The sequence below is a fragment of the Ovis aries genome, chromosome 24 (genome assembly GCF_016772045.2).
Source record: "Ovis aries strain OAR_USU_Benz2616 breed Rambouillet chromosome 24, ARS-UI_Ramb_v3.0, whole genome shotgun sequence".
Classification (NCBI taxonomy): domain Eukaryota; kingdom Metazoa; phylum Chordata; class Mammalia; order Artiodactyla; family Bovidae; genus Ovis; species Ovis aries.
This window is the reverse complement of record NC_056077.1, coordinates 26,550,127-26,686,275: the sequence shown is the minus strand read 5'-3', so window position 1 is coordinate 26,686,275 and position 136,149 is coordinate 26,550,127. Positions and strand designations below refer to the sequence as shown.

The 136,149-nt window shown below is 48.2% G+C and overlaps 9 protein-coding genes and 1 long non-coding RNA gene across 31 annotated transcripts; 7 read left to right on the top strand and 3 right to left on the bottom strand.

Moving 5' to 3' along the window:
• Positions 1–32,309: 32,309 nt before the first annotated feature.
• On the top strand, positions 32,310–37,751 carry CORO1A (coronin 1A). Of its 4 annotated transcripts, none has more exons than XM_012104351.4 (12): positions 32,310–32,423; positions 33,023–33,054; positions 33,964–34,162; positions 35,305–35,427; positions 35,525–35,654; positions 35,741–35,925; positions 36,084–36,203; positions 36,395–36,499; positions 36,611–36,756; positions 36,868–36,925; positions 37,021–37,236; positions 37,538–37,751. In XM_012104351.4, exons 3-12 carry the CDS (start codon positions 33,965–33,967, stop codon positions 37,640–37,642), a joined length of 1,386 nt encoding a protein of 461 aa, XP_011959741.1. In that variant the 5' UTR covers positions 32,310–32,423; positions 33,023–33,054; position 33,964; the 3' UTR covers positions 37,643–37,751. The 4 variants fall into 4 exon arrangements, with proteins under 4 accessions (XP_011959741.1, XP_011959740.1, XP_004020921.1 ...); XM_012104350.4 differs by having other exon boundaries at positions 32,999–33,054; XM_004020872.4 differs by lacking the exon at positions 33,023–33,054.
• Positions 37,752–40,085: 2,334 nt separating this feature from the next.
• BOLA2B (bolA family member 2B) lies at positions 40,086–40,860 on the bottom strand. Its single transcript, XM_027962060.2, has 3 exons — positions 40,717–40,860; positions 40,530–40,627; positions 40,086–40,228 (listed from the first exon to the last, which is right to left on the bottom strand). The coding sequence occupies exons 1-3, from the start codon at positions 40,777–40,779 to the stop codon at positions 40,129–40,131; spliced, it is 261 nt and encodes an 86-aa protein (XP_027817861.1). The 5' UTR covers positions 40,780–40,860; the 3' UTR covers positions 40,086–40,128.
• Positions 40,861–40,941: 81 nt separating this feature from the next.
• Positions 40,942–48,944, top strand: SLX1A (SLX1 homolog A, structure-specific endonuclease subunit). Its single transcript, XM_027962056.3, has 9 exons — positions 40,942–41,009; positions 41,112–41,388; positions 41,904–41,955; positions 42,099–42,437; positions 43,684–43,811; positions 43,983–44,070; positions 44,152–45,168; positions 45,405–45,615; positions 46,489–48,944. Exons 2-7 carry the CDS (start codon positions 41,222–41,224, stop codon positions 44,179–44,181), a joined length of 804 nt encoding a protein of 267 aa, XP_027817857.1. The 5' UTR covers positions 40,942–41,009; positions 41,112–41,221; the 3' UTR covers positions 44,182–45,168; positions 45,405–45,615; positions 46,489–48,944.
• LOC101114075 (sulfotransferase 1A1) lies at positions 45,073–48,944 on the top strand. 12 transcript variants are annotated; one of them, XM_012104342.4, is made up of 9 exons: positions 45,073–45,168; positions 45,405–45,615; positions 46,493–46,673; positions 46,781–46,906; positions 46,995–47,092; positions 47,593–47,719; positions 47,821–47,915; positions 48,408–48,588; positions 48,708–48,944. In XM_012104342.4, the coding sequence occupies exons 3-9, from the start codon at positions 46,526–46,528 to the stop codon at positions 48,818–48,820; spliced, it is 888 nt and encodes a 295-aa protein (XP_011959732.1). In that variant the 5' UTR covers positions 45,073–45,168; positions 45,405–45,615; positions 46,493–46,525; the 3' UTR covers positions 48,821–48,944. The 12 variants fall into 12 exon arrangements, with proteins under 12 accessions (XP_011959732.1, XP_004020920.1, XP_011959730.1 ...); XM_004020871.5 differs by having other exon boundaries at positions 46,489–46,673; XM_012104340.4 differs by having other exon boundaries at positions 46,453–46,673.
• A 153-nt stretch (positions 48,945–49,097) lies between these two features.
• On the bottom strand, positions 49,098–81,383 carry SGF29 (SAGA complex associated factor 29). 3 transcript variants are annotated; one of them, XM_060406247.1, is made up of 11 exons: positions 81,205–81,383; positions 78,821–79,056; positions 68,873–68,962; positions 66,728–66,803; positions 66,432–66,504; positions 51,894–51,958; positions 50,789–50,918; positions 50,567–50,713; positions 50,306–50,341; positions 50,069–50,231; positions 49,098–49,300 (listed from the first exon to the last, which is right to left on the bottom strand). In XM_060406247.1, the coding sequence occupies exons 3-11, from the start codon at positions 68,945–68,947 to the stop codon at positions 49,184–49,186; spliced, it is 882 nt and encodes a 293-aa protein (XP_060262230.1). In that variant the 5' UTR covers positions 68,948–68,962; positions 78,821–79,056; positions 81,205–81,383; the 3' UTR covers positions 49,098–49,183. The 3 variants fall into 3 exon arrangements, with proteins under 3 accessions (XP_060262230.1, XP_011959729.1, XP_011959728.1); XM_012104339.4 differs by having other exon boundaries at positions 79,012–79,056; XM_012104338.4 differs by lacking the exon at positions 78,821–79,056.
• On the top strand, positions 81,067–88,123 carry LOC105604727 (uncharacterized). The gene is made up of 3 exons (XR_009598461.1): positions 81,067–81,580; positions 82,196–82,335; positions 83,732–88,123. It is a non-coding gene; the product is annotated as an uncharacterized LOC105604727 (long non-coding RNA).
• Positions 88,124–89,549: 1,426 nt separating this feature from the next.
• Positions 89,550–90,916, top strand: NUPR1 (nuclear protein 1, transcriptional regulator). The gene is made up of 3 exons (XM_004020869.4): positions 89,550–89,727; positions 90,140–90,289; positions 90,619–90,916. Exons 1-2 carry the CDS (start codon positions 89,616–89,618, stop codon positions 90,274–90,276), a joined length of 249 nt encoding a protein of 82 aa, XP_004020918.1. The 5' UTR covers positions 89,550–89,615; the 3' UTR covers positions 90,277–90,289; positions 90,619–90,916.
• Positions 90,917–90,927: 11 nt separating this feature from the next.
• Positions 90,928–111,494, top strand: IL27 (interleukin 27). The gene is made up of 5 exons (XM_004021214.6): positions 90,928–106,181; positions 108,510–108,682; positions 108,767–108,865; positions 109,885–110,043; positions 110,972–111,494. The coding sequence occupies exons 1-5, from the start codon at positions 106,151–106,153 to the stop codon at positions 111,236–111,238; spliced, it is 729 nt and encodes a 242-aa protein (XP_004021263.1). The 5' UTR covers positions 90,928–106,150; the 3' UTR covers positions 111,239–111,494.
• On the bottom strand, positions 111,362–115,854 carry APOBR (apolipoprotein B receptor). The gene is made up of 4 exons (XM_004021213.5): positions 115,728–115,854; positions 112,709–115,387; positions 112,355–112,617; positions 111,362–112,263 (listed from the first exon to the last, which is right to left on the bottom strand). The coding sequence occupies exons 1-4, from the start codon at positions 115,782–115,784 to the stop codon at positions 112,194–112,196; spliced, it is 3,069 nt and encodes a 1,022-aa protein (XP_004021262.3). The 5' UTR covers positions 115,785–115,854; the 3' UTR covers positions 111,362–112,193.
• Positions 115,855–116,166: 312 nt separating this feature from the next.
• CLN3 (CLN3 lysosomal/endosomal transmembrane protein, battenin) lies at positions 116,167–129,579 on the top strand. Of its 6 annotated transcripts, none has more exons than XM_042240060.1 (17): positions 116,167–116,647; positions 117,343–117,410; positions 117,693–117,784; positions 117,943–118,021; positions 119,588–119,684; positions 120,858–120,929; positions 121,322–121,401; positions 121,503–121,588; positions 122,458–122,530; positions 122,616–122,759; positions 123,695–123,807; positions 125,098–125,144; positions 125,224–125,292; positions 125,387–125,442; positions 125,577–125,670; positions 128,952–129,092; positions 129,200–129,579. In XM_042240060.1, the coding sequence occupies exons 3-17, from the start codon at positions 117,739–117,741 to the stop codon at positions 129,317–129,319; spliced, it is 1,317 nt and encodes a 438-aa protein (XP_042095994.1). In that variant the 5' UTR covers positions 116,167–116,647; positions 117,343–117,410; positions 117,693–117,738; the 3' UTR covers positions 129,320–129,579. The 6 variants fall into 6 exon arrangements, with proteins under 6 accessions (XP_042095994.1, XP_027817846.1, XP_011959725.1 ...); XM_027962045.2 differs by having other exon boundaries at positions 117,312–117,410; XM_012104335.3 differs by lacking the exons at positions 116,167–116,647; positions 117,343–117,410 and adding an exon at positions 117,449–117,507.
• The last annotated feature ends 6,570 nt before the right edge of the window (positions 129,580–136,149 follow it).

Genomic DNA, 136,149 nt, shown 5'->3' with positions numbered 1-136,149 from the left:
TGGCCTTTATGCAGCTGGCTTCTTTTTCTTAGCATGTTCTCAAGAGTCACCCAGGCTTTAGCCTATGTCAGACTTCATTCTTATTTTATGACTTAATGATATTTCATTGCATGGGGATGCCACATTTATATAACTGTAACTGATAGTTATATAAGTGGTTATATATTCATCAGTTGGTGGACATTTGAGTTGTTCCCTCTTTAATTTTAAAAATATCTATTTATTTATTTATGACTGTGCTGGGCCTTTGTTGCTTCGCGTGGGCTTTCTCTAGTTGTGGCGAACAGGGGCTACTCTGTTGCAGCGCATGGGCTTCCCATTGCAGTGGCTTCTCTGGTTGTGGAGCACAGGCTCAGTAGTTGTGGCACGTGGGCTTAGTTGCTTCATGGCATGTGGAATCCTCCTGGACCAGGAATCGAACCTGTGTCCCGGGCATGGCAGATGGACTCCTATCCACTGCGCCACCAGGGAAGTCCTGTTCCCACTTTAGATTATTATACATAATGCTGCTGTGAACTTTTGTGTGCAAGTTTTTATGTGAATGTCTGTCTTCTAGTCTCTTGGGTATATACTGGCACGACTGAGTGACTTTGCTTTCAGTTACTCCAGTATTCTTGCCTGGAGAATCCCAGGGACAGAGGAGCCTATTGGGCTGCCATTTATGGGATTGCACAGAGTTGGACATGACTGAAGCGACTTAGCAGCAGCAGCAGCAACCCTCTTACATGTGATAAACCATTTTTTTCTTCCTTGTTGTTTCCAAGATTTTTTCTTTCAGCACTTTAACTGTGGTATGTCTGGGTGTTGATCTCTTTGTGTTTATCCTACTTAGGATTTGTTGAGTTTCATGGAGATGTAGATTTACATTTTCCAGCAAATTGGGTAAGTCTTTAAGTTTTCTTCAGATGTTTTTTTCTTTCTCCTCTCTCTTTCTCCTTCCCTCTGGTACCCCTATTACATATATGTTGGTGTGTTTAAAAGTGTCCCTATTTTTCTGAGGCTGTGTTTACTTTTCTTCATTTCATTGTCTCTCTGTTCTTTCGATTCCATAAGCTCTATACATTTATCTTCAAGGTTGCTGATTCTGTTTTTCTACCGGTTCAAATCAACATTTGAGCCCTTATAATGAGTTTTTCCTTTTGGTTAATGTACATTTCAACTCCAGAATTTCAACTGGTTATTTAAAAAAATTTTCCATCCCTTTTTTGATAGTCTCTATTTAATGATACATCATCATACCTTCTTGATTTAAGCATACTTTGTTTACTTCTTTGAACATATTTATAATAGCTACCTTGAAGCCTGTTAAATCTGACATTTAGTCCCTCTCATGGGCAGGTTCTGTTGCCTGCTCTTTTTTTTTTTCTTCTTTTTTTCCTATGTGTAGGTCACACTTTTCCCTTACATGTCTCACAATTTTTGTTGAAAACTGGACATTTTAGGTACTATAGCAATTCTGAATACTGATTCCTTCTCCCCGCCCCTCCCAGGGGTTGTTTTTGTTGTTGTTCCCTGTTTGTTTTGTGACTTGACTTGGCTATTTTAGTTAGTTTTCCCTCAGTGTGAAAGCTTTGGTCCTGCTCCTTGGAGGGCACAACTTTGGACTCTGCCTTTCTGTTTCAGCTCTTGTCATCTTGGGATGACAAGAGTTATAGCAAGTTCTCTTTGTCACGTTCTTTATTTCTCTGGTAAGCTGTCTGATTCATTGGATAATACACACTGCCAGTTAGCCTCCACTGATTACTGGCTGATTGCTCTATTGTTTTCGACAATGCCCAGGGCATATATTACACGCTGAGCTACTGAACTGAAACTGAGGGTACATATTGGGCTTCCCTTGTGGCTCAGCTGGTAAAGAATCGGCCTGCAATGCCAGAGACCTGGGTTTGATCCCTGGGTTGGGAAGATCCCCAGGAGAAGGGAAAGGCTACCCACTCCAGTATTCTGGCCTGGAGAATTCCATGGGCTGTACAGTCCATGCGGTCGCAAAAAGTCAGACATGACTGAGCAACTTTTACTTCACTTCAAGGCATATATTGCTCAGCAGTCTGATTCTGTTAAATTTGGGCAGGGATAGGTTTTAAGACTGGCCTTTGCGGTCTGTTCTGACCCCAGGAGGGCTCTTTCTAGCTGTCTCTTTCCCTGGTTCTGTCTTGTGAATTAAGTGGCCTTGTGGTTCTTAAGACGGTTTTTTTGTTTGTTTCATAGTGTTCTTACAGTTGAGTTTTCCTGTACTAAGTTTCAGATAAAGTCAGTTCCTTTGGCGAGAATCTCAAGTCTCTTTTTTTCTATGGGCTGTCTCTCCCTGGGCAAAGTCTTTCAGCTACTACCTTGGGTACTAGCTGCTGTAGCTTCTGGTCTTATTGGCTTGTTTCTCCCAGTACTGGATCTCTGTTCTACAGGCAAGTTGGGATAAGGGCAATTGGGGCCCCGGCATCCTTGGACCATCACACCAGGGACAGAGCCTCCATCCTATGAGTAGGGGTTGCATGGGGAAAGGGAACACCCTACTTCTCTGCCACACTCACCAGAAACTTAGCCTCTTCAGCTTGGAGCTAGAGGGGTTAACAAATGCTGGCACCCTGTCCCTCATGGTGAGATACTGTAAGGTTTGATAGGGAGCTGAGGGGAAAGGGGGCCCTGTCTTTTTGGCCACACCAACCTGGGTCAGAATTTCCTTAAGGTGAGCTGGGGGAAGGTGGGAGGGAGGGAATTCAGTTCAGTTCACTTCAGTCGCTCAATCGCATTCGACTCTTTGTGACCCCATGGACTGCAGCATGCCAGGCTTTCCTGTCCATCACCAACTCCCGGACTTTACTCAGACTCATGTCCATTGAGTCAGTGATGCCATCCAACCATCTCATCCTCTGTTGTCCCCTGCTCCTCCCACCTTCAATCTTTCCCAGCATCAGGGTCTTTTCCAGTGAGTCATCTCTTCGAATCAGGGGGTCAAAGTATTGGAGTTTTAGCTTCAGCATCAGTCCTTCCAATGAATATTCAGGACTGATTTCCTTTAGGGTGGACTGGTTGGATCTCCTTGCTGCCAAGGGACTCTCAAGAGTCTTCTGCAACACCACAGTTCAGAAGCATCAATTCTTTGGTGCTCAGCTTTCTTCACAGCCCAACTCTCACATCCATACATGACTACTGGAAAAACCATAGCTTTGACTAGGCGGACCTTCGTTGGCAAAGTAATGTCTCTGCTTTTTAATATGCTGTCTAGGTTGGTTATAACTTTCCTTCCAAGAAGCAAGCATCTTTTAATATAATGGCTGCAGTCACATCTGCAGTGATTTTGGAGCACCCCCCCTGTAAATAGTCTGTCACTGTTTTCATTGTTTCCCCATCTATTTGCCATGAAGGCATGGGACCAGATGCCATGAGCTTAGTTTTCTGAATATTGGGTTTTAAGACAACTTTTTCACTCTCCTCTTTCACTTTCATCAAGAGGCTCTTTAGTTCTCCACTTTCTGCCATAAGTGTGGTGTCATCTGCATATCTGAGGTTATTGATATATCTCCTGGCAATCTTGATTCCAGTTTGTGCTTCATCCAGGCCAGCGTTTCTCATGGTGTACTCTGCATGTAAGTTAAATAAGCAGGGTGACAGTATACAGCCTTGACGTACTCCTTTCCTGATTTGGAACCTGTCTGTTGTTTCATGTCCAGTTCTAACTGCTGCTTCTTGACCTGCATACAGATTTCTCAGGAGACAGGTCAGGTGATCTGGTATTCCCATCTCTTTAAGAATTTCCCACAGTTTGTAGTGATCCACACAGTCAGAAGCTTTGGCATAGTCAATAAGCAGAAGGAGATGTTTTTCTGGAACTCTCCCGCTTTTTTGATAATCCAGTGGATACTGGCAATTTGATCTGTGGTTCCTCTGCATTTTCTAAATCTACCTTGAACATCTGGAAGTTCACAGTTCACATACTGCTGAAGCCTGACTTGGATAATTTTGAACATTACTTTGCTAGCGTGTGAGATGAGTGCAATTGTGCGGTAGTTTGAGGGAATTAGTTAGGCCCAAATGCTGCAGACTCTTCCTAGTTTTACCAACTTTTAGTAGATTTTCTTGAATAAATGTTTCTTCATTGGCTATGTGCCATTAGGACAATTTCCAGAAACTACATTAAAAAAAAATAATTTTCTTCCATTTTGTTTGTTATTCTGGGGAATGGGCATATAAGAACTCCTCACACCATCATCTCAGAAGGTTTGATCTCCCCTAGCATTTCCTCTAAAGCTTTTTGGTTAGTCTGTTGTTTGCCCTAACAGCTACCTACTACCTTAGGTGGCTGCAAAGTTAAAACACTCGCCTTTAAGTGTTTTTGACAAATGTCCCCTGAGAAGAGGATTTTTCACACTGAGCAAGCTCCTGTTGCTGCTGCTAAGTCACTTCAGTCGTGTCCAACTCTGTGCAACCCCATAGACGGCAGCCCATCAGGCTCCCCCGTCCCTGGGATTCTCCAGGCAAGAACACTGGCGTGGGTTGCCATTTCCTCCTCCAGTGCATGAAAGTGAAAAGCCAAAGTGAAGTTGCTCAGTCGTGTCTGAGTCTTCGCGACCCCATGGACTGCAGCCTACCAGGCTCTTCTGTCCATGGGATTTTCCAGGCAAGAGTACTGGAGTGGGGTGCCATTGCCTTCTCCGGAGCAAGCTCCAAGTGAGGTCAAATACAGATAGCCTTGTAAGTTGGGTCTCCCAGGGAACCACAAGACAATGCTAGTGATGACAATTCTTTGGAAATAAGACTTGGAAAGAACTTTGATAAATAATAATGGAAAAGAATATTAAAAAGAATATGTATATAATGGAGTCATTCTGCTGTATAGCAGTAAACAATATTGTAATTCAACTGTTACTTCGATTAAAATAAATCAAAAACTTGGCAAGACCTCCAGCTCCTTTCTATTCCCTCCAGTGTCTGCCAGGTTGCACTGGAAATGTGAGTTACTTTATAAGACAGCAACAGAGCTGGAGGATAGGGGGCAGGACTCGAGCAAAATAAAATGTCACAGAGCTCACTGTTTCCACCAAGATTCTGCCATTTTTTCTTAACTCAGCATTCTTCAAGCTGCTGTTAACCTTCAGTTCATTTACAGAGTTTTAAAAAAGTTGATTCTGACAATTTTTGCTGGGTTCTTTATTGCTTTTATGTAGGAGTGAATTTTCATAGGTCCTTTTTCTGACATCACCAAAATAAACATTTGATTAGATTAGCATTCAATCTACTACAGACTCACCAGATTCCTGAACTTGTGCCCAGGTTCCTTTCTATGATCTGCAGGGGTGTCCTGAAACACTGGCTTCTTCCTTGAAATCAAGGTAGAGAGCAATTCAGTTGCTAAAGGGTCCCTCTGTCTCACAGTGTGGTAACCCTATCATAACCCTATGAAAAAGGGAAATGAGCTTTGTTTAACATGAGAAGTTCTCACTGTCCCCACTACTCGGTGCTCACAAATTGTCTGAAGAATATAGAATCTAGAACCTGGTCCAGGAGATTAGTACCAAAGTCACTGGTGAATAATTTTAAAAATCACTTTTTAAAACTTCTTGAAAGTGTTTGCCTATCTCCAGTACTTTTCTTATTTCCTAAAATTTCTCAAGGTTTGTCTACAATAGTTCCAAAACCGTTATCTCCAGTATCTTTAAGCACCCTGAGGATGCCTGCATGCCGAGCTGGAGTCTTGAACATTTTAATCTAATTAGTGTTCTCTTATCATTATCCTTTACTTTGGGGGCTTCAGTTTCCTCTGAACCACAACCTTAAACCATTTAAAAATCTTAAGCATCATATTCTTTATAGAAGGCATACCGAATGAAAGTCGAGAGGTTCTGCTTTCTCTTGGTCATCTGTTAATATTACACCATCTACCCTAGGCAATGGGCCTATCTCTTCCTTCTTCTTATTCCAGATAAAGCTTTCAAAGCCCTTTTTGTTGTCTGTAGCATGCTTCACAATCTCAGCCATTCTGACAATATTTTTAAAGGTTTATACCAGTCTTGCGTATTTATCCCTGAGTAGGTAGCTCTTCTATCTTCTCTGGTAGAATTTCCTTTACAGTTTAGTTCCTTTCAATGTTCTCCCATTGCATCATCATCAGAATCCAAAGGGGATGAAGGAATGACTTTTTTTTGTTTTTGGTTGGATATTCTTGATAGTTAAAATTATACATATCAGTTATGTGTTGGAACATAAAGAGAAAATTATTTAGTACATGCAATGAAATAAGTATTCATTAATTTAGCACTCAGGGATTAATTTATGCCTTGTAATGGTTGTAGGCATTGTCTTCTTCATGTTGAGCATATTAATACATAATTATGTGCTGCTATGGTCACTAGCTTTTATTTCATTTATCAACCACTCTGTGACAAACCAGTCCAATATTTAGAAGTATAAAACATTTTTAAAAAATGTTCATTGATTCTGTGGGTCAGTAATTTGGAAAAGGCATATATTACACTCCGTTTCATGATGGCTGAGTCTCAGCTTGGATGACCTGAACAGCTGGGGATGACTCTAATGACTGGGGTTAGAACAGCTGGGACTGGAGCTGTCAAGAAATTTTTTTGTCTCACTGCAAAACACGTGGGATCTTGATTCCCTGACCAGAGGTGGAACCCACGCTCCTTGAACTGGAAGCTCAGTCTTAACGACTGGACTGCCAGGAAAGTCCCCGCAGTGGCTCCTTTACTCTCATGACTGTGGCCTGGGCTGGGCTGGCTGAAGGACAGGCTCTACCACAGTGCCTATGGGTGTCCTTACCAGTATGATTGAAACAGGGTAACTGGACTTCTTATCTGGAAGCTCCAAACTCCAGAAACAAGTATTCCACTGAGCAAGGTGAAAACTGCATGACCTTTAATGGCCCGTCTTTGGAAGTCACCTAGCATCACTTCCACCACACTATTTGTTGAAGTGGTCACAGCCAGTTCTGATTAAGGGAAGGAAACAAGACCCCCTCCTTTTCTTTTTTTTTCCTCATTGCATGACTTGTGGGATCTCAGTTCCCTGACCAGGGACTGAACACGGGCCATGGCAGTGAAAGCCTGGAATCCTAACCACCAGGCCACAGGGAACTTCCCTCGACCCCACCTCTTGATGGGAGGAAAGTCAGAGAGTTTATGGCTCAGAACTGTTCCACTACCCACAGAATTGTAATCTCAAGAGAATAGATATTGCTTTAAGTCATTAAAAAAACACTTGCTGCTAAGTTGCTTCAGTTGTGTCCGACTCTGTGCAACCCCATAGACGGCAGCCCACCAGGCTCCCCCGTCCCTGGAATTCTCCAGGCAAGAACACTAGAGTGGGTTGCCGTTTCTTTCTCCAGTGCATGAAAGTAAAACGTGAATGGGAAGTTGCTCAGTCGTGTCCGACCCTCAGTGACCCCATGGACTGCAGCCTTCCAGGCTCCTCCGTCCATGGGATTTTCCAGGCAAGAGTACTGGAGTGGGGTGCCATTGCCTTCTCCGAAAAAAAAAAACAAAACACTTGGGAGCCATATTTTAAAACTGTCTCAGCTTTGCAGATAATTATTTATAAAGGTGAAATGTATGTCCCTGGATGGAAGCTTACTCAATCAGTGACCAGAAATATTTTCCAACCAATTTCTTCTTTTGATTACTTAAAACATCTTTTGGTTAAAAAAAAAAAAAAAATATATATATATATATATATATATATATATACACACACATTTTATACAAATGCAGACATACAGAAAGTGGGAGAATTCTCTTCCCTCTCAATTAGGTTTGTTTGTGTGTTTTCCAGAGTTACATGTGCACATGTTTTGGAATTCTATGAGGCTTATTATGAAAAATGGGTTCCCTTGTCAATCATGTTATGTTCCCCAGAGGTGCTAGATTCAACCCTGTTAGCTGGTTCCTTTCTCTCTGTATCTAAATAGAATAAATCTAAGTAGCCTCTATTACTGATTGTTGAGTCTTTGCTTTTAGGCATTTTCTATTATTATTTTGGAAGTTGGGGTTTTAATTCTTTCGTCTTTCATATACTTCCCACCTTCATTCTCACCATGTTACTGTATCACACACAATTTGGTTACATCAGTATTCAGAGTTCGCATCACTGTAACTATGTAAGTGTTAGCCACAGGTGAACCATGTACTTACTGACTGCTTTTCCTGTACTTCTTGCTCCTCCCTCTGCCCCGCAACTGAGTTAATAATTGTGTCCTCTTTTTGTTGTTTTGTTTGTGTTATATGTGTCCTCAGTCACTTCAGTAGTGTCCAACTCTGGGCGACCCCATGGGCTGTAGCCCGCCAGGCTCCTCTGTCCATGGGGATTCTCCAGGCAAGAATACTAGAGTGGGTTGTCATGTCCTCCTCCAGAGGATCTTCCCCTCCCAGGGATCAAACCCGTGTCTCTTATGTCTCCTGCTTTAACTCTACCTTGAGGTGTAAATATCTCATTACATTCAAACCCATTAGCTTTTCTTTTTTTTTTTTTTTTCCTTTTCTGTTAGAAATATTTATTTATGATTTGGCCACGCTGGGTCTTAGTTGCGGCATGCGGGATCTTTAGTTGCAGCATTTAAACTCTTAGCTGCAGCCTGTGGGATCCAGTTCCCTACCCAGGGATCAAACCTGGGGCCCCTGAATTGGGAGCACAGAGTCCTAGCCACTAGACCACCAGGGACGTCTCCGGTTTTGTTTTCTAAGATACTTCTCTGTAGCCTTCTGACTGGTTTCAATCTGGAGTGGTTGGTTCTTCACATCTCTCTTGTTTTGGATTTCTAGTGTCCTGGATTCCGTATCTCCCTCTTTCTTGCTTTATCTGTTATTTTGGTGGGTATGTTTTCTAGTACATTGATACAGAAGGATACAGTTTTGAGACTTGGTATGTCTAAAAATGTCTCTATTCTACTTTCATACTCAATAGCATAGATAGAGAATTCAAGATTGGAAATGATTTGTTCTTAGTATTTTGAACACAGAACTCTGGCTTCTGGCTTCTATTGTCATCATTGAGAAATCCAGTTCCATTCTGGTTCATGATTGTTAGAAAACCTATGAAGATTTCCCTGGCTCCAGTGTTCTAAAATTCTTGGTCTGGATCTGTTTCCATTGACTGTGTTGGACCCCATTAATTCATTCCCTAAGTATTTTTTCTTTTTATTGTAGAAATGTACATTAAAAAATATATATCACCTGAATCAAGAAATAAAATACTGACAATATTCCCAGAAGTCCAATCCCAGGCTGGTCCCTCCTCTGGAATAATAATGACCCCTGTGAGTGCTATGAAACCATCTTCTTGCTTGCCTTTATAGTTTTTCCTTCAGTGTATAAATCTCTAAGGAATAACAATGCCATACAAAACCCACTAGAACTGATAAATGAATTCAACAAGGTATCAGGATACAAGATGAACATACAGAAATCTGTTGCATTCCTTTACACTAACAATGAAATATTACGGGAATTCCCTTATCGTCAGGTGGTTAGAACTCTGTGCTTCCATTGCAAGGTACCCAGTTTTGGTCCTTGGTAAGGAAACTAAGACCCCCACAAGCTGTGCAGTACAACCAATAAATAAATAAATTTTACATTAAAAAATGAAATATCAGAAAGGGAAAGTAAAAAACAGTCCCTTTTAAAATGCATCCAAGGGCTTCCCTGGTGGTCCAGTGGTTAAGAATCCACTTCGCAATGCAGGGACACCAGTTCAATCCCTGGTCTGGGAAGATCCCACATGCCACAGGACCACTAAGCCCATGCACCATGACTCCTGAAGCTTGAACACCTAGAGCCTGTGCTCCACAGCAGGAGAAGCCAACAAAACAAGAAGCCATGAACCGCAAGTAGAGAGTAATCCCCACTCTCTGCAACTAGAGAAAGCCTGCTTGCAGCAATGAAGACTTAGCAGAGCCAAAAATAAATATTTTTTTAAAATGCATCCAAAAAATATAAAATACTCAGGAATAAAGCTGACCAAGAAGGAGAAAGGCTGAGAACTATAAAACATTGTGGGGCTTTCCTGGCAGCTCAGTGGTAAAGAATCCACCTGCCAATGCAGGGGACACGGGTTCAATCCCTAATCCAGAAAGATCCCGCATGATGTGGGACAGCTAAGCCCGGGTGCCATAACTACTGAGCTGGCACTCTAGAATCCAGGAGGTGCAACTACTGAAGCCCATGGACCTAGAGCCTGCGCTCCACAACAAGAGAACCCACTGCAAGGAGAAGCCCGCACAGCGAACTAGAGAGTAGCCCCCACTCTCTGCAACAGGAGCAAGCCTGCAAGCAGCAATGAATGAAGACCCAGCACAGCCATAAATTATTTGATTAATTTTTAAAAACATGGATAAAGGAAATTGAAGATGAGTCAAAGAAATGGAAAGACATGCCATGCTTTTGGATTAGAAGAATTAACATTATTAAAATGGCCGTGCTACCCAAAGCAGTCTACAGATTTAAGGCAGCCTGTATCAAATCACCCATGACATTTTTCACAGAACTACAACAAATAACCCTAAAATTTATATGGAACCGTAAACGATTCAGAATTGCCAAGGCAATCCTGAGGAAAAGAACAGACCTGCAGGCATAACCCTCCCAGACTTCAGACAATACTACAAACCTTCAGTGATCAAAACAGCATTTGGTATTGGCACAAAAACAGACATATGGATCAATGGAACAGAATAGAGAGCCCAGAAATAAACCCATGTATCTGTGATCAATTAATCTTCAACAGATGAGGCAAGAACATACAATGGGGAAAAGACAGTCTCTTTAGCAAGTGGTGTTGGTAAAGCTGGACACCCACAGCCACATGTAAATCAATAAAATTAGGAAACTGTCAACATACCCTCACACCAGACACAAAAATAAACTCAAAATAGCTTATAGACTTAAACATAAGACATGAGATGCTGAGAAGATAGTAAGATTGGATTTTCTGCCAGAAGAAAGCATTTTATTATGTCACTCAGCTTCAGAGTGTTGCAAGAAAACATTTACACATTCAATGTTGATGAAGACATTTACAAATATAGATAAAATGTGATAATTTGTACTGTTTCCCAGGTTGGTGTTAGTGATGTCATTGGATTGCAGCATGAGTGGAAAAGTAGAGTTTCAGGATGTCAGGATTATACCTGATCTTTGAGCATCCTAAGTGGATTTTAAAGAAAAGGAAGATGTTGTCAAGGGCACAGCAGTGCTGGAAACATGAATATGAAGCTCATTTACCAACACACGGCAGCTACTTTTAGGTTATGTGATAGATTTAAGACTGAACTCATTTATGAAAGGAGGGGACCAGTGAGAGAAAGTGTAGAAAACTCAATACTTGTTAGTCCAGGGGTCACCATTCTCAACAGTCTGTGGAAATGAATCGTGAACATTTTGAGGATTTGCCTTTGAATACATGCTGCAATATTATAATATAATTTTAATTTCAAGTCAAAGCACATAATTTTCTCTACTTATTTCACTCATAAACCTTTATAGGAAAAGCCAAGCTGTAACCAAGAAAAAGCACGTGCCAACTCCACCTGAACCAACAGATGGAACTAGTGATTATGTACACTCATTTTAGCATTACTCAGCATCAGCATTATCTCTTAATCTTTGGTGTGTTTCCTGGGTTTGTGCTTGGTTTTGAGGTGTTTTACAAACACTGCTAACCCCGCTATGCCTCATCAATGTTAAAGTCCGAGTTAGAAAGTGTGCTTTTCTAAATAGGTCATAAAAAATGATGAATGGTCTTGCAAATATGGGATGAATTTTTCCCCAAAAGAAATCCATTCTAAAGAACAAAGATCCAATTATGCAACCTGCAAAAATGTGTCATTGACATTAATCATCAAGAGAAGAGGGGGATTGCCCTGGCGGCACAGTGGATAAGAATCTGCCTGCCAAAGTAGGCGACACAGGTTCGATCCCTGGTCTGGGAAGATTCCACATGCTGCAGAGTAACTAAGCCTGTGCACCATGACTACTGAGCCCGTCCATGCTCTAGAGTCCTCAAGCTGCAACTTCTGAGCCCATGTGCTGCAACTACTGAAGCCCACTTGCCTAGAGCCCATGCTCCACAACAAGAGAAGCCACTGCGATGAGAAGGCCATGCACTGCAATGAAGAGTAGGCCCTTCACTCATTTGCTGCAACTAGAGAAAGTCTGTGCAAAGCAACAAAGACCCAGAACAGCCCTAAATAGATAAATACAATTATTTTTTAAAAGCGGCCCAAGACAGAGACCATTTTTTAAAGGAGAGAGAAAAAAGGAAAAGTGGGCACTTCCCTGGTGGTCCAGTGGCTAAGACTCTGCACTCCCAAGGCAAAGGGCCTAGGTTTGATCCCTGGTCAGGGAACTAGATCCCACATACCACAGCTAAAGAGTGAAGATACCATGTGTTGCAACTAAGACTCAACACAGCCAAATAATAAAATAGATGTTTTTTAAAAAGAGAGGAGGCACTTGACTGATTGTCAAGTGCCTCAAAACATATTAGTTTGATATTCACTAGTAAAACTTATGGACAAAGCTTAGTGAAGGTACTGTGTGGAAACTTTAGTCGCCTGACTCTGGGCGTTTCATATATCAAGGCCCTTCCTACAGAGCCAGCATCCAAGTGAGTAACCAGGTGCATGTGGGTAGCTGTGAGGTTTTCCCACTGACACCAAGATATTTAGGAAGGAGATTTTCTTCTGCTGAGAATGTCAACAGTAGTGCCAATAAAATGTTACCTGCCTATCTATTCATGATATTACTAGATGAGATCCTCTCACATGGCCAGTTAATAATACCTGCTCTGATGCTGTCCATAGATTTAAGTTTTCTCTTAGGGTCATTCAAACTCAAGCAGAGTGACAAGCTAAGTCTCAATAAAAAAAAAAAAAATTAACCTCTCATCTATTGAAAGGAAAACTCTCACAATTATAGGGTGGATCTACATGGTTAACACCAGGCTATGGTCATTTAAGCTTAAAGGCTCCTCTATGTTAGGCACGGTTAAATCATACTAAAAATGATCAACCTGGTAATTATGAGACAAGGCTGGGTTCTTTATGAACTATGCCTATTGTCACTCTTAGAGAGAGTGATTGGTATGGAATTTAGTGGATTTGTGGCACTAATATATGGCCTGACATCTACAGGGGTGAATACAAAGGTTTAGCCTAGGATTCCCATGAATTTAAGGTCATACGTGTTAACAAATTAGAGGCAACCTCAACCAATCTACCATTGGTATGATCCCAGTGGGTCAAAGATCTGTATTCTACTGGCATGACCATTTAGCAGCTTGTGTGTTGTGTGTGCGTCCCTTCAATGGGGTTGGAGGATGTAATTGACCATATCGAAGCCTTAACAACTTTCATAAGCTTTAAATGATAGTAACTGGGCTATTGGAGAAGGCAATGGCACCCCACTCCAGTACTCTTGCCTGGAAAATCCATGGATGCAGGAGCCTGGTAGGCTGCAGTCCATGGGGTCGTTAAGAGTTGGACACGACTGAGCGACTTCACTTTGGCTTTTCACTTTCATGCATTGGAGAAGGAAATGGCAACCCACTCCAGTGTTCTTGCCTAGAGAATCCCAGGGATGGGGGAGCCTGGTGGGCTGCCGTCTATCGTGTTGCACAGAGTCAGACACGACTGAAGTGACCTAGCAGCTTAGCAGCAAGGAGGATTGAGGAGCTTGTTCTAAATTTGAGGACTGATACAGTACTGTTTCATAGAAATAATCTAATCTAGGATACACAGCCTAACTCCCACTTGCTTTCTTACAGATGAATGAATATAATGAACAGCCCTCATGATCTAACCTACTTACTGATTAATAAACTTCTTTATTAGTTGCCCAAACTTTTTCTTTCAAATGGGACATGTAAACAATATTTATGGGGCATCCACTGTGTAGAGGGTACTGGGGAAACAAAGATGAATAAGATTTGATCCTTCCTTGAAAGAAGTTATAACCTAAATGGGGATCCATGCACATAAATGGTTCATTGTAATACTTTATAAGTGGAATTATATGCTATATTATTATTATTATGGACTTCCTTGGTGACTCATTGGTGAAGAATCCACCTGCTATGCAGGCGCCACAGGAGACAGGGGTTCGACCCCTGGGTGGGGAAGATCCTCTGGAGGGGGATCATGGCAAGGACATGGCAACCCAGTCCAGTATTCTTGCCTGGAGAATCCCATGGACAGAGCAGCCTGGCAGGCTGCAGTCCATAGGGTCACAAAGAGTCGGACACAACTGAAGAGACTTAGCATGCACACATTATTATTATATGGTATTATAATGAAGAAACCATTCAGCAGGTGCTATGGAGAAGGGAATGGCAACCCACTCCAGTGTTCTTGCCTGGAGAATCCCAGGGACGGGGGAGCCTGGTGGGCTGTTGTCTCTGGGGTCGCACAGAGTTGGACACAACTGACGCGATTTAGCAGCAGCAGCAGCAGCATGGAATGCAGACCAGAGAGTCTTCCTGGAACAGAAATCCATTAAACTAAATCCTCAGTTTAGTCCACAAGAATGAGAAAGTCATACTAAGGAGAGGGGGGGAGGTGAGAAGTATCAGGGTACCTGTAGGTGAGTGAAGAGCCTACAGCTAAAGAGTGAGTCCAGGGTCAAGTCATAAGGGGCACACGTGCTACGTTAAGGAGTTTATTTAGTTTTAGGCAGCAAAAAGTCACTGAAAGGTTTGAAGTGGGCTCTGACATCTGATTTACAATTTTGGTATTGTATTCGCTTTCTATTGCTACCCTAACAAATGACTACAAATGTAGAGACTTGAGACAACACATCTCAGTTCTCAGTTGGTTTCAGTTTTGTGGTACACAAGTCCACGTTGGCCCGGTTGGTTTTTCCATTCTGGAATTTTCTGAGCAGAAGTCAGGGTGTTGGCTGGCTGAACTCTGGCAGGGAGGCGCAGTGAGGAATCCACTCATTCAGGTTTTACATGGGACTAATTTCCTGGCTACTTTACCTGGGGGATGTCCTGCGCTCTCAGAGGCCTCACTCCTGCGCTTGCGCACGGCGGGGTCATCCCAAAGCTAGCACGGGCTGCGGATTTCTGTGTTCTGCCATACCTCTCTTGCTTCCAGCTGGAGAAAGTTCTTTGCTTTTGAAGAATCAGGTGTTTCGATTGGGCTCACCTGCATAGTCCAGGCTAATCTCCCTGTTTTAAGGTCTGTAAACTTAATTATGGGTTTCCCCAGTGACTCAGCGGGTAAACAATCCACCTGCAACGCAGCAGACACAGGAGATGCAAGTTCCTTCCTTGGGTGGGAAGATACCCTAGAGGAAGAAATGGCAACGCGCTCCAGTGTTCTTGCCTGGAAAATCCCAAGGACAGAGGAGTCTGGCAGCTACTGTCCGAAAGGGTCTCAAAGGGTCAGAGGTTGATAAGCACAGCACAAACTTAATTACACTAATAAGCTCCTTTTATCTGTGTCAGGGAGCATAGATTCCAGGAATTAGGTGTGGACATCCGCAAAGGGCCGTTTTTCTGCCTGCCTGGTTGTCTGCTGCTGCTGCTGCTAAGTTGCTTCAGTCGTGTCCAACTCTGTGCAACGCCATAGACGGCAGCCCACCAGGCTCCCCTGTCCCTGGGATTCCCCAGGCAAGAGCACTGGAGTGGGTTGCCATTTCCTTCTCCAGTGCCTGGTTGTCTAGACAGCCGCTAAGGGCACAGAGCTCTGCTCACATCCATGCTGTGTCCCCATCTGGTGATTTTCCTCCCATCTTCCTGGCTGCTTAAAAAACAAAACAACAACAAAACGAAAGCACACAAATCACCGAAACTTTATTGAAGTATAATTTACGTTCACCCATTTTATGTGCACCATTTAATGACTTTAGTAAATATCTGGGGTTGTGCAGCCATTACCACAATCTGGTTTTAGAATCACCCCCGAAAGATTTCTCAGGTCCATTTGCTGCCCATTGGCTGTTTCATCTTAATTCTCTTTTCTCGACTGATTTTCCTTTGAATACTTATGTGGCCCAGGACTTTCTTTGGCTCTCTGGGAAATATCCACATTTAAGATATTCTTTACCAGGTGTGAAAATTATGTTTCCCATTCAACATTTCTCTTTTGAAAACACATCAAATTGTTGACCTTGTTTACCTCAGGGCAATGGGAATGGAGGGTTAGTGGTGAAATGACTTTTTTTTTTTTAATGTATCTTTTGGAATATAATATATGATTAGTGTGTATTACTCTTGAAATTAAAATTCTGGTGGCTCAGATGGTAAAGAATCTGCAATACAGGAGACCCAAGTTCAATCCCTGCATCAGGAAGATGCCCTGGAGAAGGGAATGGCAACCCACTCTAGTATTCTTGCCTGGAGAATTCCATGGTCAAAGGAGCCTGGCAGGCTCTTGTAGTCCATGGGATCTGAAAGAGTCAGATACAACTGAGTGACTAACACACTCTTGACATTAAAATTCTTAATGGTGAAAACATTCAAAATGTAATTATTTACTATTCTGTGGCTGAAGTTTAAAAGAGATGATTCAAATGCCAAGGAGCTTGAGTACCATCTGGATATTTTGTGAAAGACACTTCAGACTCAGATAGATGCCAAGGCCCTGCTTCTCACACTCTTTCAGTCATCATCCTGACCCTGAGAGGGAGCTGAGCTGGTATTAGCCCACATCCAAATCGTCAGAGGGTTGAGTCCAGACTCGGAGCATACTCTGTTTTCTTAGTTGAGTCTTTGAAATAGATACTTCAAGAGAAAACCAGTTTGAGGAATGTTGACAAGGCCAATACAAAATAATGCTATCTAGTATTAATAGTTGTATTAACAAAGTTCCAAGATATGTTTAGGCCTAGAAACTGTCATATGTACTGTCTTTGTTGTTTTAATTTAGGCTGGTGTTTTTTACTTCTGCAGAGGAAGATAGAAAATTGTAGTGACGATCTCAAAAAAAAAAAAAAAAGTTCTCTTCTTGGTAGCTCAGAGGGTAAAGCGTATGCCTGCAATGCAGGAGCCCTGGGTTCAATTTCTGGGTCAGGAAGATCCCCTGGAGAAGGAAATGGCAACCCACTCCAGTATTCTTGCCTGGAGAATCCCATGGACAGAGGAGCCTGGTAGGCTATAGTCCACAGGGTCGCAAAGAGTTGGACACGACTGAGTGACTTCACTTTCTTTTACTTTTCTCAAAAATTAAAAGCTGTATCAGCTTTATACGGTTTGAAGGAGTAAAAGAGAAACTTTGAGAAATCTCACAATTTTCATTGTAAATCAGGTTCACCTGGAGTGATGAAGGACTTAAAATTAACGAAATATTAAACTGCTACACTGATAGATAATTTCTCATAATTACTAAAATATATTTAATAATTCTGGTTTAGAAACGTTTATGTTATTTATTTATTGTCCATGCTGTGGGGCTTGTGGAATCTTAGTTCCCCAACCAGGGATCAAACCCAGGCCCTTGGCTGTGAAAGTGCAGAGTCCTAACCACTGGACTGCCAGGAATTCCTAAAAAAAAGATTTATATTTTAGATGGGTGATAAGATAAGTTGATAGCAAGAAAGCCCTTATCTCTTTTCATTGAATGTAAAAAAATATGGAATTTAATACCTTAAAATTAAGAAAATTAGAGTCTGGTCACATATAATCCTTTTTAAAAAAACAGCATATTAAAATACATATTATATAAAGTTTACCTAAGTGTACAGCTCAGTGGTTTTTGTCCTTAGCATATCACAAATTTGTGCATCCTTCATCACTTATCTAATACCAGAATGTTTTAATCTAAAAGAAAAAACCCTAAACTCATTAGCAGTCACTCCCTATCCTCTGCTGAGACTCCCTGTTCCTGGCAACCACTAATCCAATTTTTGTCTCTGGATTTGCCTTTTCTGGACAAGCCACAGGTTAAGTTTTTGCTTAACCTGATTAGCTAACTTCTGGATTCCCTTTTTTTTTTTTTTTTTAAGATAGCTTTCCTTATCAGCAAAATGGAAGAGATTTAAAACATAGTACCTGGCTTTCCAAAAGTTATTTTTGTTGATTTATGTCAGCTTCCATTTAATTAAGAGATTTCCAATTTCTTATGAGATACCTTGGGAACATGACTACTAACTACATAAATAAAAAGGATTATAAAGGAAAACTTTGAACAATTATATGCCAATAAATTAGATAATGTAGATGGAATGGACAAAGTCCTAGAAAGACAAAAACTACCATCAAGAAAGTGAAAAACAACTCACAGAATAAAATATTTGCAAAAAAAATAAAATAAAATAAATAATATAAAATATTTGCAGATCGTATATCTTACATAGAAATCATATCCAAAATATATAAAGAACTCCTACAATTCAGTATTAAAAATACAACTCAACTGAAAGTAGATAAAAGACCTGAAGATACATTCCTCCAAGGAAAATATATAAATGGCTGATGAGCATGTGGAAAGATAAATCATTCATCATCCGGGAAATCCAAATAAAAAGAACAATGAGATTTTATTTGCATCCGGTAGGGTGGCTATAAGAAAACAGATAATCATCAGAAGTTTCGGCAGGAAGTGATCACCAGTGTATCTTTTTTTTTATATAATGAGCAAGGACATCTTTACACGACATACTCGCTAATGACTTCTTCTGGTCTCACTGGCCAGTTTATGGCAAATCTCCATCTTTGAGCCACTTCCCTGGTGGCTCAGAGGGTAAGGAGTCTGCCTGCAGTGCAGGAGACCTGGGTTCAATCCCTGGGTGGGGAAGATCCCCTGGAGAAGGAAATGGCAACCCACTCCAGCATTCTTGCTTGGAGAATTCCATGGAAAGAGGATCCTGGCAGGCTACAGTCCTGGGGTCACAAAGAGTCGGACACGACTGAGTGACTTCACTTCACTTCACTTCCATCTTTGAACCAGTTACTGGCACGGGAATAGCATTTCCCTGACTGAGTTAGGCTAGTCATTTGGAGTGAAATGGAGGTTGGTAGGCAACAATCATACCATCACTACAGAGTTTCTAAGGAAATCACTAAGGAAATTCTAGTTCCTATTATAGAGCAGAGAGGATAGACAACAATCAGGAAGAAACAATAGGTATCTCCTGTACCATCAGAAACAGCTGGAATATAGTGAGAAAAATCACCAGCCTGGATACTGGACTCTGTCACTACCTTACTGGGTGATTCCAGAGACTATTTCACTCTTAGGTCCTCAGTTTCTTCAAATAAAATGGTTCTTTCCAGCTTTGAAATACTGTGATTACTATATATCCTGCCTTCTCAGTTCAGTTCAGTTCAGTCGTGTCCAACTCTTTGCAACCCCATGAATTGCAGCACGCCAGGCCTCCCTGTCCATCATCAGCTCCCAGAGTTCACTCAGACTCACGTCCATCGAGTCAGTGATGCCATCCAGCCATCTCATCCTCTGCCGTCCCCTTCTCCTCCTGCCCTCAATCCCTCCCAGCATCAGAGTCTCTTCCAATGAGTCAACTCTTGCATGAGGTGGCCAAAGTACTGGAGTTTCAGCTTTAGCATCATTCCTTGCAAAGAAATCCCAGGACTGATCTCCTTCAGAATAGACTGGTTGGATCTCCTTGCAGCCCAAGGGACTCTCAAGAGTCTTCTCCAACACCACAGTTCAAAAGCATCAGTTCTTCGGTGCTCAGCCTTCTTCACAGCCCAACTCTCACATCCATACGTGACCACAGGAAAAACAGCCTTGACTAGACGGACCTTAGTTGGCAAAGTAATGTCTCTTCTAGCAATGGAAAATGGCTCATGTTTTTCAACAACTCAGAGAAGAACATAAAAACCTTGGTAACTACCATTCAAAATCTTACTACCCTAATATTTACTTACCATATGGCTCCTATATCATCAGAAACATAGGTGATTTGGTGACAGTAGCTATATCATTGCAGTTTAGTCTATATGTTTGCCTGCTGAACACTAGTCTTTCTTCTGCCCTGATTTTACTTGGGAAACTGTAGCGGTCATGATATTTGCCTCCCAATATTCATTTCTATTTAATTTTTAAAAATATTTATTCATGTATTTGTTTGTGTTGGGTCTTAGCTACAGCATGTAAGATCTTCATTACATCATGCAAGTTCTTTATCACATCATGCAAGATCTTCATTACATCAGGCAAGAGCTTCATTACATCATGTAAGATCTTTATTACATCATGCAAGATCTTCATTACATCAGGTAAGATCTTCATTACATCATGTAAGATCTTCATTACATCATGCAAGATCTTCATTACATCAGGTAAGATCTTCATTACATCAGGTAAAATCTTCATTACATCATGCAAAATCTTTGTTACATCATGCAGGATCTTCATTACATTGTGGAAGATCTTTATTACGTCAGGTAAGGTCTTTATTTCAACAGGTAAGATCTTCATAACATCATGCAAGATCTTCATTACATTAGGTAGGATCTTCATTACATCATGCAAGATCTTCATTACATCATGCAAGATCTTCATTACATCATGCAAGGTCTTCGTTGCATCATGCAGGATCTTTGTTACATCATGCAGGATCTCCATTACATCATGTAGGATCTTCGTTACATCACACAGGATCTTCGTTACATCATGTGGGATCTTGATCTTTGGTATGCCATGTGGGAATCTGTTGTTGATATTTTGTTGCAGTAGGCTTAGTTGTCTACTAAGTTGACTAAGACAACTGCTTAGTTGTCTAGCATGTGGGATCTTAGTTCCCCAACTGGGTTTCTTTCATTGCAAGGAAGATTCTTTACACTGAACCACCAGGGAAGTCCTCCCATTCTATTTTAAATGACTGGTCTAAGCCTGTGTTTTCAGTGCCAGTGGTTTGGCCCTGATTGACTCCCCCCTCCCGGCCTGAAGAGTGGGCACTCAGTCTATTCCATCCCTCTGGCCACAGAGATTGGTGCAAAGATGGGCAGGTGACCCAAGCTGGTCCAGTAAGAGTCTGTTCATGATGTTTGCTGGGAAAGATAATCTCTTCTTTTTCTGGGGTTGCTCATCTGGTAGGTTTTAAACCTGGAGATCTGGTGGCCATCTTTTCCTGATCTTTTTTTTTTTTTTAATCCTGATAATCTTGATAGCATCATTTGATCAGTGGTGTGAACCCCTAAATTCCCCCCCCCCTTTTTTTTTGCTTACATTGATTTAAGCTGGTTTCTGTAACTTATTTCCCAAAAGACTTGGATAATAAAGACAGATTATTTGCTTATGGTTTCAATTAGATGTTCTGATGTGGTATAAATATGAGAGTAAAATCTGGACATAGATGAAAGAAAATGGGTTCATAAATAGCCACATATGAAGTGAAAAAAAATTTTTACTCACTAGCTAGTACAGCCCCTTTTCTTTCCCTATTTGGTTTTCTTTACCATAAGAAAGGAAGCAGAATACCTTATGGGTCTTTGAAAATGTCTAAAGACTGACTGTTTTGTGTCTAAGCTGCGACACAAAAAAGGGGTGTGAAAAAGAAACAAGGATCTTCTCTCAAACTCAGTAATGCTGTACTGTGGAAATCCACACCCAGAATTTTGTTCCGACTCTATCTAAATTAATGGTGGTCTCTGGATCTTGGTTTCTTTACCCATAAAAAGGAACAGCTGGACAAAGATCCCTTCTAGTATTAATGTCCCAAGTGGCAATTGCAGAGCTCCCAAGGTAAGCTATAGGAAGGACTTGTATCACGTGGAGAGATCCTACCTGGGATTGACCAGGCTTTGGGATAAAATTCTCCCTGTAGGTCATGTGTGGTGAGCTTGGTTTGCCAATTGCAAAATGGAAGTGGATCAGTGGTGGGTGTGGTTCCCTGAGAATGTAGCATGGTTGGAACACTTGAAATATACAGTGTGGTACCTCTTTGATGAATGTCCTTGTTTTATGTGTGGATCAATTCTGCTTTTCAGACCAGTCAAACCAAGCGCCCAAGTCTAAACTAGTGGGCTGTTGATCTCACCTTGACTCTCAGAACTGGGAAAGCCTGTGATGTACATAGGGCACAACTAGATCAAGGGGGCTTAACAAGGTCATTCTCTCCCTCTGTATCTCTCTGTCTCTCTCTCCTGCATTTCTCACTCCCACATGGTTTCTGCCTGTTGGCTTCATTCGCAGGAAAGCTTGCCCCACATAGTGACAGAAATGGCAACCAGAGAAAGAGCCAACCAAGGCAGACCTTAAATGGCCCTGCTTCCGCCCCTGAACCAGCTGGGCTGAACAGGCACAAAATCACCATCCATTAACCCAGTCCATGGAGTTTGAATTTCATTCAGAAGAATAAAGGAGCAATCTTAAAACGTTTGTGTAAGGTATTGACATGGTCCGATCTGTGCATTAGGGAGGAGTCTGGGTGAAGGGCAGGGATTGGGGGCAACAGAGGAGATGAAGTTGAGGAGACTTATTAGAGACTCTTGGAATCATTCTGGGCAGAAGTGAGAAGGGTTTGAACTAGAGTACAATAAGTCCCCTACATATGAATGAATTCCATTCTGAGAGCATGTTTGTAAGTCCAGTTTTGTTCATAAGTACCACAGAGTTAACCTAGGTAATTCAACTAATACAGTCAGCTATGGGCTTCTCTGGTGGCTCAGAGGTAAAACAAGTGCCTGCCAAAGCAAGAAATGAGGGTCCAGGAAGATCCCCTGGAGAAGGAAATGGCAACACACTCCAGTATCCTTGCCTGGGAAATCACAAGAACAGAGGAGCCTGGAGGGCTACAGTCCATTTGGTCGCAAAGAGTCAACTGATGATTGAACAACTAAGTACTGTACTCAGTACAGTAGGTTTATAATACTTTTCACACAAAGCATAAAATACAAACACAAAAAATACAAACACAAGAAAACATGTCTAATCTTCCAGTATAGTGCCTTGAAAAGCACAATAGTACAGTACAACAGCTGGCATCCAGGGGGTGGCATTGAGGCAGGAAGAGTTACTGACTGGAGGAGGGGGAGGGGGTGGGAGATGGTAGAGCTGAAGGATCATCACCAGTAGGAGACAGCAAGCTGCAACTTCATGTGAACTGACTTACGTGACTGGACATGTGACCTGTTGTTTGGATCTTTGAAAGTTTGCAACTTGAAGGTTCATACGTAGAGGACTTCCTGTAATGGCAGTTGGGACAAAGGATGAATCAGTCAGAAAGGAAATTGGTGGCAGTGGCTTGGACAAGAGTTGGTGGTTGATTAGCAGTGTTGGCAAAGAAAGAAGGGTTTATGTTTATTGAATGCCCATCACGTGTTGGGCCCTGTGCCCAGCAGTCTGATGGAGAAGCTGGGCCTATAGTTACTACATAAAGTACTAATTAATGAGATAGAGGGATGCACTGGGACCACTGGCACAGAGAAGAAAAGAGATCATCTGAGGAGTGGCTGTGTGGGGGCGGGGAGTGTGAGGGACGGCGTCACAGAGAAGGAAATTTCTTTTTGTTTTTTAAATACATATATCTTACTGAAGTATAGTTGACTTACAGTGTTTCCATGCATAGCAAGGTGGTTCAATTATGCATATACACATACATTATTTTTCAGATTATTTTCCATTATAGGTTATTACAAGACATTGACTATAGTTCCCACAGAGAAGGAAATGAGTCAAAAGATAAGTAGGGGTCAGAAGAATTTGGTAGCAAACAAGGAGTAAGAGATTTCAGCCCTGTGCTGAGGGCAGAAAATAGGGTCCAAAAATACTGTTGGCCAGAAAAAACCACATCCAAACCAAAGATATATTTAGTTTTGCTCATGTAATATTTTTAGAAATTTTTGAATTGGGTGCCAATACTGAGAGATCTGCAGCTCTCACTTAAAAATCCGTATTTCTAACAGAAGGTTTGGCTACCCTGGGCCCTCCAGGTGACAAAGGGCTAGGGCAGCCACAATTCCTCCATCCCTATTAGAAATTACCTGGCCTGAATCAGTGAGGTGTGTGACCTCCCTAGTCTTTGTGGTGGCTTAAAGATGGCTGAAAATTCTTTGTCACTCTCTGCATCAGAAGGAGGCATTAATTTTCCCTCCCCTGGGATCCGGGCTGCTTAACTAACAGAATGTGGTGGAAGTAACCCTGCGCCAGTGACAAGCCTAGCCTCTTGAGCGCTTCTCTTGGAATGCTGTCTCAAAACCGTAGAATAATGAGAGATAATAAAGCAGTTGTCGTTTTAACATATATTTATTTGACTGTGCTGAGTCTTAGTTGCAGCATGTGGGATCCAGTTCCCTCACCAGGGATGAAACCTGGGCCGCCTGCATTGGGAGCATGGAGTCTTGGCCACTGAGCCACCAGGGAATTCCTGCAGTTGTCATTTTAAGTCATAAAATTTTGGAATGGTTTCCTCTGCAAGAGGTAACCAGAACACCCACCTCCACATCTCCCCTTGTTGATACCTGAGGGCTCAGCCCCTGGACCAGAGGAATGAGGGAGCATGTTGAGCTTGGATGATGAGCCAAGACTGATGCTGAAGCTGAAACTCCAATCCTTTGGCCACCTGATGCGAAGAACTGACTCATTGGAAAAGACCCTGATGCTGGGAAAGATTGAAGACAGGAGGAGAAGGGGACGACAGAGGATGAGATGGTTGGATGGCATCACCAACGCAATGGAGATGAGTTTGAGCAGGCTCTGGGAGTTGATGATGGACAGGGAAGTCTGACGTGCTGCAGTCCATGGGGTTGCAAGGAGTCGGACACGACTGAGTGACTGAACTGAACTGAACTGATGAGCCAGAAGAGTGGATGGAGGAAGATGATGAAGGGCTTTGGATGCCATGCTGAAAAGTGAAAGTGTTAGTCGCCCAGTTGTGTATGACTCATTGCGATCCCACGGACTGCAACCCGCCAGGCTCCTCTGTCCGTGGAATTCTTCAGGCAAGAATACTGGAGTGGGTTGCCCTTCCCGTCTCCAAGGGATCTTCCTCACCCAGGGATAGGCAGATCCTTTACTGTCCGAGCCACCAAGGAAGTCTGCCATCCTGAGGTGGTCTCAGCGTTTTCCAGGAAGTGTTGAGGACCTGGTGAAATTTTGTAAGGTAGGCAGAGAATGACCAGGGATCACACTATGACAGTATCACCTGCCTCTAGTGATGCTGTGAACGATGAATCAGAGGAAGGTGGTCGGTCAGGCGGCTAGCGCGATGGTCCAAGCAGCACAGCTCGGGAGGTGACAGTGGGCATGGAGAGAAAGGGAGAGATTCAAGGTCAAGACTTCCTCCTCTTGTGAACCTCTCCTTAAGGTTCTAGTGGGATATACTGGTTGAGCCATGGAGTTGGTGGTCGGAACTAGGGAGCACAGGCAACAGGACGAGGCCACAGAAACAGCCTGGGGACTGTTGAAGCGTGAAGCTGCAGGGATTTCCCTGGTGGTGCCGTGGCTAAAACTCGTCACTCCCGATGCAGGGGCCCTCGTGCTGCAACTAAGACCTGGTGCAGCAAATTAAATTATATATATATATATATATATTTTATTTTTTTTTTTAATTTGAAGTTGCTAATGTGAAAGAGACGGTGTAGGGAGTTTGGGAGGAGAGGTGGTGTCTTGGGGAGCAGTCTACAGACAGTGTGTTAAGCAAAGGGAGAGACACCCTCTGGAGCCCTGGGAGAAAGCTGCAGTGCAAAGGAGAGAATCAGGAGGCATGCATGCATGCATGGTCGCTAACTCACGTCTGACTCATTGCGATCCTTCGGACTGTACCCTGACAGTCTCCTCTGTCCATGGGATTTTTCAGGTAAGAATACTGGAGTGGGTGCCATTTTTCTCTTCCAGGGGATCTTCCCAACCGAGGGATTGAACCCAAGTCTCCTGTGTCCCCTGCATTACAGGTGATTAGGAAACAGGCCCAGACACCAAAGAAAGGAAAAGATTCCAGAGGGAGGGAGTGGTCAGTAGCATGTTCCTTTGATGTAATGACCAGGAGATTATTGGTGGTCATGGCAAAGACACATCTGTGGGAAGGTGGGGACAGAAGACAGACCCGTGAGACTAAGTAGGAAATGCAGAAGTAGATTCAACAAGTGTAAACAGCTCTTTCAAGTAACTTGATTGTGAAGTAAGACAGAGATGGGGAAGTGGTTTGAGGTTGCTAAGTGGAGAGAGGTTCCCCCAAAGGCACAGGGGACCTCAGCTTGTTTTTAGATACTAAAGAGAGAGGGTTTGTGGAGAGGAGAATGTGGTAATGCAGGAGAGGGGGTTAAACGATGGAGTGAGGTCACTGAGGAAGTGGGAAGGAATGTGTCCCAAGAGGGAGGAATTAACCTTGGACCCCAGGAGGACACCCCCTCTGTGATGACGGTCTGTGATTGTTTATAGGAGATGAAGATGTGGTCTCTGGTGGGAGCAGAGGGGTTGAAGGAGTTCTCACCTCTTTTCTCCATCAAACTGGAGCAGTGATCGTCTCAAAAAGCTGGGGAAGGTCGCTTGAGTAGATGGCTGGTGAGAAGTGGCTGGCAACGTTGGCTTAAGCCTGAGCCTATGCACAAGGCATCCTTAGGGGCCACCCACTTAAAACCAGAATGGCTCCTGAATGTGAGTCAGGGCAGAGCCTGCAGGTGGGTGAGGACCACAACTGTGAGAAGGCCTGGGGGTCACAGGGGCAGGGTCTAGGCTATCAGAGTAATTTCTTGCAAATGAGACCCAGGCACCTCTTTACTTAAAGACTTATGTGGGAGACTTCCCTGGTGGTCCAGTGATTAAAAATCGGCCTTCTAGTACAGGGGACACAGGTTCAATCCCTAGTCGGGGAACTAAGATCATATATATATATATATATATATATATATATATATATATGTATACATATATATATATGCACGTGTATAGGTGCATACTCAGTCGTGTCTGTCTCTTTTCGACCCTATGGACTGTAGCCCACCTGGCTTCTCTGTCCCTGGGATTTCCCAGTCAAGAATACTAGAGTGGGTTGCCATTTCCTTCTCCAGGGGCTCTTCCCAACCCCGGACTGAACCTGTGTCTCTTGTGTCTCCTGCATTGGGCAGGCATGTTCTTTACCAGCTGAGCCACCAGGGAAGTTAAATATAGAGGCTTGATTAGTTTCCAGGTGGTGGTAATAATGACAATGATGATTTTGACAAGAATACTGCAAAGGTGATGCTACACATAAATTTATTTTATAGGAGGCATATAATGTCTGGTTGTCCTACTTTTGATGATGTTAAGGTTCACTTTTGCTTTCCAGAATTTTGTTGTTTTCTGTGAAACATCAGTAAGAATCAGCCATAGGTATACATATGTCCCCTCCCTCTTGAACCTCTCTCCCTCAATTTTGACAGAAAACAACAAAATTCTGGAAAGCAATTATCATTCAATTAAAAAATAAATATATTTTAAAAACAAACAAAATTCACTTTGGGGTTGTGCTTTTTAGACGATCAAAGTCTGTTGCATTGGTGAAGCCATCCAGCCATCTCATCCTCTGATGTCCTCTTCTCCTTCTGCCCTCAATCTTTCCCATCATCAGGGACTTGTCCAATTAGTCAGCTGTTCACATCAGGTGACCAAAATATTGGAGCTTCACCTTTAGTATCAGTCCTTCCAATGAGTATTGATTTCCTTTAAGATTGACTGGTTTAATCTCCTTGCTGTCCAAGGGACTCTCAGGAGTCTTCTTTAGCACCACAGTTCAAAAGCATCAATTCTTTGGTGCTCTGCCTTCTTTATGGTCCAGCTGTCACAACCGTATGTGACCACTGGGAAGATCATAGCTTTGACTATATGGACCAGTAATGTCTCTGCTTTCAACACACTGTCTAGGTTTGCCTTAGCTTTCCTGCCAAGAAGCAATCATTTTCTGATTTCATGGCTGCAGTCACCATCCACAGTAATTTTAGAGCCCAAGAAGAGGAAATCTGTCAGTACTTCCATCTTTTCCCCTTCTATTTGCCATGAAGTAATGGGGCTGGATGCCATGATCTTAGTTTTTTCAATGTTGAGTTTCAAGCTGGATTTTTCACTCTCTTCCTTCACCCTCTTCAAGAGGTTCTTTAGTTCTGCTTTGCTTTCTGCCATTAGAGTGGTATCATCTGCATATCTGAGGTTGTTGGTGTTTGTTGGGCCTATCTTGATTCCAGCTTGTACCTCATCATTTCTCATGATGTTCTCAGCATATATATTAAACAGAAAGGGTGACAGCAGACAGCCCTGTCTTACTCCTTTCTCAATCCTCAGTCAATCAGTTGTTCCATTCAGGGTTCTAACTGTTGCTTCTTGATCCACATACAGGTTTCTCATGAAATGAATGAGAAAAGCCAGACCCATACTGTATGATTTCATCTGTATGGAACATTCTAGAACAGGCAAAGCTAATCTATACTGACAGAAAGTAGATCAATGGTTGCTGGGGTCTGAGGGTGGGAATTGATTGTAGAAGGGTGTGAACTTTGGGGAGTGATGGAAATAATCATATCTCGATTATGGTGGTAGTTAGATGCGTGTGCTTGCTAAGTCATTTCAGTTGTGTCCGACTCCCTACAACCCAGAGGACTGCAGCCCGCCAGGCTCCTCTGTCTATGGGATTCATCAGGCAAGAATACTGGAGTGGGTTGCCATGCCATCTTCCAGGGGATCTTCCCGACCCAGGGATCAAACCTGCATCTCCTGTATTGCAGGCAGATTCTTTACTACTGAGCAACGGGGGAAGCCTGGTAATTACATAGGTATATACGTTTGTCAAAACTAATTGATCCATGTATTGTACTTAAACTGAGTGTGTTATATTGTATGGAAATAAAGTTTATTTTATTTTTTAAGACGGAATGAACCAGTATTGGTTATATGTTGGTAACTGTTTCTTTGTTGTTTGTTTCCTTTCAATATTTACTTATTTTTGGCTGCCTCAGATCTTAGTTGCAGCACATGGGATCTTTCATTGCAGAGCAAGGGCTCTCTCTAGTTGCGGCACATGGGCTCAGTAGTTATGATACGCAGGCTTAGTTGCCCCATGATGTGGAATCTTAGTTCCCTGACCAGGAATCTAACCCATGTCTTCTGAATTGGAAGGTGACTTCTTTTTTTTTTTTTCCTTTGGAAGGTGACTTCTTAACCACTGAACCACCAGGGAAGTCCCAGTTCAGTTCAGTCGCTCAGTTGTGTCCGACTCTTTGCAACCCCATGGACTGCAGCATGCCAGGCCTCCCTGTCCATCACCAACTCCTGGAGTTCACTCAAACTCACGTCCATTGAGTCGGTGATGCCATCCAACCATCTTATCCTCCTTCTTATCTTATCCTTCTCCTCCCACCTTCAATCTTTCCCAGCATCAGGGTCTTTTCCAGTGAGTCAGTTCTTCACATCAGGTGGCCAAAGTATTGGAATTTCAGCTTCAACATCAGTCCTTCCAATGAACACTCAGGACTGATTTCCTTTAGGATGGACTGGTTGCATCTCCTTGCTGTCCAAAGGACTCTCAAGAGTCTTCAACACCACAGTTCAAAAGCATCAATTCTTTGACACTCAGCTTTCTTTATAGTCCAACTCTCACATGCATACATGACTACTGGAAAAACCATAGCCTTGACTAGACAGACCTTTGTTGGCAAAGTATTGTCTCTGCTTTTTACTATGCTGTCTAGGTTGGTCATAAATTTCCTTCCAAGGAGTAAGTGTCTTTTAATTTCTTGGCTCCAGTCACCATCTGCAGGGATTTTGGAGCTGAAAAAAGTAAAGTCTGCCACTATTTCCACTGTTTCCCCATCTATTTGCCATGAAGTGAGAGGACCAGATGCCATGATCTTGGTTTTCTGAATGTTGAGCTTTAAGCCAACTTTTTCACTCTCCTCTTTCATCAAGAGGCTCCACTTTCATCAAGAGCCTCTTTAGTTCTTCTTTGCTTTCTGCCATAAGGGTGGTGTCATCTGCTTATCTGAGGTTATTGATATTTCTCCTGGCAATCTTGATTCCAACTTGTACTTCATCCAGCCCAGCGTTTCTCATGATGTACTCTGCATATAAATTAAATAAGCAGGGTGACAATATACAGCCTTGACGTACTCCTTTCCCGATTTGGAACCAGTCTGTTGTTCCATGTCCAGTTCTAACTGTTGCTTCCCAGTTGACGGTAACTGGGTAACTGGGTTTTTAGTTTGTTTTGAAATTTTCAAGACCTTTATTTTTTAAATATTATTTATTTTTTAATTTTTATTTTTTTGGCTGTACCACACAACATGTGGGATCCTAGTCCCCCAACCAGGGATCGAACCCATGCGCCCTGCATTGGAAGCAGAGAGCCTTAACCACTGGGCAACCAGGGAGGTCTGTTAAATTTTTATTTGTTATCTATTTTATTTTTGGCTGTGCTGAGACTTCATTGCTACCCGAAGGCTTCCCCTAGTTGCAGCGAGCTGGGGCTACTTTCTAGCTGTGGCGCACATGCTTCCCATTGCAATGGCTCCTCTTGTTGTGAAGCACAGCCTCTTGGGTGCTCTGACTTCTGTAGTCATGGTGCCCGGGCTTAGTTGCCCTGCAGCATATGGAATCTTCCCGGACCAGGGATCAAACCATTGTCCCTTGCATTACAAGGCAGATTCTTAACCACTGGTCCACCAGAGAGTCCTGATTGATGATAATTATTGAACTTGGATGATGGGCACATACTCTAGGCTAAGTGAGCAGTGCTATGCACCTTTTACAGGTGAGAAAGTATCACTGAGACATCCCGAAAACCATGGAGCAAAGGTTCTCTGGGCTGACTCCATCATGCTCTACAGACCCTTTAGGCCAGGACAGACCAGAGGAGACCTTTTGGGCCTTGCTAATGAGTTTGGACTTTATTCTGAGTTCAGCACTTCAGTCCCTCTTTACTGTGTGTATCTTGCACCTTGGAAGGGCCTGTGGTCCTGTCTCCTTCCTGGCAGGTGTACCAGTCAGAACTCTTTCGGGTGTAAATGCCAGAAATCCAACTCAAAAGCATTGACTTAATTGGGAAAGGGAACCTATTAAAAGGTTAAGGGATTTGGGCACATCTTGATCCAGTTACTCAAATGATGTTTAGAATGCTGCTGCTACTGCTAAGTCACTTCAGTCGTGCCGGACTCTGTGCAACCCCATAGACGGCAGCCCACCAGGCTCTGCTGTCCCTGGGATTCTCCAGGCAAGAACACTGGAGTGGGTTGCCATTTCCTTCTCCAATGCATGAAAGTGAAAAGTAAAAGTGAAGTCGCTCAGTTGTGTCCGACTCTTAGCGACCCACCAGGCTCCTCCGTCCATGGGATTTTCCAGGCAAGAGTACTGGAGTGAGGTGTCATTGCCTTCTCCGTCTAGAATATGTCTGCTCATATCTTGCATCTGTAGTCCTCTGTGTGAGCTCACTTTTCCTACATGCCAGGTAATATTATTAAGCACTTGCTACACTTTGGATGAGGCTACACTTTGAACAGAAGGCTTTCTGTTCTCATAATGTCATGAGGTGGGTCAGACGTTGTTTCAGATGCAGAAACTGAGGCTGCTGAAAGAGGTTAGGGAATCCATCCAAGGTCACTCAGGAGGTGTGACATCCGGGAGTCAAATCCATAAAGCATCTGATTCTGGAGTGGCCTTTCTTGACCTTCACATGGCAACCTCCGTGACACAGTCTCTGAACCAAAGGATGGGAATGAACCCCTTCCTCGAGTCTCAAGCCCAGGCTCCGGCCTCTGCTTACTTCTTGGAGCTGTTATTTGTGCTTCTCCTTCCAGCGGGCTGAGAGCTCTTTGGGGCAGAAACTCTGACTCTTTCACCTCTATAACACCAAATTATATCATTTGCCCCTGGGAGACAGGCAGGGCGGGGGTGCTCCTAGGTGAAGACACACCGAGAGGTTAAGTGACCCTCCCAAGGCCACCCATTTGTGCCTGTAGGGGCCTGAGTAGACCCCAGGTCTTCTGGGTGCAGGTGGACACAAGGTTCCCCCTCCTCTTTGCCGCTCGGCCTCCACTTGTTTCCTGACTGGAGGTGGGGCAGAAGGATGGTAACACAGCCTTTGCTTGGGATGAGGGCTATACTAAGGCCCGCTTTGAAGGGACTGATGGGCCATTTTATGGATGCCAGGGAAAGGATGGCGAGTAGGCTGGGGGTGGGCTGGAGAAGGGAAGAAGGAACAGGTTATTTTTGCATTTTTGACATTAAAAAAGTGCAGATTAGATTCTCAGCCACTGGCCAGCAGCATCTGTTTTGGTTTGGAATTGGCAGCTGAGGCGCTGAGCGCCGCGGCGGGAAGGGAGGGGAGGCTGCGGGCTGGTGGGCGAGGCGGCGCCTTGGCGGAGGGAAGGGCTCTCCCCTTTAAGAGCTCCGCCCAAAGGGGCGCTGCCACCCCTGAGGAGGCGGGCGCCGCCGCTTCTCATTCATTGTCTTGACAAGAGCATCCTCCGCGGACGTTCTCAGGCTCCGCCGGCTCCTTCCTCCTCCTCCTCCTCCTCGCCCTCCTCCGTCTGGGGGGTCGCTCATCTCTCAGCCGCAGGTAAGGCTGGAGCCCGGCCACCCGGGCTCGGCATCGCTGCCCTGGGCCACCTGTGGGGCAGGCGAGAGCTTGGCAGAAGCCGGCCGTGGGGGTGGACAGACTGTCAGAGCCGCTGGCTCCGAGGTGGAGACGGGGCCCGTCCACGCCCCGCGTGGAGGGACTCGCCTGAGCGTGTGGGTGCGCGTGGGAGGGTCCACCCGTGTGTCCCAGAGCTCCGTGAGGGGGCGAGGGTGAGGGGCCACGCAGCCAAGATGGAGGTGGGGGAGCCCGGGGGTCAGGACACCCGCCGGCCTCTCCCCAGAACGGGAGTCTTTGGGGTGGCGGTGGGGGGCAGGGTGGGGTGAACCCAGTAGCTGCCCTGAGCTTGGAGACAGGAAGGGGTTGAGAGCAAAACAAGAAAAGGCCAAGTTCCCCTTTCCGTGGTTTCCGGGGCCTGGTACCTGCGGTGGGGGAGGAGGCAGGGTGGGGCGATGGCTTCCTGTCTCCCAGCCTCCAGTTTGGGGCTCCCCTGTTCCCAGACCTAAGCTTCCCTCCCGGAAGGGTCCCCTGCCCCCAGCCAGCTCCTCCTCTCACAGGCGCCTCATCCGCTTTCTGGACAGGTGGACCCACAAGCCTCCTCCAGAGTCCCAGGGTAGGTGAGGGTGGCAGGAGCTCCAAGGGAGAAGGGCTAGGCACGAGGGAGGTGGTGGAGGAGAGGCCGTGGGGCCCCCACACCAAGCTGGCAGGAGATGCTCTGGGGCCCCAGCATGAGGCCTGGAGCCTGGGGAGCCAGAGGCAGGTCCCTTGGCTCTGCTCGCTGTCCACCCAGCCATGGAGGAAAACCGTTCTTGCTGCTCCTCCGAGAAGTGAGCACCAGCCGCTTCCTTCCTGTGGATGGCTTCAGTGGGGTGGAGAAGGCCCTTAAGCGCACCTGCTTAAGTGGGGGCGAGAAGCTGAGGTGTGAGGAGGAGATGCTGGGACCCGAGCCATCTGCCTGCTTCTGGTGCCCAGAGACCCGCTGGGGAAGCCCTCCGGCCATGGGGGACATGCCGCCCAGGCAAACCCACATGCCATTTCCTTCCGTGTGTCCAGCCTGGACCTGGAGGTGGGGAGGGCCCCTGCCTTTTAGATGGCTCCTCATGTGGGTGTGAGGGTGTGAGGTCTGGACGCTGAGGCTGAGTGCACCCTCCACACTGTTGCCCTGAGGCCCTGGAAGGTGGCCCGTCAGAGAGGATGGGCCCTGGGACTGTCAGCCAGTCCGCGGTCAAGTTGGCACTAGGTGCTACCCCTCACCCCAGGCTCTGCTGTGGAGGCTGAGGGTACAGAAGCCAGGCTTGGGACGGGTTGAGACGGTGGGCCTTGCAGGTCAGCCAGGGATGAGGAGGGGTGGGCAAGGCGTGTATAAGGGTAGCTGGATGTCAGTGACAGAGGAGAGCGACAGGGAAGTTAGCTGAGACCATGGCTGCCAGACTGAGGGGTGGGTGTCCTGGGAGAGATGGGGGCCACTGGAAGGTCAGGGTTGACCTGAGGGGAGCAAAGCCTTTCACCCCTGTCTCACCAGGATGAGCCGGCAGGTGGTCCGTTCCAGCAAGTTCCGCCATGTGTTTGGACAGCCGGCCAAGGCTGACCAGTGCTATGAGGATGTGCGCGTCTCACAGAACACCTGGGATAGTGGCTTCTGTGCTGTCAACCCCAAATTCGTGGCCCTGATCTGTGAGGCCAGCGGGGGAGGGGCCTTCCTGGTGCTGCCCCTGGGCAAGGTGAGCCCCTGGAGCCCTGGGGACAGGCCCTCCTCCTAAGGGGGCCTCAGGTGATCTAGTTGGCCCCCTGGGGGTCCCGATGAGGTCTGCGGCTCAGGACAGTGGGCCGCAGTGTTGCCCTCTGCAAAACTGGGTTGAGCCGCATGAACCTTACACTTCCTCCAGCGCCTCCATGCAGTGCTTGGATGGAGCTGAAGCTCAGGGTTGGGAGTGACACGGGAAGTGTCAAATAGCAAGTCCTGCAGACCCAGGGTTAGCCCTCCCAAGTCTCAACCTGGAGCTTTCTCCTGCACAGAGAGGCCTGGGATGGGGTCTGAGTGGGCCCAGCAGTGCTCTTAGGGTTTGGAGGGACCTCTCTGAGGCCCTGGGAAGCCAGTGAGCTCAGTGGCTCCCAGCTCACAGGCAGGGATGAGGTAAGAGACCCTCTCCCCTCGCCAACCCTGGCCTCCCTCAAATCCTGCCCTCCCTGCTGTCTGCGGACCCCCCCGCCCCAGCACACTCCCGTGCTCTTGGGGGGTGAGACAGGAAGGGGAGATGGGCCCTCGGTTGTTACCTTAAAAGGGCTGATGGAAACATAGAGAAGAGGAAGTGGTTGTCAGAGTAAGAGCTGGGCCCGCACTTCACACAGGAAACCGTGCTGTAGCAGCCGTCCCCGGAAGCAGCCATTTCAAACCCGTTATAACAGACTTCCCCATCCTTGTCCTTTCGGGGGGACCTGTCCCCACAGCCCCATCATTCACACACACTTCCCTGGGGAACCCCAGCCCTGATACAACCACACCCTCAGCCTGAATCACGCCGGGGGCCTTGGCCTGTTGTGCCATGGAAGAATCTGGGGTGGGGGTGAGGGCGGGGGTACCAGGCCCCGGCTGAGATGGAGCTGGCAGGAACTTGGCCAGGGTCTGAGAGAGGGGCAGGACCAAGCCCGCATGTCCATCCTGCGCTACCTGTGGCCAGCCTTCTGAGTTGCCCAGACAGCTCTGAGATGGGCAGAGCCCCAAACCCTCCCACCCTAGGTCCCTCTCTGCCTTCCAGGGACCCCACACCTTTCCCCTCTGTGCCTCTCTGAAGGGGTGTGGGGAGGTGGGATTGGGTTTGGCGGGCCAGAGCACCTCCCTCAGAGGCCCCGCTGTGTCCTCCAGACCGGCCGTGTAGACAAGAATGTGCCTATGGTCTGTGGCCACACGGCCCCGGTGCTGGACATCGCCTGGTGCCCGCACAATGATAACGTCATTGCCAGTGGCTCCGAGGACTGCTCCGTCATGGTGAGTATGGGGGGCACCCAGGGGCCAGGAGGGGGCTCAGGCACTGGAGCTGATGTTGGGCACCGCCAAGACTCACTTGCTCGCCCCTTCTCTGCAGGTGTGGGAGATCCCCGATGGGGGCCTGACACTGCCCCTGCGGGAGCCTGTCGTCACCCTGGAGGGCCACACCAAGCGCGTGGGCATTGTGGCCTGGCACCCCACCGCCCAGAACGTGCTGCTCAGTGCAGGTGCCAAGGGCGGGACGCAGGGAGGGCTGGTTGCCTGACAGTCAGGGGGGAGGCTCCTGGCTTCTGACACTGGGGACATCGCCCAGGTTGCGACAATGTGATCCTGGTGTGGGACGTGGGCACGGGGGCGGCCGTGCTGACGCTGGGCTCCGACGTGCACCCGGACACCATCTACAGTGTGGACTGGAGCCGAGATGGTGCCCTCATCTGTACCTCCTGCCGAGACAAACGAGTCCGCATCATTGAGCCCCGAAAAGGCACCATAGTAGCTGTGAGTTGCCTTGACCTTTGACCCTAGGAGCTTAACCCCCCACCCCCCACACCCCCAATGAGGCCCCCTTAGATGTTGCCCACTCCAGCTCCCAGCTGGGGCCTGGCCCTTAGAGGGTGTGTGCGGATGCCTGACCGGTCCCCTCCCTTTCCTTCCAGGAGAAAGATCGTCCCCATGAGGGGACTCGGCCCGTGCGTGCTGTGTTTGTATCCGATGGAAAGATCCTGACCACGGGCTTCAGCCGCATGAGCGAGCGGCAGGTGGCACTGTGGGACACGGTGAGTGCTGGGCAGGGACCTGGTTTAGTACCCCCGGCCCCGCCATGTGCCTGGCTGGAAGGGCAAGGCCTGTTTGCCCAATGTGAGATGGGGGTTCCCGCTGGTTGGCCTCTCAGCCCCAGGCCCCACTCCCCCAGTGGTGGAGGCCTGCCATGGCCCAGCTCATGGTTGTCCCCTGCCCATCTCTACAGAAGCACCTGGAGGAGCCACTGTCCCTGCAGGAACTGGACACAAGCAGCGGTGTCCTGCTGCCCTTCTTCGACCCTGACACCAACATCGTCTACCTCTGTGGCAAGGTGGCCCCACAGGCAGGGGGTTGGGGGAGCGAAGTGGGCAGGGGGACTTAGAAAGGACCACAGCTGGAGGCATCCGCTGGTGTTGACCCTCCCATGACCTACTGCCTGCAGGGGGACAGCTCTATCCGGTACTTCGAGATCACCTCTGAGGCCCCGTTCCTGCACTATCTCTCCATGTTCAGTTCCAAGGAGTCCCAGCGTGGAATGGGCTACATGCCCAAACGTGGTCTGGAAGTGAACAAGTGTGAGATTGCCAGGTGACTGCCCCTGCCCCTGACCTGAGTGCGCTCCTTGGGCAGCACTGACCCCCACGCTGACCTTTAGTCCCAGCCCCGCTGTGAGCACTGCTCACCTTCCTGTTTCCACAGATTCTACAAGCTGCATGAGCGGAAGTGTGAACCCATTGCCATGACGGTGCCTAGAAAGGTGATGCTCGAGGGTCCCTCCTCAGGCTCTCAAGAGTGGTCGGGTGGTGGTGTGGCCTGAGCACTCTCTTAACCAGTCCTGGCCTTGTCCCACAGTCGGACCTGTTCCAGGAAGACCTGTACCCGCCCACTGCAGGGCCTGATGCTGCCCTCACGGCTGAGGAGTGGCTGGGGGGTCGGGATGCTGGGCCCCTCCTCATCTCCCTCAAAGATGGCTACGTGCCCCCCAAGAGCCGGGAACTGAGGGTCAACCGGGGCCTGGACACTGGGCGCAAGAGGACGGCACCTGAGGCCAGTGGTGCTCCCAGCTCGGTGAGAGGCAGATGGGACCCCGGGAACCAGGGCAGGAAGGTGGGGTAGGGCAGGAGTGCTACTGATGTGGTCACTGACCCAGTGGAAAGAGGCTGGCGTTTGGGGGCAGCCACATACACCATACTGGGGATCCTTTAGGGGCTGGGAGTGGATAATCCTGAGGCCTCAGAAAACAGGTTCCAGGCTTATAGGCCTGCAGTTCTCTGGATGAGAGGAAAAGGGGCCCAAGCCCCGGGGGCTTGTGGGAGGAGGCCTAGTGGCCCAGGAGGGCCTGGGGCTAATGCTGCTTGGGGTCCCCCAGGATGCCATATCCCAGCTGGAGGAGGAGATGAGGAAGCTCCAGGCCACAGTGCAGGAGCTGCAGAAGCGCTTGGATAGGCTGGAGGAGACAGTCCAGGCCAAGTAGAGGACCATCAGCTGGGGCCGATGGACTCACCTCCCTTCCTTCCACTCCCACTCCTCAGGCCATAATGGCAGATAAGAAAATAATAATAAAATGGCTTTATTTTCTGGTACGTCGCAGACTCTGATGACTAGTCAAGGGGATGCTGGGTATGCTGAACTGACCTGCCTTATGCTTCCCTCTCCATAGCCTTGATGAGCCTGACCCCTGGCAGGGGGTGGAGAGATGCCTCTAGATGACCCTAGACCAGTGGTCCCTGAGCTTTTTGGCACCAGGGACTGATTTCATGGAAGACAATTTTTCCACAGATCAGGGAGGTGAGGGTGGGCTGGGGGATGGTTCAGGCATGATGCAAGTGCGTTCCATTTAGTGTGCACTTTATTTCTATTATTATTACATCGGCTCCATCCCAGATCATCAGGCATTAGATCCTGGGGCCTGGGAACCCTTGCCCTCGGCAGACGGGAGCAGGCCTTTGCGGGGCAGGGGGGAGCCACCCTGTGCTGACATGGGTGGGGAGCCTGCCCCGCTTCCCAGCTGGTAGGTCTGAGCTGCTCAGGGCTCCAGCCTGGATGGAGCCTCAGTCATTCTCATGTTTACTCCCCAGTCTGCCTTTGCTAGTCAACCACAACATCAGCTGTCCTGACCCTGCTGCCTGTGGGGGAAATGAAGCAACCAGTGCTTACATGACAGCTGTCAAGCTGGAGGCCCAAGGGATCAAAATAAGGGGTTCTTTGTAGGGAGGAAGCTTAGAACCAAAATAGTGGGCCCGACCTTAGTTTACAAGTGAGGAAACTGAGGGGCAGAGCAGGAGAGGGCAGATCCTGAGTCACGACACAGTCTTCCCATCCAGTTCAGAGCCTTTCCTGCCCCGTGCAGCTGCCGCTTAAGCTGTGTTGGTGGCTTCTGCCTGGGCCTGGCCTCTATAAGAGGGACCTGTACTCGCAAGGAGTGGGGAGGGGGTTGGGGGAAGGGGGGTTGGAAGTAGGTTTTTGATGGCCAACTTTCCAGGTGATTCCCTGAGCTGGGACACAGGGCTATTGAGGATGGGTGTCCTGGCCACAGCAGGGCTTCGTGCATCGTGCAGGAATCAGCAAGGAGGAAATGTCCCATGTGAACCCATACTCCCCTTGGGCTTGTCATACAAATGTCCCTGTCTGCCCACTTGAGCCTCAATCTCTATGTAAGCCATGTGACCCTGGGCAAGTCCCTTTTCTCCAGGCCTCCGTTGCTCATCTATAGAAAGGGGAGGGATTCTGCCACAGCTCTGTGAACATGGAGGGGTGGGGGTGGATCCAGTCAGGGGTGTGGCATAGAGAGAAGCAGACCATCTGGAGCTGGAGCCTGAGCCTAGCCCCCCCAACCCCCACCCTACCAACACACACACACACACACACACACACACTGCGATGTTGGGCCCTCCCAGTGAAGCAGACTTGTGAGTAGTTGCTAGTTCTTGTGGTCCAGGGAAACTGAAAAAAAAAAAGCTCAGGAAAGGATCCCTGGAACTCAGAAAGGTTAGCCCCTACTCACCATAACTCCTAGCTCCCTCTGAGGAGCTAGAGAAATAAGAGAGAGAGGTGGTGGGGGGTGGGGGGGTGGGGTGTGTGTGTGTGTGTGTGTGTGTGTGCGCGACAGTAATTTAGGGGCCAAGAAACTGGCCTTGAAAACAGAGGAACAGGGTGGGTGGGATGGTTGAAACCCACAATTTCTCTCCCCCAAAGAGCCCTGGCCCCAATTAGGACACTTGCTATTCCTCTTGGGTCTTGAGACCTTGTCTGTGTAAGGCCTAGGCAACCCTGTCACCCGTGTTGACACCAGGGCATCACCTGCCCCAATTGTGTGGCTCTGGTGACCTTATTTTCCTGCTGTAACCCTACCCCTATGCCCAGCCCACCTCTCCATTCCAGAAAAACCTCACTCCGGGGACAGCTGTGGCCACATCAAGCCCAGGACCAAAGGGTCACTGGACCTTCTCCAGGGGCCAGAAAACACCAGAATTCCAGGTGCTGGGAAGCCCCTGCTGGAGGACCAGGTTCCTGAGGCTGTGGAGGACTTGTAGGGGGTGTGTGGAATCCTCTATCATGCTTTGACATTGGGGTGATATACTGGGAAGAAGAAGAGGTTTGCAAGTTGCCCAGGGTCCTGAAACCTTGAGCACTTCCTCATCTGTGTATTTTGAAAGAGGACTGAACAGAACGCCCAGAAATGGTCAAAGAATCAGGGGTTGGGTGAGTATTGGAAGTACCCAAGGAGTCCAGAAAGGCCCACCCCGGAAGGGACTTTAAAGACAGACGTTTCACTTTATAAGTGGGGACACAGAGGCCTATGTGTGGAGAGGAACTTGCCCAAAGTAAAACAATGGAGAGTGGAGGGTAGGGAGAAGCCAGGCCCTAGCCCCAGCCTCTGCACACCTCCCATACACACAACACGCTGACACAGGAGCTGGCCCTGATCCATAATTTAATGCGTGTGCAGGTCCGGGTCCCTTATTTCTGCTGCTCACGGGCCCACTGCTCTGGGGTCAGGGTTTTCTGCTCAAAAGCGTGAATGTGCAGGAGCTCTTCTGCTAGGCAAGTGTTCACAAGCCTGGGAGAGAGATGGGGTTAGAAATGGGGCAGGCTGGCGCCTGGGTCGCAGTCCCGGAAGCTAGGGTCTGCCGGGAGACTGGAGGGGTCCCCCAGGTTGTAGTCCCCGGGACCTGGGAACAAGAGAGGTAGAGGGCTTAAGTCTCAGTATTTGATGCTGGGGCCACGAAGGCGGGATCTCTGGGGTGGTGGTCTGTGGTGGGGCCGCATGGATGGGAGCGAGAGTTAAGGTTTCAGGAAGCGGCCCGGGATGTGGTCCCAGAGCTGGGGCCGCGCTGAAGAAGGTGTTCCCGGAATCTCACCGGTGTCTCTGAAGCAGCGGTTTCCCCTCGAACTTGGCCGACACCACGAGGACTCGGAAGCTGGACGCGCAACGGTTGGGAGTCGTGTCCTCCACTTCCTACGGGGCAGAATGGCGTGGATGGTGCCAAGTCCGCCCCCCAGAAGCCCTGTTCCCCTCGTTGGACGAGCCCAGGCCGCTCAACTCACCACGTGCTCCGCTTCCAGGTCCCGCTGCAGCTTCTCCCGGAGGTACTCAGCACTGAGTTCCATTGTGGCAGCCCAGCGAGGGCGGCAGCCCACCGGGGATGGAACCCCAGCTCTGACCCCAGCCACACTGCTTCCGCCCTTACTGGCACCACTTCCGCTGAGGCATCTACTTCCGCCCTTACTAAGACGTCCATAAACTCAGCACTTCCGCCCTATCCCAAGCCCAGTTTTCCAACTGCCTTCGGTTTCCGCTCCTGTCAGAGTCTGCATGAGGCTCCAGCGGACTCTAATCGGTACCCGCCGCCTGAACAGCAACCCGGGTTCTGTGCGCTGGTTTGGACACCCTAGCTCCAACTAGGAGAGGGTGCACGAGTTTGCATTGTTGTGACTTCTAGGGTACCTCGGGATAGCTCCCAGGCGCTTTCTCTGAGACAAGCATCTTGCGGCCCTGGCAGCCCAGCCCTCCTCGGGTCACAAGCCACAACAATCGACCCCCAAATTGGCGATGGGCCCCGGATGCTTCTTCGGCGTCTACCTGCTCTACTGTCTGAACCCTCGGCACCGGGGCCGCGTCTACGTGGGGTTCACCGTCAACCCTGCTCGTCGGGTGCAGCAGCACAACGGGGGCCGCAAAAAAGGCGGAGCCTGGCGGACCAGTGGGCGCGGGCCGTGGTAAGAAAAGGCGGGTCACTGTGAGCAGGAGGAGGACTTCAAGGAGAAGGCGGGGGCCGGCGAGGGAGAGGCCGGCTGAGAGGGGTGGAGCCAAGCCTGTGGCAGTGGGCGGGGCCCGCGAGGGGGCGGGGCCGGGGCGGGAGTAACGGGGGCGGGCCTATCGCCGCAGAGGAGGAGCCCTGTTTGGGCCTGGGTCTCAGAAGACGGGGTTGGGTGGGAAGGGGACTGATCGAGGTTTGGTCAGTGACAGGGAGTTTGGTGAACAAGACTGGGTTGGAATAGAGAAAGCCTGGAAGGGAGAGGAACTGAGGAGGGCTGTTAAGCACCTGTGACTAGAGGTGGGGCCTGAGGTTAGCAGGTGCGAGGGGCTGGCTATATCACCACGAAGGGGGCAGGGCCTCGTGGGCTAGGGGTGAAGCCGATGTGACTCCACTCTCCGGTAGGCCAGGGGATCCGGTTTGACACGGAGTGGGGCGGGGGGCTCACGGGTCGCGTGCCCTCCTTCTCTTCCCTAGGGAGATGGTGCTCATCGTACACGGCTTCCCCTCTGCAGTGGCCGCCCTTAGGGTAAAAAGGAGTTGGGGGCAGCGGGAGGACCAGGGCTGGGGCTCAGGGCCCTCCCCGGGGTGCCCCCTTCCCCAGGTGACCCCCTCCCCCCCGTGGACCCCTTCCTCAGCTGATCCTGAAGCTCTGTACCCCCTCGCCTGCAGTTCGAGTGGGCCTGGCAACACCCACAGGCCTCGCGCCGCTTGACGCACGTGGGTCGGCGCCTGCGCGGAGAAGCCACCTTCGCCTTCCACCTGCGCGTCCTGGCGCACATGCTGCGCGCGCCGCCCTGGGCGCGCCTTCCGCTCACCCTGCGCTGGCTGCGCGCTGACTTCCGCCAGGACCTCTGCCCACCGCCGCCACCTCACATGCCACTGGCCTTCGGGCCTCCGCCGCCCCGGGCCCCAGCCCCGAGGAGTCAAGCAGGTCCTTCCGACGACACGGGATGCAAGCCGCAGCAAGACGTCGACGCGCGCTGCACCCTGTGCGCACGCGCGCTCCAGGTAAGAGGGGTCAGGGCAGTTTACGGTTCAGAGGACTTAGAATCAAATGACAGGGCCGTTCACTGACACCTTTTGGGCACTCTACCCCCATCTCTATCCTTTTTTTTTTTGTGCTTTTGTCTGCCCTCGGTCTTCTTTTCTGTCCATGGGCTTTCTCTAGTTGCTCAGAGCGGGGGCTAATCTCTGCTTGCCGCCCGGGCTTCTCATTGCCATGGCTTCTCTTGTGGAGCACAAGTTCGGGCTCCCCAGGCGTGTGGGATTTTCCAGACGAGCGATCGAACCTGTGTCCCCTGCCCTAGCAGGCGGGTTCTTAACTACTGGACCACCTGGGAAGTCTGCTCCCGTTTCTACGATGGGAATAGTGCTTGTGGCTATTCCTCAAGGCCAGGGCCTCCTCAGGGTCTTTGCCCTTCCCCTTGAACTGGAAGATTCTTCCCTAGACCCTCCATCTTAAGAAAATGCCACCTCTCCTCCGGTCAACTCTTCCTTGGCTCTCCATCTAAAATTGCCTCTCTTTCTTGTACATCTCCCTGGCTTCCTTTAACGCCTGTTATTGTCTGACATATTGTATGTTTTATTTACCTTATTATCAGTCTTTCCCACCCCCACCCCCATATTAAACTCCACAGGGGCATTTAGTTCCTTTTCACTACTGTAGAACAGGGTCTGGTGCAGAGCAAGTGGCCAATAAATATTTAATAAATTAACTGAGATGATGTGTCTGGCTTCTGCTGAGCTCTCAGTAAGTGTAAGTTGAATTCTTGCCATTCAAGGATTAAGTGACCTGTCTGAGATCTCTCAACCTGTAAGGAACTCTAGGTCTGGCTGCCCTAGCCATGCTGTTACATAATCACTGCTAGCACTCAGAGAAAACTGGCCAGCTTAGTCCCTGTGGACCAGTATTTTAGCCTCTCAGTGCCTCAGTTTCCTTATCTATGTGCTGTGTTTAGTTGCTCAGCGTGTCCGACTCTTTGCGCCCCTGTGGACTGTAGCCCGCCAGGCTCCTCCGTCCATGGGGATTCTCCAGGCGAGACTACTGGAGTGGGCTGCCATGCCCTCCTCCAGGGGATCTTCCCAACCCAGGGATCAAACCCACATTGCAGGTGGATTCTTTTGCATAAATGCAAATAATAGTAGCACATGCTTCATAAGGTTTTTTATGTCAAGCCCTTGGAACAGTGTGTGGTCCGTTGTTAGCTACATGATTACTCCCCGTTCTCTCTTACCTGCCTGCCACCTCCTGCAGGATGAAGACAGCCCCCTATGTTGCCCGCACCCTGGCTGTTCCCTAAGGGCCCATGTGATCTGCCTGGCAGAGGAGTTCCTGCAGGAGGAACCAGGGCAGCTTCTGCCTCTAGAGGGCGCATGCCCTGGGTGAGTCCCACATCCTTGCTCCAGGCTGGTTTAACTCGAGGGAGGTGGGAAGGGGGTGCCCATTGCCCAAGTCCAGGCCTGGGGTAGCCAAGGCCTTTTGGCACCCAGGTCCTGGCCTGGAGGAGGCTTGTGATCCTGACTCTGTTTCCTATCAACCATACCCCCTGGTAGCTGTAAGAACTCACTGCTGTGGGGAGACCTGATCTGGCTGTGCCGAATGGGCACTGAGGAGGACGAGGAGGACTCAGAATTAGAAGAGGTAAGAGGTGGCTTGGACCCCAGCCTTTCTATCCCACCCTGTCTCCTGGGCTGCCTTTCACCAACCCTCTTGTCTCCACAGGAGCACTGGACTGACATGCTCAAGACCTGATTCCCAGCATCCTCAACCTCTACCCACTCCTTTCTGTTGCCACCCTCTGTGGCTCTGGCCAGTTTTTACTTGAATACAATAAAAAGTCTGAGTTCAGGGTACCTGCTGGTGTTTGCCAGGGGTGGGGAGCATGGGTAGGAGGCAGAAACCCTGATGGTAACTGGGGCCTGAAGAGGATAAGGGAACGGGGAGGGGCTGCTGGCCGCAGCATGGACCAGCCTCTGAAGTCATACTGTCCTTTGAGGGCTTAGGAGACTTACTCAGAGCCCACTCAGCTCCAGTGCCCAGCTTGACTCTGGTGGTGCTGGTGGTTTAGTCGCTAAGTTGTATCTGACTCTTGCAACCCCATGGACTGTAGACCACCAGGCTCCTCTGTCCATCACTTTTCCCGGGCAAGAATACTGGAGTGGATTGCCATTTCCTTCTCCAGGGGATCTTCCCAACCCAGGGATTGAACCTGGTTCTCCTGCATTGCAGGTGGGTTCTTTACTGTCTGAGCCAGCAGGGAAGACTCTGGACTTTAATCAAAAGAGTAAGAACAAAGGCCAAGGAGGAGAGGAGGGTGCTCTCCCCCAACGGGGTCCTGTGACTCTTGAAGCCCCAACTCCTTGTCTCTGTCTGCAGAGCCTCGTTCAAACCCAGAGAAACAAAAGCACCTTCTGGGGGCTGTTGTTTTACCAACCATAAATGAGGCTCCACGCTGTCCTTGGAGCTCCCTATGGGAGTCATGGAGCAGGGGCACACTCCCAGCGTTATTTGACGCAAGTGTTCTGGCTTTTTCCTATCCTACGCTGCCTCAAAAAGAGCTTGCTTGCGTGGCTCCACCCCAAACCCCGTCACCCTGCCCACGTACATCCCTCTGGACTCTGGACTCGCCCTGTGGTCAGAGCCAGAAGTTCCTGGAATGTTCAGGCTGCTGGGGGCCTGCGGGCTCCCTTCCACCTGAATCCTTGGCATCTTCAAACTTGGCCTGGAGCCGGCAGAATGGTGAGTGCCCCCACGTTTCCCCTCCTCTCCCCTACCCTTTCTAGACCAGGCATGTTAGAAAAAGCTGTCTGTTGGCCCTCGCGACAGAGGTGGAGTCTAGAGGGCAGGTTAGGAGCCAGGATTCCAGCTCAAAACACCAAAAAAAAAAAAAAACAAACCTGAAAAACTATCGCACCCTTTCATCTAGTTTCAGCTCTCTGTTTTCTACACACTAAACCCACATCTTGGGTTTTCAGGCCAGGCTAAGCTGGGTTCCAGCTGAGGAGGGAACTTCACCCTCTCCTTCCTGGAGGACAGCCAAGCCCCAGGGCTGGCGCCAGGCCCCTCCCACTTGAGAATTACAAAGCTTGCAGCTCTGAGAGAAGTCCTGCACTCACCACACTGCGCCTGTTCTAAGCCCCACGCAGACACAGGCAGGGTCACAAGGCCAAGATCCAGAAAGATCAGGTGAGAGCGAGGTTGGGGGGCAGCAGGGCTGGATCCCGCTCACCTCTCACTGCTGCTGGCTCTGGCTCCAGTCCGGTCACTTGATCTCTCTGCTCCCACTTCTCACATCCCGCCCTTTCCCCAGCTGCTGCTGCTTTCTGCTGCTGCTGCTAAGTCGCTTCAGTTGTGTCTGACTCTGTGCGACCCCATAGATGACAGCCCACCAGGCTCCCCCGTCCCTGGGATTTCCAGGCAAGAACACTAGAGTGGGTGCCCTTTCCCCTAGGAGTGCTCAACTCAGTCTCCAGCCTGGCTTGAATCCCTCTTTTCCTCCCCCTTCTTTTTCTCTGGTGAGTCATCAGTTTTGCTCATTCACATGCAAAACTCTGACCCCCTAAACAGTTGCTCAATTTGCTGTGTTTTTCTCCAACTGGGAGGGGCTGGTTGGGCAAGCTAGATCTCAGGCCCAGCTGGCCTTTGGGAGTTTTGGGCCCAGGGGAGCTCAAGGGGGAAACAGAGGGAGGAGCCCATCAGAATTAGGCATATAGCAGAAGGGAGAAGACAAAGCAAGCTGGGGGCTGGCCGGAAGTTCAGACAGGCAGGCCCTAGAGGTTTTCTCAAGTGCACATTGAAATCCCCTGGAGAGCTTCCAAAAAACTGCTATCAGGGTCCCATCTCCAGAGAGTGATTTAATTGATTTAAAAGCTCTGCAGGCAAATGAAACTGTAGCCTGAGTTGTGACCCACTGCAGGAACACAGGATCCGGCTTTGAATCCCCACCCCACCACACTGTGAGCTAGCTCTGAGAGCTCGGGCAAGTGGCTCAGGCTCCCTTAGCCTTGGGTTCTTTACTTCAAGAATTCAACAGCTGGCACCATTGACATATTGTTCAAGGAAGGAGGCCACCTCCCGGCGCCCCTGAGGAGACAGCATGGAACTGATCCAGGATACCTCCCGCCCTCCAGCAAAGTATGTGAAGGGCATCCCTCTCATCAAGTACTTTGCAGAGGCCCTGGGGCCACTGCAGAGCTTTGAAGCCTGGCCTGATGACTTGCTCATCAGCACCTACCCCAAGTCTGGTAAGTGATGGGGATACCCAGGCCTCCGTTGGGCTGCAGTCCCCACCTTGGGCTGGGAGGGGCATGGCCTCAGCCCTGCTCATCCCCCTTCCGTTCCCACCCACCAGGCACCACCTGGGTGAGCGAGATCCTGGACCTGATCTACCAGGAGGGTGACCTGGAGAAGTGTCAGAGAGCCCCTGTCTTCATGCGGGTGCCCTTCCTTGAGTTCAAGGCCCCTGGGGTTCCCACAGGTGTGTGGCAGGGTGTCGGGGGCAAGCAGAGAGGAGGGAGGTTTGACTGGGGCTCCAGCTCATGGATCTTGCCCTACCTACGGCTTAGGTGTTGAGGTTCTGAAAGATACACCAGCCCCACGGCTCCTCAAGACACACTTGCCCCTGGCCCTGCTTCCGAAGACCCTGCTGGATCAGAAAGTCAAGGTGAATGGCAGAGGGAGCCAGAGAAGGAGGCTGCTAGGGCCATCCCAGCTTTGGCCCTGCCTTCTGGGAAGGTCTCACTTCCTCCAGCCTGGTCTCATCTTAAGAAGGACTGGGTGAGGGGCATCTGCCTGATGCTCTAGTGGGGTCAAGTATCTGGTGAAAACGAGACTCCTCTGTGCAGAGTCTGGGTGCTCACAGGCCTGTGGAGGAGGGGCTGGCATGCCTTGTTCCAAATCCAGACAGAGTGGCGTTGAGGGGATTAGATTAGTATAAAATAACAGTTTCAGGAACTAGCCCAGAGTTCAGCATCAGAGCAGGGTTCAGGTCCCAGTGGGATCTTGCCTGCACCCCAGGACTGAAGGCGAGTCAGCCTTTACCTGCTTCTCCTTTTGCCAAACTGAGAGAAGCTCCCTGGCAAGGAGGCCATAAGGGTGGGGCACCTAGTGCCTGGCATGCCACGTGGTGACGATGCTGGGGCTGGGGGTTGCCTGCCCCTCCAGATGATCTACATCGCCCGCAACGCCAAGGATGTGGCCGTCTCGTATTACCACTTCTATCGCATGGCCAAGGTGCACCCTGACCCTGGCCCCTGGGACAGCTTCCTGGAGAAGTTCATGGCCGGGGAAGGTGAGGCTGACTCTGGAGGAGGGAGGGGGCGGGCTGGAGCCAAGGGGCACCAGCTACAATTCATGCCAACCTCTGTGTCCGGCCATCTGCCCTCTCCCCAGTGTGCTACGGGTCCTGGTACCAGCACGTGCGGGAGTGGTGGGAGCTGAGTCACACCCACCCTGTTCTCTACCTCTTCTACGAAGACATAAAGGAGGTGAGACCACCAGCTTCTAGTTCCCTCCGTGCCACACACCTCACAGGGCCCTGCTGAGGCCCACTCAGCACCCTCCCCTATGGCAGCCCACAGACCAGCCCTCCTGGATCCCCTGCCCAGGACTGAAGAGGAGGAGTGTCCCCTCTGCGGCAGCGCCCTGTGCAGCCCTTTATCTCCTAATGCCCGGGTCAGCAACACGTGCAGACATTCATCTGCTCTGTACTGCCAGTGCTTCTTCTGGGACCACCGTTATGAAAGGGGACTGTCCCTCCTCTCAGCCAAAAGGAGCCAGACCTCTGTGATAAAGGATCATAGGGTAGAAGGCAGTCACACCTGCCCCTGGGAAAGAGGACCAGAGTCAAGGAACAGGGCCTGAGGTCTCTAGGCAGAAGTGGCCAGATGCCCCCACCCAGGGTTAGAAAGGCGCCTGCCTCCCTTTTCTGCTCAGCAAGTAATCCAAACCTCCACTGAAGAGACTCTCCACTGCTCCAGGACCCCAAAAGGGAGATTCAGAAGATCCTGGAGTTTGTGGGGCGCTCCCTGCCGGAGGAGACTGTGGATCGCATCGTCCAGCAGACGTCTTTCAAAGAGATGAAGAAGAACCCCATGACCAACTACAGCACCATACCCACTGAAATCATGGACCACAGCATCTCTGCCTTCATGAGGAAAGGTGAGAGCCACCCCAGGGGCGAGCGTGGGCATTTGGGGAGGGGGGAGCCTCAAATGGAGCTGCCCTTTGGCCATTTGGGGCCACCTCTGTGCCCCCTCCTTCCTGGCATCTCTCCCCAGGCATCACTGGCGATTGGAAATCCACCTTCACTGTGGCCCAGAATGAGCTCTTTGAAGCCCACTATGCTGAGAAGATGGCGGGCTGCAAGCTCCGCTTCCGCTGGGAGCTGTGAGTGGTCCTCTGGAGGCGTGTGAAACAAGCCCAGCCATGGCTTCAGGAAAAAAATCAGATTCATCTGGAGGCGTGTGAAACAAGCCCAGTCATGGCTTCAGAAATAAAATCTGATGTGTGTTAAACAGAGAGCCTCTGTTGGGAGCAAAGAACAAACCTGAGCTAGAAGGGTAGATGCCCAGTGGGACCCAATGAGGCCATCTCCCCTGGTGGCCTCTAGCTCACCCTAGTGGGGAGGGAGAGAAGGGTCTGGAAAAGCAAAACCCAGGAGACATGGACAAGGAGGAAGAATATTTATTTGATCACAAAATCTTGTGTGTCCCCCTTTGAGGGTGTCAGCTGATTGTGAGTCTACTAGGCCACTTCACTTTTTCTTGGGCTCCTTACAAGCCACCACGTACCGCTGGGCTACATTGAGGGGAGGGGAGTAACCGTCTGCATAGGAGGTGTCTTCAAAAAGGACGGAATAGTCATCCTGGGGCTGCAGCAGAGGCAGACAGGAGGGACTGGTCAGAGAGCTCCAGGCGAGCCCCCCGCCCGACAGCACCACCACTAAGCTTAGTGACAGGAACCTCTGGCTCGTGGCCCCCCAGATGCGCCTGTCCTCATAGTCACTCATAAGTGGAGATGTGTGAACACAGTCCCTGTTACTACAGAACTCCTTCCCCAGTAACAAAAGGCCAAGGGTAAGGGATGAAGAGCAAGGAGACCACCACCTACATGGGTGGGCCGTAACTGGAGGGTGTGGTACCAGGGAGCCTGGGTTAAAGGGATCAAGGACAACCTAGAGGGCAACAGCAAGGATCCCGGAGGAAGAGGCAAGAATAGCCTTCAAACTCTTTCATCAGGTGATCAGCAGCAGCAATGTAGTCAAGAGCATGACAGGAAGCGGTTCAGCTGAGGAAAAGGCAGTGGGGCTGGAGTTAAGGGCTCCAAGACAGGCCCTGGGCATGGAGCGTCCCATCTCAATGCAAAGAGGAGGTTAGACTAGTGTACGCATCACGTCCATTCAGCTCAGGGCTCGCTAAGGCTCTGAAGCTCGGAAAGAGGAGGGTGGGCCAGTGCTGCCCCAGAAGGCAGGGCTGGAGGGCAGATTACGCAGAAGACAGAGCAACTTGCAGGGCCCTCTGAGCTCAGAGAGGCTGTGAGATGAGGACAAGAGGGGAAGGAGGTAGGAAGGTGACTCCAGGAGCCATCTGGCCACCTGGCCCTGATGTTAGGGATGGCTCTCCTGTGGGGGCTGCCTTACCCGTTGTGGGGGTGTGTGGATCAGGGCACGGTAGAAGCAGGTGGTCTGGGGATACAGGGCCAGCACAAGCTGCTCCTTCTGGAATAAAGCTTCGGGGTCCGTCTCCGGGTTGGCCTTCCACTGAGGCAGTGGGATGATCCGCCGGCGGCTCAGGGTATGTCTCCTGGGGGTGGGGCTGAGGTCAGGTGGGGGCCCTGTCCCCGCAGGTTGGCCGCCCCTCCCCACCAGCACACTCACTCTTTGCCTTCTTCATCAATGTCGTCTACCTCGTACCTGCGGGTGGACAAAAGAAAGGGCTAGATGCAAAAAGGGTCGGGGTCACAGTCCAAGTCGGGGAGTCGTGAGGAAGGGAGAGGAGGGCAGGGAGGGGAAGCAGTCCCCTGGTCCCCACAGGCACCCAGGGGTGTAACTTTTCTCCCAGCCTGCAGATGGGTGAGTGTGTAGCCCATGCAGCTATGGTGACGGGAGAGCAGCCCACGGGGCTGGGGGACCACTCACTTGTTGGTGGCGTGGCTGTAACTGACCACCTCAGCCAGGATCCACTGCTCATCCCCGTCCACGGCCTTCACCCGGGCAGCCACCTTGTCTCCAGGTTTGGCCACGTAGTCCCCAGAAGCCGGAATGGCCCCGCAGAGGGGTGGGGGCCTGAGGGCGGAATTAAAATGTTCAGTCATAGCCCCCGCCTTGCCAGCCCCTACCATACCCAGGGCCTGCCCTCACTTGTCACCAGGCTTCCCGATCCACAGGGGCAGGGTCATGGCTGACTGCTGCAGCAGGGTCATGAGCACCCCCCTGCGCATGGTCTTCCGAGGAGGCTCAGAGTCATTGTACAGGCCCGCGATCTTGGCCGCTGTGGGAGAGAGAAAGCCCTCAAGACATCAGAGATAGGGTGCCCACCCCAGCCCTCCCACACTGGCCCGTCAGAGCTCAGCCTGCAGCACCCTGGCCTGAGTGAGCACCAAGGGCCCATGTGCCACCCTGCCCCTTCCTCTAGATGCCCGCAGCGAGACCACCCAGACTGACAGATGGAGAGGTGGATACCCTAAGGGGAAGGAACAGGAAAGGGCAGAAGCTGGGGTTGTGGGGGAGTGGTCATGTTCTAGTTCTTGATCTAGGCGCCAGGAACATTTTGTTCAGTTAGTGAAAAGTTTCAGCAAGTTGTGTGTTCACATCTGTGTTCTTTCCTATTAACATATGTTGTAGTTCAACAACAAAAAATTTTTAAAAACCAACTCATATGTGGACAGACCCCTATCTCCTCGGGCATGGTTCAACACACCCAGCCACCTCATACAAACCCAGCTGGTGGCGTGACAGCATTTTTGATGGATGAGGAGGTGTGGACTGTGGGTTCACTGGGGCAAGAGACTTGGGAAGGCCCTGGGAGCCTGAGGGATCTGGAAGCCAGCGCCTCATAACTCCATGCGGAAGGCTGGTTTCAAGACACCCAGGGTGCAGCTCTCAAAACACAGCCAGGTTCTCTTCAGAGCAAGAAATGGGAGCGGGGAGAATTCCCTGGCAGTCCAGTGGTTAGAACTCTGCGCTTTCATGGCTGAGGGTGTGGATTTAAAAAAGAAAGAAAAGGGAGTGGCAGTAGTGAAGGGAGTGGGGAGTGAGTGCCCCCGACAGTAGACAGAGCAGGGGAATCAGCGTGGTCTGCAGGGAGCACTGGGGACCATCCCCATTCCCTTCCCAGCCCCAGGCTGCTCCTGCTCCGTCAGAAGCCCCTGGACGATCCCACTGGACTGAAGTCACAGGCGCCCCCACAGGGAGACCGACTGTCGCTCTCAGGAACCATCACTCCACAGGGCAGTCTCTAACTCACCAATCCGCCTCTCTTCCAACAGAGACTTGATTTCTGCAATCTTATCTAGGGCTTTCCGAAGGATGCTGAGGTGGGGGGAGAAGGGAGAGAAGAGGTCTGCGTGAAGCACAAAGCACGGACTTCCGTTTCTCGTTACAGCAGGCTGGCCAGCTCAGACCAAGCCTGCTGCTGGAAACCATCAACTCTAAGTGTGTACTTTTTATTCTTAAAAGCACAAAAGAGCGGATGAGATGGGAGGAAGTAGTAGGATAAACAACCTAAGAGGGCTGGTAAGCGAAGTGGAGGGCTCCCTTTGCCTGAGGGCACCACACAAACGCTGCGGAAGGGCTGCTGGGGTGCCGGCAGCCTCTAACAGTTGAGATTTCGGAGGACAGAAGTTAGGGTTCGCAGTCTGCCCTAGTCACACATGTAAGAGGAGACACTCTGCAGGGCTATGGGGTCTCGGCCCACAGCAGGGCCAGGGGTGGCGGGAACTTGTCCTCACCCCCTGGAAGCCCCTGGAGTTCAATTATGGGGGCTCCAGAGTGGCCGGGACCCAAGATACCTAGCAGAAGTGCACACCAGTCCTCGCTGGAAAAAGACTTCTTCATCCCAGAGTATGGGGGACCTCCCCCAAAGAGTAGTTCAACAACAGTGAGCAGCGCTGAATCCACTTCAGGTCATTTATTCTCTGGCCCACTGCTCTAGCAAACCTTTAGTAAAAACCCACGTGTTAAGGAAGGCCTTGGTTCAGCATGAGACCCACGAGAACACAGCATAGTAGGGTCACAGAAGGTGTCCCAGAGGGTGTGACTCTTGAGGACCTGTCAGGCAAAGGCCAGAAGGCTGGGCAAGGGGCAGCCTCGGCAGAGGGAACTGGGCAAACAGAAGCAGCGAGGGATGAACATCTTGCCGCAGGCTCAGAGCATCGAAGCTCAGTGTGGCTGGCGTCAGAACAGGGACCACTCGGCCAGACCCACCATGGGGTTGTGAGTGAGCACTGGGACACAGGGCAACCAGGCAGAGTAAGCTCCAGGAGGCCAAAGGGAACTTGGAAAGTCTGATCACTGCTTCTGGGCCTGTTGGGAGGACATCCTTTTACGTAGTTACGTCCCAAATTATTTTCTGTGAGGTACTGATGGCGTGGTTCTCAGCCCTAGATGGACAGCAGAATGCTCTGGGGAGCTTTTTAAAAAGAATCCTAATTGTTTTAAGAATCCTCAGCAGATGCCAAAACTAGTAGGGGGTAGGGGAGTCTGATGTGAAATGGGCTATGTACATAGTCTCAAAGTATCTAAGATACCTGTCAATTACACAATGAAAATAGCCCTAACTTGAGGAGAAATATGGAAGAGCCCACCTTTACCAGTGAGAGTTTTGCCTTCTAATATGAACGCGGAGGACATCACTTCCAGAAGTGTAAAACCTGAATCTAATTGTGAGGAAACAGCAGACAAACCCAACTGAGGGAGATTCTACACTGGCTTATCATTTTCAGAATGTAAAAGTCACAAAAAGCAGAGATAGCCTGGGAACCGTTCCACAATGAGAGACTAAAGAGACGGGAAAACTAATCCATGCTAGGAAAATATTCTGTTCTTTTGCTATCAAGGTCATTTAAATAAGACCTGTAGCTCAGTTAATAGTTTTATATCAGCGTAATATCATAATTTTGAGAAATGTGCTATGGTTGTTTAAGAATGTCCTTTTGTAAACCACATGCTGACTAATGTGTTTAGAGGTCAAGAGGCATCAGGCATGGTGTGTGCAACATACAAGGTTCAGAAAAAATTTTTTTGACTATACAGAGAACAATAAAAGAGAATGTGGTAAATATATATTTACATAAGTCTGATCATATACAGATTTACATAAGTCTGATCATTACATAAGTCTGATAGAGTACTCTTGCCTGGAAAATCCCATGGATGGAGGAGCCTGGTAGGCTGCAGTCCATGGGGTCCCAAAGAGTCGGACACGACTGAGCGACTTCACTTTCACTTTTCACTTTCATGCATTGGAGAAGGAAATGGCAACCCACTCCAGTGTTCTTGCCTGGAGAATCCCAGGGACAGCAGAGCCTGGTGGGCTGCCATCTATGGGGTTGCACAGAGTCGGACATGACTGAAGCGACTTAGCAGCAGCAGCAGATCATATAAAAAGTTAATACCAGTGCAAGAATTCCACCCTAGTTAAATCAGAACCTCTGGGCGCAGCCAGACTTGAGAACTAGTGTGTAAATGTACTCCACTGGCAGGTAAGTTTGTGAAATACTGAGTTAAAGAAATTGTTGCAGAACGTGGCATAGCCTTTACCACTTTAATTTGCATTGTGAATCTCCAAGGAAAGGAATGTAACATTACTGCAGTCCATGGGGGTCTGCAAAGTGTCATACAACTTAGCTACTGAACCACAACAAAGTTACTGAAATTCCACTGGGGAGGTCTGAGGAAACAATGTTTTAAGATCCTTTACTATTTCAAGAGCAGTTTTCTGGAACTGAAATTTCTGCCTCTCCAACCAGAAAGATCAATCAGAACGACCACCCAGCAAAGCATGGGTCTGTACCTTCTAGCAGGCAGCCTGCCAGCCTGCCAGCCTGTCAGCACCCATCAGGGAAGATCCACCCCAAGAGGCTTGCTTCCCCTGGGATAGTGGAGGAAAGGCCTCTTGCTGGCTGATCCTTTGAAGGGTCCTCAGCCAAGAACCCTGAGCCCTAACTTCCCTCCCCAACCATTAGTAAGGGCCTAACCAGTGTGGGCTCTTTAAAGTAATCCAGTACTGCTGCATACCAGTTCACAGTAATTATTTGATTAGAGTGAACTTTTAAAAAGAAAATGAGTTAAAATTCCTTGTGGGCTTTCTTCTCTCTTGCTGAGATAGTTGGAATTGTGCTTGCAGAGGCAGACAGAAAGCAGCTAATAAGCCAAGGGGTGCTGCACAGATGGAACTGCCCGGGAGCTGCCCACCCTCTGGCCACATACAGAAGAAGCGGCCACATACACCTAGCAGCGGCGCTGGCTGCGGGGTCTCCCTCAGCCCCAGGCCCAGTGGGAGGATAAACTCAATAGACTCTAGACTTTCAGGCACATGGCTTCTCTGCCCCCCTGTAACTGGTCTGTGTCTGCGTATGACCCTGTCAGGCCTGAGAAGGGACAATACCTTCCCTCCAGCTTCCCAGCGGACACATCCTATGATGGATAGAGACTGTCAGGAAGCAGTTGACAGGAGGCTTCCTGTGTGCTGTTTTGGATCTGTCGTGAATCCTCTGTTCCTTATTAATTCCTGAATATTCAGGAATTAAGAGGAGTGGCAAACCGCTCCCAGGGCTAAGGAATGCATCCATTTCCTTCGTTAGTTTTTCCATACAGTGAGAAGTAACTATTTACGACCCTCTTCCTTTTTATGAACCATTCGGTAAAAGTCATTATTTACAACCCTCTCTCTTTGATATGGATTGCCTTATGTTTCCTTGATAATTTGTAAGTCTGGACTTTTGATCTTTATCTTTGCTGAACAAAGCTACCTTGTAAGACAGTATACATACCCACACTATGTTGAATAAAACACGCTTGTTCCATCAGAGAGAGCTTGGGTCCCCGTGTCTTTCTTTCTGTTTCTCTCCCTTTCTTTCTCTCTCTCAGGCTAATTCTCTGGAGCGCAGAAGCCCGCTGAGCTCACTTTCTTGCCCAGGCTTGCAAGACCCTCGTGAGAGGGCACCCTGTGCCTACGTAAAGCAGTGCAAGCCCCGTGTCAAGGGCTTTATTGGTTTTCTGCATAAACCAAGGAACATCAGCCTCTTTCTCTCTTTTACTTTCTTATCGTCGACTCCAGACCACCAGGTTCCAGTCCATTAAAGGACCTCAACAAGTGGCGCCCAGAACAGGGACCTGATACACGTGGCAGATTCGGACGGAGTGACCTATTGAGGTGGGTAAGTACTAAGACGTGGGACAAACGGCCGGAAAGCCCCATCACTTTTCTACTTTACTTCATCACTTATTAAAAGTTCAGGGACTTTCAGTTTCGTGCCAGCAAATAGAGGCTTGCCTTCAGACAGTGGTTGAATGTAGCCCTTGGTTCCCTGATGAAGGTAGTTTTGATTTAGAAATTTCGCACCAGGTCAAAGAGAATGTTGACCAAGCCGCCAGACAGGGAAAAAATATTCTGATAGATTTCTGGCCCCTATGGGCTCTCATTAAAGCTGTGATTCTGCCATTTCAAGGTAAATTCTAGCCCTCCTGATATTCAGCAACAGGCAGAACACTTATTACATGAATATGAATTAGATGATGAAACCTTACAAAAGGCCCAATTAGAACATAAAATATTTCAGAGTTTTCCTATAAGCCCTGCCCTGGTTGCTCCAAGCACTCCTCCCCTGCCAGCGGGCACAAATCCCAAAGTCTCTCCCTTGCTAGAACCTAATGATTCTGGCAATAACTCCCCTAAGACACCTTTTGACATTAAAACCGACAAGACCTTTCTAAATAACAATAGTAAGTTTTTACCACATACTATTAATTGTAAAATTTGCTACCTACTCACTCTCCTTCATGACAGAGGCTTTCTGAATTGCTGGCTTTACAAGTCTCTGAAGCCGATGGTTTCTCCGCCTTTCCAGTTTTTAGAAATCCTGACGCTCAATATGAGGGTATTAACTTTTATCACATGCAACAAATTAAAAGCTCTCCCTAAACCAGGAGAATATCTTCAGTGGATAATGTGGTTTCATGATAAAGCCAGAGACCAGGCTAACAGAAAGGCTTGAGCTGGTACTCCCCAAAATCAAATCACTTTTGAGATGCTAACTGGTACAGGACAATTTGACGCTGCTGCTGCTGCTGCTAAGTTGCTGCAGTCGTGTCCGATTCTGTGCGACCCCATAGACGGCAGCCCATCAGGCTCCCCGTCCCTGGGGTTTTCCAGGCCAAGAACACTGGAGTGGGTTGCCATTTCCTTCTCCAATGTATGAAAATGAAAAGTGAAAGTGAAGTCGCTCAGTCGTGCCCAACTCTTAGCGACCCCTTGGACTGCAGCCCACCAGGCTCCTCCGTCCATGGGATTTGAGATGCTATCTGGTACAGGACAATTTGACACTACAGAAGCTCAAATACAGTGCCCTCCTTTGTTACATGAACAATTAAAAACAGTGGCCCTTGAAGCTTGGGATCAAGTTACTCCTCAAGGGAGCCTACAGGTAGCTACACTAAAATATTGCAAGGACCTAATGAAATGTATGCTGATAGTTTAGCTAGCTTTGAAACTGCTATTTCCCGTACTGTAATTGGAGAAGAAGCCAAAGGCCAACTAGAGAAATTACTTGCTTATGACAATGCAAATCAGGAATGTCAAAAGGATTATGTGAAGGCTTGTTGCAATCTAGGATCAGAAACTCAAAAGATGCAAATGCTAGCTGAAACAATGGTTGCTGCCTTAAGAAAGGGAAATGAAGGATGCTTTACATGTGGAGATAAGAACCATTTAAAAAGGGACTGCCTTAAGAAAGCTACTAAAAAACCTCCAAAAATCTCCCCCCACAAACCTTCGGTCTTTTACTTGGCTGATCTAGTTTGACTTCTAAAGGAATTACTGTTCACCCTGGGGTCATTGATTCAGATTATAAAGGAGAAATTCAAATTATGATGTCATCTCAGATTTTACAGCAATTCAAAAAGGGGGATAAAATTGCTCAATTACTTCTTTTACATTTCTATTAACTCCTCTAATGATGTACGGACAGGTGGATTGGGCAGTACAGATCAAAAACAGTCCTTTTGGACATCATTAGTATCTGAATTTGCCCGACCGACTATAAATATCAAAATTAATGGTAAAAGATTTTCTGGTCTCCTCGACACTGGATCTGATATTACTAGTATTTCCAAACATTTATGGCCCAAATCCTGGCCTGTAAAAAAATTTGCCTAACTGCAGGGATTTCTCAAACCAATTTATCAGAGTACTCAAATTTACCCATGTGAGGGACCAGAAAGCCAACCTGCAACATTAAGACCTTATGTGATAGATGCACCCCCTAATCTAATAGGAAGGGACTTACTTATGCAATGGCAAACTCAGATATACATTCCACATTTTTCCTAGGGGCCACTGCTCATTTAAGAAACAATACAATTATTAAAATAACTTGGAAGAATGACAAGCCTATTTGGACAGAGCAGTGGCCCCTTAAGAATGAGAAATTACAGGTGGCTAAGGAACCACCCTTATGGCAGAAAGTGAAGAGGAACTAAAAGCCTCTTGATGAAAGTGAAAGTGGAGAGTGAAAAAGTTGGCTTAAAGCTCAACATTCAGAAAACAAAGATCATGGCATCCGGTCCCATCACTCCATGGCAAATAGATGGGGAAACAGTGTCAGACTTTATTTTTGGGGGCTCCCAAATCACTGCAGATGGTGACTGCAGCCATGAAACTAAAAGACACTTACTCCTTGGAAGAAAAGTTATGACCAACCTAGATAGCACAACTAAGGTCCATCTAGTCAAGGCTATGGTTTTTCCTGTGGTCATGCATGGATATGAAAGTTGGACTGTGAAGAAGGCTGAGTGCCGAAGAATTGATGCTCCAACAGTTGTGGTGTTGGAGAAGACTCTTGAGAGTCCCTTGGACTGCAAGGAGATTCAACCAGTCCATTCTGAAGGAGATTAGCCCTGGGATTTCTTTGGAAGGAATGATGCTGAAGCTGAAACTCTAGTACTTTGGCCACCTCATGCGAAGAGTTGATTCATTGGAAAAAACTCTGGTGATAGGAAGGATTGGGGGCAGGAGGAGAAGAGGACAACAGAGGATGAGATGGCTGGATGGCATCACGGACTCGATGGACATGAGTCTGAGTGAACTCTGGAAGTTGGTGATGGACAGGGAGGCCTGGCGTGCTGCGATTCATGGGGTCGCAGAGTCGGACACGACTGAGCGACTGAGCGACTGAACTGAAGGAACTTATAGATACACAACTAGAATTAAAGCATATTGAGGAATCTTGTTCTCCTTGGAACTCTATTTTTGTTATAAAAAAGAAATCTAACAAATGGCGTCTCCTAATAGACCTTAGAAAACTTAATGTATCTATGAAACCTATGGGTGCACCAGGAATCCCATCACCTACCACTGTTCCTCAAAACTGGCACATTATTATTATTGATTTACAAGCTTGCTTTTTTAATATACCTTTACATCCTTTAGATCAAGAGAGATTCGCTTTCTCTCTCCCTTATCCTAATCATATCGGACCTCATAAACGGTACCAATGGACTGTACTGCCACAGGGGATGATGAATTCTCCCACCATGTGTCAGTCCTATGTAGCTAAAGCCCTTGAGCCTGTAAGAAAACAATTTCCTAACTTTCTTGTTATTCACTATATGGATAATATATTGTTTTCGGCTCCATCTATCTCAGAAACTCAACATATGTTTGATATAGCTCAACTATGCTTAAAAAACTCTGGATTAATCATTGCCCCTGAAAAAATTCAAACCTCTACACCTTACCATTGCTTGGGGTTTGTTGTTAATAGACAATGTATTACTCCTCAACTAACTCAGATCCGTACTGATAAATTATCAACCTTAAATGATTCTCAAAGGCTCTTAGGTGATATAAATTGGATTAGACCTTCTTTGCTGCTGCTGCTGCTGCTAAGTTGCTTCAGTCATGTCCGACTCTGTGCAACCCCATAGATGGCAGCCCACCAGGCTCCCTCGTCCCTGGGATTCTCCAGGCAAGAACACTGGAGTGGGTTGCCATTTCCTTCTCCAATGCATGAAAGTGAAAAGTGAAAGTGAAGTTGCTCAGTCGTGTCCGACTCTTTGCGACCCCATGGACTGCAGCCCACCAGGCTCCTCCATCCATGGGATTGTCCAGGCAAGAGTACTAGAGTGGGGTGCCATCGCCTTCTCCAAGACCTTCTTGGGGCATTGCTAATTATCAACTCAATTTAATACTTTAAAAGGAGATCCTGATTTAAATAGCCCTCATTCACTTTCTCAAGAGGCACGAGAGGAACTCTATTTAATGCAAAATAAATTACAAAAACAATTTCTTACTCGAGTAAAACTAGATTTACCTCTAAAATTATTTATACTCCCCTCTCTTCATTCTCCCACAGGACTTCTTACCCAACAAGAACACCCAGTAGAATGGATCTATACCCATTTTAGGGTTAAAGTCACTTACACCCTACCTTGATTTAATTGCTCTAATCATTATCAATGGAAGAAATAGGACTAAAACTCTAATTGGCTCTGATCCTCATAAAATTGTAGTACTTATCAATAAATCTCAATTTGAGAAAGCATTACAGACTTCTACTGATTTCCAAATAGCTTTTCTGGAATATTTTGGAGAAATTTCATTTCATTATCCTTCTGGTAAGCTGTGGAATTTCTTCAAAAATACTGAATTTATTATTTCCCACATTATCAGCTCACAGCCTATACCACAAGCTGAGGTTTTTTTTAACACAGATGGGACTAAAAATGCCAAAGCTTCATTCTGGTCTCTTAAGGAATATAAAGTCTTTTATACTACATTTCATTCTGCTCAACAAAAATGAATTATATGCTCTTATTCAAGTTATTTGCCTACATCCTTACCCCCTTAATATAGTCTGACTCTATATTCAGTTTTTGTATTACAAAATACAGAAACCTCCACCATAAACTCCAATCAGCCTATTATTCAACAACTCTTTTTCGAACTACAATCTGTTGTTAGACACTGCAATTCTCCCATTTATATTACACATATTCAAGCACATTCTTGCCTTCCCGGTCCCATGACTCATGATACTCCAGAGGAGAAGCATGCTCTGTTGCATAACAATGCTGGCTCCCTACACCAGCTATGGAAAATCCCATACTGCCAGGCTAAAGAAATTATTAGTAATTGCTCTACTTGTAGATCCTACATCTTCAACCCATTGTACAAGGTATTAATCCTCGCGGTTTGCAACCTAATGAACTATGGCAAATGGATGTAACTCATTGCCCTGAACTTTCTCCATTTTCTTTCTTGCATGTCTGTATCGACACTAATTCTTCTTTTATTTGGGCCACACCTCTTTGTGGTGAGGCTACACAACACGTTACAACTCACTTATTAGCTTGTTTTGCTATAATGGGAACTCCTAGTTCTATAAAAACAGACAATGGCCCTGCTTATATTTCTAGACACTTTAAACAATTTTTACAATCTTTTTCTATTAAACATATTACAGGTATTCTGTATAATCCACAAGCACAAGGCATAGTCAAACGAGCACATCACACACTAAAGTTGCAAATAAAAAAATTTAAAAAGGGGGAATACACAGGAACACTACTGTCTTCCTTATCTAAAGCAGACTTTACTAGATTCCAATGTAAGATATTTTCTAAACCTATAACTATTGTTAATACAGCTTTGTTTTAAATTTTTTAAACTTACCACAGGGAGATATCTTAACAAGAGCAGAAAAGCATTTCAAGGAATTGAAGGACACTTCTCTTTCTCTGTCCATTTGGTACAAAGACGGGTTAACAAAACAGTGGAAATCTGGGAAACTAACCTTACAGGGAAAGGGGTATGCTTGTATTTCCACAGATGGATCCAACGAACTCACATGGCTTCCTCTTTGGAAGATTCGACCCAAGGGGGCCTCTGGCCTTCAAAATAGAGATGAAACAACAAAAGCCCCAGGAGGAAGAAATTCCAATACCGGCCATGGCGGCTCTAAAGCTCTCTGGGAAGCACCGCCCTTGGTGGCATCAACCTTATGATCTCCCCACTTGCGGACAAATAAAACCCTTACTAATTGAGCTGAAAATTTGGTCTCTCAACAGGGAATACCTCGAAGTCCTGAATACATTCTCCTGGCAATGCTCAGTCTGCTTGCCCGTGCCTCCCCCGTTCAAGCTCTAATTAATCATACTTACTGGGCTTACGTACCCAGCCCCCCTCTACTACAGGTGGTCGAATGGACGGAGAGAGGACTAATCATTTCAACCAATGACTCTATACATATGCCTGCTCCCTGGAACATTAAAGGGCCCTCACACCCTTCGAAGAATGAAAACTAATATTTCTCTAGGTTGTGAAGTCCTTCCTTCGTGCCTGGGCCCAGTAGAATTATGCATAAACGTTAGCCGACAAACTTGGGCTTTTACCCTGCCTCCCAAAAAAGATTTTTGAACGTTGTTTGGATTATTTACTGCCTTTTCTTTGTCTGTGAACCATGTTTATACTACTGAGACTTTAGGGAAAGAGTTAGGGAAAGAACAAAGAACATTATGCAAAGGGTTTACTTATAAGAACTTTACATATACTCCTGTTTGTTGGGACAAATGTCAAGCCAAATCAGGAAAATTAATGTCTGTGGCTAATCATATAACTGTTGATTGGGGACCCCATGGTACGTGGTTATCTAACTGCTCAGATGTTAACAGCACTGTGTGTGATCACACTGCTCAAGCGGCATGGAAGGTTAATGACACTGCGATGGAGCACCACCATGACAGAGGACTTCTCAGTTGGCTTGATGGTGGACTGGCCCCACCTAGTCCTAGGATCGTTCTCGATAAACAGAGTGGGCCTGAACAATGGGACATTTGGAAACTTGCTGCGAGCACCAAAGAACTTGGGACTTGGGACCGGACATTTCACAGGGACCAGTCGTAGTCAAAGTAACTATTTATTCCACTATAATCAATCATATTTTATACAGGCCTGTGTCCCACTTCCTTTTGTTATAGCCATAGGAAATTTACAATTCAATAAGACTTTACATTCTGTAACTTGTATTAATTGCAAACTATATACTTAAGTCCTCTATTTCTTTAAGAAATGATTCCCTTTTGATTCTTCGATCTCGACGTAATTTGTGGTTACCGATAAACCTCCAACAACCCTGGGACGAAGGTCCCATGGCTGGACTTGCTTCCAGACTACTTACTAAACTGCTCCAACGATCTAAACGATTCGTTGGATGGCTGATTCTTGGCATTTTGGGGTTAACAGCTATTTGCACCACTGCTGCTGTTGCTGCTTTACACACCTCGATTCAAACACATAATGTTATCCAAAATTGGACTGAAGATGCTCATAATATGTGGGCTACTCAGGCTCAGGTAGATGACGATATTCAAGAGGAAATACAGGAACTAAAAACAGCCATCAAATGGGTCAGAGATCAATTAATAGATTTGCAAAAACAAGTGATACTAAAATGTGATTGGAATTCTACTCAATTTTGTGTTACTCCTGTTCATTTCAATCATAGTGCCTACAAATGGGAAAAAATCAAATTTCATTTACAAAATGTACATGATAATGCCTCTCTGAATGTACAATTACTGCAAAAGGAAATCTTTGAAACCTTTTCTAAACGTCTGCCCTCTTCCACTAATTTGGAAACTTTAGCTGAACAATTAGCTGATCAATTATCTGGGCTAGAGCCACGAGGATGGTTTCAAAGTATTACCCACAGCATCGGGTCTGGAACTGTAACTTTGGTGACTGTCATTGTTGTTCATCATTGCCTTTCTATAAGGCTGGTTAATACTAAACCAACTCAATTGGTCAGGACCCTTTTTACAAATATGATAAAATAGGGGGAACTGTCACGAAGCATTTAACAGGAGGCTTCCTGTGTGCTCTTTTGGATCTGTCATGAATCTTCTGTTCCAAACCACTCTCGGGGCTGAGGAATGCATGCATTTCCTTCGTTAGTTTTTCCATACGGTGGAACTATTACGACCCTCTTCCTTTTTATGAACCATACGGTAAAAGTCATTATTTACAACCCTCTCTCTTTGATATGGATTGCCTTATGTTTCCTTGATAATTTGTAAGTCTGGACTTTTGATCTTAATCTTACAAGGTAGCTGAACAAAGCTACCTTGTAAGACAGTATATATACCCACACTATGTTGAATAAAACACCCTTGTTCCATCAGAGCTTGGGTCCCCGTGTCTTTCTTCCTGTTTCTCTCTCTTTCTCAGGCTAATTCTTTGGAGTGCAGAAGCCCGCTGAGCTCACTTCCTTGCCCAGTCTTGCAAGACCCTCATGAGAGGGTGTCCTGTGCCTACGTGAAGCAGTGCAAGCCCCGTGTCAAGGGCTTTATTGGTTTTCTGTGTAAACCAAGGAACATCAGCCTCTTTCTCTCTCTCTTTTACTTTTTTATTGTCGACTCTGGACCACCACGTTCCGATCCATTAAAGGACCTCAACAGAGATGAGAACCCTTCCCCCACCGTCAGCACTGCAGGAGGGTGTCCACGTCTCAGGTGCCCACACATACACAGCCTGCTGACCAGACCTCGGCGCCTGGCTCAGACAGACAGTACAGGCGCTAAGGCATTCATTCTCTGCTCCAGGCACTTAACGTTTAAGGCTGTGACCACCCAGGTCCTCACAAAGTTAAACTGGACCTCTGCCTGCACTGGATTAACTACTCATCAAACTACCTTCCTTCAATGGAACTCTGAGCGAGGCTGCTAGTGTCTGTGGCCAAAGAGTCATAGAGGACACCATCCCTGACACTCTGCCCTTCTGAAGCGGCATCGGAAGAAATGCCTTCTGAATCAGTGTCAGAAAATATCTTGTTCCCACCAGTCTGGGTGTTTGGGGGAGAATGGACACATGTATATATATATGGGTGAGTTACTGCTATGCACTTGAAAGAATCTCAACACTGTCAACTGGCTACACTCCAATACAAAATAAAAAGATTTTAAAAATACATTTTGAAAACAGGAAAAGAAAATATCTTGTCCCCCCTGGAATGGCTACCCGTCTCCACTGGCACATGGAAAGTGACATCTTTGATCCGTCTCCTTTGACTCCTGCCAAAAGAGACGATTGTTAAATGAAGACAGAGGGTTTTGTGTTTTCTGCAAAAGCAGGAGGAAAACTGCTGGGAAGAGCTGAAGGCTCAGATGAAGGAAGAGCAGAGTAGGTGATGAAGCAGCATGTGCTCCTGGGGCCTCTGCAGTTTCACGAGAGGTTTACCACAAATATCAGGAAGAAGAGCTGACAGGCACCACAGCACCCGGTAAGGGCCACGTGGGTACGAATACCACCACGTTCTCCCCACCCAGACGCAGAGCTCCTGTGGGCACGGCTGGTGTCTTATCTGCCTCACTCGCTCTTCTGTTCCCAGCGTGGTATCTGGAGGAGAGGACTCCTTACTTAATATTTAGTGACTGAACGTAAGAAGTTCTGAGAGTCTGAAAGAGTCAAATGGCAGCACAACTGCCAGGGACCTGTACTTCTGAAACAAGCTTTAAGTGTTAAACTCTGGAAAGTCGAGGCCAGAGAAGAGCCCACACCATCTGGCTGCAGAAGCGGTCACCTCCCTCTGCCTCGCTCTGCCGGCAGTCAATCTGAGAAGGGAACGTCTGCCTTTTACTTTCAAATGAATGTGAGTCACTCTGACCTATACAAGCCAAACTCCAGGCCCTCTAGTGGGAAAGGGCCCCACAGTGAACCTTCTAATCAGGAGAAGATGGGGGTGGGCAAGGGCAGGCTGGAAAGCCAAGAAAGCAACACCTCCGACCAGAGTTCACCGTGTCCCCTCCCTGCCAGTCAGCCCCACCCTTTTTTGTTTCTGCTCCCCATCAGACCCCTTTGACTAAGCTAAAAACCCTGGAAAGCTTCTCCTCTCCCATCTGGTCCCCAATTTGATCTCAGAACCTGCCTCTTGTTTTTCCAGCCCCACTGACATTGCCTCAGCCCAACTCCATCATATCTTATGCCTGGTCTCCAAGCTAGGCTTGAATCTCACCCAGTCTGTTCTCTGTGTGGCAGCCGGGCATTTCTCTCCTGCTCTTGTACCATCTTTGGCTTCCTATTGCCTCCAAGATAAAGTCCAAGTATTGAAGGCCCTCCCCTCTCCCAGCCACACAGGGCTAGTTCTCACTCCCCAAATGCCTGTGCCCTGCATGTGCTCCTCCACAGCCCAGGCACACTCCATCTTGTCTGCCTACCCATCCTTAGCTCAAGTTTCTCTTCCTCCCTGAGAGGGTCCCAGATTCTCTGCTGGCCCACCAACTACACTGTCCTGTAACTTTTTTAGGCCATCTGTCCTTTCTGGATGGCTTGCCCCTGAAGGCAGACCCCTCACCATCCTTGTGTGTCTCTGTGGAGACTGCCCAGCACCAGGCATCACCATGGGTTATGGTCAAAACGGTTTGAAAAATACAGATATTAGTGACTTTATATGCATTACCACATTTTATGTTGACAATTCTATAGGGAGTTATTATCCCTATTTTAATGGGGGAGTAACTGAGTCTCAGCTCAAGAGACCGCCCAAGGTCAAGTGGTAGGGAAAAGGCAGCGCTGCGATTTGATATACGCCCTTCTGCCATTTACACAACAGTGGGGCCGGGGAAGAGGGACGAGAGTGGGCTCTAGAGAAGCTGGGCCCTGCAGGAGAGGCTGGGGGTCAGGATCTGCTTACACCTGAAGGGGGGGTGGGCAGGCTGGGGCCGTGGGCTCCTACAGCCCAGCACCTGGGTGAGGAAGGAGGCACCAGCAAAGCAGAGGGACAGTACTCACTTGCACTCAGCCTCCGCGTCAGCTTTGGCAGTTGTGTAGAGGCCACGCAGCTTTGTCCGGTAATAGGGAGAGACTGCAGAGTAAGCACAGGGAGACAGACGCATGGGAGTCTGTCATCCATCTCCTGGGTCATCCTGGGTCACCTGGCCCGAGTGGAAACTGCCCTTCAGGCCTAGGCAGCAGTTCATTTCGGATCAGGCAGACACACGCAGACGTCGCTTTCGAAAATGAGGCCAGCCAGTCTCAGCTCGCACCCACCCCCTCCTCACCTTTCTCTCCTGAGCCCAGCTACTCACTCTTGTTCTCGGTCTGCATCCGCTCGTGGGTCTTCTGGATGTTTACTAAGTTGTGTTCACTCCTCGAACGCTCTTCCTGCAAGGACGAGGTTGACAGGACATGATGGGGCCCTTCATGCTGCTGTGCTAAGTACCCTACAGCCCTGGCCAGAGGCCTCATAAATAGGGCCCTCATTTTGTAAATCCAACTTCCAAATCCCTAAGTGCAACAGGAGTTTTTCCCCCCACCTAATGCAAAAGCAGTACAAAAGGCATTAAAGTTCAATCACAAATTATACATTTAATGACACTCCTTTATCAAAAAAGACAAAGTGATCCACAGATTCAACGCAACCTCCATCGAAATTCCAGCTGGCTTCTCTGCAGAAACTGAAAAGCTCATCCTCAAATTCATATGGAAATTCATCTGACCCAGAACAGCCAAAACAATCGAAAAAGAAAAACAAAAATAACATGGGAGAACCCACATTTCTCAATTTCAGAACTTTCTACAAAGCTGCAGTAGTCGAATGGTGTGACACTGCCATATTAATCAATGGAACAGAATTGAGAGTCTAGAAATTAACACATGTATCTATGATCAATTCATCTGGGGAAACGGGGGTAGGGAAGGAAGCTGGTACAATTCTTCCCCACATCAGTGATCCTAGGACCAAGGCTGCAAGTGAAGATGCTGGGAGCTAGGATGATTCCTAAGAAAGAAATTGTAATTTTACCTTTTAACCTTTATGTCAGAATTTCTAAAAACCTGAGGGGGTAGCCATCTGGCAAAATGGAGTTAAGAGTGAATGCAGTTATATCACATAATTGAAACAGCCCACTAATTCAGAAATCACTGAATCATGGCCAACTGTACTAAAGGCTGATCATAAATCTGGTAAATGGGCAGGACCAATTCTGTTGCAAAGGTAAAAGAAACTGCTCTGTAATTCTTGCTGTTCTATGATGAAACCAATTTTACTATGATCACACTTCATTATGTTATAACACACTGGTACTGTCGGTAAGATTTAACTATGTTTTGTTAAGTAAATCAAAAGCTAATACTGATAGTGATGACCAAATGTATTAAGAGATTGAGTCAAAGTCTTTTGAGAATGAAATACTGATAAAAAATGACTAGCCTGAGGAGGAACTGGATTTGACTCATCAGCTAATTTTAATGCTAAACAGTTTCACATAAATCTCTCGTAAGGTACAGAGAGTGGAAAATGAAAGAGGAAATTGGGTAACCAAGTTAGCACAAAAATATGAAAGCACACGTAATGGTTCTATAGAACAGATTTAGTTGTTTCTTTAAGTCTATCTCGACCCTACAAAGATTCCTGCAAATGTCAGGCATATTCATCCTGATACTACTCTATCTGGTATACCTGTATCTGCTATATAAATGCTGTGCATGCATGCAAAGTCGCTTCGGTTGTGTCCAACTCTGTGTGACCCTATGGACTGTAGCCTGCCAGGCTCCTCTGTCCATGGCTATTCTCCTGGAAAGAATACTGGAGTGGGTTGTCATGCCCTTGTCTATAAATGCTATACTAAATGTAAATGTTCAAATGATTATTTTGCTGTAACAGAGCCTAGGCCAAGGGCTAAGGGAGGTGGGTATGCAGTTAAGGATTAATTCAGCAGGCTAGGGTTTTCGAAGGCTAGGCGTTTCAAAACAGGGTTGGCCCTTGACCAGCTCTTGGGAAATAACCTCTAAACATACCTGGAATATTTTGCCTGATAAGAGTGTCTCTGTTTACCTGGAACAAGGAGGTGGAGGCATACGGAAAGTGACTGCTACTGGGTATGGGGCTTTTTTGAAAATGTTCTGAAATTGATGACAGTGATGGTTGCACAACACTTTGAATATTGGCTTCAAATTGAACTGTACACCTTAAGTGGGTGAACCGTATGTGAATACAGCTCAGTATCGCAATATTGCTGTTACTAACCAAAAAGAACCATGAAATCCTGCACGTGACAGAAAATCCAATAGGCACGGCGGGTCATACCCTACCTGCTGCTCCTCTCACCTTCATGACATCATTGTGGTGCCGGCGTGTCCAATCTGTTTGAACACAACTGCCCCTGCCCCCTCCACAGTTCAGTATCACAGCCCATGAGCCCCTCTAGGAGTGGAGGGCTGTGGCTTTTTACCTGGGTTTGCTTGATCAGCTGATGGAGCTCCGTGAGCAGTTCTGCAATTCGGGAATCAGCAGACACGAGGGCCATGGTATACAGAGGCGCCTGCGAGGAGGGGAGGAAAAGAGAACTTATTAGTGGCTGTTGTGGGTTTAACCATTCTTCTGGTTAGGACGCTGCAGTCCTAACCTCTGGTACTTGTGAATGTGACCTCATATAGAAATAGCGTCCTTGCAGATATAATTAAGATGTGTGTTAAGATGAGATCATACTGGAAAAGGGTGGGCCTTAGTCCAACACGAGGGCTTCCCTGGTGGTTCATGCAGCTTCCCAGGTGACACAGTGGTAAAGACACACAGGTAAAGCTGCCTGCCAAGGCAGGAGACATAAGAGACGTGGGTTCAGTCCCCGTGTTGGGAAGATCCCCTGGAGCAGGAAATGGAAACATGCTCAATTTCCTTGCCTGGAAAATTCCATGGACAGAGAAGCCTGGTGGGCTACAGTCTATGGGGTCTCAGAGAGTCAGGCATGACTGTGTACACACACACATAGCCCAATATGTCTTGTGTCCATGTAAGAGAAGAAACAAGAGACACACAGAGAGAATGCCAGGTGGAGAGACAGACATATACAGAGGGAAGACAGCCATCTGACAGAGGCAGAGACTGGAGGTAGGCAGCTGCAAGCTAAGGAGTGCCAACGATTGCTGGCAACCACTAGAAACTGGGAGAGAGATATGGAACATACTTTCCTTCTGAGCCCCCAAGAAGGACCCTACCCTTGATTCTGCAACTAACAGAACTGCTTGAGTTTGGAATTCTAGCCTTCAGATCAGTGAAAGAATACATTTCTTTTGTTTGTAGTCATCTAGTTTATGGTCATTTGTTTATAGCAGCCCAAGGAAACTAATACAGTGGCAAGTGGTCCTGGAATTCTTCCCCAGTCCAATGATGCTTGGATTCGGTACGTTCAAACAAGTCAGGAGTACTTAGTAAGTACCTTTCAAAAGCAGCTCTTGGATTCAAGCATTCTGGTTTACCCTCCTCCCGCCTTTTTTTTTAAACTTTGCTTCCCTGATAGCTCAGCTGGTAAAGAATCCACCTGCAATGCAGGAGACTCTGGTTCAATTCCTGGGTCAGGAAGATCCGCTGGAGAAGGGATAGGCTACCCACACCAGTATTCTTGGGCTTCCCTTGTAGCTTAACTGGTAAAGAATCCGTCTGCAATGCCGGAGACCTGGGTTTGATCCCTGGATTGGGAAGATCCCCTGGAGAAGAGAAAAGCTACCCACTCCAGTATTCTGACGTGGAGAACTCCATGGACTATATAGTGCATGGGATTGCAAAGAATCGGACACGACTGAGAGACTTTCACTTTGCCCTTTTTTTAAATCTGTAAAATGAACACTCAAATAAGATCTTATATGAAGACACATTCCAAGTCATAAAGCACTGTTACCTTTTTTTTTTTTTTTACTGCAGAGGGAAGAGAAATTAACTACTAAAAGTTTCGAACTTAAGGTAAGATAAATGTATTCTGATGAAAATAAAATGCAACAGTAGATAAGCAGGATAAAAGACAATAATAGGCGATTTTAAAAGCAAGCTACTGTTTTGCCAAGATACAACCTAAATGTCCATCAACAGATGAATGGATAAAGATGATGTGGTATAGGTATGCAATGGAATACTACTCAGCCATAAAAAAGAATGAAATAATACCATTTGCAGCAACATGGATGTAACTGAAGACTATCATACTAAGTGAAATCAGTCAGAAAGAGAGAGAAAAATACCATATGATATCACTTATATATGGAATTTAAAACATGATTCAAATGAAATCTATCTATGAAACAGAAACAGAATCATGGACACAAAGAACAGACTGGTAGTTGCCAAGGGGAAGAGGACTGGAGAAGAGATGGAGTGGGCAGTTGAGGTTAGGGGATATAAGTTTTTATAGACAGAATGGATGAATAACAAGGTCATACTGTATAGCACAGAGAGCTATATTCAATATCCTATGATTAAACCATAATGGAAAAGAATATTTTAAAAAAGAATTTCAGGAATTCCCTAGTGGTCCAGTGGTTGGGACTCTGCACTCTCACTGCTGAGAGCCTTAATTCAATCCCTGGTCAGGGGAACTACAAAATCCCACAAGTTGTATGGTACAGCCAGAAAGTAAAAATAAATTAAAAAATGATTTTAAAAATTAAGGAAAAAATAGTGTGTGTAATATATATGGCTTCCCTGGTGGCTCAGAGGGTGAAGCGTCTGCAGACGCTTTAGCGCAGGAGACCCGGGTTCAATCCCTATGTCGGGAAGATCCCCTGGAGAAGGAAATGGCAACTCACTCCAGTACTCTTGCCTGGAAGATTCCATGGACAGAGGAGCCTGGTAGGATATAGTCCATGGGGTCTAGACTGAGTGACTTCACTTTCACTTTCATATATATATAGAACACTGAATCACTCTGTTGTACAGCAGTAATCAACATTGTAAATCAACTATACCTCAATAAAAAATTTTTTTAAGTAAGCTTTTGTAACTAGGTAAAAATGGACACATGCTTAAAGAGAAAAGGAGATGGGAAGAAGGGAAATTTTTTAGGATGCTGAAATTTTACATGATCCCCCTACCTTCTGGGAAAGGTGGTTCAATTAATACATCTCCATATCCACAAAGATCAGCTTCACACTGAATCTCCCCCACCCCTCCTAGTAGTAAACTGAATTCCTTGTATGTAAATATTCATATCTTAAAATTTCTGCTTTTGTTTATTTAAAAAGCAATATAAAAACCAGGAATACAGAAGAACTGCCTCAACTTCATCAAGGGCATCTATGAAAACCCATAGACAACATCATACTTACTGGTGAAAGACTTAAAACTTTCCCCCCTAAGATCAGCAACAAGTCAACACTGTTCTGGAGGTTCTAGTTAGGGCAATATAATGAAATAAAAGGACCAAGATAGGAAAGAAAAAAGTAAAACTATCTCCACCTGCAGAAGACATGGCCTTGTACACAGAAAACCCTGGATACATGTTTATGTATGGCTGAGTCCCTTTGCTGGTCACTTGAAACTATTACAACACTGTTAATCAGCTATATTCCAATACAATATAAAAAGTTAAAGAAAATCCTGAGAAACTCACTAAACAACTATAAGAACTAACAAAGGTTAGAGGAGAGAAGATTGCGAAGACAAAAATCAATTGCATTTCTATTCAGTTGCAATGAACAATCAAAAAATGAAATTAAGAAAAAATTTCATTTATAATAGCATCAAAAAGAATCAAATACTTAGGAATAAATTTAATAAGAAAAGTACAGAATTTTCACTCTGAAAACTAGAAAACACTGTTAAAAAAAAATAAGATGATCTACATAAACGGACACCCATATTCACGGATCAGAAGACTTAATATTATTAAAACAGCATTACTCCCCAAATTGATCGATAGTTTCAACAAAAGCCCTATCAAAATCCTAGCTGGCTTCTTTGCATAAATTAACAAGCTCACCTGAAAATTTACATGAAAATCCAAGGGATCCAGAATAACCAAAATAATCTTGAATTATAAAACATATTACAAAGTTATAGTAATCAAGATGGCATGGTACTGGCATAAAGGTAGACATAAGATCAATGGGACAAAATCAAGAAACCACCAATAAACCTATATCCGTGGTCAACTGATTTTCCACAAAGTTGCCAAGACAATTTAATGGGGAAACAATAGTCTTTTTTGATAAACGGTGCAAGGACAATTGGATGTCCACGTGTAAAAGGGTGAACGTGGGTCCTTACCTCAGACCATATACAAAAATGATCTGATTAGACCGCCTAAGATATACAAATGGCCAACAAGCACCTGAAAAACCGCTCAGTATCATTAGCCATCCAGAAATTAAAATCAAAACCACAGGAGATACCAGTTCACACTCCCTAGGATGGCTGTAATGAAAAGGAGACGTAATAACAAGAGCTGCTGAGGACGTGGAGAAACTGTATGAGTGGGTTTGGGTTAAGTGAAATGTGGTATTATTCATACAACAGACTATATTATTACAATAATAAGGGATGAAGTAGTGATACACGTGACAACACGGACAAACCTTGAAAACATTGTGCTAAGTGAAAGAAGCCAGACACAATAAACCTCATATTATATGGTTCCCTTTATACGAAATAGCCAGAATAGGCAAGTTCACAGAAAGTTGGCCAGGGCAGGGGGTGGGTGGAGATAGTTGAAAAAGGAAGGGGAGTGACTGTTAACGAGTATAAGGTTTTTTGGCCAGGTGATCAAAATGTTATACAATTGATTGTGGTGATGACCGCACAACTCTGAATATACTAAAACTCACTGAATTGTATTTTCTTGGGCTTCAAAATCACTGCAGATAGTGACTGCAGCCATGAAATTAAAAGATGCTTGCTCCTTGGAAGAAAAGCTATGACAAACCTAGACAGCATAGTAAAAAGCAAAGACATTACTTTACCGGCAAAGGTCTGTCTAGTCAAAGCCATAGTTTTTCCAGTAGCCATGTATGGATGTGAGAGTTGGACCATAAAGAAAGCTGAGCGCTGAAGAATTGAAACTTTTGAACTGCAGTGTTGGAGAAGACTCTTGAGAGTCCCTTGGACAGCAAGGAGATCCAACCAGTCCATCCTAAAGGAAATCAGTCCTGAATATTCATTGAAAGGACTGATGTTGAAGCTGAAACGCCAATACTTTGGCCACCTGATGTGAAGAACTGACTCATTTGAAAAGACCCTGATTCTGGGAAAGACTGAAGGCAGGAGGAGAAGAGGAGGAAGACAGAAGATGAGAGGTTGGATGGCATCACCGACTTAATGGACATGAGTTTGAGCAAGCTCCAGGAGTTGGTGATAGACAGGGAAGCCGGGTGTGCTGCAGTCCATGGGGTCACAAAGAGTCGGACATGACTGAGCGACTGAACTGACTGAATTATACATTCTAAATACATGTCCATCTCCATCTCTGCCAGCCTTCAGCAAACACTAATTTACCTTCTGTCTCTATTCTGCACTTTATTTTTATTGTTCAATAATACTCCATATTTGCATATACTACATTTTGTATATCAGCTCATCAACCGATGGACATTTTGGGCTGTGTTCACTTCTTGGCCATTATGAACAATGCTGCTATAAATACTTGCGGCCATGTTTTCATTTTCTGGGCATGTACCAAGGAGTGCAACTGCTGGGTCATATAGTAACTCTATATTGAAGCTTTTGAGAACTGCTGGACTGTTTCCGATGTGGATGTGCCATTTATATCTCCATCAGCAACATAGGCGGTTCTGCTATCTCTGGTATCTGCATCAACATGTGATATTATCTGCCTTTTTGTTATAGCCATCTGAGTGAGTATGAAATGCTAACCAGTGGTTTTGCTTTGCATTTCCTTGATGGCTAATGATGTTGAACATCTTTTCATGTGTTTAAATGCCATTTTTGTATCTTCTTGGGAGAACTGCCCTTTGCCCATTTTTATTGGTTTTATAAAAGTGATTACTGAATTGTGTCCTTTAAAGCACATGTCCTCAATTTTTATGAAGTCCAACTTAGCTGCCACACATCTTTTTTCCTCACATGTGCAGTGCTATTTTTACCACTGCAGGCCTTATATAATGCATTTTAACACAAAGAATAACATGTTCCTTAAGAAAAAAAAGTCTAGTTGCACTAATTAGAACCACATGAAATCAGGGATCTAGAGTTTAAGAGATTCAAAATGGATAAATTTGAGGATGAATAGCATAAAGGTCATTGATGAGGCTACGGATGATCTGCTGAGCAAAGAAAAAGGGGGAAAGAGCCCCCACTGAACCACAACCAAGGTGAGGGTGTGGACCAAGGATGAGTCCCATGGGAAGATCCTGGGAAAGACCAGATCAGCATGGAAAAATGTTGCTCTCTCCTGCCACACAAAGCAGAATCCTGGTTGGAACCACCTGCCTTCTACATGCCTACGCTGTGCATATTAAAAGAGAGGGAAGCCCCCCAAATGGACAGGTGGGTTTTACTTTATACAAATGTTGACAGCAAGCACTCCCATTCTGCTACTAGAAAAATCAGTTACCTTCTCCGATAATTTGGACACTTCAAACCTCTTCTCTCCTCAGTACCTTTGCTCCTGCCCTCATACCTGACTTTGGGTCCCCTTTACTGATGTCCAAGGTTCCTACTTTGCTCAGATGACAAGCCAGAGATCATGAGGTCTCTGGAAACGATCCCACCATCAAAACCATGACCTAGCGCAGCAAAGCTCCATTCCACCTTCCCCTCAAGAGAGAAGACTGTCCTTTCCCTTACTGAAGACTAAATCCTCCTTCATCTGTGCTCTGAACCCCATCTCCTCTTGCACCACTTGACATGTTTTTCCTGTGCTTTACAAGCAAACAAGCACACTTTGGGGCAGGGACCCATTTTAAAAATAAGAGCTTCTGAACTGCATGGTCACCTCATGGACCCACCCATCCCTGGTTCCACTTCAAAATTAAAGTTGTCCAAGCATGTGCCTCTCTACTTCTTCACCCCTATTTCCCTTTCCAACCCACTTTCAGCTAGCTTCATCCTCACCAGTCCAGCGAAAATGTTCTCGAGAAAAGTGAATCACTTCCTACAGGTCAGAGCATTGGATCCTTTCCTGCTTTATCCAACCTGACGTGTCAGCATGCAGGCACAGGTGTCCCTTCCCTCCTCCACCTCTGGCTTCAGGGCCTCCCTGCTGTGTGGGGTGCCTACACCTCATCTCAGCTCCTCCTTGGTCTCCTGGGCTGATCTCCCTCCTGAACATTCTCTAAATGCTGGAGCTGGGCTTCCCTGGTGGCTCAGGGATAAAGAATCTGCCTGCCAACGCAGGAGACACAGGTTCGATCCCTGATCTGGGAAGGTTCCACAGGCCATGGCGCCACAACTAAGAAACTAAGCCTGTGAGCCACAGCTGCTGAGCCACATGCCACTCACGCTGAAGCCCGCGTATCCTAGAGCCTGGGCTCTGCAAAGACAGAAGCCCACACACCTCAACCACAGAGCAGCCTCCGCTCACTGCAACAAAGAAGTCCGCCCAGCAACGAAGATCCAGCAGAGCCAAATACATAAATCAAGAGAGTCATAAACGCTGGCGCTCCAGGGCTCAAGCCGGGCTGCTGTCCCCTCTCACTCCTAGGTAACTCCTCCCCCAGCCCTGTCTGTGCAATTATATCTCCAAATCTTAATCTCCCTCACAATTAAAGAGGGTGATGGATAATACCACATGCCACAGAAAAGGACTGTCTCCAGAACTGAACAGGGTGTTACTGATGACCTTGGGAGAGAGGGAAACACTGTCAATGGGAGGGACCAGGCAGGAGGGGTGTGGTAGCAATGAAGACAGCAATTCCCAGCTAGCAGGGCTGTGACCCAGAGACAGCGGAGGAGGCTTGAGAGGGAGGCAAGTAGACAAAGGGATTACAGGTGGAGGAAATGGAAGCATGTTGGCTGAGGGGCAGGAGCACACCGAGAACAAGTCCCAGGATAAGAGAACAGGGTTGCATGTGAAGGGACAGGAGGGTGAAGGATGGGTCCAGCCCTGAGGCCTATCTAGTGTCATCATCTGCTGACATTCCTTCCAGTGTGTCTTATCTATAGACTCACAAACACAGATGTCCTGTCCCATCCCACCCTGCCCTCCAAAGAGCCTGAAAGGCACATTCTTTCCCTCTTTTTCATTTTACCTATTTTTGGCTGTGCTGGGTCTTCCCTGCTGTGCGGCCTCTTTTCTAGCTGTGGCGAGCAGGGGCTACTCTCTCCTTGTGGAGCACGGGATCTAGGGCACATGGGCTTCAGTAATTGCAGTTCCTGGGGTCTAGAGCACAGGCTCAGTAGTTCTGGCAAATGGGCTTAGTTGCTCTGCAGCATGTGGGATCTTCCTGGATCAGAGATCGAACCCATGTTTCCTGTGTCTCCTGTACTGGCAGGCGGATTCTTTACCACTGAGCCACCAGGGAAGACCTACCCTTTCCTTCTTTGTCAGGGTCCATTTTCCTCAACAACCAGCTCAAGACTGGCTTTGTGTGACTAACCCCAAAGAAGCCTAACTTACTCTTATTTGACTTTTCCTGGACCTACAGGCTTCCCTAGTGGCTCAGAAGATAAAGAATCTGCCTGCAATGCAGGAGTCCTGGGTTCAGTCCCTGGGTTGAGAGGATCCCCTGGAGGAGAGCATGGCAACCCACTCCAGTATCCTTGCCTGGAGAATTCCAGGGACAGAGGAGCCTGGAGGGCTGCATTCCACAGGGTCGCAAACAGCTGAGCACGACTGAGTGACTAACACTTTCACCTAGCTCTATAACAGCTTTTCAGCCAGTAGTTGTAAGTAGATCTTTTCTTCTCCACACAGCCTAGAAAGCTCCACAGGCAAGAAGTCATCTCTGCTGTCTTCAACAAGCCCCTTTCATCAATAACCCCACTGATAAGCAGTGTCAGGAAATTGCCCACTCCTTGAAGCAAACACTGTTGTTTCTTGGTTATTTCTCCACAAAGATCCCACGTATATTTAAGAAAAAAAAGTGCTGTCTCATAAAACCTTTTGCAATGAGTAGATGCAGAAACAGACACACGAAACTGCGGTTGAAACTGTCAGCAAACAAGTGAAAAAGTGGACCCATCTGGTCTGGAGGAGTAGGTCAAATACCAAGCCAGGGAGGGCCTCATCCTGCAACCAGAAGGCAGCAGCGGGAAAGGAGGGCCCCAAATTTGACGAGAGGCCAGTCTTAAGGCAGAGGAAGACCCTACACCAACTGTCAGGACGCACTCACACACAAAAAAACCCCTCACTTGTAACTTTTTAAATGCTCTCATCTCACCTCCTTTCTATTTGATGTGAAGTAATTCTGAAGTGTAGATAAGGCAGTGCCAGGAAAAGACAGGGGACTGTATTATTAAGTTGAGCAAAGCAGTCAAAGGCACAAGCAACAGAAAATGCTGACACATCCCAAGCATAGGGGAGTGATCATGGCCGCCATCATTTAAGGGGCCCTCCCCTGCTCGAGCTCTGCCCACTAGGTAGCACCCCGCCTGGGAGAAGCACCTCATTTTATGATTTTACAATAAACTACTGCTATCTCTGGGCTTCCCAGGTGGCTCAGTGGTAAAGAATCCACCTGCCAATGCAGGAGATGCACGAGACATGTGGCTTGATCCCTGGGTCAGGAAGATCCCCTGGAGGAAGAAATGGCAACCCGCTCCAGGCAAATGCCTGGAGAATGCCATGGCCAGAGGAGGGGTGGGCAACAGTCCCTAGGGTCGCAGAGTCAGACACAACTCTGTGCCTGAGCATGCACACACTGCTATCTCCAGATCCAGTCAGCTGTGAACTTGAATTTCCCCAGAAAATACACTCTCAGTAAAGGTTCCTGTAGCTCTCCACTCTGAAAACACTAAACTTGCTGGTGCAAAACAAGTGGGAATGCAGACTTGGAACCACAGCTAAACAAAAAGGCCAAGGAGCTCCCAGCTGGGAGGAAACTGAATGTTCAGCCCAAACTGCCTGTTATCCAAGTTCAAGGGTCCCAGTCGATCTCAGCATTAGTCTCAAACCAAGGAGCAGTTGCGTAATCCCCATAAGGTTTCAGAATTCTTATGAATTTTGAGGCAAGGCCCAGTAACCCTAAACCTTTTGGGTCCTAGAACCCTCTTCTTTCCACTGACTTTCTACTTCTACCCACAAGGGGAACCACTGTTCTGCTACGTTCTACTACAGACCAGTTATGCCTTTTCCAGAACTTCACAGAAATATAATCATGCCATCTGTATACTTTAGTGTCTGGTTTCTTTTACTTAATGTGTTTTGAGACTCATCTGTGTTGCTGTGTGTATTAGGAGTCTGTTCCTTTCTATAGCTGAGTTGCATCAATTGTATGAACAAACCAGTTTATCTAACCTGTTTTCTCTGAACAGCATCTATGTCTGTTTTGGGCCATTATGAATAAAACTGCTAAGAGCAGTCACATGTGAATCTTTTTAAAGAAATCTGTTCCTTTTTCCTAAGTAAACATTTAGGTCTTGTAACAGTACTCTAATTTCCCTTTGGGAAACCATCCTTCATCTTGGCTCCAAGGCTGGGTACACCACCTGGCTCCACGGAAGTATTAGTCTTCCTGTCCAGCACAACTGGTTCTGGAAGAGATGAAAGTGAAAGTGAAGTCACTCAGTCGTGTCTGACTCTTTGCGACCCTGTGGACTGTAGCCCACCAGGCTCCTCCATCCATGGGATTCTCCAGGCAAGAATACTGGAGTGGGTTGCCATTTCCTTCTCCAGGGGAATCTTCCTGACCCAGGGATCGAACCCAGGTCTCCCACATTGCAGGCAGACGCTTTAACCTCTGAGCCACCATATGTGACCCAAATCTGGCCAACATCAATTTCAAATCTCTTGCTAAAGCGATCTACAAAAAAAAAAAAAAAAAAAGACCTCTTTCTGTTGGCTAAAAGAGTAGCATAGAAGCCTGGAACTGATGGAGATTTTTGCCTGCCTGAGGGAGAAATCAACATGGAGGAAAGCAGAGCTGAAAAGACACAGAAAATACTGGTGACATAACCAAGGCTTCTGGATACAGCCATACCTGGAGCTGGTACACCTGGGACTCTAGTTAGAGTCAACAGATACTCCTTTTCTGCTTAGGCTAGTTAGAGTCAATAGATACTCCCTTTCTGCTTAGGCTAGTTTGGGCTACCTTTTTGTTACATGCAACTAAGAAGTTTAACTAAAAAAGAGGTAATTCATAGGGACCAAGGCTGTGAGGAAAAGCACATAGTAACTGCTATACATACAGCCTAAAACTGCTGTCTGACCCTCTCATACAAATGAAAATAGTCTATACTTAAACCACTCTAAAAATAATCACATAGGACTTAGGACAATAAAAGCTTTGTCATAAGTCAAAGAGAAGCAAGGCATCCAAGACTACATTCAGATCCCATACCCTCCATTTAGCCACATCAGTAAGAATCTACATTAGTTTTGTTAGAAAATATTTATTTATTCATTCATTTAGCTGCAGCACACAGCATCTTCGTTGCATCATGTGGGACCCATGGACTCTCTGGTTGTGGCTATGGGCTCAGTAGTTGTGGTGCTTGGGCCTAACTGCCGCACGCCACGTGGGTTCATAGCTCCCTGACTAGGGATCAAACACTGAGTCCTCTGCATTGCAAGGCAGATTCTTAACCACTGGACCACCAGGGAAGTCCCTCAATTCGGTTCCTTTTTAAAATTAAGGAGACCTGATGATTTCCACCTATCCCACCCTGCACCCCAACCCAATACCTACCAGGCTTTGGTACTGAAGCTTACATAGGTGACTCTCATTTAAGCCTACATCAATGCTACAAGCCCACCTTCTTTACAGCTGGGGAAGCTTTAGTTCAGTTGGATGAAGTTATGCTAGGTAACTCAGGAAATACAAGTAGTTGAGCTGCCACTGCAAGCCTGCAAACTATAAAATCTATACTCTTCCTTCCAAGTTTTGTCACACTTCAGCACATTCCATAGCAAAAAGAGATCAGTTCAGTTCAGTTCAGCCGCTCAGTCGTGTCCGACTCTTTGCGACCCCATGAATCGCAGCACGCCAGGCCTCCCTGTCCATCACCAACTCCCAGAGTTCACTCAGATTCACGTCCATCGAGTCAGTGATGCCATCCAGCCATCTCATCCTCTGTCGTCCCCTTCTCCTCCTGCAACTGCATCAAATACTGCTACAGGTCTGAGAACTAAACACTGAATTTGGTGACCTAGAGATGACTGGTGGCTTTGACAAGGCGCTATTTCAGTGGAAGGGTGGGGGCCCAGGCCCGACTGGAGTGGGTTCGGAGGAGAAAAAGTGCTAGTGAGTACAGACCGAAATTTTGGCTGCAAACAAGGGCAGAGAAACAAGGCGCCAAGAGAAATACGAATGAAGAATGAGGTCATTCGGTTAAGATGGGCACATTGTGAGCAAATAACAAATGCTATCAAGGTTCGGGGCCCATCCTCTGCCTTTGTCTTCTAGCACCTGGCCTGGGTACCCAGCCTCCCCGGGCCACTGCGCCAAGCTCCACATGCGGCGGCTTCCCACCCGCGCAGGGCAGGCAGGCGCACGCGCAGACGATACACCAGCCCTCCTTCCCGGCGCCCCGCCTTTCTCCGCCAAGGCGCATGCGCGCCGCCCCTCAAGAGCAGCCTCAGCGAGGCCGGGGCATGGAGACCACCGGCCCTCCACTCCCGCCATCCTGCAGGCGGGGGTGTGCGGCGGAAGGGGGTTGTCCCAGACCGCGATCCATACCTACCTACAGAGCCACGGGTGGAACAAGCACGTCGCGCTGGAAACTGCGACGGCGGGGGCAGGCGCGCGGTCCCTCGAATGCTCTTCAGAGTCTGCAGATGACAACGCCCTTTACGTTCGAAGATTCGCGGCAGGACGAGACCCACACAGCTTTTTTCCCTCTGATGAGCTTAGTCGCAGCGCGGAGGACCCCTCTACGCATGCGCCGTCATCCTCTGTGACGTGCCGCGCTGCCCTTTGGGAAATGTAGTTTTCACTTTGACACACTGCTCCCGGCTTTTCGGCCGAACCGTATTTTACCAAACCAGGGTCTTTGTGTGCCATGCCCTCCTCCAGGGGATCTTCCCCACCCAAGGATTGAACCGCGGGCACTTGGATTGGTAGGCAGATTGTTTACCACTGAACTACCTGGGAAGCCCTTCTGAGAAAGCTACAATGTGGCAAAGGAATCTGGGGCTTCCTTGTCTATCCTTCATCTAACACATCTGAAATGCTTTCCCAAAGAGCCTTGAAAAGTCACAGCAGTCTTCACTGAAGATCGCTTGAGGGCACATGGAGAGAGTTACACAGAGTGCTTTCCTTTTACTAATCCTTTTACTAATTCCTCCCTTGACAGAGTTATACTTCTGAAGGCCATGCTCTCATCTGTCTCTCCTCTTTGCTTTCTCCTGCTTAAGACCTGGCTTTTTTACATGAGGGCTTCAGGCACTTTCTGTGTAAAAAACCCTACAGTCACTCAGCTTGACCCTGTTCACACCCACTCCTCACCCATTTGAGCAAAACAGAAAGTTTTCTCTTCACCTTGGGAGGTGGGAGGTAGGAGGTGGGAGATACTGTAACCATTGTATTCACTTTTAATGGTGATTTTTCTTGACACAGACAAAAAGCCATATCTTGACCAGAAGGTGGCATAGTATGCATGGAATTGAGTAAAGGAAAGGGATGAATTAAACTGACCCTTAACATTTTCCTTTTCTCCCCTCCTTCTAAAACAGGTAACTTTGGGAGGCTATGAACTGTTGCCCACCAGGCTCCTCATACACTGTGAAAAAGTCAAATGTTGCCGGGATCTAGCATCTGGAAGTAAAAGTTCTCCAGAATCCCAGTTGAGGATATAACCTCTACGGAGAGTTTGGTACGCAACCCCACTGCTCACTCCCCTTTTTTTCAATAATTAAAATAGTTTTTACTATAGAAATAGGATTATAGACATGCTTGGGCAGCAATCCCTTGGACCCAGGCTTTCCCTGGGGTGAGAGAGTGGGAGGTAGGGACGGAGGGGAGGGTCTCCCCTTGGGTATTTAGCCCTGGGCTGGCACCCAGTGGTGAAAGGGGCAGTTCAGTTCAGTTGCTCAGTGTGTCCAACTCTTTGCAGCCCCACGGACTGCAGCACACCAGGCTTCCCTGTCCATCACCGACTCCCGGAGCTTGCTCAAACTCATGTCCATGGAGTTAGTGACGCCATCGAACCATCTCATTCTCTGTCGTCCCCTTCTCCTCCTGCCCTCAGCCTTTCCCAGCATCAGGGTCTTTTCCAGTGAGTCAATTCTTCTCATCAGGTGGCCAAAGTATTGGAGCTTCAGCTTCAGCATCAGTCCTTCCAATGAGTATTCAGGACTGATTTTCTTTAGGATGGACTGGTTGGATCTCCTTGCAGTTCAAGGGACTCTCAAGAATCTTCTCCGGTCAGAGGGGCATTAGGTTGCAAATATTTTCTCCCATTTTGAGAGTTGTCTTTACATTTTGTTTATAGTTTTCTTTTCTGTGCTTAAGCTTTTAAGTTTAATTAGGTCCCATTTGTTTTTATTTTTATTACTCTAGGAGGTGGATCGAAAAAGATCTCACTGCCATTTACATCATAGAGTGTCTTATCTTTTCCTCTAAGAGTATTATGGTATCCTGTCTTCCACTTTGCTCTTAAATCTATTTTGAGTTTATTTTTCTGTATGGTATTAGGGAGTGTTCTGATTTCATTTGTTTTCATGTAGCTATCCAGTTTAAAAAGACACTTTAAGCAACAGGGTTTGGAAAATCTTTTTTTTTTTTTTTGGATTATTTATTTTGACTGCACAGGGTCTTCCTTGTGGCCTTTCTTTAGCTGTGGTGCACAGGCTTCACACAGGCCTAGTTGTGCCCCTTAGCATGTGGGCTCTTCCCCAACCAGGCATTGAACCCATGTCCCCTGCATTGTCAGGCAGATAACAACTGGATCACCAGGGAAGTTCCTAGAAAACCTTAATGTCTACACCTGGGTGAGCATGAGTCATGTATGTTTTCTTTTCTTTATGTCAGAAAATTGTAGACATGCTGAATCATCTTGTACTTGTCAGTAGACTTAGAGAGCCAGGCAGTGTTAAAAAAAATAGCCCTGAACTGGAAGACAGGAGGCTATTGTTTCCTAAATCCAGGCGTAGAATTTCCTTGTACTCCAACTCCTTTGGTTAGCTAAGTGCACTACACTTTCTCCCCTTTCACCTTCCTGGGACCCTGTTTCACAGCCTCCTGGTCTGACTTCTGCTCATCCTTTCCAGGTCAGCTAACACATGACCTACTCTGGGAATTACCAGTCTGGATGAGGTCCACCTTGCAGTTTGAATTTGTTTTTCTCGCATTACTTATCCCGCTGTCTGGTAACAGTAGCTAGTCTACAAACCCACTGAAGGTGGGTACCATGTTCCACTTACTTTTATATCGCAGCACCAAACAAGTAACTTGCATGCAGTTTGTGTTTGTAATATTTATTTATTTGGCTGTGCTGAGTCTTAAATGTTGCACTCAGGATCTTCAGTCTTCATCGCCATATGTAAGATCTTTAGTTTCAGCATATGGACTTAGTTGCAGCATGTGGTATCTATATCTAGTTCCCTGACCAGGGATCAAACCCCAGGCCCCCTGCACGGGGAGCATGAAGTCTTAGCCTATATCACCAGGGAAGTCCCTAGCATATGGTTAATGCCCTCACATCTGTAGAGCAGAGAATCTTAGTCACTCTGGTCCATACTTCCTTGTTTGCTAAATGAGGTTGGGTTTGCTGACTCTAGGGAGACTTCCAGTAATAGAATTTCTTATTCTAGAGTTTTCTACTGTTGTTTTATCTGGTCATGTATCTTCTTTACTTACCAAGAGAAATGTCACACCTGTATTATGCTGAAATGAAATACTCATTATCTATATTATTTCAATAGATATAATGCAAAAATTTGAATTATAGTATACATGATGTTCTGTTAACCTAATGTTTTCATTTAACAATGATTTATGGACAGCTTTCTCATCAAAGCTAGCAATGTAGCTTATTCTTTTTAATGGTTACAGAATATTTCACAGAAGGGTGTTGATCAATCACCTACTGATGAACGCTTAAGTTGTTTCCAGTTTTTCATAACTACAAACGAAGCTGGGGGTATTTCTGTAGGAGATTTCTCGGGGAGTATGTGTATTTAACAGTCTTATCAATACTGCATCCATTGGCACTTGCCTGGCAGTCCAGTGGTTGGGACTCTGCACTTCCAGTGCAGGGGGCTCGGGTTCAAACCATGATTGGGGAGCTAAGGTCCTGCATGTTTGAAGCCAAAATATATTTTTATTGAACACTTACTATGTTCTTTACCTTGGAAGAAAAGCTATGACCAACCTAGACGGCATATTAAAAAGCAGAGACATTACTTTACCAGCAAATGTCCGTCTAGTCAAAGCTATGGTTTTTCCAGTAGTCGTGTGTGGATGTGAGAGTTGGACTGTAAAGAAAGCTGAGCGCAGAAGAATTGATGCTTTTAAATTGCAGTGTTGGAGAAGACTCTTTAGAGTCCCTTGGACTGCAAGGAGATCCAACCAGTGCATCCTAAAGGAAATTGGTCCTCAATATTCATTAGGAGGACTGATGCTGAAGTTGAAACTCCATTACTTGGCCACCTGATGCGAAGAACTGACTCACTGGAAAAGACCCTGATGCTGGGAAAGATTGAAGGCAGGAGGAGAAGGGGACAACAGAGAATGAGATGGTTGTATTGCATCACTGACTCGATAGGCATGAGTTTGAGCAAGCTCCGGGAGTTGGTGATGGACGGGGAAGCCTGGTGTGCTACAGTCCAAGGGGTCGCAAAGAGCTGGACATGACTGAGTGACTGAACTGAACTGAACTGAATGTTCTTCACCATCTGAGGCACCTAGGTATTGTACTAAGTTTTTATAAAAATTGGTCTTTTAATCCTCCCAACAATCCTCCCAGGTAGGTATTGTACTATTATCAATCTCTTCTTACAAATGAGGATACTGAAGAATAGAGAGGTTAAGTAGTTTGTCTAAGGGTACAATTGGTATTAATAGAACCATGCTTTGAACCCACGCAGTCTCACTGCAGAGCCTACTCCTTTAACTGCTAACTAGACTTGTGGGGTTGAAGCTGCAGCTCCAATACTTTGGCCACCTGATGCAAAGAACCAACTCATTGGAAAAGACTCTGATACTGGGAAAGACTGAGGGCAAGAGGAGAAGGGGGCAACAAAGGATGAGATGGTTGGATGGTGTCACTGACTCAATGGACGTGAATTTGAACAAACTCCGGGAGATGGTGAAGGACAGTGAAGCCTGGCATGCTGCAGTCCATGGGATCGCAAAAAATCAGACAGAGCTGAACGACTGAACAACAGCAACAGAACTAGTGGGGACAAATCATGGAGAAGTAAACAAAGATAGTTTTGATTAGTAATAATTGAATGCCGTGGAGAAAGTAAAATGAAAAGGTAATGTACTGAGAGATTGTGTGGTATTATGGATAGGAAATGTGCGCTGATTTGCTAAAGACCCGCCTCTCCCAGAGGGCGCAGTATGTCATTCCTCACTTCTTGGGTAGCTGGCCTGGTCCAAGGTAGGCACTCTTTGGGAGGAGGGGAAGGAGGAAACCCTGACAGCTGTCTCCATACACACGGCTGTCAAATCTTTGCCAGTGTTTGGTCAGCTGTGCTGACTTAGAATGATGCCTGGAACTAAGGTCAGACAAACGGTGGGAGGAACCCTTCACCACTCATCAGTCGTGTGACTTTGAGCAAGTCGCTCTGTGAGTCTCAGTTTTCCTTCTTTGAGTGTTAGTCACTCAGTGATGCCCGACTCTTTTGACCCCATAGACTGTAGCCCACCAGGCTCCTCTGTCCATGGAATTCTCCAGGCAAGAATACTGCAGTGGGTTGCCATTTCCTTCTCCAGGGGATCTTCCCAAGCCGGGGATCAAACACGGCTTTCCCACACTGCAGGCAGACTCTTTACCCACTGAGCCACCAGGGAAGCCCTTCCTTCTTTGAAGACTGGGGGAAATAGCAGTGCACCACGCTCGGGTCTGGAGGAAGCCCTCTGGCACATCAGGCCCTGTTGCCTTCTCCCTTGACAGATGAGCCGACTGAAGCTCAGAGGGGATTCAAGATCTCCGAGCAGCTAGCTGGGGACTGGCAGCAGAAGTGAATGAGTGAAAGATCGCCCCTTAGAGGCAGCTCGGGAATTTGTGAGCATGTTGGTAGTCATGATGACCTCGGATTGGAGCAAAACAGTTCATCCTGCCCAGAATTGTCCCACATCCCACACGACATCTGACTATCCTGCTAGACATTCATGAAGGTATTAAAAATAAAACTTTGGAGAAGGAAATGGCAACCCACGCCAGTATTCTTGCCTGAGGAATCCCATGGACTGACGAGCCTGGCGGGCTACAGTCCATAGGGTCGCAAAAAGAGTCAGACACGACTGAGCAACTAACACACAGACACACACACACTTCTGATCTCATGAAATAACCTAATAAATGGGTCTTTAAAAAAATAAAAATAAAGCTTATTTTAATGACCCGAGCCTAGAACCTACCCTAGAGCCTATCCCATCTTGTGTTATGCTTCTTGTTGTGTTGATTCTTTGTGACCCCATGGACTGTAGCCTGCCAGGATCCTCCATCCATAGGGTTCTCCAGGCAAGAATACTGGAGTGGGTAGCCATCCCCTTCTCCAGGGGATCTTCCCAGATCAGAGATCAAACCCTTGTCTCCTGCACTGGCAGGTGGATTCTTTATCACTGAGCTACCAGGGAAGCCCCCTTGTGTCATGCTGGAGGGAATTATTTTGCTACAACGCTTCATGATAAAGCCCACTATTTTGCAAGAACTCCATATTTCCTAATTTCTCCACCTTAATTTGCCTTGGTGTGTTTGCTATGTTTGTTTACTATGTTTGTTAGTCACTTAGTTGCACCCAACTCTCTGTGACCGCATGGACTCCTCTGGGCTCCTCCGTCCGTGGGATTCTCCAGGCAAGAATACTAGAGAGTTGCCATTTCCTTCTCCCATGTTTAAGTTACGGTTAAATTCCTCTTTCTCTTATCATCTGCTCTGTTATTATGATCCCCGGGAAACCAGAAGCTAAATCTAATTCTGGCTCAGGCCAGGGAGAAATGCAAGCAAGAGTGTCCCTTCTTGTTCAACAGAGAATGATACTGGGTTATTATAAGGCTCGGGGGAAGACGGAAGTTTTGGTAATATTGAAATGGAACAGTATTTCAGTCGGCTCACAGCAAAGTGGGAATGTGAGCAGGGAATTAACACCTAAAACCTATCCTGGACTGAGACCACGGAGCTAAAAAAAAAAAAAAAAGGAAAAATGGAATGTTGCAGTCTGCTTCCTTCACTGTCGGAAGTGCTCAAGCCTCAGCTAAAGCAACTCAGGGTGTGGCCGGTCTGGGTCAACAGACCCACAGGGTCAGGCCCTTCAGGCAAGAGTGGAAATTTCCACTTTCCCCTGTTTCTTATCCAATCCCCTTCCTTTAATTCATATTAAATTAGCACAAACATCTGTTTACTTCACAATGGTCTCTACCTCAGTATATCCATGGTTTGAAATATGTATTATTTTGTTTATTTTTTAATAAAGGTTTTGTTCTTTTTTTAATTTTTGGCCATGCTGAGTCTCTGTTGCTGTGCAGGCTACTCTCTAGTTGCGGTGCCCGGGCTTCTCATGGTGGTGGCTTCTCTTGTTGCAGAACACGGGCTCTAGGGCACAGGCTTAGTAGTTACAGCGATCGGGCTTAGCTGCTCCTTGGCATGTGGAATCTTCCCGAATCAGGGATGGAACCTGTGTCTCCTGCATTGGCAGGTGGACTCTTTACCACTGAGCCACCAGGGAAGCCCCCTGTATAACTTTATTTTAAATTGATTTCCTTTTATGTCTCTCTTACATTTCAAGGAGAGCAATGCAGTTTACACTGTAGCAAGTACTTTGCCATCGATTATCTCATTTGATCTTCTTCCCAACTCTAGGTGGTGCTAGTCCTAAAGAACCCACCTCCCAATGCAGGAGATATGGGTTCCATCCCTGGGTCGGGAAGATCCCCTGGAGGAGGGCATGGCAACTCACTCCAGTACTCTTGACTGGAGAATCCCCTGGACAGAGGAGCCTGGTGGTCTACAGTCCATGGGGTTGCAAAGAGTCAGACACGACTGAAGCAACTTGGCACAAATGCCAGCTCTATGAGGTAGATACAGTTACGATTACCCTCCGTTTACAGAGGAGAAAACGGAGGCTCAGCGAGGTAAATTGACTTGTCCAGGGTCATACAGGAAGTAGTGGATCAAGGGTTTAAATCCAAGACATCTGGCTCCAGAATTGGCTTAACCATTCTGCTAGTCTCCCTCTCAGGAGAGGGAGATTACCTAGGGACCCCCAGTTCAGGATGTTAAGGGGGGTTTCCAGGATATTTTTTTTTTCAGGATATTTTTTATATTTAAAGAAAAAAAAAAGGGTTGGGTGTGATCAGTGTGAGGATCAGTGACATAACACATGGTGGGTTGTACCCTCTCCTGGATCCTTCTTCACTCCATGTTCTGCCACCAGGGTCCTGAATCTGAGCCAGAAGTGGGTGGGGTGGGGCTCAGCTGTGTGGCCATGACCCCCAGCCCAGGAGGGGTATGTGGCAGAGGGCAGAGGGCATGAGATGGATAAGGAAGCAATCAGCCAGGTGAGGCCCTCAGTTCCCTTCGGGCCTTGACCACAAGCACTGTTTATGCCCAAACCCTGTCTCTTACCTCCTCCCCCGTGAGGGGCGGGGATCTCCTCCGTGGAAAACTACCCAGCTGGGCCAGCCCCAGTGAGAAAGAAGGCGAAGGAAGGGGGCTGGGACTCACGGGACCAGCTCTTCTCCACCACCCCCCAACCCCCCCCCCCCCCCCGCTCTCTCTCTCTCTCGTGACTGATGCTTACTGGGCTGGGTTCTGGGAAAAGGCCAGATTGCATCAGACCGGGCCTGAAGGGCCGGAGCCAGGCTGTGGGCTGAGGAGGAGACGTGGCTTTATAAGTTGAGGCCAGTGAACTGGGAGGTGTCAGCAAACCAGACACAAACAAAGCTTTAGAAGACGGGAGAGGGAGAGACAGACAGAGAGACATTATGGCCACCTTCCCAACAGCAGCCAGCCCGTCCAGGCAGCCCCCAGGCCCAGAGGATGAAGATGTCATCCTAGACGAGTACGACCTCTACAGCCTGGCTCATTCTTACCCGGGTAAGTTCTGGCCCCGCCACCTTCTGGATCCTTCCGTTTCCAATGCCCACCTTCACAAGTGGACTGAACCCCACCTCCCCAAACTAGGATTCCTCCTTGGGCTCCTGCCCACTCACCACCTGTTTCTTTGACCCCTGGAGTCACCCCCTTCCCCGCAACCCCTCATCCAGTGAGTGTTGTCCTACTCAGCCTTGGGACCTCACATACTTCTAGAATTTTGGAGATCACGAGGGAGGGGGAAAGTCCCTCAATCCACAGATGCGGAAGCAGGGACAAAGACTGCCCTAAATCTATGCGGTGACGATCCCCGGCCTCCCGACTTTAACCCAAGCTCTTTCCACCCCTGCCCTCCGTACCCCCTGAGCCTCACACCTCTGCCCACCTCACCACGGACTCTCGCCTCGGTTCCCAGGAGTGGGAGGCCGGAAAGGTCGCAGCAAGAGAGAAGCTGCCATCAACACCAACCGCCACAGCCCTGGTGGGCACGAGAGGAAGCTGGTGACCAAGCTTCAGAACACGGAGCGGAAAAAGCGAGGGGCACGACCCTGAGACAGGACTGGAGGTAAGGAGTCAGGGGCCCCCAGCACCTGTACAGGTCCCTCAGCCTGGGCGGGACAGACCTCAATGTGCGAGGTTGGGCGGGGAGGAGGGAGCCAAGAATTGTTGTCCCAACATAGAATAAAATGAGACATATGTTTGAGTTGCCTAGCGACCAGAGCAAAGGGAGAAACAGACCCTTTGCAAGTGGAGCAACATTTGATTTACAGACAGGAAAACTGAGGCCCAGAGAGGGTAGGGTCTTTCTCTAGAGTCATGGAGCAAGTGAACAGGAGAGGCAGAACTCGAACCCCAGGCTTCAGGATTTTTCACCAGCTGCTTTCCTTCCCCCAGATGAGGCCAGAGGACGGACCCCCACAGCAATGGAAATAGGACCGAGGAGGAACCAGCCCTTGGGGGCGGGATCCAGGCCTGCTTGCCCCACCCCAACCCCAGGACTTAACCCCACCTGACTGAGACTCCGGGGGCGCCATGGAGGAAGCACCCCCGGCCCCAGAGAAAGGACAAGATGGGGAGCAAGAGGCAGAGCATAGACAGAGGCAGAGTCAAGAAGGTACCTCCCCCCAAAAAGAAAGAAGGAGCCGGAGCTCCCCAGGGTGACGGTGAAAAATAAACAAAGTGTAGCAGCTGCCGACTGTTTGTGCGTTGTGTGTTTTTGTTCTCTCTTTGTGTGGCTTTTTGGGTGCACACTTCTTGCCTGCAAGTGTCTGCGTTGGCGTGAACCAATGAGAGCATTTTGGTGAGTGTTTGTTTTGAGCTATGTGTCTGGGAGGGGTGTTTCTAATTTTGTATGGCGTAGAGGTGAGCTTTTTTTTTTTTTTCTTTTGGTATATATGTGTTTGGGTGCATTTGTTTCTGTGGTTTCTCGTGAGGTGTATGAGAATTTCCTCTGTTTCTTTGAGATGCTGCCCATGAAACAAGCCCCCTCCTCAGCTCCTCTCCATTTTTGGAACAACAAACTTGTTGTTTATGTCGTCTTTGTATCAAACCACCTCTTCAAGTGAATGTTATTTATTGCTGCCATCTGCAAAATGGCGAAAAGTGGGATTTAAAACATTTAGGGACTTGCCCCAAGTTACTTAGGGCTCAAATTCAAGGATTCTTATTGTCCTCAAGTGTGAGGTAGGTCCCTTTGCCAAGGGGGCCGCCAGGACAGTGTTCTGGAAAGTCAGGTGAGCAGGAAAATTCTTATCCAGTGTTATCAGTCTTAGAGCCAGACTTCCAGAAAAAATGTGGAGTAAGTAAGAGGCATGCTGGGAGCTGGTAGGGTATGTTGATTGAGAAAGAGACTCAGGTTGCTGTAATGAAGACTCAAACAAAGCAGAATAGAAAGTTCTCTCTGTATCGCATAGCAGTTCCAAGGATTGGTACTCTGGGGTTAAAATGGCAACTCCATCATGTCAGGGATTTCAGTTACTTCTGGCTCATTTTTCAGCCACTTTTCAAACATGGCTACCACTCTGCACTCCAACCTAGCTGCTCCAGTACCTGCCATTTCATCTGCATTCAGCTTATGTAAATAGAGTGGGAAAGGGACCAATAATAAGGAGGCCGCAATAATATATTTTTAAGGCCATAACCTAAAAGCAGAACACATTGCATCTGCTCAGAATTTAAACATATCACTACACCCAACTGCAGGAGAGGTTGGGACACGTAGTACATAACTACTTAGCCACGTGCTAGCCCAAACTGGGGGAGAGTTTTATTATTAAAAGAAGTAGGAGAGGGACTTCTCTGGTGGTCCAGGGGCTAAGACTCTGCGTTGCCAAAGCAGGCAGCTTGGGTTCGATCCCTGATCAGGAAACTAGATCCCACGTGCTGCAACTAAGACACAAATAAATAAATATTTTTTAAAAAAAAGAAGAAGAAGAAGCTGGAGAGAGTGAATATTAGAAGGAACTAGCAAGCAAAAAGGGGTACAGGATGGAGAAAACCCCTCAGTCTGGCCCTGAGCATAGCCTTTTTCCTTTTCTCCTGTCCACTGCATTTAAACCCTGGGTTGCAAAACTTGGAATCAATTACTCTCAAGGACCCAAGAATATGAACAAAGGAATAAGGCAGCAGTTGGAGCAGAAACAGATGCACAGCAGATTAAGACCAGCTTGAACCTTTAAGAACCTTTATCCATCAGGCTCCCTTGAGTTGCCTAATAACTCTCCTAGAATCTCTGACCTGAGAAGGACATTAAAAGATATCTTTCCTGGTGGTCCAGTGGCTAAGACTCTGCACTCCCAGTGCAGGGGACCCAGGCTCAATCTCTGGTTGTGAAACTAGATTCCACTTGCCACAACTAAAGGTCCCACATGCTGTAATGAAGATTGAAGATCCTATGTGCTGCAGCCAAATAAATTCCTTTTAAAAAGGCATCTAGTCCAATCTTGTCCCCAACTAGGGATGGAGCCAGCACCCCCTGCTTTGGAAGCACAGAGTCAACTGCTGGCCTGCCAGGGAAGCCCCCAGAGTTATTCCTTAATGTGAGCTGAAATCTGACTCTCCTACCTGCCCCTTGAGCAAGTTTCTGTTTTCTGGTCCCTTCTATCTGAGATGCTTTTATTCTCACTAATCCTGCAAGGCTCAGCTCTTCAAAGTCTTCTCCTATTTGCCCTCCACCACCTGACTCCTTGCCTCCACGGCAAGCAAGCCTGTGCCCAGAATCTCAGTCATTTTGACATTTAGCTTCTTCAGATTTCCCTTCAAACCCCTCTTTCCACGACAGATTATTTATTCATTCCTTTAATACTTATTGGATGCCTACCATATTACCAGGACTTGGTTGAAGATATGGCCTGGGAGGAGGGACAAACAGGACCCTGGTAGGACTGGAACCAGGCGTTACAGTCGGTGTCATTTCTTGGACTCAGGGGTCAAATGGCAGGAGCAGCACTAGGCAGTAGCTCTCTGCCTAGGATAGATCTGATGTGTCAGCTTGATTAGAGCATAGCAACAGCTCCCATGCATTGGGATACTATTCTCATGGCACTTGTTTTATAGGTACTGCCCCACTTAATCCTCACAATAACTCAGTAGGCATAGTATTATGTGCTCAGTTGCTTACACGCGTTCAACTCTGCAATCCTGTGGACTGTACCCTACCAGGCTTCTCTGTCCATGGGATTTTCCAGGCAGTACTACTGTTGTGGGTTGCCATTTCCTCCTCCAGGGGGTCTTCCTGACCCAGAGATCAAATCTGCATCGCCTGTGTCTCCTGCATTGGCAGGCAGATTCTTTACCACTGAGTCACCTGGAAGCCAGGTAGAGTATTACTGATCCCATTTTGCAGACCAGAAAACCAAAGTTTCTGTAAAAGAGAAGTAACTTCATCAAAGTCACACAGGCACAACCTGCAGAAGCTGAGACTTTTAAATCAGGTCTGTCTGATTTTCAAAGGCAGGTTTTCTGTTTGTGACTACATGCCTGAGAAGAACTGACCATGAGGAATCCTAGATGCTAGTTAATTTCTGGTCAATTTACTTGGGTCTGAGCCTGTTTCCTTCCTCTGTCAATTGCTGAGACTATCCTGTCTTCTTTCAGCTTCAAAGGAGAAAATAGGCTGGGTGAAAATAGGGTTGTGTCTTCAAAGGAGAAAACAGGGTTGTGTCTCACTGGGTGTGGTCACTCCCCAGGTAATGGATCCTTTGATCCACGCTTGCCAGGAGGCCCCACACACGACCCCTCACACGACTCCTGGTCCCACCCTTCCCTGGCATAGCCTTTGCTTGGGAGGTTCCAGGAACCAGATAATTCTTGGACTTATAGGACGTGCAGAGTTAAGGAGCCCCACTCTTTTCCCTTTCTCGAAGGGGAAATCAAGGCCTGGGGGGAGTGCAGGAGGGCGGAACTGGCTTAAACACACAGGGGATCCAATCAGGACAAGAACCCTCCAGAACCTCCCTCTTCCCTTCCACTCCTTTCTTCATCTTCTCCTGCTTGTATGTAATACCTGTTTCCCCAGTTTCTTGGGTTCCTTCTGAGAACTGGAGAGTTGACTGACCTCTCTTTCTTCCTCAGGGGCTTATGGAAATTTCCAGGTAGGTTGCCACACTTCAAAGGATTCCCAGCTCCTTGCAGAGAATCTGGAAAGACGCCGTGGGGCTCTGTATTTACTTGTCCTTGTCTGTCCACTCCTTTCTCAAAAGGCCAGCACTCAGATATATATATTTTTTAAAATCAGGATCACGCGAAGTTGATTTTAAATGAACACTTTAAAGTTTTGGTGTTTTTTTTTTTAATTTTTATTTTTGGCTGCGCTGGGTCTTTGTTGCTGTGAGCAGCCTTGCTCTAGTTGTGGTATGCGGCTTCTCATTGCAGTGTCTCCTCCTGCAGCAGAGCACAGGCTTTAGGATGCAGAGGCTTCAGTAGTTGCTGTACTCATGCTTGCCCGGCAGCATGTGGGATCTTCCTGGACTAGGGATTGAACCTGTGTCCGCTGCATTGACAGGCAGATTCCTAACCGCTAGACCACCAAGGAAGGTCCATTTTAAAAAATTAATGATTTTAAACATTTATTTGGCTACGCTGGGTCTTAGTTGTGGCTTGTGGGATCTTTTTTAGTTGAGGCATGGGAGATCTAATTTCCTGACCAAGGCTGGAACACGGGCCCTCTGCATTGTGAATGTTGACTCTTAAGCACTGGACTGCCAGGGAAGTCCCTCAAGTAGCAATTTTTTTAAGTGGTTCTATTAATAATAATAACAGTCCTAGTCCTAGATCCCGTTATTGATGAACTGTCTCAGGGTTTTCCCAGCTTTACCTTTCACAGTTTTGTGTTTTCTGCCTTATAAGCATTCAAGCTACACCTTCTTACTTTTTTACTCAAATATATATAAAAGGAAGCTACGTAATTTTCAAAAATGGAAGCCCACAGTCACTGTCATAGTTAGAAAGTAACTGTAAAAAGAAATACCTAACCATAATTTTAAGTCCACCTGACAACTTTGTGTGTGTGTTGAGTCATAAGTGTCCACACTTGGGGGACAAATATCAGTTGTTCACGAATCAGACACTGTGCCAGGAACTCTGTGTACATGGGAGACGGCCTCATTGTAATCACCAGGAAAAGGAAGAAAATACTGATTCCTGGCTCTCTCTCCCAGAGATTCTGATTTCATTGGCCTGGAGTGCAGCTTGGGCATTGGGACGTTGAAAACTGAGTCAGAAAGAGAAAAACAAATATGACCTACTAATGCATACATGTGGAATCTAGGAAAATGGTGCAGATGAACCTATTAGCAGGGCAGGAATAAATATGCAGGCGTAGAGAATGAATGTGTGGACACGGGTTGGGGGAAAGAGGAGGTGGGAAGGACTGAGAGACTGGAATTGACATAAAGACACTGCTGTGTATAAAACATAGCTAGTGGGGACCTGCTGTATGGCACAGGGAGCTCAGCTCCATGCTGTGAGGACCTAGATGGGAATGATGAAGGTGGAGAGAGAGGTTCAAGATGGAGGGGATATATATTTACGTAGGGCCTATTCACTTTGTTGTACGCAGAAACTAACAGAACATTGTAAACTCTGCTGCTGCTGCTGCTAAGTCGCTTCAGTCGTGTCTGACTCTATGCGACCCCATAGACGGCAGCCCACCAGGCTCCCCTGTCCCTGGGATTCTCCAGGCAAGAACACTGGAGTGGGTTGCCATTTCCTTCTCCAATTGTAAACTCTACCTCAATTTAAAAAAAAAAAAAAAAAAAAAGTGATTCAAACGTGCAGTGAAGTTTGAGAACTGTATTTACCAAAGATGATCACAGCAAGATCCCACCCCACAAGCTCTCCTGACAGTACGGCCTTGATGCTCCCTCCATCAACTGGGGGATATGGGACTCTTTTCCTTACGAACACACGAGGACCTATGCGACCGCTTTGACTGATGGACCGTGGCGGAAGTGGTATTTCCTGAAACACCAAGTGCTTGTACCTTGTTGGTGGTTTTTAGACCCCAGCCACCCTGTTGTGAGGAAGTTCAAGATAGCCCACGTGAAAGTCAACATAGAAAGTCACGTGTTATTAGTGGTCTGACTTCTGGTGCGGCGGAAGTCCCAGCTGAAAGCCATCTCCGGCCTCCAGACATGTGAGGGGAGGGAGCCTACAGAGGGTAGGGTCATCTTCAGCAACTGAATCTTCTCAGATGAGGCCTGAGATATAGTGCAGTAGAGACAAGCCACCTCCAGCTCCTGATCCGCAGAATATCTGGGTGCATAACCAAATAGCTGCTTGATACCATTATGTTTGGGGATGGTTTGTTGTTAGACCAGCCTTACTTAGAGCTTCCCCAGATCCATTCCAGATCCTGCCTGCAAACGTGGCTGTGACCTGGGACAAGTTATTATTTACCCTGTATCTTAATTTTCTCGACTGCAAACATTCACCTCCCAGAATGGTGTGGTGTGTTTTGTTTGTTTGTTTGTTTGATTTATTTTTGGCCAAGCCTTGAGGGGTTTGGGATCCTAGTTCCCCAACCAGGGATGGAACCCGTGGCCCCTGCAGTGGAAGCATGGAGTCTTAACCGCTGGATTACCAGGAAGTCACCAGAATTGTGCCTTTATTGTTGTTTTTTCTTTTGCTGCTTGAGAGACCTTAGTTCCCTGACCAGGGACTGAACCCTGGCCGTTGGCAACAAAAGCAGTGAAAGCATGGAGTCCTAACCACTGGACCGCCCAGGGAATACCCACCTCCTGAAATGGTTTGAGGATACAAGGAAACTGTTTTTCAAGCACTTCGTAGGGTACCCAAAAAAGATCTTAAGAAGGCAGCAGAGTGACAGCTGACAGCATGGGCTCCGGGCCCAGACTGTGGGTCCAAGTCCCAGCTCGCTCACCATCTCTGTCTGATCTTGGTCCAGTTATTTGACCTTTCTATGCCTCCATTTCCCCATATGGGGAGTAAGAGTGCTGAGAACATTCATCCTAGCATTATGGCTATGACTGGGTTAATGTAAAATACATAGTAAACATCAAGTGAGTGAGCTATTAAAACAAGGGTACAGCCAACATAGCTCAGGTGTGCAAGAAATGAGATCTGAATTGATATTTCCTGTTCCTTTTCTGCTGGGTGGCAGGTGTTTGAAGGGGTCAGTTTGCCATTTTTCCCGCTCCTTTTCCCAGGGCTCCCCAGGAGCAGAGTTAAGAGGAGGCATGAATCCTCTTGGCCTTGACATCCCCTGGGTACATTGGAATCTGCCAAGACGTCCCCCCTCTGCCTTCCTGTCCTTTCTGTTCTTTGCCGTCAGCCACACAGCACCTGCTCTTGCTGTGTTCTCTGGACCACCTCCCGCAGCCTTTGTGTCACACTGGGGTGCAGGGGCACTGCTGGGGTCTGTCCACCTGGAAAACGGGGTACAGTTCTTTCCATACCTCAGATCTCACTGAACTCTTCAGAACAGTCTGGTCAGAGGAATCCTTTCTCAAGGACATGCCTGTTCTAAGATCTCCCTCTGTCCTTTCCAAATTGCCTCCTTCTTCCTTAACTTGGGGAGTATTTTATGTTATTTTTGGCTGTGCTGGGTCTTCACTGTGGCACACAGGGTTCTCTAGCTATGTGGGCTTAGTTGCCCCATGGCATAGCAGATCTCAGTTCCCTGATCAGGGATCAAACCCGTATCCCCTGCATTGGAAGGTGGGTTCTTAATCACTGGACCACCAGGGAAGTATTTTAAAATTTGCCCACTCCCCACCCCATCCACCCTTCTCTTGTGTCCTCATGATTCTCTGTGCCTTGAGTCCCCTGTGTTAGTCGCTCAGTCATGTCTGACTCTTTGCGATCCCATGGACTGCAGCCCGCAAGGCTCCTCTGTCTGTGGGATTCTCCAGGGGAAAAGAGTGGATTGTCATTCTCTTCTCCAGGGGATCTTCCCGATTCTGGGATCGAACCTGGGTATCCTTGCATTGCAGGCAGATTCTTTACCATCTGAGCCACCAGGGTTCCACTAGGAGTCCCCTAATGCTGTTGAAGTAAAAAGGAAACTTCAGTGACATCCCTTCCCTGTAGCCATGGAAGTCCACAGTGATTAAACAGTGACGGGATGAGCATAAAAAGAAGAGGAAGAAAACTCCACCTGGGTTTGTAGGAAAAAAAATGTCTACAATCGCAGTGACTTTTATTATCATAGCGAATATTTACCAAAGTCCTGAGGGAGGGAAAAGATCTGGGTCATGGGTTCGTTCACCAACTGTCACGGGCTGAGCCAGGAGGAGACCAGCTGTGCTAACACCCACACCCAAGCTTTCTAGAGAGTTCTGTGGTCTTCAGGGAGCCCAGGGGGAGCAAGCTAAGAAGCAAGAGCACCTCACTCCCCCGAGGCCCTGTGTAAGCAGCCAGCCTGGACAGAGGAGACTGCTCCCCAGAGGCTGGATCTGGAATCCAGGTCTCTGCCAACCAGAAGCACTTTCTTTTCTTTGTAAAACAAGGTTCTTTTTGCTGCTCCAAGAACAAAAGCAGCTGATACTGTGGAGGCGCTATGGTAAAGAAATTGCCTGCCAATGCAGGAGACTGGGAGACATGGATTTGATCCCTGGGTGGGGAAGATCCCCTGGAGGAGGGCACAGCAACCCACTCCAGTATCCTTGCCTGGAGAATCCCATGGACCGAGGAGCCTGGTGGGCTACAGTCCATGGGGTCACAAAGAGTCGGACATGACTGAGCACTGACTTAGCACACACCCACGCTGAGGAATCAGAAGACTCCTCACATCTTGTTCTGTCCTCTTGAATGAACACATTCTCCTTCCAACTTTAGCAAAACACTGGATTTATAAAATTAAGCACTTTGTGAAATGTTTGAACCAGCTCTGTGCAGCCTCGCCCTGTTATCTCTCTTTCGGAGAACAGTTGGGAGAGTTGTTAACTGCTTAAGGAAAAGAATTATTTATTCCTTCAGCAGCTATTTCCTGAACCAGGGAATATTCAAAAAGCTACAGATACAGTGGCCAATGAGCTCTTCCCTTTTGGAACTTATAGTGAGGGGCAGACAAACAAGAGAAAAACAAAACAAAACAAAACATGAATTTCAGTGTGGCTTGTCCCTGGTGGATCAGACAGTAAAGAATTGACCTGCAATGCAGGAGACCCACGTTTGATCCCTGGGTTGGGAAGACCCCTGGAGAAGGGAATGGTCCACTCCAATATTCCTGCCTGGAGAATTCCATGGAGAGAGGAGCCTGGTGGGCTACAGTCCAAGGGGTCACCGCAAAGAGTCAGACACGACTGACCAACTAACACTTTCATTTCTGTGCAATTTAAAATGCCTTGGGTCTTCCCTGGTGCCTCAGTAGTAGAGAATCTGCCTTTCAATGCAGGAGACACAGGTTTAATCTCTGATTCAGCAAAATCTCACATGCCTCAGAGCAACTAAGCCCATGTGCCACAACTTTTGAACCTGTGCTCTAGAGCCCGGGAGCTGCAACTACTGAACCCTGGTGTGGGACTTCCATCGTGATCCAGTAGTTAACCCTCTCTGCTTGGGTGTGGCATTCTAGGTTCTCAAACACTGTGCCTTAGCATCAGTGTCCTCTGGTTCCTCTGCTTCAGAGCCAGTACCTGGCACTAAGTAGGTGCGTGTAATATTCTGTAATATTCATGAATCAATGCATCAGACATAGTCTTGATTAGGTGCTTCCCTGGTGGTCCAGTGATTGAGAATCCACCTGCTAATGCAGGGAACATGGGTTCTATCCTCAGCCTGGGAAGATCCCACATGCTGTGGGGCAGCTAAGCTCGTGCGCCACAACCACTGAGCCCACATGCCTAGAGCCCGTGCTTCGAGACAAGAGAAACCACTGCAATGAGAAGCCCTCGCATCTCAACTAGAGAGTAGCTCCTGATCACAACTAGAGAAAGCCTGAGTGCAGCAACAAACACCCAGTGCAGCCAAAAATACATTAAATATATATTTATTAATTTAGAAACTGTGAGTGTGTCCCATTTCTGGGAAGTGAACTTTCCACTCACCAAGGGGCTCCAAGTGCAGTGCTCAGGATTAAGTAACAGACACAGCAGTCAGGGGTGGGAGAGACCTCATGGCAACTGCCAGCTGAGGGGCCCGGGGTTGGCATGGGGCCTAGGGTCAACCTCAGAGGGTAGGGCTGCTGGACGACCTGGTGCTACCCCAGGGCCCGCTGTCTCTCTCAGACACTTAGCAGGGCCTGGCCCAGGGCTCAGCCCAGAGTCAGTCTTCATTCCAAGTTCTCTTCTTAGGGAGGCTTGATGAAACCTCACCTAAGCTAGGAAGTGAGTCCCAACCAGTGGTGCTCAGATCCAAGGCTGTCCACACTGTGGCCCAGGGCCTGCTTGGAGGGCTGTCTCCCAGACACCTCTGCTTCAGGCCCAGACTGTGCTCCAGAGAGGCATGTCTCTGTTACCAGGCTCCTTTGGCCTGGGGACCCCCATTTGCACTCCAAATCTGTCTGAACGTCCCAAGCTCTAACTGCAGCCTCTTCTGTTCCTTCCTCATTTGCTCTCCATTTTTTATATATTTTATTTTATTTATTTGTTTTTGGCTGTGTGCGGGATCTCCATCACTGTACAGGCTTTTCTCTAGTTGCAGCGAGCAGGGACTGCTCCTGGTTGCAGTTGCAGGCTTCTGGTTGTGGTGGCTTCTCTAGTTGTGGAGCATGGACTCTAGGTACCTGGGCTTCAGTAGTTGCGGCACATGGGCTCAACAGTTGCGGTTCCCAGGCTCTGGAGCACAGGCTCAGCCGTTGTGGTGCACAGGTTCAGCTGCTCCAAGACACGTGGGATTTTCCCAGACCAAGGATCAAACCTACGTCTCCTGCACTGGCAGGTGAATTCCTTAACCACTGAGCCACCAGGGAAGCCCTCTTCCTCACTCTTTTCTTGCAACCCTTTAGCCTTTCTTTGCCCATTGATAATAACCATTTCAGAGTATTTATTAATGACAACTAGCGTTGGGGTCGCACAGAGTCAGACATGACTGAAGTGACTTAGCAGCAGCAGCAGCAGCGTTTCCTAAGAGCTTGTGGAGCAGGCCTTATACTACTGCTGCTGCTGCTGCTAAGTCACTTCAATTGTGTCCGACTCTGTGCGACCCCATAGATGGCAGCCCAGCAGGCTCCCCTGTCCCTGGGATTCTCCAGGCAAGAACACTGGAGTGGGTTGCCATTTCCTTCTCCAACTACAAAGAGCTAAAATTTACAGCTTTACTATGTGCCAATCCCCCTTCTAAGCACTTTGCAAACAATAGCTCATTGAATCCTCTAAATAGTCTTATGACTTTGGATTATTTTCCTCATTTTGTTTTCCTCTGGGCTGCGCTGGGTCTTTGCTGTGGTGCGGGCTATTTCGAGTTGCCACGTGGCCTTCTCCTGCTGCTGCACAAGGGCTTCTCCCGGCAGTGGGCGGGCTTCTCCTGGGGGGCAGAGGCTCTAGAGCTTGTGGCTCAGTAGCAGCGGAGTTCGTGCTTCTCTAGTTGCCCCGAGACATGTGGGATCTCAGTTTCCTGAGCAGGAATTGAACCGATGTCCCCTGCATTGGAAGGCAGATTCTTAACCACTGGACCACCAGCGAAGTCCCCTTTCCTCACGTTAGAGATGATGAACCTAGGCACAGAGAGGTTACCTAACTTGCTTAAGACAACACAGCTGCTCAGCGGCAGTGCCAGGCATTTATGTCTATAATCGTCACTGCTGTCACAGCTGGCTGGCAGGAGTAGCGTCCCCACTTGGTAGAGGAACCAAGCACAGGGAGGTTTCCTGCCTTGTCCAAGGTCACCCTGGAAACTCTTGGAGCTGCAAAAGGTCTGTCTGACTCCCCACTGGAGTCCTGAGACTTGAAACCCTCTGCCTTCCTAATTTTGCCTTCTCATTTGGGCTGAGAGGTAGGCAGGGCTGGGATGGCGGGCCTCGTGTTCCCGATGGGGAAACTGAAGCCCAGCATGTTTGGGCAGAGAGGAGCAGGGACTTGTGTTGGGACTTTTCACCCCCAGGCTGGTGTTTTTTCTCTGCAGCGCTGACTCTTAGGCTTCAAACTCTTCCTTCCTGGCACTCAACAGAGCTGGCTTTCCCACCTCCTCACATTCCGTGAAGCGCAGTCTTCCTGCCCCTGTATTCATATGTCGTTTTCATAGAATGTTCAGTGATGAACGCCTTGCGGATGGCAAGGTGGCCCCTGCACCCCCTTTCTCTCAGCTCTCCCCATGTCCCTGCTGTGACCTAGAGAGTGCCCCGCTATGGGAGAAAAAAAAGGAGGGACTGAGGGTGAGAAGCCTTTTTTTCTTGCTAGACTTCCCCTGCCCCACCCCCAAGGTCGGGGGGTGTGTGGCACCCAAGCTGCCTCACTGCTGCCTTGAGCACAGGGCAGGACGCTGGGACTCCAGTTGTATCCAGCTCTTTGCAACCCCAAGGACTGTAGCCCGCCAGGCTCCTCTGTCTATGGGATTATCCTGGCAAGAATACTGGAATGGTTTGCCATTTCGTCCTCCAGGGGATCTTCCCGACCCACGGATCAAACCCACATCCCCTGCGTCTCCTGCATTGGCAGGCAAGTTCTTTTACTCCCAAGACACTGCAGAAGAAACCATAGACGTGGCGAGGAGTAAGGCGCATGCGTACAAGGAGTGCAATGATCAGGGCTGGGATGTAGGACTTTATTCACCTCTCATCTTGCTAGAGCTGATGGGTGCTGTGCCTAGCCTCTGGGTCTTATCACTTGTGTTTTGGAGATAGCAGTGTGACCCCTGCTCCAATTTGGCCTTTACTCCCCCCTCAGTCTTCCTGCCTTCACTGAAGGCCATCTTGGTTTCACCAGGGGGTTAGTTCCAAACCTCGAAGCTGACATCATGGGGCCCAGGGATTCCCCTGGCCAGCCCAGGCTGAAAACGAGGGAATTGAGTTCCAGTCTTCATTCTGCCACTGATCTGCTCTGTAACCTTGAACAAGATTTCCCCGCCCTGATTCCGTCCTGATGTCACATCTGAGGCTTCTAACTTCTGCTTCCTGAACTCAGGATTCCCATGCAACCCCATGGAGTGCCCCACATGGTCAGAGCTGTAACAGGGCTTGGAAAATAATCAGAAAAATTGGCAGATGGTTCCTTTCTCTCTCTGTTTTTTAATCATCTGGGTTTTAATTTCTCTATGTAATCATCATGGCAGCATTTGAAAATTGTTATCACTCTTCAATGAGGAAACTGAGGTCCAGAGCAGGCTAGTGACTCACCTGAGGTCACCAGGAGGGTTCGCTGCACACCAGAGTTTAGAGCTCTTTCCAGCAGTTGTTACCCCTCACCACATCCCTTCCATTTCCTGCTGGCCCCAGCCCAAGCCTCAACCCACCAGCCAAGATCTACTTGTGGGAGCTGAGGCCCAGGTGGTAGACTCAGGCCCATCCTTCAAGGATGTAGGCAGAGGCTGGCACAGCCTTCACTGGCCCTCTGGCTTTTTGCCAAGGATCTACTAAGATCTCTCCTAGGGCTAGTGCTCAGCAGCCCGGGTGCTTCCTTACCCACTCAGCACCTGGCTGAAACCTTGGCCAAACTGGGAGAAAGCTGGTTGTGAGACCTCAGGGCTTTGCTGGTCCCAAACTTTCTGTTTCATCTTGGCAGTTTACAGCTCACCAGCCATCAGCAAAACCTGGATTAGACACTTGTTGGGAGAAGACAGATTGGTTCAATGATTTATTGAGAACATGCTCTTGTTAGCTACTGAGGATGCATCAGTGCATAAAACAGGCAAAAATTCCCATCCTTGTGGAACCCATATTCTAGTGCCTGGAGACAGAACGAAAAAAAGAGAGAGAGAGAAAATGTTCAATATCTAAAAACACTTGATATCTAAAGTGCTATGCAGAAAAATAGTACAGGGAAGGGAATAGAGAGTTCCAGGGGCAGGGTCACCTTTTCTCAGGGTAGTCAGTGAAGATCTTATTTGTGAAGGAGACATTTGTGCACAGTAGTAAGGAGGGAGTGAGCTTTGCACACATGAAGCAGAACAGCAAGTGCAAAGGTCCTGAGGCAGGATGTTCTAAGAGCCAGGAGGAGGCCAGTATGACTAGAGAGGTATGAGTGTGGATAGAGTGGGCAAGACAAAGAAATGTGAGATGTCCGCTGGAGGCAAGATTCATGGCAGGAAGGGATGAGCCATTCAGGGAAGAAAGCCCATGCTGAGGGGTCTGGGTACAGAAAAGGCTGGGGAAAGGGAACTCCAGAGAAGGCAGTGAGGGCATTCTAGGCTGAGAGACCCGCCTGTGCAAAGGCAAAGAAGCAATTGATGGAGCAAGACGAGGGCTGGAGGGAGATGTGAGGCTGGAGGAGTCAGCCGTAGCCAGATTGAGAAGCAGCAAAGGCCGGGAGGTTCCAGGGAACACTGAGACGGCTGGGAAGGTCAGGAGGTTGTGGTCAGAGAGTAGAAGGTGGGGTTCGAGGTTTGAAAGGTAAAGCGGCTCTGGGTGATGGCAAAGAGTCAGGAGTGGCTGTGGTCGGGGAAGGGGCAGAGTGTCCATGCCTCCAGGACAACAGCAGGGCTCGGGGATGTGAGGAAGACCAGCCAGGGCCTTGTCAGCATCAGTCTCAGGATGGATGGGACCCGACAGGGAGGAGTTATCAGTTGCCTGGGATGTGGGGGAACGGGCTGCCACCACTGGGGGGCGCTGCAAAGGAAACTGGTCGGGATAGGCAGGTGCCAGCCACTCTTCCTTTTCCTTCTCCAGTGCCCTTCTGCATGGTTCCTTGGCCAGTGCTGATACTTCCCTGGGAGTTGGTCCCTGGTGGCCCTGCGCATGGGCACAGCTGGGGAGGCAGGGTATAGGAAGGGGAAGCCCCTTTGGTTTCTGTAACACCCCCAGGGCTCAGCAGGGAAACCCCATGGGTCCTAAAAGGAAAGTGGCAGCAGTGGGCTTGGGGGAAGACCAAGAAACCCCATCTTCTCCTTGAAGATGGGAAATCCAGGGTGGGCCTGAGGGCAGGGCAGCGCTGGAAGGGAGATCTGTAACCAGCCCTGACAACCATCTACAGAGCAGAAACACCAGAGCAATGTGGGGACCTGGCCGAGCCCTGATCCTGACCTCACAGAACCCCAACCTGGGCATGGGCTGAGCCCTGACTCTGCTCATCCACTGAGCTCTTAACTTGGCCCGGTTCCACACAGGGCCCCCCCATCATTGATAGCTCTGACCCCAAACACAGGCAGAGCCAGGGCGTTGACCCCAGATGAAGTTTCGAGTCTGGCTCTAGACCAAGCCCTGAGTGCAAATCCTAGATCTGATCCTGGCTGAGGTCTGAGCTTGGCCCTGAATGAACCTGTTCTCATCCCACCCTGACCCTGACTACAGACTGAAAGCTTGACTCTGCCCAGACTGAGACCCTACCGCCTCACACAAAGCCCCATCCCGGCCACCCACTGAACCCTGACCTCTCTGGCACTCCCTCCCTCAGCCATCTGGTAAACCAGCAGAGCATAAGGATGACTCAAAACCCCAAGTCCCCTCTAATGGGCAATCCCCTTACCTGGCCATCCATCTTTGGAAGGACAATGGACTGTGATGGCACTGGGATGATGGTGACAAAGAAGAGAAACAGGAGAGGGGCTGGAGTCTCTGGGACCTACTAGCAAGCAGAGTGGGGCGGCTCACCCAAGAGTGGGGAAGTAAGGGGATGGCTGGACTGTAGAGTGCAGCAGGGAGTCAGGAGCTGAGATTGACCGAAACCCCAGCTTCCCGCCACCCTCACTGCACCTCCCACCCTCTCTGGGAAGGGAAATTACATTTCCTCATTTTAGCAAGGGGTGGTGATGAGGGAAGACTCGGTGAACACAAAGCCGAAAGTAGAAGCGGGATGGAAAGTGAAACTGGGCGCAGCCCCCAGTATAAGACTCCCCCTGCCTGGGAGATGGCTGTCCAAGGAGGCTGGGCCCCACCATGGGCCAGACGGCAGGCGACCTTGGCTGGCGTGAGTTTGAGGCCAGGGTTGGGGGCAGAGGGGTGGGGGTTTGGCTGAGACTGGGCAGAGGAGGGGTGAACATGACCACTGTGGATGGGGGCCAAAGGCTGAGGGGCTACAATGTGGCCAAGACTAAGGAAAGAGGCTGAGCAAGTCACACACACACACACACACACACACACACACACGGATATAGGACACAGCTGGCTGAAGGATGGGAATGAGATAGGAATAACTTGGGGAGAAGGGCTGAGGCAGAGGCTGGGGCTGGGCAGAGGGTGGGGCAGGTTGGCTAGCATGAATGAGGGGACAGGAGTAGAAGGGAGGATATTTGGTGAGAGCTGGGCTGAGGATGGGAAGACCTGACTGGCATGAACGGGGAAAACTGGGCAGGCAGTTTGACCAGGATCAGGGCCAGGCATATAAACTAAGCATTTATTTGGGATGAATGAGCCCCTGCTCAGTCAGCTTGGCTGAGAACTGGGGCTGGCTAGAGGAAGGACAGAAGGAGCAGGGGACTGGGGGCCAAGGAGTCAGCAGCCTTACTGGGTCAAGGGTGTGGAGTTTGAAGCTTGGAAGGTAGCTTAAGCTCCAGTGGGTGATTGAAGGACTCAGAGGTGGAACCAGAGCTACAGGCAGAGGAGCCAATGGCAGGGTCAGGGTAGAGACCAAGGGCTGGAAGATGGGGACAGAACCCTCAAAGACCAGGTCCAAACCCCCAGGATTGGCTGCAGAGGGGAAGGAGAAGCCAAGGGAAGGGTCTGGGGGCTCCAGAGTCCAAGCAAAAACAGGGGGTCAGCAGGAAATGGCACAGCTCAGTTCTGGGTGGGCAATATATGGAACTAGAAAGGACCTCACTCTGTCTTAAGTCTCCAGGGTGTCAGAGTGGCCCCCAAGCCACGGAGCCTGAATGCTGGAGATTAGAGACAAGACCCACCATCTCTGGAAGTCCAGGGGGGTAGTGGAAGCACCCAGAAGTTCCCCTTAGTCTTTACTGAGACGACATTTCAAGGAGCAGAGCTCAGGGTTTGGAGATAGAGAACAGATAGGAAAGAGGCAGGGAGAGAAGAGGGAGTCAAGAATAGACTTCGACTAAGTAAGCAGTTTTGCTTTGGGTTTCGAGTAGAGTTGTGCAACTGCCTAGGGATTGCTAGATTTCCTCTCCCTGAAGAAGAAACTGCCCTCTTCCCAGAGCTCCAGCCCCACTGCCCCTCTTCCTTCTTTCCAGGAAATGCAGGGCGGGAGGCACTTGCAGAGATCAGCCCATCTGATCCTCCATTTTACAGATGGGAGCCCAAGGCATAGAGATCAGAGGTGGCTTGCCCAAGGGAAGAACCCAATTGAGAAACAGGGCTGCTGCCTCCCATTCCAGGCCCTCCTCCCTCTCCTGGGACCCCTGATTCTCCCACACTGCAGAGTGATCTACCTGCCTTGAGGGAGGCTGGACCCATCTGTCCTTCTGACTCCCTGGGATAGAGCCTTCAGCATCACCAGCCTTCCCCTGGGGTTCTGGTTCAGGCCATCCAAGCCACCTGGCTAAGCCTGGGGAATCATTTGCAGAATAGACTGTGCCCACTGTGGTGGAGGTGGTGGCCTTCCTCTGAGGTCCCTGGAGGGAGCACTCAGGCTCTGCATTTGGGCCAATCTGGGTGCCAGTCCTGGTCCACTCACCCTGTGGCAGGTCACCCTCCCTGAGCCTCACTTTCCCCATCCGCAAAATAGGGAGAATAATAGCACCCAGCCTGCCTCACACCCTTGTGCAGTTTGTGCACTGAGGAAGACACTTGGCCAAGGGAGTTAGTGGCGATCCAGATGCAGCCCGAGATTTGCTTCAAAAGTGGGCACTCTGCGCCAGGCTGTGTGTTCCTGGGGAAGGGGCATTTTCCTTTCATTGTACAGAGAGGCATGCGTGCGTGCATGCATGCCAAGTCACTTCAGTTGTGTCTGACTCTGTGCGACGCTATGGGCTTCAGCCCATCAGGCTCCTCTGTCCGTGGGATTCTGCAGGCAGAAATACTGGAGTGGGTTGCCATGCCCTCCTCCAGGGGATCTTCCCAACCCAGGGAATGAATGCGAGTCTCTCATGTCTCCTGCACTGGCAGGCGGTTCTTACCACTTGCGCCACATGGGAAGCCCATAAGAGATGCCATATGGTGTCTCAATAGCTCATTAGCGGTTTTGAGGGGTCAGTGGGATGACACATAGTGCGTGCCTGTAGCACAGGCTCAGAAAAGGCATGGTCCCTTCCTTCCTTCGCCCAAGTTCTCCCCCAGCTTGCCCCAGGTTCTCCCCCAGCATGCCCCTCATCTTGTCCACTCCCCTCCCCCATCTCTCCAGGGCTCAGCCTTTTGCTGCTCTTCTTGCTTCTGGCTCGAGCTGGTGTCTGGGGATTCCCAAGGCCCCCAGGGAGGCCCCCCCTGAGCCTGCAGGAGCTGCAGAGGGAGTTCAAGGTCAGCCTGCATCTCGCCAAGAAGTTGCTCTCTGCGGTTCGGGTCCAGGCTCATCACTTTGTGAGTTTCCCTAATGCAGCTGGCTCTGGGGATGGGAAGATCCCTAACCCCCTTGGGCCCCCACTTAGAGATCTTGTCCCATAGGCTGAATCTCACCTGCCAGGAGTGAACCTCGACCTCTTGCCCCTGGGAGAGCAGCTCCCCAACGTTTCCACGACCTTCCAGGCCTGGCGTGGCCTCTCTGTGAGTGGCGGACTGGCGGGGTGGGGCAGGCAAACTGGCAGTAAGGCTGGTCTGGGTCCATGGAGATAAAGCCCACTGAATTGAAGATGGGTTTGGGGATAAATTGAAGCAGAGCGCCTGGATGAGGCTGGATAAGTCATTGAGTATAAAGATGACGCTGGAATAAAGAAGGCATTAGGAAGAAGGTAAGAATGAAGCTGAGCAAGGACAGAGGCCGGGACGGGAATAGAATGGGATTGGAGATAGAGATTAGTAGGGAGGAGGCATGCAGTTGGTATGAGGAGTGAGAATGGTGAGAGGTTAGGAAAGGGAAGAGGTCGGAGATGAGTGAAAATGAAGTGGGGGACAGAGAAGGAGTGAGGATTGCTGGTGATGCTGGGACTGGAATGGGGGTGGGTAGAGCTGGAGATGGGATGGAGACACGGTGACAGTGAGGCTGGACACATGGAATAAGATAAGAATGGGATGAGATGGAATAAGAATGGGAATAAGGATGGGAAAGAAGATGGAGACAGAATAAAAACAATGAGGAGATGGAGCTGGGATGGGATGGTAGAGAGGGAATGGAATGGGGCTGCGGGTAGAGACTGACAGGAGGCTGGAGATGCGGTTACGGGTTAGAGATGAGTCTGGGCATAAGACTGAAAATGAGGTTGGCAAAGGAGATAGGATAGAGATCAGAGACTGTGGAGATAGGAATGGTGATGAGTACAAGAAAGAAGTACGGATGGAGTTGGGGTTAAGGATGAGAATAGACATGGAGGGACTTCCCTGGTGGTCCAGTGGTTATGACTCCATGCTTGCACTGCAGGGGGTGTAGGTTCACTCCCTGATTGGGGAACTAAGATCCTGCATGCATGGTGTGGCCAAAAAAAAAGCTCTACCTAGAATAGATTTGGTGATGGAATGGATGGAGACTGGAGTTGTGTTGGGGATGGGACCCAGAGAGAGATCAGACGGGTTGCAAGTGGATCCTTGGCCTACAGGCCTTTCCTGATGCCTTCCCTCCCCTGCCACAGGACCCAGAACGACTCTGCTTCCTCTCCCTGACACTTCGTCCCTTCCATACCCTGTTGGGAGGGCTGGGGAGACAGGAGTTCTGGACCAGTTCGGAGAGGATGCAACTGCAGGCCACGAGGTTGGATCTCCGAGATTTGCAGCAGCATCTCCACTTCCAGGTAGGGTGTCCATCCACCCTCCTCCACCCCCAGAGACCAACACACACAACTAAGGCTCACTGGCTCTTTTTTTTTTTTTTTTTTGGTACTTTTTTCTTGTATTTTTCATTGGCTCCCTTTTAAAACACTCCCCCTGCCCAGACATAGGGTGTCTGGAAGGAGATGCTGTGCGTGTGTGTGTGTGTGTGTGTGTGTGTGTGTGTAGGTAAACGAGGTCCTGGCTCTGCTCCCTGAATCTTTGCCTTCTGTTGGGGTCTTGGTCTTAAATGAGAGAAGCTAGGACAGCACCTAGCATCAGCAGGTCCTGCAGCCAATTACGTTCCCTTCTCTCTCTTCCTCTGACATCACCAGATTTTCTTGAACATTTCAAAGGGAAATAGGAATTTTATCCTTAATAAAATAATAGAAAAGGAAGACAGCATAAAAACTAACCAGATCACCTTTATGCCCATTTCTGATCCTAAGATGACTCTTGAGAGAGGAGCTTCCAGTTCCCTGGTGGCCTAATGAGACTCCTACTAAACCTCTCAGGACTCCAGACTTTCATTCCTGGGGACCAAGTTCAATCCCTGGTCCGGGAACATCCTTAAACCCTGAACCACAACCAAAAGGAAAAAAAGAGAGAGAGAAAGAGAGGAACTTCCAGAACCCCCAATCCCCAGGGTAATCCTGGGTGAGTGACAGCCTGCTCTGTGAGCACCATCTTGCCTTGTGACTTCCAATTTTTTTTTTTTTTGAACCAAAAAAAGAATCAGGCAGTTCACATGAAACCATGACATCATGGAAGATGTGAAGTAGGGGTTGTCCAGGGAAATCTTAACCTTGTGGTCTCTGATGTCACTCTATACCATGGGGCACAGAAAGAGATAAGGTTTCACTTGGGGTCCCAGGCTGGCCATTCTCTGACCCCCTGGGCCTCTCCTTGCAGGTGCTGGCTGCAGGATTCAACCTTCCTGAAGAGCATGAGAATGAGGAGGAAAAAGGACTGCTCCCAGGGGCTCTGGGCACCCCCTTGCAGATATCTGCCCAGGTATCCTGGTCCCGGTTTCTCTACACTTACCGGTTGCTACACTCCTTGGAACTTGTCTTGTCTCGGACCGTGCGGGACTTGCTGCTGCTCTCCCGGGCCGGGAACTCAGTCCAGGCCTTGGGGTTCCCCACGCCCAGCTCCAGCCCTGATGGAGTGACCTCTTAGCTGAACCCATTAGGACTTGAGGACTGGAGTCTGGGCCATCAGACAGCCTCCAGCTCATTTGCCTTAGACAAGGCACGAACGACCCCATCCCAAACCCTACCCAATAACTTAAGGCCCCTCCAGTCCTTGTCAGATATTTATTTCTTAGATATTTATTTATTGTTTAGAAAAATGAAGGTTTATTTATTGTTTTGGGGGCCTGCTAGTCATCCTCAGACTAGGCCACCATGCTGTCTAATAAAGCACTCCCACCCTCTCTCTGCCTTGGTTTCTTTCCAGAGAAGGGGTGCCTGACACCGAGGGGCCCTGGCGCAGAGGCTGCAGCTTTTAGCCACCCTGGACTCCTCTCTGCTCCTCCATTTTGAGGGTTTCTGGCCCACCTTCTCCCACTCTGGTTTGTTCAGCTGGTGGTTGCCATAGTAACCAGCAGAGTTCCTGGACTCAGCTTCCATTCTGGAAGTTCCAGGCAGCGGGCATGCTTTCCTTTGATTGCAAATGGAGCTCCACAGTCCCTCGTGACCCTTTCCTCCAAGCTGGCTTCAACCTCAGAGGTTTGTGTTCCTCTTCCACAGCGCCGAGGGCCTGGTCAGGGACAAGGTTGGGGAGAGCAAAGAGTGGGTGCTGTCCAAGAGGGAAGGCTGTGGGGAGAACTGTCTCAGTCTTCACTCGGTCATCCGAGCAGCTGAGATAGATTTAGGAGGCAGGCAAGGCAGGCCCTCAGAGAGAGGCAACCCCAGCAGGGCAGGGGTCCATCAGCCACACTGGAGAGGCAGACTCCTTAGTTCACAGTTCTCACTGGCAACCGGTTCTGTCTGCTCCACGGTGACACACGCAGGCCCGGGGGTTTGAAAAGGACGTGCCCAATGCGACAGGGGGAGTCAGGCTGAGCAGGGTTCAACCCAGCCGTCCCAGCAAGCCTTGCTTGGTGCCTGGCTCCCGGGGCCTTAAATCCCAGTCACTGGGGCTTTGGCTGGCCCAGCCGGGCTCGCAGTTCTTGCATCATGCCTGGGTGTGCCAGGCCAAACCTGCAGATGGAAGACAGGCCATGGGGAGCTGGCCTTCAGGTGCTGTCAGCCTCTTCCCCAGGCCGGCCGGGTCACCCCACCCTGTGCTCACCCCTGTCCCAAGGGACTTCTCCTGGCCGGCAGTGGAGTCCCTTCAGGCCTGGGGGGCGTTGGCTCCGGTGGCTGCTCTGGCTGGATTCTCTGCTCTGGGGCTGATGGCTCCTCCTCAGGTGGAGGGCTGGGAGACCCCTCGGGTGGCTCAGGGACCGGGGTCCGTCGGAAGGAGGGCCGGGAGCGGCGCTGTGAGGAGCTGCGGGACAGGAATACTCGGCTCCTCGAGACAGAGACGTCCAGGCGGGACCCAGGGAGCAGGGCCTATAGGGAAGAGGGGACAGGGTACCACGGGGCCGGCTACAGCTTTGAGATTTTGCTCTGTCCCGCCCTGGACCCTACCCAGAGCGCTCACCTCACCCCACTTGCTGTGAGCATCCTGTCCAGGGCTCCCGTCAGCCTCCCCTTGTGGTCCAGGCCCAGCCTCCGCAGGGTCCTCATTGGTCGACTGGTCCTCCTGGCCTTGGACACCCTCCAGGCCTTGGACACCCTCCAGGCCTTCTGGATCAGTCTCCGCGGCCTCTGCTTTTTGGCCTCCAGTCACCCCAGCATCCTCCATGTCAAGGGGCCTTTGTGTTTTTCCCTCCTCAGGGTGCTGGTTCCCACGCTGTGCCTCACCCCTCTGCCCCTGCTCCCTCGATCGCCATGCCCCAGCCTCTCCTTCCCACAGTGCCTGCCCTCCCAGGAGGTCCTCTGCCCTCAGCGCCTGCGAGCCCAAGGGAAAGTCATCCACCCCACAGATTCCTTCTGCCCCTGCTGATTCCCCTAGAACCACTGGCTCTCCCTCTGGCTCACTCTCCAGGGCAGCCTCAGGAGCCTCTGCTTGGCTACCTCGGCCAGGCACCTCCTCCTCGGCTGAGCCCTCCAGGCCAAACTCCTGCCCCCCTCTCTTCTCTCCCTCTGCAGCCTCCACCAGCTCCTCACCTCTGTGAGCTTCCTCTCTCCCTTCCGAATCCCAGCCTCTCCCAAAGGCATCCCCAGCCTCTCTTTCGGGCCCTTCCCCAGGCCCAAGGGCCCCTCCTTCCAAAGCTGCCTTATCCTCCACCATCTGGACAGCCAAAGAATCTGCCTCCGGGCCCTCGCTGCTCTGGGGGCTCATAGCCTCTGCCTCCAGCCTCCAGCCTCTCCTGGAGGCTCTGTCCTCCCCGCAGGACCCAGCGGCCTCGACCTCCTCCTCCTGGGTTTCTCTGGTGTCCAGCTCTCCCAGGAACTGGCTGGTCCCTGCTTCTGCCCCAAGCCTTCCGCCCTGCTCCTGGTCCTCTGCTCCCGGGGCCTCCCCCTCCTCTGCTCCATGCCAGGCTTCCTTTGCTTTCATCCACTCCCCACCTGCCTCTGGGATCGCTGGCCGTGCCAACTCTCGGCCTCCTGCAGCCTCCACCACCGATGCCTGGCCTCTTGTAGCCTCCTCCTCCCCCTCTTCAGCATCTCCTTTTTCCTCCTGGGCATCATCTCTCTCCACATCCTTTCTTCTGTTTTCCCAGGCTTCGGCCACAGAGCTGTTAGGCTTCACATGCCCCACGTGCCTGGGACATTCCTGCTGGCTCCTCCTTGTCTCCTCTCTGCCTGGGGCTAGAATGCTCCGGAGCTCTTCTTTACCCACTGGCCCTTCCTCGAGTTGCTCTGTTGTGGTCTGGGGGCCTCCCATCAGCTCAGGTTCTTGGCCTTCAGTGACCTTGTGCTCAAGGCCACCCCACTCCCCCTCCAATGCTTCATCCCCGGTCTGAGTCTCTTCCTCCCCGCTCCCCCCATTGAACTGCTGGGGCCTGGCCTCTGGGGTTGCCTCTAAGTCAACATCCCCTTTAGCCTCATTGGCTACTTTGTTCTGGGGCAGCTCAGCCTCTGCGGCCAAGCAACTCTCCTTCCTCTGCTCCTCAGCCTCATCTGTTTGTACTACCTCCTTGAGACTGGCTTGACCAGCCTTGACCTCTGAGTCTTGCCTCCCCACGGCCTCTTCCTCAGTCTGATCTGCTTGGCCCTCAAAGCCCTCCCTTACCTCCCCCACTGACCTCAGACCTTCCTCAGCCTCCCTCCCTGCTGCCTGGCCTTTGGCTTCTTCTTCCACTCTCCCAGATCCTAGGACCTGGGTCTGTTCAGGGAACAGGCTTGCTTCGGTCTCTCTATTCTCATCCACCTCCTCCTCCTGGTCTCTCTTAGAGGTCTCCTCTAGGGCCCAGACTCTCCCAGTACCCTCTGGGATCCTTTCTCCTGGAACTGCCCCATATTCTGTCTCCTCAACTCCTGGGAGGTCAGCCTCCTCCTTGCCCAAGGCTTCCCCATCCTCAGATTCTGCCCCTGGCTCCTGGGTCCCCTGTGCCCTTGTGCTTCGGCCACACCTGACCACTGCCACCCCTTCTTCCCTCCCAGCCCCTTTAGCCCCAGGGCCCTGGATCTCCGCTGCGGCTGCCTCACTTACGACCTGCTCTGATTCCTTGCCATCCCCTGCCACCTTGTGCCCATCAGCACCGGCCTTCCCCTCAGGCTCCTTGTGCCAGGCCCACTCTGACTCCACCCCTCCCACCACCACTGGCTCTGCGGCCCTGACCTCTTCCTCCTCCCATTCCCGTGTTCTCGGTGTCTCCTCTCTCTTCACTTCCTGCTCATCATGCTCCTGGCTCTCCAGAGCTTGGCTCCTCCTATCTTGACCAGCCTCAGACCCTGCCTCAGACTTCTTTCTGGTCTCCAAGGGGATACCTGAATCCTGGCATCTGATGGCTTTGGCTGCCTCCCAGTCCTCAGTGTCCTGCCTCTCAGCTTGAGACCCACGGGAGCTGCCTTCTCCCCCACCCCAGGTCTGTTCTGTAGCTGAGCTTTCCTCCCAGCATCTTCCAGTCTCTCCAGGCTGTCTCAGCCCTCCATTCTCCTTGCTTTGACTGCCTCCAAGATCCTCCAGGGCCTCCTGGGCTTCCTCTTCCACCTTCCCCAGGGGCCTTCCTGCAGCCACCTCCCCCGGTTCCTCAGCTGCACATGCCTCCTTCCTCTCTACAGTGGGGACTTCATCTCCTATAAGGTAGGAAACAAAGGTGCTGAGAGACTCCTAGGGAAAAAGAGAGAGGGAGACAAAAGGCATTTAGGGGAGGCCCAGCCCTTTCCCTGGGGGCCCTGGACCAGAGGAACTCAGGATAAGAAAGAGGAGTTCTAGGATCTGGGGGAAGGAGGAGGACAGGACCTGCAGAAGGAGTAGGAAAGGGCCCAAATGAGAGGTCTGTGGATGTGTTTGTGGGGGTTGGGGGATTGAAATCCAGAGAAGATTGGGCTAACAGGCTGAGTGATCCTGGGGAAGGAATCTGGGTTTGAGGAGAGACTCAAAGGGAGAAAGGAAGGTGAGGCCCTAGAGAGCAGGGTGAAAGTCTCCAGCATCTCTATGCCCCTCTCACCAGTGCCCCCCTCAAGGCCTGATGCAGCCCAGGGAGATGTAGCCGGAGGAAATCCATCCTGTCTGTCTCTGTGTGTCCAGAAAACCGATAATGACTGTCCCCACCCACTGAACCAGTCTTCCCCACTACCCAAGACACTTCCTCTTCCCCTGTCTCTTCCTGACGTATCCCCACCCCAAGCCCTGCCCACAGCTGCTTCCAGCACAGGTTGGAAAATAGGTATCTATCACATAAGGGACTTGGATGTGCATTTGGAACTAGAGGGTAAGGGAGGAAGACCAAAAGGGAAAAGTGGGAGCCGGAGATCTCAGAATTGGGGTCTGCTGAGGCAGTTTGGGGCAACTGCAGCTCAAGTGACTCAGGTCTTGTATTTACACCTCAGCCATTTCCGTCTCCCCTCAAAGCCACAGCCTCTCTGTGAGAGGAAGCTGGGGTTTGTGGTTCCTGTTTTGCCTGGGGACAAAGAGTAGGAGTGAGCAGGGGGCTGGTAAGAGCTCTGGTTTCTCATTTCAGGGTCATTAATGCTTCCCCAAGAGGAAGAAAGAGCTGGATTGGTGGCTCCAATGCCCATTTGCTCATCTGTAGTCATTCTTGCAAAACGAAACTTGGCTACACTTTGTACTGTGGTTATTCACGTCTACCTCCCACCTTCCTTTGAGTTCCTTGAAGGAGGAGGCCATGTATGACATGTTGCTGAATTTCTAGAGCCCAGTATGGGTAGTAGGATCCTGTTTTTCATTGGTTGAGTGATCTGGGAAGCATACCATAGGGGGTACCTTTCAAACAGCAAGTCTGAAGGCCTGGTGGGGAGGAAGAGCTGGGAGAGGTGGGCACTGACTGTTGGAAGCCCACAAGAGAGATTAGCAGGGGAAGGACGTGATGAAGAAAACACAGGATGCTGCTTTACCACCTAGAGGAAGGTAAGAGAATAATTGCTCCTTATTTGGGACTACGTGAAATGACTTTAATCTACACCTCTTCCTCTACTCCCTCCCGGAGCCTCACATTCCAAATTTTCAATGAGAGGAACTAGATGAGATCGCAGACTCAGAATCTCCAGCCTTAGAATCATTTGGTCTAATCACCCTTAATGCAGGCAGGAATCTGCAGCCAGCTGAGCCACCAACCCTGTCCCTGGTGCTCTATTTCTTAATGCCGAGTTTCTAAAGTCACCTTTAGGTCTGATGTTGTACAATCATCAGTAACTTTCCTTTTTTGTTTTCTCATCTGCAAAACTAGGGTTGAACTACCTTGGTTCTAACATAAATTAAGAAAAGAGTTCTCTTAACTCTTGGATACTGCCAAGAGATAACTCATGACATCTTATTAGGTGGGTGCTATCTTTACTTACAGTTTCTAAAGCAATCTAAAGGCAACAGATAGGAATAAGAATGTGATGCGGCTGCCTTTGTTGTCAGCCAGAAAGTCTTGGGTAGCTGTGTGGCCATATTTGTTTCTGGCAGTTGCAGGCCGTGAGAGAAGCTGAAGCCGTTGGTAGCCATGACTAGTGCTGGCACGACGTTCAAGGCCTTGGGCGCTGCTACCTAACATCATGGCTCTTGTTGCTTATCCTATCCACACCAGTTTTAAACCGGTGGTTCCCGGGTTCTCCCAGCCTCTATCTCTCCTACGCCTCGGAGTTGGGAAGGTCTAAAACGAAGGCAGAGAGAAGACCCGGAAGTGGTGAGGACCTTGAAGCACGTGATGAGGGACCCGCCGGTGCGGTCACGTGACTGTCTGTTTAAGGGTGCGGGTGCGAAATGTTCAGCTGCTCTTAAAGGTACAGGCTGCAGGGCCCCCTGCTTTAGAGAGGACGGGGGCAGAGTCCGACAACCGGGGGTGGTAGGGCGTGCGAGGGCGGGAGATGGAGCCTCGGGTTAGGGTCGTGGCTCGCCGGGCGTGAATGCAGCGGAGGACTCGCAGCTGGGACGGCAATGGGGCGTTGATCCCTCTTACCTGTCTCAGACCCTCATCCGTCCCATTGGAGCCAACTTTACGAGAACTTGATGCCATGGGAGGCTGTGCGGGCTCGCCGCGGCGCCTTTCGGATTCCGAGGGTGAGTATAGCCGCCGACCCTCACGGGATTGACTTCCTCTGTCCTCGCGACGTACCTGACAGGCTCGGGCGCTGGTCGGCCCCGGGAGAATATCCGTGGGACCATCGTGCACCTGAGACTGGGGTGGGGGTCATGCCCTTTTTTTCTCCCCCTTTCAGGGGAGGAGACAGACCCGGCACCTCGGCCTCCGCTGCAAGACAGTCAGGGCGCCCATTGGAAGAACGCGGTGGGCTTCTGGTGAGTGGCCTGAATAAGTAAAAAGCGGGTGGGAAGAGTTGAGTTTCAGAAAAGGAGCTGAATTCACAAAATATTTTTATTGTTTGTTGTTTTGGTCGCTAAGTCGAGATTCTTTTGCAACCCAGTGAATTGTAACCTGCCAGGCAGGCTCCTTTGCCAGCAGGATTTTCCAGCAAGAATGCTGGAGTGATTTGCCATTTGCTTTTCCAGGGGATCTTTCCCACCGAGGGATGGAAGCGACATTTCCTGCCTTGGCAGGCAGATTCTTTACCACTGAGCCACCAGGGAAGTTTTTTTTTTTTTTGCCCTGAGGTCCACTGTAAATTTTCCACATTTCACTCATTCACTTTCACCTTTTGGTCCGTTCCGCATATCACCTGGAGGGTTATTTTCTTCTTGTTTTTACTGCAATGAACTCAGCCTTTAAATTTGTAAATACTTGTATTTTTAAAAAGAAAACTGTAAGTCACTATTCTGAATGGAAAGCCAGTATTTTCTTAATGCATTTTTGAGTAAATACATCACTAACTTTAAAAAGTCATCTGTCTACCTCCTGAAATCATTCAAACACTGAGGCTTGGGAAATAATTTTAGCACTAATTTAAACATCAAGGGAGCTTCCCTGGTGGCTCAGCAGTACAGAATCCACCTGGCAAGCAGGAGAATCAGGTTCAATCCCTGGGTTGGGAAGATCCCCTGGAGAAGGAAATGGCAACCCACCCCAGTATCCTTACCTGGAAAATCCCATGGACAGAGAAGCCAAGCGGGCTACAGTCCATGGTGTCGCAAAGAGTCGGACATGACTTGGTGGTGTTTACAACAACAGCAACAAGCATCAAGGACTTGGGTAGCAGATTGGGTTGGAAGTGAGGCTTCTCTCTCTGAGCCTCAGTTTCTCAGCAGTAAAATGGGAGAAGCAGCAGTACCACTTCGTAGGCTTGTGAAAAGGACACATGAAATTCTATTGCTGTGCCCTGTTCCCTACCCATCACTGACAGCAGCTGTGGGAGATGAGAGTAAGTGAACAAGATCCTTCATAGATCATAAAAGGTGTTATCTTGTTTTGATCTCTACATCACTCTGTAAGATAGTTAGCAGGGAAATTTGTATCCCCATTTTACACATGACTCAACTCAGGCCGCTCAAGTGGAAGTGGCAGACATGGGACCTGAACATAGTCCTTTGGGTTTCAAGGCCCCAGGATCTCTCTACTGTACCACAGTTGGAGACAGTGGATCCGTGGATGAGAAATGCCCCAGGGACTGAGTCATGGTGGGAGCTTGGAGGAGAGAATCATCAAGGATGACTTCCTTCTCTTCCTGGGAGAGGTCTTGGAGATTAGATGTGAACCTAAATTTGTCATCTCGAGGCCTGTATTTTGAACCCTCCCACCCCATGGGGATGTGGTCTGAAGACAGAGGAAAAAGAAGGCATGGGAAAGTGGGAGGTGTGGTGCTGGGACGGTGGATAGATTGTAGTCCTAAATATAAGTTATGATCTATTCCCTTTTGTCACTTGCATCTCAATAAAACTGGGGGTGGGGGGAATCTGTCCTGCTCACTCCAGGCTCTTGGGCCTCTGCAACAACTTCTCTTACGTGGTGATGCTCAGCGCTGCCCACGACATCCTTAGTCACCAGAGAACAGCTGGGAATCAGAGCCATGTAAGTGACCCTCTCTACCACCACCACCAGTCGCTGTGGGAAGAGGAGGGACTCACCTTGGGCCGAGACCCACTTGAAACACTCGTGGAATGGGGTGACTAAGGGGTGGGGCAAGATGGCTAGTTTCCAGACCTCAGAGCAGTAAGGGCCTTTAAGAATCAATTGGTATGGGCTTCCCTGGTGGCTCTGTGGTAAAGAATCTGCCTGCCAGTGCAGGAGACAAGGGTTCAATCCCTGATCTGAGAAGATCCCACATGCCGCAGAGCAAATAAGCCCATGGGCGACAGCTATTGAGCCTGTGCTCTGGAGCCCAGGAACCGCAACTATGGAGCCTGTGGGCTGCCACTCCTGAATCCTGAGTGCCCTAGAGCCCCTGCTCTGCAACAGAGGGGCTACCACAGTGAGAAGCCTGTCCACTGCAACTAGAGAGTAGCCCCCACTTGCCACAACTAGAGAAAAGACTGCAACAATGAAGACCCAGCACAGCCAAAAATGGATAAAATTTAAAGCTTTTTTTAGAAAAGAATCAATTGGTTCTTGCAAACCAATTGCAAACTCAAATGTTGGCTGGATGGAACTATGGTCTAAAGCATGGTTTTTTAACCCCAGCATTATTGTTGACATTTGGGGCTGGATAATTTTTTGTTGGGTGATTTTCCTATGCATCATACAATGTTTAACAGCATCTCCGGCCTCTACCCACTGGACACTAATAGAATGTCCCTCACCCTCCAGTTGGTGACAACCAAGAATGTCTCCAGACATGGCCAAATGTTCCCTGGAGGGTATAATCACCTTTGGTTGAGAACTTCTTGTCTATCATGAGCTGGAGGAGGCAGGCCTAGGAGGAGCAGCTACCACCTTGCAGGTCCAACAGGGAATTTGGTCCAAGAGCAAATTTTTCTGGAAACCTAGGTTTTTAAAATGAAAGTTCCCAAGTGTGTTACCCAAATAAAGTCTGTTTACAGGGCCCTCTTTGGCATGTCGACCGTTAATTTGAGACTCCCGTGGAAACCCCCTCCCCATTGTGCCCATAGAGAAAGTGAGGTCTCAAGAGGCCAGGGCTGACCCAAGGACATCCTTCCAAGTCAGAGCAGAGCTGGGAATGGAACCAGGCCTTGTTTGTCTGCCCTCCTGCCTCCCTGGGTGAAAAACTTTCTTCTCTCTCATCAGGTGGACCCAGACCCAACGCCCACCTCCCACAATAGCTCATCTCGATTTGACTGCAACCCTGTCTCCACAGCAGTGAGTACCCATCTGCTCCTTCCCTTCCCCTTCTTCTGGGTCCATAGATCCCACCCACTTAGAACCCAGCACCCATGATTCTAATCATTAAGGCTGTCATCTACTGAGCACTTCCTGTGTGCAGCAGGAGTTAGCTTATTGAATCCATATAACAGTCCTGTGAATTAGGCTCTATAATTATCTCCATTTTCTAAATAAACTGAAACTCAGAGAATGTGAATACTGAACACATAGCTCAGGAGTGGCAGAGCTGGGACTGGGATCCAGACCTGTGTGATATCAGAACCTGTGTTTGTAGCCCATCTAATCGGGTTTCTGTCTTTCCCTGGCCACTGGGTTGGGAGGCTTGTCCCTGGGAAGGTCTGGGGTCTCATTTGATTCTCTGATCCCAGGCGGTGCTTCTGGCTGACATCCTTCCCACCCTCATCATCAAATTGCTGGCTCCTCTTGGCCTTCATCTGCTGCCCTACAGGTCTGGGTGTGGGTGGTGGGAGGAAAGGCAGATGGGGTCTGTGAGTGGGGAGGCGGGGAGGGCTGGGGAGCTGACCATCCCCATCTCCCACCTCCCTTCAGCCCCCGGGTGCTCACCAGTGGGATCTGTGCTGCAGGAAGCTTCCTCCTAGTTGCCTTTTCTCATTCGGTGATGATCAGCCTGTGTGGTGAGTGGGAGGTTTTATGTCAAGTGGGGGGTTCAAAGGATCCACAACAGACAGGGTAGTTTCCCCAACTTCCCAGAGGAGAGAAATCATTTTTTGTAACCCTCAGACACCTGCTAAGACTGTCATGGTAGGAGATGGGAGATGAGGTCAATAGGGAAGGATAGGTAGGGGAGATGGGAGAAAATGGACTGAATAGATGGAAATCAAGATGAGCAGTCACCAAGAGTTTGTGATGGAGGTGGAGGAGGCATCAAGGACAGGGAATTCTTGGGAATTTCCTGGTGGTCCAGTGGTTAGGACTCAGCGCTTTCATTGCTGTGGCCCAGGTTGGAAAACTGGTTGGGGAACTAAGATCCTGCAAGCTGCGCACCCAGCCAAAACAAACAAAAAGAATGAGTTCTTGCTCGTGGTTTGATAGCTGGGTGGGTGGAGGGTGCCATTCCCTATGAGGGGACGTACAAGCAAGGGGCTTGGTTCCACTTCACATCTGGAGCCCAGCCTGTCCAAGGGAGCTGTTTTTATTTATTTGATTGTTGGCTGCGTTGGGTCTTCCTTGCAGCAAGAGGGCTTTCTCTAGTTTGCGGCATGTGAGGTCTTCTCTAGCTGTGGCTCAATGTTCTCTTGTTGCGGAGCATGAAGTTAGTTGCACAGCATCATGTGGGATGTTAGGTCCCCGACCAGGGATTGAACTCACATCCCCTACACTGGAAGGCAGATTCTTAACCACTGGATCACCAGGGAAGTCCCAGGAGATGTCTTTTCAGCCCCTCCATGTGGATGCAGAGGAGGCTGCGGCCACACCTGCTTAGGGGATCGGGGCTGTTGGGGAAAGGCTGGCTGTAGCCACTGCCATGCTTGCCCCCCCCCAGGTGTGGTCTTGGCTAGCATCTCTTCAGGTCTGGGGGAAGTCACCTTCCTCTCGCTCACTGCCTTCTACCCCAGGTAAGCAGGCAGAGAGGGGAGTGGGGGGCGGGGGTCCCACTGCTGGCTTTGGTCCTGCCTAGTGCTACTGTGTTCTCCTTCTCAGGGCCGTGATCTCCTGCTGGTCCTCAGGTACTGGGGGAGCAGGGCTGCTAGGGGCGCTGTCTTACCTGGGCCTCACCCAGGCTGGCCTCTCTCCCCAGCACACCCTGCTGTCCATGCTGGGCATCCCCACCCTGCTGCTGGCCAGGTAAGCAGCCGGGATTCAAGGAGCGAGAACTTGACTGTGATCCTGATCTTCAGATCCCTACAGCCAAGTGGGAGGATGTGGCATCTCTGACAGGCCTGGGTTTGGATTCTGGAGCCTGCTCCTTGTTAGCTGTGTTACATGGGACAAGTTGCTTTACGTCTCTGACCCTCAGTTTTCCCATAGGTGGATTCTGTTCATTTTGTGTGTGTTTCCATGTGTGTTAGGAAAACATTTTCATTGGTCAATCAAACCTGTGATTTCACAGAAGATTGCTTAGGACCAGGCCATGTAGAAAAAGGGAATCAATTGAAAGGGAAATAGTAAAAAATATGATATACAGGAGGGATATGGACATGGCGAATATCATGAAGGCAAAACATAAGTGACCGAACTTTGGGAAGTTCTGAAGTGCTCATCCAGAGTACAGGATGAGCACATCATAAATGGAAGCTGGAGCGATTATTGGGACTTCCCTGGTGGCTCAGTGCTAAAGAATCCACCTGCCAATGCAGGAAACTCAGGTTCGATCCCTGGGTGGGGAAGATCCCCTGGAGAAGGAAATGGCAACCCACTCCAGTATCCTTGCCTGAGAAATCCCATGGACAGAGGAGCCTGGCAGGCTGCAGTCCATGGTGTCACAGAGTCTGAGACGACTTAGTGACTAAACAAGAGTGATTATTAGGAAAATAACAAGAAGGCAGAACTGACAGGCTTGTTGTGAGCAGAGAGTCAAAACGAGGGCCTGTGGATTAGAAACAACAAGGATATACATTTCAGCTCCAGAGGAAGAAGCATTTTTGCACAGTTGGAGGCTCTCTGGCCGGGTTTGAGGTGTCTTGGAGGAGAGGAGGAATGATGGGGGCTATCCTGGGAGGGGGCAGCCTTTACAGCCCAACAGAAGCTCTTCAATCTTCCTTCATTCTGTCCATTTCTAGCTATTTCTTGTTGCTCACATCTCCTGGGCCGCAGGATCCCAGAGGGGAAGAGGATTCAGACACAGCAGCTCGGCAGCCCCTGATCAACAATGAGGCCTCAGAGTCGAAGCCAGGTAGGAAACTCAGGAGCTCCTCAGAGCGGTGGTCACTTTCTCTCTCTGGGTTTCAGTCTTTCTGTGGGGAATTTGGAGGGGACGTGGATGGGCATGTCAGTTTTGGTGAGAGCCAATCACATTCATCGGAGAAGGAAATGGCAGCCCACTCCAGTACTCTTGCCTGGAAACTCCCGTGGATGGAGGAGCCTGGTAGGCTGCAGTCCATGGGGTCGAGAAGAGTCGGACATGACCGAGCGACTTCACTTTCACTTTTCACTTTCATGCATTGGAGAAGGAAATGGCAACCCACTCCAGTGTTCTTGCCTGGAGAATCCCAGGGACGGGGGAGCCTGGTGGGCTGCCATCTATGGGGTCGCACAGAGTCGGACATGACTGAAGCGACTTAGCAGCAGCAGCAGCAATCGCATTCATCTCTTCAAGAAACACTCATCTTTGGGACTTCCTTGGCAGTCCAGTGGTTCAGACTCTGCGCTTCCAATGCAAGGGGCATGGATTCAGTCCCTAGTCAGGGAACTAAGTTTCCATATGCCGTGCAGTATGGCAAAAAAAACAAACAAACAAAAAAAACTATCAAATACTACGTGTTGTATCATTTGTAAACAAACAACCAGGTCAGAAACTCATTTTCACATGTTGTTGATAAGTATTAGAAGAGCATGACAGAGTGATGTGCTCGGAAATGACATGGTGGAAAGGAGAGGGGTTCTACTTAGAGAAGGTGCCCATCGAAGGCTTTTTGAGAACATCTCATTGGGCTGAAATATGAAAGACAAGGAGTCAGTTCTGTGTACATTGGCGTGAATAGGTTCCAGGCTGAGGGACCAGCAAGTGTTAAGGCCCTGTGGTGGAAATGAGCTTGGGTGTTCAAAGTAACAGAAAGAGGGGCCCAGTGTGGCTGGGGCAGGGCCCTGTATACCACCATCAAGCTGTAAGCTATACAGGGACCTCCCTGATGGTCCAGTGGTTAAGACTCTGCTTTCCAGTGCAAGGGGCACAGGTTCAGTCCCTGGTCAGGGAATTAAGATCCCACATGCTGAATCATGTGGCAAAAAAAAAAAAGGCTATACAGGAGTCATGAAAAAGTCTTTTATCTGGTTACTTTTTTTTTTAATCATGGTAATACCCATACCATGAAGTTGGCCCATTTAACCATATTGAATTGTACAGTCCAGTGGCGTGTGTGCATTCACATTGTAGTATTGGCTGGTTGATTCCTGCACACCAGCACCCCTTTTTCTGAGTCAAGGTGCTGACCTCACCTGCCCTTCTCTCCCTGCTGCCCTGCAGGCTCTGGCTCACCCCTCTCCCTTCAGGAAAGGTGGACCGTGTTTAAGGTACAGACGATAGCTGTGGCATGTCCCCCGCGGCCAGCGTTCATCACCCGCCTCCCGCTCACGTCTCCTGACTTTCCAGGGCCTGTTGCACTACATCGTCCCCTTGGTGCTGGTTTACTTTGCTGAGTATTTCATCAACCAGGGACTTGTGAGTGAGGGCTGCCAGGAGGGGTGTGGGAACGATGATGGAGGTGGGGACCCACATGGCCTTGTCCATCTCCTCTGTCTGCTCTTTGCTGCAGTTTGAACTCCTCTTCTTCCGGAACACGTTCCTGACTCATGCTGAGCAGTACCGCTGGTGAGAAGAGTTGGGGTGTGTGGCAGGACCGGCAGGGGGCTGGGGGCGCCCCTTGATGATGACTAGGGTTGGGAGGGGCTGCCCTGCCGAGGAGGCACCAGAGGGGCTTCCTCCTTCTCTGCGCCTCATCAAAGGTACCAGATGCTGTACCAGGCCGGTGTCTTTGCCTCCCGCTCCTCCCTCCGCTGCTGTCCCATCCGCCACACATGGGTCCTGGCCTTGCTGCAGGTACTGAGCCCCTGGCCCTCACTTTCTTCCTCCCTTGGCTCCCAGCTTCCCCAGGGTCCATCATTTCCTTCCCTCAGCAGGGGTTATTGATCACATCGCATCATGTTTTAATCATGGGGAATGGAAGCCAGCAGGGGTCGGTGTAAGATGCATGGCCTCAGGTGCTCAGCAAGCCCCGGTGCAGATCCCAGCTTCTATACTCAGTAGCTGTGTGATTTAGGGCAGGTCTCTGAACTAATCTTGAACCTCAGTTTCCTCATCTGTAAACTGGGCATGGTTGTAAGAAATGGAAATGTGAAGCATGAAAGAATGAGAGTGTGTATCATGTCTTAATCAGTTAGGTGACTACCCAAGCCTCATGCAGAGACAGACTTTCAAAGAATGTTTCTAACAATCAGAAAATGTCCTGTTCTTTTATCCTGGGTGGTTAACTACATAGAACCAGTGACTTTGTGAGTAAAGCAGGTTATTTATCTCAAGACTGGTGAGCAAATTCATGGCAAAGGTCAAGTAAGTGATTAAGCTTTAAATGAGCAAAAACACCTTTCTGTACAACAATTTTAATGAAAGGAGTTTTACATAACCAGCAATCATGTTTGGTTGTCATGCAATTAAAGCCGCTGAAGGTAACTAATAAACCTTCAACTTTTTTTTATAGAAGAAAACATGATTTTAACCAGTCATATCTTTTTATTTGTTTCTAAATGTCAGAGTTCTTGGTCAAACAAAAATAAGTCCTTATTGTGTGCTCAGCCACTCAGTCATGTCCAACTGTTTGCAATCCCGTGGTCTGTAGCCTGCCAGTTTGCTCTGTCCAGGGGATTTTTTTTCCAGGCAAGAGTACTGGAGCGAGTTGCCATTTCCTTCTCCAGGGGATCTTCCAAAACCCAGTGATTAAATCCACATCTCCTGCTTGGCAGACGGATTCTTTACCACTGAGCCATCAGGGAAGCCCGAAACAAGTGGTTGGCAACCTCCAAATTATTTTAATATCCCTTTGGATCATGCTCTTGGGAACAGAAAGAAAGAAAGAAAGTGAAGTTGCTCAGTCGTGTCTGACTCTTTGAGACCCCATGGACTGTAGCCTGCCAGACTCTTCCGTCCATGGAATTTTCCAGGCAAGGATACTGGAGTGGGTTGCCATTTCCTTCTCCAGGAGATCTTCCCTATCTAGGGATTGAACCTGGGTCTCCGCAGGCAGACTCTTTACTGTCTGAGCCACCAGGGAAGCCCAGAAGGGCATATAAAAAGGTGACCTTTAAAATAAATCTCACAAAGGTCCATCTAGTCAAAGTTATGGTTTTTCCAGTAGTCATTTATGGATGTGAGAGTTGGACTATAAAGAAAAGTGAAAGTGAAGTCGCTCAGTCGTGTCCGACTCTTTGCGACCCCATGGACTGTAGCCTATCAGGCTCCTCCATCCATGGGATTTTCCAGGCAAGAGTGCTGGAGTGGATTGCCATTTCCTTCTCCAGGGGATCTTCCCAGGAATCGAACCCAGGTCTCCCGCATTGCAGGCAGACACTTTACCGTCTGAGCTACCAGGGAAGCCCACTATAAAGAAAGCTGAGCACTAAAGAATTGATGCTTTTGAACTGTGGTGTTAGAGAAGACTCTTGAGAGTCCCTTGAACTGCAAGGAGATCCAATGAGTCCATCCTAGAGGAAATCAGTCCTGAATATTCGTTGGAAGGATTGATGCTGAAGCTGAAACTCCAAAGCTTTGGTCACCTGATGCGGATAACTGATTCACTGGAAAAGACCCTGATGCTGGGAAAGATTGAAGGCTGGAGGAGAAGGAGAAGACAGAGGATGAGATGGTTGGATGGCATCACTGATGCGATGGACATGAGATCGAGTAGGCTCTGGGAGTTGGTGATGGATACGGAAGCCTGGTGTGCTGCAGTCCATGGGGTTTCAAAGAGTTGGACACGACTGAGCTGCTGAACTTAGAGGAAAGTCCTTTGCCCTTTTTAATAATTTTAACTCATTTCTATGATAACAAGGTACAGCATTAGAATAGATTATACTTTAGTGTTAAGTCAACTGCATGCAAATATCCTCTCAGTTTCTTCCTTATTTATTTAAACTACTGCCAGCCCAGGGCTTTGTACTTGCCAAGTTCCAAATTGTATCAGTTCTTAACTCAGGAATCTTCATTAGATGCCACTGAAATGGGTCACTTATGATTTTCGCTATAATTTAAGCAAGGCCACTTCATAGAATTAGCGGCGTATAATTGTTTGATTCCATTACAGAAAGCATCTGCCCCTAATGAGCCAGGTGAATGTGTCTATAGTCTTTCTGGGATGACCTTGGTATTACTAGGGTATGCTCTTTTAGATGCAGATCCCTGAGCCCACCTCTGGCTTCCTGAATTAGAACCTCTGAGGGCAAGGCCTGTGTAGGTAACAAGACCCACAGGTGATCTGTATGTATTGGCTTGGCCAAAAAGTTCGTTTGGGTTTTCCCATGCCATCATGGGGAAAACCTCGAATGAACTTTTTGGCCAACCCAATACATTAAGCATGTGAACCACTGGGGTGGCCTACAGACTGGGGAGGCAAACTTATGTCCCACTGGGTCAGTAGGATGCCTTGAAGGACTAGGACACTAGGAAGGGACCTACACCCTTGAGTGGGGTCAGCAAGCCAAACATCCAAGCCCCGGTTTCTCAATCTCAGCTTTATTGGCATTTTGGGCCTGGATGGTTCTTTGTTGTTAGGCTGCTCTGGGAGCCATAGGATGTTGAGCAGCATCCCTGGCCTCTGCCTACTCCATGCCCGTAGCACCCTTCCTCCCCAGGTGTAACAACCAGGGACGTCTCTGGATGTTGCCGCATGTCCCATAGGCAGCAGAGTCATGCCTAGTTGAGAGCCTCTGGTCTCACTTAGCATCTGGTTGGTAAAATCAAGGGGAGGGGAGACCTCTCCACTCAGGGAGCCTTTGGGAGAAGGAATGAAATCATGAGAGTGAGAGTGGCCTTGATCCAAGCTGAGCCGTGAACAGTGGTGACTAGGAGAGTCCAAGTAGGGGACTGCAGGCTAGCATCCCAGATGGTGGGAGAGACACGGGCACGGGGAGGAGGGGAGGAGACCCCTAGGGTCCAGGCTGCTGGGAAGCGGTAGGGAGGCCTCCCCCAGATCCCAGGGTCCGGTAGGCCAGCTGGGTGTTGGAATTTGGTCCCCGCCTGTCAGCCCTCACTTTCATCACAGGACAGCACCTCCCTTCTTGCCCTCCTCTGGTCCTCGGTTCACCCCTCCCCTCTCCCTGCACCCACAGTGCCTCAACCTGGCGTTCCTGCTGGTGGACGTGTGGCTGAGCTTCCTGCCGAGCATCTACCTCATCTTCCTGATCATTGTGTTTGAGGGGCTCCTAGGGGGTGCGGCCTACGTGAACACCTTTCACAACATTGCCCTAGAGGTCAGCACCAGCTGGGCGAGGGCTGTGGGTGGGTGGCCTCTCTGGGAAAAGTCCCAAGCAGGGGTGTTGAGGACTGAAGCCTCACCTTTGCTCCCCACCCTCCCCAGACCAGCGATGAGCACCGGGAATTTGCCATGGCAACTGCCTGTATCTCCGACACCTTGGGGATCTCACTTTCAGGGCTCCTGGCCCTGCCTCTGCATGACTTCCTCTGCCAACTCACCTGACATTCTGACTCCTCGGGACATAGGACACGCTGACCTGGGACTCTACTGATAGGTGGGCAGGTTGGACTGACCCCATCCCTACCCAGATCCCATCTATGAGATCTATCCCCAGCCTTCCCTACATGGCTGGAGTGTAGAAAAGTGCTGAGGCCCCATTCCCCTTGGATGGAGGGGCAGCAGTTTTTCTACCACTACCAAGCTGGTTTCGGGAAATTTCTTGCCATTAGGCTGTCGGAATAAATGCCTATTTTATCAATTGACTCTTGTGCCATTTTTCTCTCTGAACACATTTGCTGGGACTTCCCTGGTAGTCCAGTGGTTAAGACTTCACCTTCCAATGCAAGGGTTAGGGGTTTGATCCCTGGTCAGGGAGGTAAGATCCCACAAGCCTCTTGGGCAAAAAACTAAAACATAAAACAGAAGCAGTATCATAACAAATTCAATAAAGGCTTTAAAAAACAAAAACATTTTCTTCTGTTGGTAAAAATGGTAAGTTCACTATGGAATATATAAGGAGAGTGTAAAGGAAGTACTTCAGCAAATTGTCTAGTCTTTGAGGCTTTGTTAATTCCTTTATTCATTTACTCATTCATTCACTGTGTGGGACAATCTATATACCTTTTTTTTCTGCCAACATGTAAGTTTCCAAACCTGCAGAGGCTGAAAGAACTTGGACAATGAGTACTATTGTGTGCACCACCTGGCTTCTACAATGGATGTTTTGCTGTTTGCTTTGTCATGTAGCCAACCTTCCACGCACATCTAACCTTTCCTTAGTTCAACTTATTTTTGTGATGTATTTCAAAGAGGGTGACTACAAACCACCTCCCTCTGAATGCTTCAACAGGCACAGTTTTACCTAGAATCCAGTCTTGTTTACAGTCCTTTTTCAAGGTATTACTTATATACAGTAAAATGCGCAAATCTGTTACATATTTTCAAAGTAACTGAGGTTGACTTTGCAGTATTTCCCACCCTTCATTATTACTGTCGCTACCATATTTGCTATACCTGGGCATAACAAGATTAAGATTTTGCATTGAAACAGTTAACTTTTAATAAAATTTGGTTATTTTCAAGGGAAACAATGTTACTATTAAAATCATGAGTTTGGAATGCTAGTTATATATATTTTTTTCAAGAATGTGTTAAAATATATAGCTATTGGGATGTAAAATGAACATTCAGGTACCCTCTGAGACTACCCCATCTCTATCAGTGATATTTTTGGCCCACATTCAGGGAAAATGAGGACTTGGTGGTTGACAGCATGGGCTTTGGAGGTGGAGAAACCTGGTTTCTATCTGCTATCCAATAGTTCTAAAATCTTAACTGCAAATCTCTTCATCTCTTTGAACCTCAATCTCTTGATCTGTCAAATGTTAATAAGACCAACAGATCATAAGGTAGTTGTGGAGATTACATGGGCCCCTGGGAAAGCATGGCACTCAGTTAATGTTGACTTAGATCACGTGGTGGTTTGACTACCTTTCGTCTTATTTCAGTGGTTCTCAAACTTTAGTGTGCACCATATCGTTCAGTCCTTAAGTCAGTGTCGGACTCTTCGCCACCCCATGGACTGCAGCACGCCGGGCCTCTCTGTCCCTCACTATCTTCCAGAGTTTGCCCAAGTTCATGTCCATTGAGTTGGTGATGCTATCCAATTATCTCATCCTGTGCTGACCTCTTCTCCTTTTGCCTTCAATCTTTCCCAGCATCAGGGTCTTTTCCAATGAGTATGCACCATAAGGCTTGTTGAAATACAGATGGCTGAATGCATATCCAAAATATGTAAAGAAATAATATAATCCAGTAGCAAAAAAAAAAAAAAGACAATCCAATTAAAAGTTGACGAACTGAATAGATATTTCTCCAAAGAAATATGAAAGGTTAATAGGTCAACAGGTACTTGAATAGATGCTCAACATCACTAGTCATGGAAGTTCCCTGGTGGCCTAGTGGTTAGGATTCCTGGCTTTTAGTACTGTGGCCTGAATTCAGACCCTGGGCAGGGAACTGAAATCCCGCAAGCCAAGTGGGGCGGCCAAAACAAAACAAAAAAACCACTAGTCATTAGGGGAATGCAAATCAAAACCACAGTAACATGTCACCTCTTAGAATAGCCATCCTCAAAAAGACCAGAGATAACATGCTGTCAAGGATGAATAGTAAAGAGAACACTTGAGCATTGGTAGGACTGTAACTTTGTGCAGCCACTATGGAAAACGGTAAGATCTTCAAAAAATTAACTACCATACGATGCAGCAATTCCTTTTCTGAGAATATATCTAAAGGAAATGAAAACACTGACTTGAAAAGATACCTGGACTTCCCTGGTGACTCAGTGGATAAGAATTTGCCTGCCAATGCAGGGGATACGGGTTCGATTCCTGGTCTGGAAAGATTCCACATGCTGTGGAGCAACTAAGCCTGAGCGCCACAACTACTGAACCCACTCATCCTAGAGCCGGTGCACCTCAAGGAAGAGTAGCCTGGCTCACTGCAACTAGAGAAAGCGACGAAGACCGAGCACAACCAAAAATGAATAAAAATTTTTAAAAGAAAAGATATCTGCACCCCTATGTTCACAGCAGCATCATTTACAGTAGCCAAGACATGGAAACAACCCAAGCATCCACTGATGGATAAGTGGATGAAGAATTTGTGGCAAAAAAAAAAAAAAAATACACGAATTCTACCATTTGCAGCTACATGGATGAAGCTTGAAGGCATTATGCTAGGTGGATAAGATTGATAGCAAAAGACAAATACTGTAGGATTTCATTTACATGTGGAATTTTTTTAAAAGCTTTTTTTCTTTTGTCTGCGCTTTGTGGCTTGTGGGATCTTAGTTCCCCATCCAGGATTAAACCTGAACCACATCAATGAAAGGGCTAATTGATGATCCATGAACATGGGATGTCCTTCACTTATTTATTAATGAAAGTGTTAGTTGTTCAGTCGTGTTTGACTCTTTGCGACCCCATGGACAGTAGCCTGCCAGGCTTCTCTGTCCATGGAATGCTCCAGGCAAGAATACTGGAATGGGTTGCCATTTCCTTCTCCAGGGGATCTTCCCGACCCAAGGGTTGAACCCAGGTCTCTTGCATTGCAGGCAGATTCTTTACAGTCTGAGCCACCAGGGAAGCCTGATCTTTATTCTTTTTCAACAATGTTTTGCTGCTTTCATCATACACATTTTGTATCTCTTTTGTTAAATTTATGCCTTGGGACTTCCCTGGTAGTCTAGTGGTAAGGAGTCTGCCTTCCAGTATGGGGGACACAGGTTTGATCCCTGGTCTGAGAACTAGAATCCCACATGTTGCAGGCCAACTAAGTCTGCCCGCTGCAGTGAAGACCCAGCACAGCAAAAAAAAAAAAGATAAATTTTTGCCTAAATATTTTACTGTTTTTGGTGCTTTTGTGCATGGAATTACTGTCTTAATTTCCTTTCTGGGTTTTTCATTGCAAGTGTCTAAAAATACAATTGATTTTTGTCCATTGATCTTTTTACCCTCTAACTCTGCTAAATTTGTTATTAGTTCAAATAGGTTTTTGTAGATTCCTTAGTATTTTCTATACACAAGATTATGTTCTCTGCTAATCTGGATGCCTTTTGTTTCACTTTCTGGTCTAATTGCACTGGCTAGAACCTCTAGTACAACATTGAATAGAAATGACAACAGTGGACATTCTTGTCTTGTTCCTGATCTTAGGGGAAAGCTTTCAGTCTTTCTTCATTAACGATGATATTAGCTGTGGATTTTTTATGGATGCCTTTTATTATATTGAGGAAGTTCCCTTCTATGCCTACTCTGTTAGATGTTTTGATCATGAATGGGTGAAAAATGTTGTCAAATGCTTTTTTTTTTTCCATTTATTGAGATGATTATGTGGCTTTTAATTAAAACTGACTTTGCAAGACTTCCCTGGTGGTCCAGTGGCTAAGACTCCGTGCTCCCAATGCAGGGGGCCTGGGTTCAATCCCTGATCAGGGAGCTGGATCCCACAACTAAGAATTTGCCATAACTAAAGATCCTGTGTGCCACAGCTTAGACCCTCTGCAGCCAGATAAAAATAACTAAAGAAAAACAAACCTGACTTTGCATTTCTGAGAAAATCCCACTTGGTTATGGTTTATGGTTTATGTATGAGATTTTCTAGTAATTTGCTGAGGACTTTTATGCCTATATTCATGAGAGAAATTGGTCTGTAATTTCCTTTTCTTGTGTCATTTTTGTTTGGTTTTAATATCCGGGCACTGTGGGCCTCAGAGTGTGAGTTGAGAAGTATTCCCTCTTCTATTTTGAAGGAAGAGTTTGTGAGGAACTGGTGTTAATTCTTTAAATGTTTGTAGAGTTAGGTAGCGAAACCATGTGGTTCCAAGCTTTTCTCTGTGGGTAATTTTTGCCTTTTGGTTATTGTTCTGTCGCTATTGTTCTGTCACGTCCAGTTTTTTGCAACACTATAGACAGCAGCACGCCAGGCTTCCTTGTCCTTCACTGTCTCCCGGAGTTTTTGCTATATGTGGCTTTTGAGCAGTTGAAATGTGGTTAGTATGACTGAGAAACTGAAATTTTAATTTCATTTAATATTAATGAGTTAAGTTAAATATAATGAAGCACAGATGGTTGTTCTTGTAGAACAGGTCTTGAACAGTGGTAGTCAATGGGGTGGTACTGCCCCCTGTGGTCATTTTGGTAGTTGGTGGGGTTTTGAATCTTATTGTAAATGGGGCAGAGAGCCTTCTAGAGGCTGAGGGCCAAGCCATCCTACTGTGTACAACATGGTCCTGTGTGAAGAGCAATTTTCCTATGCCTGAGTGATTTTCAGTGCCACCACCCCCCTCCCCCGCCCCGCCCAAGACATCTAGCTCCATGTAAGCCCAGAGTATATCTTGCTTAGTTTTAGTGTACTTGAATTTTCCAGGATCTCAAGTATCATGTTCATGGAAGGAAGAATGTATTATGTTTTGTTTGAACATTTATCAAGAGCTTGTTGCTATGTTTGAAAAATCCCCTTAGTAAAGGGAATATCCATTGCCTCACTCACTGTGATTCTAAGTATATATAAAAATGCTAAGTATACATATACATCCTTCTTTCAAAATGTCAAACATGAAGGAAGAAGTTCATTTGTTCATATGATAATTGTCATTTCATAAATCCGAACAGTGTCACTGCAAATAGGTGCAATTTTCTATTTCTTTATATCTTCTAAGGAACTGTCTCAATATTTACATACTTTAATACATATTTTTTAAAATTTATTTATTTAGATGTGCTGGGTCTTAACTGTGGCCTGCAAACTCTTAGTTGCAGCATGTGGGATCTAGCTCCCTGACCAGGGATCAAACTCAGGGCCCCTGCATTGGGAGCCCTGAATCATAGCCACTGGACCACCAAGGAAGTCCCCAAATATATATTTTTAATGAAACTTTTCCCCTGTTTTTCCTTTATAGACACACTTAGAGCATAGCAGGATTTACTGAAGCTGGATATATGCTTACTTATGACTCAGTTACCCGACCCAAGAGGAAAAGTATTTATGAGTCCACAAAAAGACTCATATCAAAATGTTGATAAAAGCTCTATTCATAATAGCCTGAGACTGGAAACAGCCCAAATCAACAGGCAAATTAATACATTGTGACATAGTCACACAGTTGAAGACTATTCAGCAATCAAAAAAGGAAATTCCAGTTCATGGAACAACATGGATGAATCTTATAGGCTTCTGAAAGCAGCTAGACACAAAAAGAGAACATACCTTCTAATTCTATGCTTACATGAAACTCACGAAAAGGCAAAACTAATAGATTATGGTAGAAGTCAAAGCAGTTGGTGCATTCAGCTGTATATGTTTTCATTCATAATAATAATTATTGTCTTTCAGCAATAATAATGAAAAGAGCACATTACTGAACACTCTGTTGCTCAGTCATGTCCAACTCTTTGAGCCCCCATGGACTGTAGCCCACCAGGCTCCTTTGTTCTTGAGGATTCTCCAGGCAAGAATGCTGGAGTGGGTTGCCATGCCCTTCTCCAGGGTGTTCTTCCCAAACCAGGGATCGAACCCAGGTCTCCCACATGGCAGGCAGATTCTTTACCGTTTGAGTCACCAGAGAAGCCTTTATTGAACACATACTATTGGAAATTCACTGAGGGGGCAACTAAGACACACAAAAGACACTATCCCTAACTTCAAGGAGCTCAGTGGCTATTTGGGAAAATAAAACACACACAAAGTAAAACTGTGTGTCAGAAGGTCATATTATCTATACAGTTCATAAAATGTTTCAAGATATTTGTTTTAAAAGTGGGGGATTGCATCTGCCAGAGCTGAGACCTCGGTGGCTAGAGTTGAGTGAATAAGCATGGTACCCAGGATCTAGCCCCAGAGAGGAATCTCAACGCCATCCCCCGCTTCTCTTCTCTGTCTCCTCTCAGCCTACCCCTCTTCCAAATCATGATGTATTCTACTGTGGTCAATATTAGAAAATAAGACAATATGTTCAGATGAGTCTTCTGTGGCCTCCAAATTAAGGGACCTAGTTTTCAAGACCTCACTCCATCACTAGCTTAACCATTACCTGCCCTTTCAGAGTCTTGGTTTTTCTCATCTGTAAAATGAGGTTAGCAAAAGCAGCTTTTCCTGCCTACCTACAAGTTTGTTATGAGTTTCAAATGCCTTTATGCATTTGAAATTGTGATTCAAGTGCCGGTAAAGATTATCATCTTTCTGCTTACTGGTTGCATTATTACAGACACCGAGAGAGAAGCAATTTACTAAGGGCCATGTGACACCCACAATGGATGGGAGATTCCAGA

Bases quoted from the DNA above. Each gene is read 5' to 3' on its own strand.
- SGF29 (XM_060406247.1), bottom strand. From the start codon at position 68,947: ATGGCCCTCGTGTCTGCTGATTCCCGAATTGCAGAACTGCTCACGGAG. The intron at 51,959-66,431 runs GTGAGTACTGTC...CCCCCACCTCAG, and splicing joins GACGCGGAGGCTGAGTGCAA to CATCCTTCGGAAAGCCCTAG. The intron at 49,301-50,068 runs GTAAGGCAGCCC...CCTCTGCTGCAG, and splicing joins TCCACACACCCCCACAACGG to CCCCAGGATGACTATTCCGT.
- APOBR (XM_004021213.5), bottom strand. From the start codon at position 115,784: ATGGATTTCCTCCGGCTACATCTCCCTGGGCTGCATCAGGCCTTGAGG. The intron at 115,388-115,727 runs GTGAGAGGGGCA...CTTTTTCCCTAG, and splicing joins AGGCCTTGAGGGGGGCACTG to GAGTCTCTCAGCACCTTTGT. The intron at 112,618-112,708 runs GTGAGCGCTCTG...TCTTCCCTATAG, and splicing joins CTCACAGCAAGTGGGGTGAG to GCCCTGCTCCCTGGGTCCCG.
- IL27 (XM_004021214.6), top strand. From the start codon at position 106,151: ATGGGCCAGACGGCAGGCGACCTTGGCTGGC. The intron at 106,182-108,509 runs GTGAGTTTGAGG...CCATCTCTCCAG, and splicing joins GGCAGGCGACCTTGGCTGGC to GGCTCAGCCTTTTGCTGCTC. The intron at 108,866-109,884 runs GTGAGTGGCGGA...CCCCTGCCACAG, and splicing joins AGGCCTGGCGTGGCCTCTCT to GACCCAGAACGACTCTGCTT.
- CLN3 (XM_027962042.2), top strand. From the start codon at position 117,631: ATGCAGCGGAGGACTCGCAGCTGGGACGGCAATGGGGCGTTGATCCCT. The intron at 120,930-121,321 runs GTGAGTACCCAT...CTCTGATCCCAG, and splicing joins GCAACCCTGTCTCCACAGCA to GCGGTGCTTCTGGCTGACAT. The intron at 121,589-122,457 runs GTGAGTGGGAGG...GCCCCCCCCCAG, and splicing joins GGTGATGATCAGCCTGTGTG to GTGTGGTCTTGGCTAGCATC.
- CORO1A (XM_042240059.1), top strand. From the start codon at position 33,152: ATGCTCTGGGGCCCCAGCATGAGGCCTGGAGCCTGGGGAGCCAGAGGC. The intron at 35,926-36,083 runs GTGAGTTGCCTT...CTTTCCTTCCAG, and splicing joins GAAAAGGCACCATAGTAGCT to GAGAAAGATCGTCCCCATGA. The intron at 37,237-37,537 runs GTGAGAGGCAGA...GGGGTCCCCCAG, and splicing joins CCAGTGGTGCTCCCAGCTCG to GATGCCATATCCCAGCTGGA.
- LOC101114075 (XM_060406243.1), top strand. From the start codon at position 46,526: ATGGAACTGATCCAGGATACCTCCCGCCCTCCAGCAAAGTATGTGAAG. The intron at 47,720-47,820 runs GTGAGGCTGACT...CCCTCTCCCCAG, and splicing joins GAAGTTCATGGCCGGGGAAG to TGTGCTACGGGTCCTGGTAC. The intron at 47,916-48,407 runs GTGAGACCACCA...CCACTGCTCCAG, and splicing joins TCTACGAAGACATAAAGGAG to GACCCCAAAAGGGAGATTCA.
- NUPR1 (XM_004020869.4), top strand. From the start codon at position 89,616: ATGGCCACCTTCCCAACAGCAGCCAGCCCGTCCAGGCAGCCCCCAGGC. The intron at 89,728-90,139 runs GTAAGTTCTGGC...CTCGGTTCCCAG, and splicing joins CCTGGCTCATTCTTACCCGG to GAGTGGGAGGCCGGAAAGGT.
- BOLA2B (XM_027962060.2), bottom strand. From the start codon at position 40,779: ATGGAACTCAGTGCTGAGTACCTCCGGGAGAAGCTGCAGCGGGACCTG. The intron at 40,628-40,716 runs GTGAGTTGAGCG...TCTGCCCCGTAG, and splicing joins ACCTGGAAGCGGAGCACGTG to GAAGTGGAGGACACGACTCC. The intron at 40,229-40,529 runs GTGAGATTCCGG...TCTCTCTCCCAG, and splicing joins CCGCTGCTTCAGAGACACCG to GCTTGTGAACACTTGCCTAG.
- SLX1A (XM_027962056.3), top strand. From the start codon at position 41,222: ATGGGCCCCGGATGCTTCTTCGGCGTCTACCTGCTCTACTGTCTGAAC. The intron at 41,956-42,098 runs GTAAAAAGGAGT...CCTCGCCTGCAG, and splicing joins CTGCAGTGGCCGCCCTTAGG to TTCGAGTGGGCCTGGCAACA. The intron at 44,071-44,151 runs GTAAGAGGTGGC...TTGTCTCCACAG, and splicing joins AGGACTCAGAATTAGAAGAG to GAGCACTGGACTGACATGCT.